Source organism: Ascaphus truei, chromosome 5, assembly GCF_040206685.1.
Source record: "Ascaphus truei isolate aAscTru1 chromosome 5, aAscTru1.hap1, whole genome shotgun sequence".
Classification (NCBI taxonomy): Eukaryota; Metazoa; Chordata; class Amphibia; order Anura; family Ascaphidae; genus Ascaphus; species Ascaphus truei.
The window spans coordinates 285831859-285954878 of NC_134487.1; the positions used below are offsets into that span (position 1 = coordinate 285831859).

General features: G+C 46.0%; 2 protein-coding genes across 3 annotated transcripts; one reads left to right on the forward strand and one right to left on the reverse strand.

Moving 5' to 3' along the window:
• The first annotated feature begins 8454 nt into the window (after positions 1 to 8454).
• On the forward strand, positions 8455 to 96058 carry LRP6 (LDL receptor related protein 6). 2 transcript variants are annotated; one of them, XM_075602470.1, is made up of 23 exons: positions 8455 to 8685; positions 14090 to 14483; positions 28579 to 28776; positions 36665 to 36861; positions 39058 to 39189; positions 43898 to 44294; positions 45192 to 45363; positions 62460 to 62676; positions 63860 to 64149; positions 65060 to 65286; positions 68370 to 68554; positions 73512 to 73838; positions 75692 to 75891; positions 77642 to 77853; positions 78472 to 78662; positions 79365 to 79574; positions 81653 to 81778; positions 84470 to 84706; positions 85750 to 85860; positions 86741 to 86971; positions 88053 to 88189; positions 89027 to 89124; positions 90691 to 96058. In XM_075602470.1, exons 1-23 carry the CDS (start codon positions 8631 to 8633, stop codon positions 90980 to 90982), a joined length of 4836 nt encoding a protein of 1611 aa, XP_075458585.1. In that variant the 5' UTR covers positions 8455 to 8630; the 3' UTR covers positions 90983 to 96058. The 2 variants fall into 2 exon arrangements, with proteins under 2 accessions (XP_075458585.1, XP_075458586.1); XM_075602471.1 differs by having other exon boundaries at positions 90697 to 96058.
• Positions 96059 to 113557: 17499 nt separating this feature from the next.
• On the reverse strand, positions 113558 to 121593 carry BCL2L14 (BCL2 like 14). Its single transcript, XM_075599045.1, has 5 exons — positions 121229 to 121593; positions 117835 to 117960; positions 116823 to 116890; positions 116002 to 116286; positions 113558 to 114104 (listed from the first exon to the last, which is right to left on the reverse strand). The coding sequence occupies exons 1-5, from the start codon at positions 121557 to 121559 to the stop codon at positions 114063 to 114065; spliced, it is 852 nt and encodes a 283-aa protein (XP_075455160.1). The 5' UTR covers positions 121560 to 121593; the 3' UTR covers positions 113558 to 114062.
• Between the last annotated feature and the right edge of the window lie 1427 nt (positions 121594 to 123020).

Sequence of the window (123020 nt, forward strand, 5' to 3'; positions counted from 1 at the left end):
AATTCTTCCATTTTTCTAATTTTTGTGTGTGTGTGGCCCTTCAACTGCAGGGGCCTCTCAAAATCCTGGCACTTCTGACACCATATGTTGCAGGGTACATGCAACCACACACGCGGCTTCTCTTGATAAGGCTTATTTATTGAGCCTTAAAAACATACAGCACACAAAAACAAAATAGCTTCTCTTCAGCATACAAAAACAAAATAGCTTCTCTTCAGCAGACAAAACAAAATAGCTTCTCTTCAGCATAGAAAACAAGGCAGCTTCTCTTCAGCATGCAGGACACAGACAGTTCAACACACATGTACTTTGAAAAACAGACCTTATAGCAGTAATCTCTTCAGTATTTCAGTCCTGTCTGCTGACCAGCTAGCCTGCATGTGTGTACATCCTGGGGGTTTTAAAACACCTTGATTATGCAGCTCGGGTCAGACTAATTAAGCAGCCCTTCTCAACTGAAACTTAACCGCCTCACTGCTGCACTGCAAGCCTAAACATAGGTTTGCCATGTATATGGCTGGTGACGTTCATTCACCCTGTCACAAGTATATATATCATTGTTTGTATGATCCCTGTGTGGAGACCATTGTGGATGTTTCCCCCTACCCCTCCCCACCTAACCCTTTTTATTTTCTGTATCCCTTTCCCGTCACCCCTCCCCCTCTTCTTATGTTTTGAAAAATAATAAAACATATGTTGAAGAAGAAAAAAAACATGGATTTAATAGCTATATGGGAGGATCTTATATCCATCAAATGGGGATGACACCTTTTATTCCATTCCCCGTTCAGCTTTCTCTGCTACTTCTTCATGAACATTTCTCCTACGCCGTCGGTCACATCTGCCACAATGAAGTCAATCATTCGGTCGGATCATGCATCAATTAAATTCACAATGTCTGATTTATCTGCTTCAAAGACCAGACCATTATGGAGGATAAGTGAATCTCTTCTCGGAGACCCACTAATAATTGAAGAATGCCTGACAAATCTTTTTCTAATAAATGAAACCCTTGAAAGTCCATTAGCGACAATTTGGGAGACAGACATAGCTAGTGTAAGAGGTACGATTATGGCCATATATGGCCATATCGTTGCCTAAAACAAAATTGCATTCATCTATAACCCATCTTCTAAACTAACACACCCTTGAATGTCAACACAAAATATACCTCAAACCTCACAAATGTAATATATCAAAAGGTTCTTAAAATAAGAGGGGAACTAAACTATTTACATATATATTATAAAGCAGAAAAAGCCTTGAAGTGGACTAAGCAATTGCACTATCAAAAAAGCAACAAAGCAAAAAAGCTTTTAGCCTATAAGCTAAGAAAACTTCAAATAGCATCTAGAATCCTCTCGATTAGACAAAATAACAGAGAAATTACTTATAAGGCTAAAATTATAGAAAGTGAATTTAACAAATATTATTCTGCTTTATATAACCTTAACAAAAACCATAAACCAAAAAACAGATCCTTTCTACCATAGCCTCCTACTTAAATTCCTTTTGTGGCCCTGGGTACAGGTTTAATTTGGGGGGCCTTATCCTGGCAAGCAAGAGTCAAAGATAAGTGCCCCCGTACTTACCCAGGGAAGTACTTATGATATGCTATAAAAAAATAAATATATTTTTTAAAGTGTAGCCCCCACTTTGGGACTATGGAGTTAAAGGGTTAATGGCCCTAACAGGTTAACTGTGCAGGGTAACGCCTCTCTCCCCTCACATTGTGTAGAGTGACTTGGAAGGAAAGCAGCCAATCCCATTGTATGCCTGGTAGCCAGTGATGTCACTATCGAGGTATATACATCCAGTCCGGATGTTCTAGAATTAGGTTCTTGGGAGTGGCAATTGGAGGAGCCTCACTGTTAATAATGTAAATATGTTTCCGTGTATACAGAAGATATGTGTACTAAGTTTGATCTGTCCCTGTTTGTTGCTTTATAGTTAGTGAAAGTGCCCCACAGTGTCCATAGCAATGGCCATTATGAACCCATTTATTCAGATACAAGGAATCCTATGCCCAAAAGAGGTTCCCCAGATAGGAACTTTAGGGCATAGTCTGATTGACCCAGTCGGAATGTCCATAGCCAACTCAGACCCAGGAAATAGAATGTCGGCCAATGCCCGCAATGAGCTCACTAGTAATGGGACAGTTCGGACGCTATACAGAAGTGGAACGATTCAGCTAACTCAAAGAGAAAGAAGCCAAAGTACCTCACTAGCGTATTGAGACGAGGCTACCTAGGGAAGAAGTAAATAGTACAAACACTGTAAATAAATCAGTAAATGTTAATAGAGTGAAGTGTGTCTAAGAATGAAAAACATTATTAACGGATGTTACTAACGCTCCTATTTGTACTATAAAAGTTTCTGGCGCCTGTGACAGGGTGAATGAACGTCACCAGCCATATACCTGCCAAACATATGTCTAAGTTTGCAGTGCAGCAGTGACGAGGTTAACTTTCAGTAGAGAAGGGCTGCTTAATTAGTCTGACCCCAGCTGCATAATCAAGGTGTTTAAAACCCCCAGGCTACACACACATGTAGGCTAGCTGGTCAGGAGACAGGACTGAAAATACTGAAGAGATTACTGCTATAAAGTCTGTGTTGCAAAGTACATATGTGATGAACTGTCTGTGTCCTGCATGCAAAAGAGAAGCTGCCTTGTTTTCTAAGCTAAAGAGAAGCTATTTTGTTTTGTCTGCTAAAAATAAGCTATTTTGTTTTGTCTGCTGAAGAAGAAGCTATTTTCTTTTTGTCTGCTGATGAGAAGCTATTTTGTTTTTGTGTGCTGTATGTTTTAAGGCTCAATAAATAAGCCTTATCAAGGGAACCCGCGTGTGTGGTTGCATGTACCCTGCAACAGCGCCCTTCATTATTCCATCAGTATATCTCCAGCCTGCGCTGATCCAGCACGGACATGGTACTGTATAAGAGACTGAGAAAAGCCATGTATATAGTCAACTGATGTAAACTCCTGAAGAGCCGGGCGAGGAGGGTTACAAAAGGATAACAGGATAATCCTAGCTGTTACAGAGGCCTCCGCGCTCTTCCCCACAACAATTAAACTGATAGGCGGGAGAGAGCTCGGGCCTCTGTAACTCTTACCTACTCCTGCGCGATCTCTTGCTGTCAGTTTCCCTCCTCATGCGGCGTCTTGTTGTCATGGCAACGAGACACCATTTGATGTCGCGGCGCCATGAGGAGAGATACTGACAGCAAGAGATCGCGCGGGAGAAAGTAAAAGGCCTCACACCACTGCCCTGCACCGAGTCCTGCAATTTTCCTAGCCGGCCCTGAGGACATTGATAAAGAACAACAAGAATAATTATTGTGTAATAGAAAATCATTTGTCAATAACTTTCCTACTGTACAGTCATTGAGCCTTCGGCGACCAGCGGGGTGGTGAGGCGGCTGGGCCTCTGCTCCATGTCTTGATGGTGAGGGGTGAGAGGATGGCTGAGATCCCGCGGCTGGTGGCAAGCAGCACCAAGGATTTCAGGGAGTGGGTCTTTGGAGCCTCCGGTCATTGGCGGCAGGGGCCTCGAGTGTGAGTGGTAATGGTGAGGCTGCGGCTTAGCTGGGACCCCGAGGGCAGACTGCGACTGCCTTTGAGTTGTGGGGGGTGGCTGGGGCTCAGGGGTAAGGGGAGAGGAGAGAGGAGAAGAGTGTGCACATGGGGCAGGTCAGATGAGACTGCCTATGAAAACTGACAGATAGCGAGCATGCACACTGTTCCCACCTAGTGACAGGATCCTCGTCAGGGGGGGGGGGGGGGGAGCCGGGACTCTTGTTCCAGGACCGATGTGGCCTGGGCTCCCTGCTGGACATCTTCAGAGAGCCTGTCAGAGGGGGCCTGCTGGAGGGTGCCCGCAGAGGTACCTGACAGAGGGGCCTTCCAGCCGCTGGAAGGGAGGCCCTCTCTGACTGGCACCTCTGCAGGCCCCTCCGCAGGCGTCTTGAAGGCCCCCTCCATCCCCTTAGGCTGCAGATAGGCACACTCACCTCCCCCCTCCTGTTGTGGTCCTACCTGCTCCCCAGGCCCATACCTCCCTCCCATCCACCAGGTCCATAACAACCCCCTCAAGGACATAACTACAACCCTCCAGGTCTATAACCTCTGCCCCCACTATGAACTTTTTCTAAGCTTAGGTTCACCTTATAAAATGAAAAACTAACCGCTATTTTAAATGATAACATGCAGAGCCACCTGTGCTGAAGCTGGGATATCCTGAATACCTGATCTGTTGGGGGGGGGGGGGGAGGCTTGACGACCAGAGTTGAGCATTCTAGGCTCGCCTAGGCTATAGACCAGCGGTGCGCAAACGGGGGAGAGTGAGATTTTCGAGGGGGAGGGGAAGAAGGGCGACAGCTACAGAGGTCCAATGACGTGACGTCACATGACCCACGTGGCGTCATTTGATGCTGGAGCCGAGCAAGGGGGGGGGGGGGGCGCACAGGGGAAGAGATCAGGCAGGGGTATGCAGGGGGAAATGATTGCGCACGCCTGTAAGCCTTATTATGGGAAATCCGCCTCTGATCATGCATACAGCAAAGAAACAGATTAAAGATGGACGTGATGTATTGTACATATACAGCCTGAGATCTGTGAGCTCTCTGCTCTGTCTCCAGGAACCAGCAACGGCCTTACGTCACCCCCCCCCCCCCCCCCCCCCCATCCCCCCATCCCACATGTGCATACTGCTCTTGTCTATTTCAGGATCTTGGATCTCCAAACCTAATTCTTGCAAAAGGGAAGGATGGAAGCCTGCTGACCAGAAATAGCAGCAAGGGGAGGGGGTGTCATTCATCAATGCCTTCCTGCTGAAAAACACTAGGCAAAGAAATGAAAACCACAGCACCAGATTAATTAAAAGCAAAGAAAAAAAATCCTGTTGCCTTCAATTAGACTTATTTCGTATTGATCTGCTGTTGTTTTTTTGTGGATTTGGCATCATATTTATCATAGGCTGACAGCTGCAATGCTGACTGGTGAAAAAAATAACAACAGTGCCAGATTAATCAAATATTTTGTATTTGTGATGACTCTGGTTCTGTGCTTTTTTTGCCCCAGTTTTGCAGTCTGCTAAGAAAAAAGTCCTTATTGGTAGTGCCACTATAATTACCATTTGAATTTAAGAAAAAGTCTGGAATATATTGTAGGTAAAACTTTCAGCCTTTATACATCAACCACCTTTGTTGGGACACTAGACCAGGCATCTACTACGGTTTCAGTAAAGTATATTTTTTTTTGTTCACGTTTTCCGGGTTTAACCCACTGGGTATGTAAGGTATGTATTTCCCAGTTAATTTCCCAAGTAGGGAAAAGTCAGTGGAAAGGGAAATAAAACCGCTAAATATAATCCCAATATCCTGGAACTCCATGATCACAACATTTTACATAGTTACACAGTTACACAGTTACACAGTCACACAGTCACACAGCCACATAGTCACATAGTTACATAGTCACATAGTTACATAGTTACATAGTAGATGAGGTTGAAAAAATAAATATGTGCATCTAGTTCAACCTATATTAAATTTAAATAACAGATACTTTATCCTATATTTGTACTCAGTGGCGGATTTATCTTTTTTCCTCCTGTAGGCTCGGGGCGGCCCTCCTCCGTAGCGTCGTAATGGCGGCATGTGGCGCCGCGTTGTCATGGCAATGCGGCATCATGTGACGTCGGGTCGCAATTTCAACGAGACGCTACAGGAGGGGGACCGCTCCGGAATAGGTAAGACACACACACAAATTGCCCCACCCCCCAAAAAAATTGCCACTGTAGGCGATAGACTAGTCAGCCTTATGGGGGACCCGCTCCTGTTTGTACTTACAATATATTGATCCAGAGGAAGGCAAACAAAAAACCCCAGGGAAATATCATCTAAGAACCAGCTCAGACAGAACGCGATGCGTCCGTCGCAATTTCGGGTTGTTCGGTTGGAGTTTTCAAACTGAGAACTCTGCCGGCGGCAAAGTGCAGCGTTGTCACTGTGACATTTTGCCGCCACAACCCGAATTGAAATTTGGTGCTATGGTCGCGTGACGTGACCTGGTTCAGCCATTAGAGGCGAACCAGCTCCGTGACGTGTCCGTTACACGCCCTCGCCACGCACCCAAACGCCGCTACCCAATGCCTGCAGTTTGAGCAGAGATCGCTGGGCTGCAGGAGCACGCGGCGGAGGCGCGAACGCAAGCACGGACCCGCAGCAGCCTGTCTGAGTGAGCCCTAAGGCTGCGTCCCCTCTGGCGCTGACCACGCTCATGCTTGAGAGCGGTTACGTCACCAACTCTCTAAGCATGAGCGCCGGGTGTCCTGTGTATTTCGCATTGGGGACATGTTGAGCGTGCTTAAAAGTTACTTTTTTTGTCTCAAGCACCAAGCTTGGGAGAACGTATTGCTTGAGCTGGGACATCTACATTAGGCTGCGGCCAGATAGGGAGCGGGCGCGCTGGCGCTCGTGCGCTGCGCCCTGCTCGGCCGGGCGATTTGTGACCGGCTAGGTTCGCTGGAGCGGGGGCGTGTCGGGGGGTGGGGGGCGTGGGCAAGACGTCACGCAGCTGGTTCGTCCTCATTGAGCGAACCACTCACGTGACGCGCGAGCGGAAAATTCAAATTTGCTTGCTTGGTAAGCAGGTAAGCGCCGCACATGCTCAGGCGCTTGCTCACGTTTGCCACACACATTGCCGCAATGTGTTTCATCGCGGCCAGCGTGAGCGCGCCCGCCCACTCAGCGCCACCCTGGACCGGGCCTAACAAGTACAAGAAGAAAAAGCACCAAGCGCCGAGCGCACAACACGCTCAGCGCCAGCAGCGACGCAGCCTAATGCTGTATCATAATGGGAAAAAATTAATTCCATCCCCCCAGTCATGTTTCTTAACAAATTAATGTTCAGTGCCAGTTTAAAGAAATGATAAGTTTTTAACATTCAGGCACAGATCTTTTGACCTCAATTTTTGTGATAATATGGTCTAAAAAGAGAAAGGTCTTTCGTAACATAAACAGTTACAGACCCTCCAACATCTTGTTGTTTCTCTATTCAACAGGTACCGCTGATCTTACAGGAGACAAAAACATGTGGTGTACAGTACAGAGAGTCCTCGTTATCCAACGTTTCACTTTACAACGAATGGCGTATCCAACCCTTTACAACACAACCCTATGGGCCGTTTTTCGACGCCGGAATGCGTTATCCGACGCTCACCGCCACTGATTAACATTGGACTCGCTTTACAACGGTTTCATTATCCAACGCTACTTCCAGAACGGATTCCGTTGGATAACCGAGGACTGCCTGTACCTGCTAATTAGGAACAGTTGAAGGGGATGCTGTTATCTTTATTTCAAAGGAAAAGCAGGGCTGTGCATAAAACGGTACCTCATAGTACCATATCATCCCATATTGCACTAAAAGTAAAATCAGATAATGAATTGATATTACCACGGTGGTAGTTATAATTTCCTAGCATCTGAAATGTGATATTGTCTAGGGACATCCTATCAAAGTGTCGGCTCTTCTAGGTTTCCTTATATGTCTGCGCTCTTATGATCCTTACATTTTTTCAGTATCCTGGAGTATTGTATATATGTTATTTAAATGTACCGGATTGCGATATATACGGGGGGAAAACAATAATTATATTCCAGTAAATGTGTAATATTTCTATTATTTAGATATGATTAATTAGTGTTATTTATATTATTTAGATATAATTAATGTGTGTTATTGCTATTGTTTAGATATGATTAATTAGTGTTATTTATTTTATTTAGATATAATTAATTTGTGTTATTGCTATTATTTAGATATGATTCATTTGTGCTATTTCTATTATTCAGACATGATTCGTTTGTTATTTATATTATTTAGCTATGATTCATTTGTGTCATTTATATTATTTAGATATAATTCATTTGTATTATTTATAAATCACAGTCACCCATTCTTCATTGTACAATGATGTTGAATAAGTGGCTACTTAAATTATAATAATGTTATTATGTTTTTATTATTATTATAATATGGGATGGGGGGGGCGGATATTTTTCTGTTTTATTACATGATGGGTCTCCTGCTGGTTTTATTTAACCCCTTGTGGTTGCCCCCCCACATTGTAATTCATCTCCTCCCACTCCTGCAGGGGGCCCCAGCCGGCTGCCTCCCTCACTGCAGCCCGAGGCTTCCCCAATCCCTTCAGAGCGGGTAGGCCCTGAGAATAAAGTCCCGGCTGCGGCTGCCCAGTACGCGGTGGGGGAGGGGAATGGGATGATAAAGTAGTCCCTAAGGAATCCCGCTTGGTTTGCCCGCCCTGGGCTGCCTACACCCCTCAGCCCGGTTTATTGCTGGGTATTACGCGGCGGCGGTGTTGGTAGCCGGTAGTTTCCCTCCCTGGTGTGCGGTGTTATTGGAGTGCGTTGGCGGAAGGATACATTGCGTATCTCTCCGCCAACTGAGCAGGAGGGAGGAGAGACGCGGCGGCGGATCACACGGAGCATGGAGGGGCCGGAGCGGGGCAGCCGGGACCGGGAGCCCGGGGAGCAGTGAAAGAGGCCTCTCCCCTCTCCGCCGCGCACAGCGGTATGTCCGGGCCCCAGCGGTAACACACAGAGAGATGGGAGCCGTGCTGAGGAGCCTGCTGGTGTACAGCCTGAGCGGCCTGCTGAGGGGTGAGAGACCGGGGGGTGCGGGGGCACAGGGGGGCTGAGACCCTTTGTGTTGGTGAGATTCAGGAGGGGGGCAGCAGGGTTGGAAGAGGAGGGGGAAATAACCATCCGAGGGGTAGGTACCGGGGTATAGAGAAGACACCTGGGGAGGGCAGCAAGGCCATAGGGGGTGAGAGTAAGTATTGGTAGGGAGATACGTTCGGGGTGGAAGGGTACCCCATTGCGGGGAGAGGGGTGATAGAGGGGTTGGTCCGGAGTTGAAGTCTGTAGGGTGTTGGGAGATACCCCCATCATTGGGGGGGAGTCGTGGTGCTATGGGTATTGATCATGGCTGAGTAGCAGAAGTTATTCATAGAGTGGGGTTATTGGGGGGGGGGGATATTTTTATTTTCATTAGTATTATTGGGGGGGGGGGTATTTTTATTTTAATTGGTATTATTGGTGGGGGAGGGGGGCACAAATGTACAGCAGGACGTGATGGGGTGTGGGTGGGGGGGGGGGGGGGTTAAATAAACAACATTCCTTGGGTGTAGATGACCAGGAGTATGTGTTGTAGTATTTTGGGGGGTGTAGAATTGTTCCCAGTTGTCTGTGCTGGTTGCTTGTGCTTTATCATGGTATGCTTTACTGCTGGGCTCTTCCCCCCTCACCCCCTCTTTACCCTTGCCCCTCACCGCCTCTTTACCCTTGCCCCTCATCCCCTCTTTACCCTTGCCCCTCACCCCCTCTTTACCCTTGCCCCTCACCCCCTCTTTACCCTTGCCCCTCACCCCCTCTTTACCCTTGCCCCTCACCCCCTCTTTACCCTTGCCCCTCACCCCCTCTGTACCCTTGCCCCTCACCCCCTCTTTACCCTTGCCCCTCACCCCCTCTTTACCCTTGCCCCTCACCCCCTCTTTACCCTTGCCCCTCACCCCCTCTTTACCCTTGCCCCTCACCCCCTCTTTACCCTTGCCCCTCACCCCCTCTTTACCCTTGCCCCTCACCCCCTCTTTACCCTTGCCCCTTGCCCCTCACCCCCTCTTTACCCTTGCCCCTTGCCCCTCGCCCCTCACCCCCTCCTATATACAAATAGCTGCAAAATAAAGCTGCACGTTCAATTATTTTTTTCCCCAGTCTATTTTTCTTTGTCTTGGCCTGTTGTATTTTTATTTTTTTTGCGGGGGAGGTTGTTTGAAGATGAATATCTTTCACCTGAACTTTTTTACTTTATTTCCACAATGTAAATGTCAGGACTGTTTTTTTTTCTTTTTGATGATGTGCTGGGTTGTAATGGTGTGCAAAAAGGATTTTTTTTTCTCTACCATAGCTGCTTGGAAATGTCTACGGTTTGCATAACTTTTCTTTGTCTGTTTTTTCTCTCCCATCCTCCTGGTTTTGTGTTTTTTGCACAAGTAGAGTACAGTACACACAGTCTGCCCCAGTGCTGCTGGAATGTAGAGATCCCATCTCTAGGGATATATGTAACCCCCCTGTTTAATTCAGACCCTGCTCTGTTGTACCAATACCAATGTTTATATTTATTTTACGGGAGACTGCATTAGAATACAGAATAGTATACTACTATAAGGGTATTTAAAACAAAAGTATTTATTAAAAGAGCAGAGTACCTGCCCTTGAGTTTACCGTATAATATATTTTCTATCTGTATAGTTTATTGATTCTGTCATCCGATCATAAAAAAGAGCCACGCGCTTGTCACCATTGGTTAGTAATGACTGGTTAAAATAAAAATAGCTATTCGTTCGCACAGACTGCAAATTGCTTATAGCAGGGGTTCTCAACTCCAATCCTCAAGGCCCCCCTCCACCCCCCCCCCCACAGGTCAGGTTTTAAGGATATCCCTGCTTCAGCACAGGTGGCTGTCTTCCACCGAGCCACTGATTGAGCCACTTGTGCTGAAGCAGGGATATCCTGAAACCATGAGGGGGGGGGGGGGTAGGTAGTCTTGAGGACTAGAGTTGAGCACCCAGGAGTTATAGGCTTCGTCTAGTTTCAGTAACTGTTTTCCTCCACTTCTCAGTCAAATGTACCAGCAGTGAAGCAGTTAAACAAGTCAGCAAAAGGCTCCTGCATTCCTGCATGCGGTGGGAATGAAAACACTTCTCAAATGTCTGTTAATTGTAAATGCTTCCACCATACCATTTCAACAAAGCTCTGCCCATTTGTGAACTGATGAAATATACATGTTCTAGAAAGAACCCATTGCCAGTTTTGTAAAGTTGGAAGTTAGCAAGGTTTTTCAGTGCGTGAAAGGGAAATAAAATCCCAATTTGATTAACGAACTTTGGCTAGTAATCAGTGAAGTGGAATCATTTTGATGGGTACCAGGATTAAGAAGTATTTCCGCAAGTTAGTGGCTTTGGATAGCAAAAGAATGCTGTACATTTTTGTTTTGTTTGTTTCTTCCTCCCTTTCCCCTGCTGCTTGCCACATTGCGCCCAGCTGGAAATAAATTCATTTATTACTGGGAATTGCATTGATTTCTCCTACCACCCGGACTTCAGTAATTACTAGAAAGTATATGCAACTCTTTAAATTATATTGGTGTTCTCCTGGTAGATCTGCAAGGAAACTGGCAGGCTATAGAAAGTAATCATTTGGTTATTAGTACGTGGAAATGTGGCAAAAGCCTCCTCTGTATTGAAAACTGTAAAATAACTTTTAAAAAGTCACACGCAAAATGTGGTACTGCAGAACACATGGCCCATTAACCCACTTACAGCCTGATGTGTACGGACATGTGGCAAGTTCTTACTTTAAACAACGTTGGCTAGGAAACTCCTTTTTTTATGTGTAGAAACGCAAGAAATCAGGCCCAATTTTTTTTTTTTTTTTTTAACAAGCATAAATCTCAAACAAATAAGATAAAAAAGTTATCTATACAAAGTACACCTTTGTCACGATCATTACATAAAGGTGCTTAATCGATAAGCTCTGAAGTTTAATATGTCGGTTTTGTGGTCTTACACCCTTAACAGCAGTTAAATTGTTTGTGTGTGTGTGTGACCATTTTGTCACTAAAACATAGAAATGTTATGTACTGGAAACGTTGTTTCAGCAAAACGAAAATATAAACTTTATACTTTTTTTTCACGCGGCTATGTACTTCGAACTACAGCAGTGCTGATTTTCTGTAAAAACCTACGGATAGCGTTGCATAGTTATCTTCAATTGGTAAAATGCGTCAAAGTATGTTCTAATTTGGTTGCGTTAGGGTCACTTTGGGACAGGCTATAAGGAGGGCTGAACGCCAATCATTTCATGAATCTGTAAAGCGATTCTTATGGCGTCTCTTGTATATGGTCCTTGTGGATTTCAGTCATGGCTCACTGGGGCATTCCCTTTACACCTGGAAGTCTTTATTCCCCATTAACCCTCTTGCTGTTGTGGGATCCTCCAGACACTGTGGTTAATGTACTTTGACTTGTGAAATACTGCAGAAACCCTTGCAAAATATAGATGTACTTTTTAGCCCTTAAAGTGGTAAATGTTTGTTTACAGGGTTTGACATTTTGGGGACTAAGTTAGGATAATGTTCTCCACAGAGTTATCCTTAATGGTCTGCAGATGTGATGTCGAGCCATCTGTTAGTTTTGGTCTCTGCATGTTATGTTATCCAACTGATGGCCATTTCTTGGTTGGTAGAAGTAAAGGGGCTTTTCTTGAGTTGAAACAGAAAATCATGGTTTTTACCAGCATTTGTTTTCCCCTTTGTTGCCTTTAATTCAGGTGCTTGTTGCAGAGCACTATTTTGCAGGCCCCTCTGGCAACTAAAGCATTACATCTTTGTTCTGTCATATTTGTAACCTTTTTTTTTTTTTTTGACACATTGAAATGCTGTTGGTGATATGTACTGTAATTCAGGGGGGTGGCCAACTCCAGTCCTCAAGAGCCACCAACAGGTCAGATGTTCAGGATGTCCCTGCTTCAGCACAGGTGGCTCAGTAAAAGACTGACTGAAGCGTGGATATCTGGAAAACCTGACCTGTTGGTAGCCGTTGAGGACTGGAGTTGGCCACTCCTGCTGTAGTCTTTTGAGGACAGAATCAAACCGCTACCATCTCTTCTCCAGGAAATAATACATTTAGCGGTTTAATGTTTCAAAGCATGTGTGATATGAGTTTCAAGGATTAGTCACAAACATTTTCCACATCTTCTTCTTGTATAATTTTTTTGTACTTTGATTCCCCTCTCAAGAACTCTTTGGAAGGGGTTTCATCTTCAAAGATCACATGACATAGTGGTGGCTCTAAGCTGCAAAATGGGGTGATAAATTGTGTTTGGGACCATTATAGATCTCCCTATATTGAAGCGTAGAGCTGCCACTACACTGATATTTAACACACAACATTATCAGTTACTGCCAGGCTGCTTGTCCTATTAAAACTTTCTTGTTTTCATTGTGTTTCATGATGCAAGATCTGTTAACAGATCTCAGTTATGCTCCAGTCAGATTTATAAAGGTCATAGGGCAGAGGAGAAAGCAATCTGTGTTGTTTCTGCTTTTTAGAAGTGTTTGTAAACATAATGTTGAAGTTAGGTGTAAACTCCCCCTTACTGTCCTTATCCAGTTTTCCTTCTTAAAGAAGCAATTCAAGACTATATATATATATATATATATATATATATATATATATATATATATATATATATATATATATATATATATATATATATATATATATATATATATTTTAATGCAGGTTTGAAGCAGGGGGTCTCCGGAGCTGAACCCCATTAATTTCAGCTCCGGATAACCCCTACTTCCGGAGATGCTTGCCTCCGTAGTCGGTGCCGGTAGTCACTCCCGTGTTTCCCTTATGGGTGATTTTTCAAAGCTCCCAGGCCCTGCAGGCCAATAGGAAGCCGGACAGCTTCTTATTGGCCCATGTGACGTGGGAGCTTTAAACTGGAGGAGATACTGGCAACCCTTCAAAGAAAAAGAAAAAAGGCCACGGATTGCTCCTTTTAATGGGTACAGTGGTACAACATTTTATGTATTTATCAAATTTATCATACACTAGGTAATAATAAATTATAATTTTCATATCTTTGGAGTGCGGTAAACAGAATTGATGATCACCATTTCTTGAACGTAAACAAAGATATATTCAAGCTTTCAAAAACTATTTAAATATACTTCTACTTTTTTTAAAGTCCCATTTATGCCACTGAACCCTGAACAGAGGAAGATAAATGGTGGGCCTTGGGGATAAGTGTTATCTGTGTGTGTTAATAAACTTGTACGTCTGCTTTTTTAAAATTTTTATTTATTTTTAAACATGCTATATTTTGTAGTAACAGGAATGCATGAAACATTGAGAGAATAAGGGTCCGTTACACAAAAGCTCACAGCCTCGTTTAATAGATTAACTGACCTGACATTTCATATGTATTCCCATAGCGTCTCCGTTATTGCTGTACGCCAACAGGCGTGATCTACGCCTGGTGGACACTACCGGCATGAAGGGGAACTCCACTGTGGTAGTCAGTGGCCTGGAGGATGCAGCCGCTGTGGACTTTGTGTTTTTCCGGGGGTTGATCTATTGGAGCGACGTGAGCGAGGAAGCCATCAAAAGGATAGATTTTAACAAGACGGGGAGCTTGCAGAGCATCGTGATAGCGGGTTTGGTTTCGCCAGACGGACTGGCTTGTGATTGGCTAGGAGAGAAACTATACTGGACAGACTCTGAAACAAATCGCATCGAGGTTTCTAATCTGGATGGATCATTGCGGAAAGTATTATTTTGGCAGGAGCTGGATCAGCCTCGTGCAATCGCACTGGATCCTACCAGAGGGTGAGTGTGATTCTTATTATCTTTTAAAAACGGGGTGTAGCCTTTTTTATATGCTCAAAATGTTCACAAATGTCCACTTTGTGATATGAATAATTTCATTTTAGACAATTTTATATAATTTATTTTAGAGCTCCAGTGTGAACACAGCTTTACGTATGGGGGGTTCAGACAATAGTTCTGTAGCCCGTACAGCAGGGGTGGGCAACTCCAGTCCTCAAGTGCTACCAACAGGTTAGGATATCCTTGCTTCAGCACAGGTGGCTCAGTCTTTGCCTGACTGAGCCACCTGTGCTGAAGCAGGCACATCCTGAAAACCTGACCTGTTGGTAGCCCTTGAGGACTGGAGTTGCCCACCCCTGCTGTAGAGGTTGCAATTGAATTATTTTGCTCCCTGAGGCAGGAGAGGAAGTTGCAAGCTGACACTTTATACTGGTGTCACCCACCTTTAAAGACACTGAACTTACCACTGCAGGACTCTCTTCCGTGGTCACTTGGTTTTTGTGTCAGGGGCTAGGAAACTACCATATTTGATTTGGGATGCTTAAGTTTGAGATTCATTACTAATCGCAGCAGGTCCGGCTTCTTCTGTAATAGTACAAACCTGTCTGTTCCCCCTTTACTTTCTCACCTGATGCTGTTAGACTGCAGCAGCAAAGAAGTTACAGATCTAAGCAATTGATCTCTGCAGTTCCAACTATCATATCACAAACCAAAGGTGTCATGTCTGCATTTAAACTGCTGAAAAGCAAACACAGATCTCGTTGGCCGTCTTGCAAATTCTTATTATTTGCTCTTTTAGTGTAAATGTTTATATGCATTTTGTAATGGCCTTTTTTTAAATGCCAGTACCACTCATTTGTATTTTTCCTTATGTCATTGAGATGCAGCTTAAGCAACTAGCAAGATTGTCTGAGCCTCAGCTGTGATTAAACTGCGTTTCAATTTAATAGAGATTTAATGGTGAAATTTAATTGCAAGAATTAATGTCCATGAGAAACAATATGGCCTCTGGGGCCAACCCCACACTGGCAACCTATGATATGCAGTGACCTTATTGTGCAATAAGTGCAGCTTACAATTGGTTCACCCTGCAGCTGTTCCCCCACCACTCTTACAAATAAAAAAATATATATCTCGGAATGAGGGGTGTCACTGGAGTGCCACAGTTCAGCTCCAGAGAGAATTGCTGCTTTTAAAATGGTGTCGGACATATTCCAATGCAGAATGGTTAAAAAGTTTCAGCAAATGTGTGCATGGTTGGTAGAGCTGCTGCTGGCAGATGCATGTTGGGACTTTATCCCGTCTGTAGGTGCACAATGGCACTCAGTTTTCCCTTCCATTACACTACACTAGTGGCTTCCCATCCTTTGAAACCGGGCCTCCCCAAAATAAATGATTTTGCTATCTGGACCCCCATTCTATTTCCAGCACACACTGTAAGATGACTAAAATTAGGTGTCCCTCCAACCCCACCTTCTTACAAAAATCAAACTTAACAGAATAAGGGATCAACAGTGTGGACTATTTTAATTGGGTATTTGTTGCTAGAAAGCTGCCTTCTATCCAATTATCACTCTCTGAACACTTCTTGTTGCACTGTTTTTTATTTGCTCCTTTCCGTAACTCCCGGTATGTAAACGCAGCGTTACATAGTCGGACTCGCTAGCTGATGGCTTCGAAGTGTAAAAGTTCTTGCAAACGGTGACACTTCCACAACAGATTGGGAAGCCCTGGCTTCTGTAGCACGCTAACCTAAAAATGTCGCTACTCCTTGGCTTCTGTTTTGCTAAACATCTGAGACACCAACTTTTGGTTGATATGTTTCAAGTGTGAGTTGCAGAATCTGGTGTTCACTGGGCAAATTCTGTTTTGAGATGCACATGTTTTAAAAGGGAAGCTCTGTTTGATCCTGCAAGTGTTTATAGGGAGTCGTGCAGTCCAAACCTGTTTTTTGTCAATAACAAAAGCGCTTGACTTGGAGTAGAGAGGCTTATCAAGTCTCCGTTTAAAAAGCAAAGATGCACAAAACATCAATTATCTTCACGAAAGGCTAGAGCAGTAATTGCTGAACATTAGGCAGTCAGCTTGTTGTTTGATTGTGATTAACTGTTCTTTTGATGCTATTGTAGTAATTCCTGTGACAACCAGGATGGTATTTTTCATCCTGAGAGGTACATTAATAGTGGTGTTAGAGCACAGATACTGCGTTCTAGCTAGCAGTGTTCCGTTCTGGAGTAGACAGCCATCCGTTTGTTTACATTGGCTTTTAAAATGACTCCTCCGTTTGATATAACACATTTTTACTGACACTTTGTTGGGTAGAGGGTTAAATATTCTTCCTTGGCATTAGCTTGAAGCATTTCAGAGATCTGTTATATATTTACACTCTCTCCCCTCTGAAATGTTGTTTTCTTTGAAGCTTAGCCATGTGTGCACAGCCGCGTGCAATCAGAGTCTAACTTTGCCAGAGTTTGAAACCTCATCAGATGTTGACAAATTAATTTGTATTTTTTTTCCTACCTCCAAAGATGATAACGTTGCAGAGGGTGCACATGCTTTAAGATTCCTTCCAATTTTTTTTTTCCCGTTGACGTTTAACGTCTTTACTGCTGAAGATTATGAATTTTTTGTCCATAATGTTTTTTTTTTTTAGTCTCAACCTTTGCTTGTGGATTGCCATGTACTCCTTTACAGATACTTGACTCTACTTTATACATCAGTATCTTGCCAGAATATGAGCTAAAGATAAGACCTGAAGAAGGTATGGTCCAGATGACAAAATTATGATGAACCTTAGTTAAGGGATGTAAACTTGGCGCCTGTGGTTTAGTGCTGAGTGAACTGTCAGTCACTGCGTGTCCGATTCTGCTTAAGGCTAAGGCCATACAGCCTTCACCCACGCGGAGGCGTGCGAAGGCTGTGACGTGAAGCGGGTGCGTTTTCTGTCCATGTTGGACGCGTCGTGGGGGGCACGCCTAGGGGCGTCACGCAACTGGTTCGCCCTCATTGAGCGAACCGCTCACGTCACCTGGCTGTCGCGCCGAGAAATCGGTTTCAACTCATTTCTCGCACAGTGCGTGCCCCCCTCCTGCCGCCCGCGCGGCCTATGGGTGCGAGCAGTGCCTTTAGGCAATGTGATCGCGGACGCCTCCACACAGTCTGCGGCAGTATGGACCTGCCCTTACTATTGCAGGATCGGGCAGCGTTGACTGAATGGTCACTCAGCCCTGTGCCGCTTAGTGTGTGAGGGGGGAGGGGGCAGAGAGCAGGTGGCAGAGGTGCGTGCAGGAGAGCTCCAGCATGAGATCAGCAAGTGTCGGATATGCACTGACACACAGACCCCCCTCTGCCCCCATGCCGCCCAACAAGGCTTTGACTCCAAAAAATTGTCGCAGGCGCCTACATTTTTTAACCTTTTTGTTCACCCCTGGGCTTAGTTCATAAAACCCCTCCAAAGCTTGTGTGTACATTGTCACTTGTACCAAGTGGTTGGTTCACTTGTGTCTAAAGTTGAAATGCTCAAAGTAACACATTTACAGATGGTAGAGAAGGCATTACTTGGAGCTTTGTATTTTGTTGCATCCCCAGGCTTAAATATGCTGCTAAATGGAACTGTGTACTCTGCAAATTAACACCAGAATTGTGGATCTCTTCCCCCAATGCTTGTGTTCTTCCTAATGTGTGGATGTGAATCAGGGCCACATACCATGGGATGATAGTCAGAAGCCACTCCGAAATGTGGTGATTGCGTGTAACAAGTGCTGTTTTAATTACTAAATGGATGATGCTTCATTTGAAGTAGACACCTGGTACGAGTTTGCAAGCTTATTGCTTAAAACACTTCACAATGCTGTGGAAAAGGGTTGTCTCACCAAACAGCTGTTCTATCATGGTTTAAAGGTTCCTAAACTAGAGCACTAGATACTAAATATTATACCGTACAGAATGTACAAAGGCAACATTGGGGACACCCACAGTATGTTTTAAAGCATATTTCACTGTTGCAGTTGTGTGAAGTTACAAAATTCATAGTGGATTATATTTTTAAGAAGCTACCTAAATATTTTACATTAATATTTACATTTAAAATAGAATACCAGTTTATTTTTTTTAAATGTCACCAAAGTAAGGATGTGGGATGAAATGTAATATGCAAACGGTTTAATTCAGACTGTGATGCTGCACCTTGACATGTAAAGCAGGGGTGGTAAACTCCAGTCCTGGAGTCAATAATTACTGAGCCACCTGTGCTGAAGCAGGAGTATCCTGAAAACTTGACCTGTTGGTGGCCCTTGAAGACTGGAGTTATCCACCCCTGATTTTTAAGCAAACCTGAATTGAGGGGTATAGAGCTTTTCATGGATTTATGTTGTCTGGTTTAGTGTGATGAATGGCTGAAAGGGGCCCAGGGGGGTAGGACCAAAGCTATGCATACCTCGGATAAGATAAATGGTATTTAAATCGCAGTAAAACCTGTCAGGCTGCCTTTCTAACACCCGGGTATGCTACAAACTAGCAGGGATATATTTTTAGGGATCTTTGCTGAAACCTAGTGAGCTTTGAAACTTTTTGCCCTGATACCTGTTGAAAGGCTGCTGCTCATGATGTAGGACACCACAAGCAGACATGGTGGTTATTATTATGAATATACTCCGAAGATGCTTTCTCTGTGGAGAAGATTTTAACTTGTTCAGTTGAATAGAACTGATCTCTTCTCCAGAACTGGGAAACGCCGTCAGAGCAAACATCGTTATCGGGAATTAGGAAGTATAATGCAGACTGAATAACACATGTTTGCTTTTGGATTTACTGAAATTTTTATGGTCACAATAACTCCCATTTTGTGTAGGTATACAAGTGTGAAATTGTTAATGCACAACTATGGGTCTAAAGAACAGGGGTTATTGTTACTTAACCTCCCCACAATAAAACCAAGTTTATGCAACTCCTACCAATTGGGAATGCAGTGTTATGAATGTTCAGCAAGACAAACATAAAGTGTGTTTGTGTGTGTGTGTTGCACATAATTCTTGGTGCCTTTTCTCTCGTTGTAGATCATGATGCATTTTAATGGACCAGCAACAGAGCTCTTAATAGATGTAATAGTTTGTACAGAGATTTATAAACCTCAGATGTGTATTTTAAAGCTGCAAAAAGATCCCTGGCAAGATTACTTCTTTTAGCATGGAAACCCATGAGGCTCTGTACACATGTTTTTTCGCCTCTATGGTTCTTTTAACACTTTCAGTGTCAAGGTTTTAACTCTGAAGGGATTGCGTTAAATTAATGGAAGTGATATGTTTTTTTTTTTTTATATATCTATATATCTATATCTATATATATATATATATATATATATATATATATATATATATATATATATATATATATATATATATATATATATATATATATATATATATATATATATATATATATATATATATATATATATACATACACATTCCCATATCAGATCAAGCATTTTTACTGGGTTTTTTAAAACATTTTTAATGTATGTTAGTGGAGATTTTGAAGGTGGGTGCAAGATTGTCATTGAGGCAGGAGACCAGACAAACAGATTGATGCACATTTCCTTCCTGTCAGTGAACCTGCTAAAAGGAGCAGAATAGAAGAGGTTTCAGGTTACTAGGTGGGAAGACCTTTCAAGAATGTTTTAGAAATGCTTATTTGTAGGACTTGTAATTTATAGGAATTTTTTTTTATTGAGATGGGGGTTTTCACAAAAACTTGAAGGTTAGCCCATCAAACCTGTTGCTCCTGCATAGGTAAACATGAGACACAAGGTCTGAGTCAAGAAATGGACAATAGCGTTTACATTTAATCTTTTATCCTGTAGCAGGCTCTCTATCTGCTTGTAGTTAGATTTTTGGGAGCAGCAAAAGATGGCTGCTGTGCCTCCATAACTTTTTGCTGCCATGCGGGTCTAAGTGCATTCTACACACGTACATGTGTATGTATACCTACTCTGTGTGTAGACCCTTAATGTCAACCAGTGTACATTTCTGAAACCAGCAGTTTTTAAACTAGAACGGACGTATTTGATCCTTGGGCAATACCCCAGATAATTGTTGCTTTTCTGGATATTTCTCTTTACAGGCAGGCGTTGGATAGCGAAACGTTGTAAAGTGAAACACGTTTTCCCATAGGAACACTGTTTAAATGAAAGGTTCCATTCCTAAAGGCATTTTTAGTGCTAAAATACACAAAATATTTTACGCAGGCAATAAGATATGCAGCGCACACATAAATTATATAGTGCATATACTGTATTTTTTATCTATCTATATCTCTATATATATATCTATATATATATATATATATATATATATATATATATATCTATATCTCTATCATACATATATATACATACACATATATATACATACATATATATACATACATATATATACATATACATATACATATATATATATACATACAACTTTGCAAAGCGTTGGATAAGCCGTTTTGGCGTTGTAAAAATCTTCAATGTACCTACAATTTAAACATATGTTGCATTATCGGGAAAAAAACAAAACTGGTCTTGATGGTAAATGGCTAAGTGTTTTTTTTACCTTTATTGTATCCCCCATACAAGTTGCAAAGTGGTTCTGCTGCTTATGGCCAACACCCCTGCTATTTCATCTCCTTTTTATATGGTCACAGAGATTTGTAGAGCTTGCTTTCCTTTTAAGCAAACAAGAATTTATTGCGGCTGCATCGGTACTTCATTTAGACGTGGGCAATTAAACCATAATTGACAATGAGCCCAACACTGATCTAATAAGCCCTAATAAGTCTACTTGTGATAATGATGTTAATAGGAAGTTCACCTTGCCTGCAATTACAATACACGTGTGTGTGTGTGTGTCTCCTATACATCTCTGACATTGACCTCTTGCAGATGCACTTAACAGCACCTTCCTACTGTCTCTGTTCCTACTAACCACTTGGATTGTAAGCTCTTCAGGGCAGGGATTCCTTTTCCTAATGTTACGTTTATGTCTGAAGCGCTTATTCCCATTGGTTGTTATATTGTGTATTACTGCTGTGTACATGGATGGCGCTATATAAATAAAGGTATGTATGTATCTCAAAGATGGTACAGTAGGGCCCGCTCATATGGCGAGTTCCATTACAGGCCGCCACTGAAAAGTCCACCAGCGATTTTTCCATGTCTCCTACCCCTTCTGCGCATGCACAAACTCGGCCACTTCCCCTTTTGCGCATCAGCGGACATGGCGGCCCCCTTCTCTGTCCCGCTGTATTGGTGGATCACAGAGAAGCGGGGCCCTACTGTGTTAATTTCATTTCACTATGTAATTTACTTTCTAGGGGATTTCTCAATAATAATAAAACATTCTAGCGTCCTATAATTGGATGTTGCAAAACCGTATCAGTCTGTCTGCGATTGAACTAGAAGAAAAACCCAACCGTGGCTATAATGGTGTCTCAAGCCTCACTGCTGGTAGGAAAATGGTCCAACACAGCGCTCAAGCGAAGGTCTAGAACATTTTGTTGCAGTCGTTTCACCACGACCAAATGGTCACCAGCGCTTTACCGCGAAACTCACCCCGTTGCCAGAAGCCACTACCACCTACCACGTCGCTGCTGGACGCAAAGGTAAGTAAACACCCTAAACTAAAACACCCTAACCACAAAAACCCTTAAATTAATACCCTACCCAACAATAAAACTTACCTCCGACGTGGCCGGCGGCAGAGGCTCCGTCTGCAGCAAAGCCCAGTGGCTTGGTCGCGGCGAAACGGCCGTGACCAAATGTTCCGCTAAGCGGCCCTCCGCGGACTGGTTCTGTGTCTATTGTAATCCTTTATTTGTACATAGCCAACATATTCTGCAGGGCAATAAGGTCAGAAGACCATAACAATAACACATCGAACATTAACATACATTGTTACAGTAGGTTAGGAGGGCTCTACTCTGAGGAGCTTACAATCTGTTTATGTAGTTGGATCTTCTTAAGGGCAAGATAAGACTTTACATGTGTCTTGCGTGGAAAACTATATATCTCATATCCTAACTCAGGGGTGCGCAAACTTTTCAGCCTGCGCCAACTCCTTACCTTGTCTGCGGAATCAAATGACGCCGCGACGTCACATGACCTCACAATCATTTGACGCTGCGTTGCCCTGGCGACGCGCCACCGGAGACAATGTAAGGGAAGTTAGAGGCCTCTCGCGTCCCCCCATTTAATTTAAATGCCTTGGGAAAGAGCACATGGCTTCTGTAAGTGCCGCGCACCCCAGTTTGCGCACCCCTGTTCTTTTACACTTGAGAAATCTGAAGGCTGTAGATGGTATTCCTCGGGTATAATAAAGAATACTTAAATGAGCACTACACAAACTTTTTATATGAAATGTCCACTCGTTAACAAAATACAGAAAGAATACTAGTCATTTTTGTTGATGGTGTTTGACGCTTTTATCTAAAGCTGATCACTTGGGAAGATTTTTTTTTTTTGAAGCAAAAAGTAGGAGGAGGTGCTGAGGGAGAAACAGTCCCGGCTGGAATGCTTTTGAACTTGAGTTGCAACATACAAAGGAGCAAATAGAGCATGGGCTGATGTACAGCTGAGAGCAGAGCGTCTATTAAATCTCAGAGCTGGTGCTGTGTGCATCCTTTGAAACCTGTATTTTCTGTAGTGAAAGGGTCCCTCCTTTCATGCTCTGTCTCCACCCCTTGTCACCCAATCATTTTGTAGCTGTAGAGGCTTTGTGAGTGGGGGGGGAGGTGGTGGTGGTGAGAAGAGAACTCTTCGCATCTGGTGCTGTGATGTCATCAAGTTGCTTACCTGAAAATGCCTTTCTTGTAACTGGACCCTATCCAGCACTCTGATTTTGCAGATAATGGTTTTAGAAATTGAATAGCTGCTCAGTTTGATTATTCTTATATGGCTCTGCTCACTTGTGTACTGCCTCCTCTTTCTCGCAATACCAGGTCTCGAGCACATTTACACTTATATAGGAGCTTAAAGTGGCAAATCCCAGCTTTCCCCTATCTCCCTAATGGACAACATGCAATATTTTGCTTGGGTTAAATGTCCGATTGTCTTTAAACCCATTTATGTTCTCGTAATGTTCATGTGTCACTCTCTATATTTGGTAGGTCTCTATATTTAAAAAAGTGTGTTGTGACTGACCATAGGTAAGTTCTGTCCCCGTCTGTTTCTAGTTTAGGTTGTTTACTTTAGCACAGGCTATTGTTGCATACTACTGAATTCAAGCAGGTTTAAAATAAATAAATAAATAATTTGTTGATAAAACTGTTACATGAAACGGTGTCTCCAGTGTTGCCAGATTCTCAGCAAAGTAACTGGGATGTGTGTTCAGAGGGCAGTACATGACACCAGGTGGCTCCCCTCTTGCCAGGAATAAGGTGTACAGCCTCTGCAGAATGGTGGCAGGAGGAGCAGAGCGTTGGTTGGCCAAAATAGGAGGGCGACCTGCCTGCCGCTCACATGGTGAATGGAGAACACCTTTTATTTGCTGCATTATTGCATTCCGCGAGAATATCAATACATTTTAATTGTTTTAATTATATGAACTGCGCACAGGCCTTTGCTGGCTCTGCCATTTTCCTTGTGTCTGGTGCTCTAAATAATATCCCACACTATTACTTGATTACTTAAAGTAACGTTTTGCACTGTGGCTTTAGCGAAAGCCACTAATGGAAATGTCATGTCGGTGCTTGGGATAGTATGAGACAATACGGCACTCGCGATAATTAACACGAAGAAATGCCAAAGGTGCACAGCTGGGTTAGCGATGTACAGTATAGAACCATTTTTGGAAGAAGGCGGAACTCGCATGGACTTGGTTAAATAGGGATTAATATTTATTTAATCAGATTAATGTTTCGGTCCTCCCTTTTTTGGACCTTTTCTCCCGTCTCCTTCCAAGAATATTTCAACACAATGGTTTTGGGGTAAACCTATCCATCAGTTGTTGCTGGTCCTTTCCACCTCCCTCCCCCCTCCATTTTTTTTTTTTTTTTAAGCACACCACCGTCTCTTCCCCCTCCCCACATTGTGCACAATTTTTTTTTGTGTGCAACTGTGATCAATTTGTTGATCTTTTCATAGAGACCAAAGTGAACAATATTCAGCCTGCACTCATTTGTTGATCAAAGATAAGGCGCTGAGAATAAATAATTGACAGGATGGTAGATTGCAGTGCTGCAATTAACTCATTCTCTACTGGCTCTCTGGTGTTTTAGCCTTCATGGAGGTAAACCGGCATTTATTGCCTTTCCTCTACACTGATAGACACGCTGATCTATTCCTGATGGTTAATGAGGCGTTCCTCCCCCCCCCCACACCCGAAAGCTTTCTGAAGTGTTTAGTATTGTTTGACCTGAAAGAGGGAGAACTCTCGAAGCTTGTACTAAAATATCAATTTAGTCCCAAATAAAAAATAAGATCTCACCTGATACTAAAGTACCCATTTATTTTGCACTTTATATCGTAACTGGGCTACCACGGCTACTTCTATTTAGTTCATGTGTTACAATTAATTTATGACAGAGAGCGAGATCGCCCAGGAGGGGATCTGAAAGCCCTTATTGGAGTGCACTGAGAAATCCTAGTTTGGTACTGACACAGGTAGATGCAGATAACTCACTAACCTCCTTAATTCCCTGTTTAGGAGAAAGGAAGAAAACAACTGTAAGTGTTGTGGGGACACCATAATGGGGGAGTTATTAAAAATGAACTTCTTTAATATAGCTCTACATTAAAAAAAATACAAAATACATTGTGTGCGAACTATAAATTCAACTGCTTTTGATATTTATAATTACGGTGATGGCTGATAGGAGCTGAAAAGCAGGAAAAGTAGTGATTAGTCACTGCAAAAGATAGCCCTAAAAAAATATGTTGGGATGAATCGGGGAAATGTTTACATTTGATACCGTGATAATGGAGCAGTCTAACATTCATTTGCAACAGTTAAAATACTGTATCTACTCCTAATTGCCCCATATGCTGGATGATCGTTCTTTAACGTTTCAAGGGTCCAAGTATATGTATGAAGCCTAGCAAAAAATTTTTTTTTCCAGTGGACACCATGAATAGATTGTAACAAACATAATTGGTTTGGCAGCCCATTCTCACAGATGGATAAAATGATTCAAGTAGGCTATACCAGATTCAGAGTGCCTGAGCTAATCGCGCACATAATGATAGAGGTGGATAGGGCTGATCCTGGTTGCCTAGGTCAAAAGATCTATTGGCTCTGGGATGGATTTCCTGGCCAATCCATAAATAGGTTAACAAACACACAGAACCCCAGCAAGCTCATTTTAGGAACCGCGGAGCCCTCACAAAATGTGTGTATATCAGAAAGGAGAGCTATTGAGCGTGGCAAATGTATACAACAAGCGACAGAAGCCCAATGCTACATCCAATATGACAAAATACACAGTAAAATACTTATATATTCTCTTGAAAAAGGGTCATTTAGTTTAACCCTTTGGCCAAAGCGTTGTAAGCCTGTGAGCCACGACAAGGCAGGCCCAGTTCACAGGTTCTAACACTACCAGATAAAATAATAAAATACTAATATACCTCTATCATATTGGATGTGGCACTGGGCTTCTCGGTCACTTGTCAATCCATAAATAGCTTAGGTGCCCAACCACATGACAACATCTAGCTAATCTATCTTCGATTTTTCACCGGCAACCCGGCTGGCGGCCTCCACATTCTTGCACACACCTCCCTCCAAGGGCCAACGTCACACGTGGGTGATGTGAAACCAATCCTGACACACATTTTGCGCATTGACGCTTAAGGTAGGAGTAATTTATCCAGTGTTACAGCATTACCACATGGCTCCAACTACTGGCGTTTTCTTTCCCCCCTTCACAAAACAATTGTTTTGTAGAAAAGATGATACTTGGTTTGGATGTCTAACCAAGGCTTTACTTAGGCTGCGCGTATAGTGCCCGCGATGGCGACGTGTGACGTCGCCGCTAGTGAAAGTTGTATTTCGCGCAGCGGCTGTGCGGGCGACCAGGCTATTGATTGGTTCAGGGGCTGTCACATGAGGCGACAGCCCCTGAAAAATCAAATATTCCTGGCTTCAATAAATCGCTTACTATAAGCGCACGCGGCAGCGACAATGCATTTGTTTTCGGGCGACGTCGCGTCGCCGTTACTATAAGTGCGGCCTTATAGTGCCGGCGACGGCAGGCTACGATCGCTGGAAAAATAAAATTGAGATGACTTCCAGCGATCGCGACCAAGCTGTCGCTCCGTTGCGCTGCGCTTACTATTGGTGCACGCGACGTCGGCAATGCATGTGTTTTGACGCGACGTCAGTCACCGGCACTATAAGCGCAGCCTAACAAGCCCATGTTCCATCTCCTAGTCACCTAGTGAATTGTATGTTGTGTGCATTTCTCACTGTGTGATGCCTCGGTTATACTTTTTATCATTGCTGTAGTTCAGCCCATCCGATTAGTTGTTGGTGTTGTGAGGCATCACAATTCCATTCTACTTTACACAATGGCTACATATTTCAGGTGACTTCAAAATAAAGACACTCCTTTTGTAACACCTTCTCTAGAAGTTGTATTGCGCTAGACGAGCATAGCAAATGGCAAACCTTTAGAAAGGAAGCCTTGGTTTAGCATTCCCAAAATGTAAAATACATATGTCTGGAGGTGCTATGGTATCAAAAATCGGGGTTTCTGTGTACAGCATAAAATGTGTGTGATATTGTGCCGTCAAGTGAGACTTACTTTTGTATGACTTGGTGTATACCAGTGTGGTTTTTTAAAAAATAATTACTTTCTCCAGCAAGGCACCATATTTATTTTGGCACTGTGAATGGTTTCCCGGGATTCCCCAAAAACTGACACCACCAAGCTGAACAAGTTAACACTGGACCAGTATTTGCCCCATTTGTTAACTTGCGTGAGTGTACCTCCCTTGTTAAGTGGGGGTTGGGGAGGGGGGGGGGACAAAGCTTTTGTTCTAACCACTATCTGAGGTGTACAAATCTTGCGGTTTGCAGTACACGAGATGTATGATTTCATATAATGACTTGCTAATTGAAGGTGGCATGATGTCCTGTTTCAACTTGTCTTCCGAGGACTGAACTTTAACAAGTACAAAGGTTAATTGTGTACTGAGTTTATTTGAGACTTTTACACCCCAAACTGAGACAGACTCCACTGATCAGCCTAGCTCATACACAGCTGGAAGAATGGTGGATGCAAAACAATATAGTTTACTTTCATCCTAGATGGACTGTACCAAGGACAGTAGCATGTTTAATAGGATAAATGGAGCTGACTAAAACCCGAGTAATTATTTACTTTATTTTTAAATACATTTTAGGCTTATTTAACATTTCCATGGTAAACCCTGTTTTTGTATGGTTTTCACATTACAAATAAAAAAATTAGATAATGTTAATCCTAAAAGCCACATTTTAAATGGTTCTTTGTTTTGTTCTTTGAAAAGCAATTATGGTTGCATCATTAGTCAAACAGATGTACAGAATTAGGCTGATTGATATACTTGCAGTCAGCAGACACAGAATAGCAGAAAATGTTTCTCCCCCCAAGATACAAATAAGAAAAATCATTACTTCAAGATGAATCATTCTTATACAATTATATTGTTTAAAAAAAAAAAACTGTCTAATTTCTATTTACTGCTTTTTGTGAGTGCAATTTTGTTCCAGTGTTGTGTTTTTTTTAAAAAAAAATTTTAATACAAATTCTTTGTTTGAAATATTATTCAAAAAGTCCGATTTCAGGAACACATCTCTATTCCCTAGAATTTTGGGTGGCATTCACTTGGCTATGATAAGGAAAATCAGAGCTAGATCCGACATTAACTTTTTTATATACATGTCAATATTGGTCAACTCTGGATCGAGTTCCGGCGTGTATGCCTTCTATAAGCTCCGTGAATCCCAGCATATTCATCTTTCTTGTCTTCTTTATTTGCAAAACAACGTAACTTCTGTTCTGCCTGTTCACTTGCAATATAATGTTTTGGTTTGTTTTAACTGGCCTTTTTTTCTTTTCTCTATTTCAGATACATGTACTGGACAGATTGGGGAGAGGTGCCAAAGATTGAACGTGCTGGTATGGATGGTTCAAGTCGGTCAGTCATTATAGACACTGACATTTATTGGCCAAATGGGCTGACTTTGGATTACGAGGAGCAGAAACTTTACTGGGCTGATGCAAAGCTCAGCTTCATTCACAAGTCCAATCTGGATGGCTCAAATCGGTAAGAGAAGTTGAGCAGATTTTCTCAGCTGGGGGTCTGGTATTGGCATCTTGAATCCTTGTCATTGTGAGATTGTGATGGATTTAACCCAAGTGTAAAATATAGATTTATAGAACTAGGATAGACCGGTTCTGGGTGTTTCTAGATCTAATGTGTATATTGTACATTAAATATCTAATTTATAAAGGATAGATTTAAGTGTATGTATAGATATATTACTTCGATATATATAATTTATTGGTGTGTTTCATTTTGCCAAATCTCTTACAACCTAAAATGGGACGTTTTGATAGCTGGAGACATGAATCTAACTGAGGGAAAAAGCCATAATTCATTCAAAGTAGCAGCAATCGGGACTTACAAAGCAAGTTTTTGAACATTTACAATGGAACAAAATGGCAAAAGTTGGAAATTTTGCATTTCTCCATTCTCTGTGTAACTATTTGCCAAGTGATGACGATGTTACGGCATAAAAACAAATTGAAAACATCAGTGTAAAAAGCATGGAAAGACTTGAGAAAGCAAAAGAATGGTAGTGAGTTTAGTGCTTTTCAAACAGAAGAAGCTGACAGGACGTTTTAGATGCATGTGCTTCATATTGGGGTGTGTAGTTGTACCTGAATATTCTGCTTGACCACTTTTCTGCCAGAGGAGCCATCAATGCATTGGTTAACATTAGCAGGTACTAGTATTCTGTGTTTGGATTCATCTTGGCCAGACATTGGTTGTGTTCTAGGCCTGTAGAAATAGGCTGGTGTTGTGGATGCTGCTGCTTTGCTTTTGATTGTTGCCCATTTTGGTTGGGGGTGCGTTCCTTCTGTGCATGCGTGTCCTGCTCCTCCTTGTATTAGCACTGTGTTTTCTGCTAGCGATGGCCTCAAGTAAGATTCACTACGGGGATCTCTAATTTTAGGAATAAAAGGGTGAGAAATAAACATGGGTAATCCCTTGTAAAATGCCAGAAAATATTTACACAGCTGCTGCTGCCGCAGGATAAATATTAGTGAGACCAACCCTGTCCTGATTTTTTTTATTTTTTATTATTTCCTTAGGCTACCAAATTCGTGTGTGTTTAAAGTACTCACTAACTGGCAGAAATTCAATTTAACCTTTTAGCTGCCAGAAGACCTACAGTGGGTTCTAGGAGCAATTGGACTCCTCACATTAGTTACCCTTTGCTAAGCAAGTGGTGTAATATGCATCGGCAGACAGAGCTCTGATTGAACAGCCATAACTTGCTAAATATTTGTAACATTAAAAAAAGCAAGCAAACAGAGGAGGTTATAGCTTTTGTCCCGCACTGTATTCGTACCACATCGAGGAGATGCAACCATTCTGCAAAGTGCCTGTCTCTGTGTCTCAGATCTTTGCATCAGCCACATGTTTGTACCCCTGTTTCTTGTTTTATTGCGGGGGCAGATCCAACAGTTGTCTGTAAAGTGCTGCCAGCTGTCTCTAACTTTTTTGGTACATGTGGGATGAATTTGTCCATTCAGAAATAAGGACGAAGAGATAACCAGAAGCAAATGTCTGAGGAGTGTTCATTTGCTGTTTTTCATATTTCATTTGTGTACAACGATATGCACACATATACACACCACCACATAGCTGTTTGTGTGTATGTATGTGGTATATATATATATATATATATATATATATATATATATATATATATATATATAGATATATATATATATATATACCACATACGTGTGTAAGCTTTATGGTCATATTAACACACTACACCCCTCTTCTTCCTGTGGCCTACAAGACTTCATTGTTTTAAACATCAGCGCTGTTTCCTCCCTAGAACTCCCAGTCAGCACCAAGAGAAAAGTCATTTGTTTCCGGCAGCCTGAAAAAAAAATGTGTGTGTGTTTGTAACCTTATAGTCCCCATTTCCCCAGTTTTACTACATTTTGGCTCATAAATAAATCTATCAATCCCATGACATCAAATGCTGTTGGACAGTGTAATAGGGGGGGGGCACAGTTGTGGCTTCCATGCCCATATTTACTTTGTCTGTGAGCAGCGTTTTTGAGTCCTATATTCACCTCCCAAAGCTTGGTCTGTCTTGGTTGCAAGGATCTGTTTGGGAATGTATATTCGGGAGGGACCCCATACTGCGTTTGCCCTCAAAAACAGCCTATTGGTTGCTCTAGGGGAATAAATACAAATGATTATAATAATAAAAAAATTTTTTTTTTTAAATTGACACCTTTCCTCCCCCTATATTTTAAAACAGTAGTGCCACTACTCATGTTTTTTGTTTGTTTTTAAAGGATGGGAGACACCTGGAGCCAAACTGTGCTATTCTTTGCCCACCCCCCCTTCCATCCCGGTTCCATAGATTTTAGAGGTGTGAGTTCACCACTTTCAAATCTCGCTTCAAGGGACACAAATTGGCAGCCAAGCCAATGGGAAGCTGCAACAAGATCCTTTGCGGTTTCCTATTGGACATACATTCCTTGGAGAAACCAGGAAATAACTCCACAGGTATGTAGAACATCCAGAGGTCCCAGGAGCTGAAAATGGCACAGACCTCCTGGTGTTCCCTGGGGATTTTTGTGTTTTTGCAGGGAAGATTTGGGGCCTTAAATCAAAGTCCTGGGGATACAGATATTTTGATAATTGGATACTGTTGCATACAAAATGAGGACAAACATGCACAAACAAATACAAAGAGGTAATAAGGACCCTGCTCGTGAGAGCTTACAATCTAGATGGAATGAGGGCCAATGTTGAAACAAGAAGATAGAGTGGTTGCTCATTCCAACATGGAGTATACCTCAGGTTGGAGTATTGTCTAACCCGACAGCTGATCCCATTAATGTGTGGGGATGTTATATAGTGGAGAGTGGTCCAGCCACTCATCTAATACCAATAGTTGTGTGTGGGGGAGAGAGGGGGGGGGGACACACACGTCATGAATGTTGGTGGTATGCTAGATAGGCTTCCTTTCAGTTTTTAGGGAGTTTATATATGTCGGAAATCTGGGGGTGGGGAGGAGAATTCTGATGGTACATGGTAGGGAATTCCAGAGAGGGGGCAGCACAGGAGAAGTCTTGTTGATGGGTGTGAGAAGAGAGAAGGCGGATATTGTAGGCAGAATGTAAGGGGTGTTTATGGATCTATTTAGGGATGAAGGCTGAGAACTTTGTAAGTTAGAGATAAGGTTTTTAATTTGATTCTGGAAGATATTGGAAGCCGGTGTAGGGATTTACGTAGTGGCACAGCAGAAGTGGAGCAGTGAGTGAGGTTGGCGAGTGGCAGCAGCATTTGGATGGATTGGAGTTGGGATAAGCAGTCAAGGGGAATGCCAACTAGAAGGTTGCAGTAGTCCAGTCGGGACATGAGTGAATTTTGAATTTGTTGCATCATGAGTGAGAAAAGGGCATATCTTGGGGATATATTTCAGAGGTTTAACGACCAGACTTCGTGAGGGACTGTATGTGAGGCATGAACGAGAGATCGGAGTCAAAGATGACGTCTAGACAGCAAGCTTGTGGTGCTATTGGCAGTAAAGGAGAGAGTGGGTATCAGTGGAAGAGGGAAAGAGTATTCGTTCTTTTTTGGACATGTTAAGCTTAAGATAATGGTGGGACATGCAGGAGGAGATTGCAGAGACACAGTTGGTGACACGAGAGAGGGGGAGGAGAGGTAAACTTGCATGCCATCAGCATAGAGATGATACTGAAAGCCAAAAGATGGTGTAGAGTGAGAAGGGCAGATAGCCAGCAACAGAGCCTTGTAGGACCCCAACACAGAGAGGGAGTGCAGATGACACACCAGAAAAGGAACACCGAAGGAGCAGTAGGATAGGTAGGACGTGAACCATGAGAAGGCTGCGTCATGGAGGCCAGTGGAGTGGAGAGTGTTCAGGAGAAGGGGTGATCGATGGTCAAAAGCAGCAGAATTGATCCAGAGATTTAGAAAGGAAAAGTGACCCTTAGACTTAAGTTGTGGTCATTGGAGACTTTATGATATGTTGTGTGTTCTGGAGGAGCAATGAAGTCCGCTACTTTTGAGCTGCACCTTTTTAGGCGTACATTAAGAATTACCATTCTCAAAATGTCTTCTGTTTTAGGAAGTGTGGATGAGCACCTGATATCAGGCTCTATATTTTCTTGTGTGATGGAATGGTGTTGCTGACTCTTTCAGAACTGCAAAGATTAAAAGGCAAATCCCTCTTAGCACCAAAATGAACTAATGGCAGTGACCTGTTTTAAAGGGATTGCATCTGGGTGCGCGATTTTTTTTTTGCATCTTTTTAACCTAAATTTGAAACAAGTATGTTTTGAAATAATCTTCTTAAATTGGTCTGTAAAGATAATGAGCTGAGACTTGTGGATGGCTTTGATTTCCTCTGGCTGCTCCCTTGTCTACCAGTGTGTCTTGAGCAAGTGCTTGTACAGCCAGAATCCTCCCCCCCTCTTGTCTTCCTTTATCTTTAGGCTACGGCCCCATTCCTCCCTGCTGCACGCGTGCCTGACAGCGCGAGCAGAGACTACAGCCGCGATTGGTGGATTGCGGGGGTGGGGCCATGACAAGGGGTGCGGCTTGACAGGGCATATCTGCCCTGCCAATGGTTGGGTGCCACCCAAGTGACCGGGTTGCTGCATGGAAGACAACATTCTTGTCTTCCCTGTTAGCGTAAGTGTCACAGCGCTTTGTGCACGCACACAGCCACTGGGGCCTGCCCAATTCAGGGTTGTGCCGTGGTGTGTGGCGCTCTGTAGCACTCCTGCAGTGACCACCAGGGACTCAGCCTTACTGGGTCTCTGCTAAAGACTGGGTGCGATACAAATTTAAAAAAAACAACAAAAAAAACAACAAAAAAAACCACTCGGTTGACAACAATTTCCCATTCGGGGGCCCTGAAGAAATTCAGCCTGCAATTATTTGGCAGAAAGACTTTTTTTAAAGCCGGCCAAACCTTTGCTATTTTAGCATTGTTAGGTTTATTTAGAGTAACCAATTGGACTTTACAAAAGGTTGTTTTCTGGTATGGTATGTGAGTGCACCTTTTTATGGTACAGCGGCAAACTGCTATACGCATTTCACTTGTATTACAGCAGTTAAACCACTTAGTCATACTGTTAAAATGAGGTCTCTCCTTTCTTTGGTCTTCACAGAGGTTGCTGAACCCAAATTTGTATTATTTGTTAGTATGAAGCGGTTCCAGCTGTGAGGACTCTCAAACTCCAGTCCTTCCACCCAAGCTTATTTACTTTAGCTGACTGCTCACCTCTGCGGGTCTGCTTTTCATTCCTCCTTGCATCTGATTACAGTTGTGATAATCTCACCAGCTACAGACAGGAAATAGTAATCGGCAGCAGAAGTAGTTTCCCTGATTTTACCATAAAGTCCTCTTTGTTTCCTTTCATTCACAAGATGGTTACATGAAGGGGGCCTTGTAGCCACTTTCTATCAAATATCCCACTTTTTTCCCTTTTTACTAGGATATATTCAATAGCATGAGGTATACCCTGGGATGCAAAACTTACAAGTAACAATTAGAAGTATTTCAAATGCATTTCCTTGCCTCTTTGCCATGCTGCTAATGCTGTCTTAAGGACCCTGAGAGATTTGAAAGCTTGTACCATATCAACTGCTTGTTAGTCCATACCACCTAGGTATCATACTACCTACTCCCTGTCCTTTCTTTGTTACTACATGGAAGTGTGTGTGTGTGTGTGTGTGTGTCTATTTATATAGCGCCATCCATGTACATAGCGCTTCACAGCCATAATACACGTGACATAATAGTATAACACATGGGAATAAGCGCTTCAGATATAAAAGTAACATTAGGAAAAAGGAGTCCCTGCCCCAAAGAGCTTACAATTAAAGTCTTCTCTTAAATCTTTGCCTTTCTCGCCTGACGGACTCTCCTAATCAGTATCCCAGGAAGCCGGGTAATATCATGCTGTGAATTCCATTCTCTTGAATGGAAGTGGCTGCATTATTTCATTTGCATTATCCCATCAATACTGAATAGAGGCTTTTCCTGTCTCAACTTTTTATATCTAGTTCTACCATACGCGCTTACTTGTAATCCTAGGGTTTCTTTGTCTCCCAGTATGATGGTTGGATTTCACACTCGGTGGGGGACTAACGTCTTTGTTTATCATTTACCCTTGTATTGATCTTGTATTTGGCTGTAACTCCATTTCGGAGCCAGAAAGTTAACTAGTTATTTTAGTTTGAACAACGTGATATAAACTATAGAACGGGGGCGGCCAACTCCAGTCCTCAAGAGCTACCAACAGGTCAGGTTTTCAGGATATCCCTGCTTCAGCACAGGTGGCTCTATCAGTAGCTCAGTCGAAGACTGAGCTACTGATAGAGCCACCTGTGCTGAAGCAGGGATATTCTGAAAACCTGACCTGTTGGTGGCTCTTGAGGACTGGAGTTGGCCATTCCTGCTATAGAAGACTAAAGATGAGTACATCTAAATTCGGCATTCTGGCGGGTTTTCTTGCTAAATGAGCACATGCAGCCCGTATAGCGGAGTAAAGCACAGCATCTTCCCTCTTGGTATTTGAAGTTGATAACCAATAATTGCAATGGTATTGCGAAAGGACTGTTGTGCTTAGCATTGTAGTTGGGGTACTAGTTATAAAATGAATCCTGGCACTTTAAAGTTCTAGCGCTGAAATGCTTTACTGCATTGAATACCGTGCTAAAATAAGCAAGCAAATTCCTGTTCAGTATGCTATGAAACGACCTCCCTTTCCTGGGACTAAAAGCTTCTCTAGCATGGAGATGAAGGCTTCATAGTATCGGTAAACTGATTAGGTGGACTTCATATTGGTTTTGTATTTCTTTCATTTTTATTCTAATTTATGTTACATTGTAAAACCCGAAGATTCATTTTGATACAAGCTAGAATTACTGGACCTTCTGCTGATCACGCACTCGATTGGCAAAACACTCCGGTTGCTTTTAATTTTTTTTTGCAGCAACTCTTGTCATTTTCAAATCTGCATTATAACATTAGAATTGCGGCTTCTTTTTCTCCTCAGTTAGGGAGATTCCCAAAAAGAAAAGCTGTCCTGGGACGAGGTGCAGTGTATCTTAGCTTGAAAGTGTCTGTTTTTATGGACCAAATTCATACCAAACAATGCTGTTGTAAAGCAATTTGTGGAAAATGTACAGTGGTCTCCATATTTGACCTATATAGTGTACTATATACCTACTCAACTTATCTAGACATGGCTGTTTACATGGTTCTGTTGTGTTAACCCCCGAGCAGATATTGCATTTACAATAAGGAACACCATTTAAAATAAACGATGAAATCCTTTCAAACGTTTGTACAAGGCACCAAGAGCTTAACTCCAACAGAAAACTCGACGGACAACTCCTTGGAATACACAGTACACACTAGTTTCATTACAGGCTACTTAGTGGATAGATTACACACAAATGAATTTAGGAGTGGGGCAGTGATTCCAAAGTTGCAGTGACTTTGGGTGAGCTTTAAATGCATATCTGAGAGCATTCACAAAAAGGGAGCATCTTGGTCTCATTTAAAACTATTTGACATCGCTTTCTGCAATGCTAAACTGTTGGGATTATTTATAACATTTATCTAGCGCCCTTATACAGAGCGCTGTACATTTAGTGAGTAAAACAATGGTGGGGTTACATATGGAACATTTCACGTGATGGGCGTAGAGTAATTAAGATGTCTTTGTGGTAGGCAGGGATAAAATGGGACATTTCTTGAAGTTATAGACAAACTCTAAAAAAAAAACTGGGGAAGCCAGCAATATATCAGAGCAATAGTCTTCTAGCACCCCTTCTGTTATTGCATAGCTCTGTGATACCTGTGCATTATTGCTCTGAGGGCTCTTCTCACCATGTAGTCTTTGCTCCTCAGGCAAACGGTTGTAAAAGGTGCTCTCCCTCATCCGTTCGCCTTGACTCTGTTTGGGGACACCCTATACTGGACTGACTGGAACACGCACGCTATCCTTGCCTGTAACAAATACACTGGGGAGGATCGGCGAGAGGTGGACTCCAACATCTTCTCTCCCATGGATATCCACGTGTTCAGCCAGCAGAGGCAGCCAAGTGGTAAGTGCGCTTCGCAGTGAGTAGCCCGCGCACTCGGTGTGCCGTAATTGGGTTTTATTTCTCTACCTCTCAGCTGCTAAAGGAGCTTGGTGACATCATATAATTGTTTAATTTGGTTCTTTTGTCCTGTGCCAGTGAGGTAATAGAATTTCATATACTCCTAGAACTATAATTTTACTTTACGTGGGTTTTTTTTTTAAAGAGTTTAATTACAAAAAAGTATAGCATGTGAATATTATTGTATTAGTTTTTTTTAGCCTTGCGTTTTGTGCTTTTCCATCCCACAGCCTCATGATACAAGGCAGAGGGCAATGGGTACCCCTTTTTGCAAGGTCTTGAATGATTACCAAATGCCTGAGGTGGTTGTTACTATCCCTGCCACACGTGACTGTAATATGTTGATGGGATCCTTGCAGTTTTATTAGCCACCATATGTCGCACAGCCTTGGCTGTCTCAGCTGGTTCTCAGAGAGAGAATGAGCATGGGTGACAGTCTCCTCTTCCACAGTCTTAAAACTAGATAAGATAATACAAAAACCTCCCAAATATATAGATCCGGGGGAGCAGTACCATCAGTGCTGGAAGAGTCGGCAATGGCAGATGCTGGCCTTTTTCTTTTATAAAAGGCTGTCGGATTTCAGCCAATCAACCTCATTCCTGCAATTAATTCATGTTGGTCCAAGGTAGTAAAAAGTTAATGCATTAAACATGCACTTCAAGTCCAGCTGTTAACATGTCCCCAGGAACCTATGAACAGCAGCTTAAGAAGTCCTCCAGGATGTGCTATATATGCACGCACGCACATCCTTTTTAAAGCCGCAGTCAAAGCTGCCGTTTTTATTTATTTATTTTCCCTTTAATTTGTGCATCAATACAATCCACACAATAAGTAATTGGCTAAGTTGTCGACCGATCTGGTTTCCTGTGATCGATCGGTGAAGATTCAGCTTGACGGTTCACTAAATAGCTGTCAGTGCAGCAGAAGAGGACCAAAGATGCAAAGTTCATTGGAGAAGATCATGTGACCAGGCAGTCACTAGATACAATGGGTACACTGCAGGAGAGAGGGCAGGGCTAAAAATGGGGTGTGCCAGAGCCTGTTTCAGAAGAGGAAGGAGATGTGACTTTGTAAATGGTTGCTATAAAAACAAAAAAATGCTTATTACATAAAAATGTAATTCAGTGGTTTAAAGAAAATAAAATGCTACAAGTATTTTCTCATAGTACAGAGCTGATTTAAAAAATAAATAAATAAAAAAAACCTGTAGGATATTGCTTGGTCTGCGGCTTTAAAGGCAATAACATGTGACTTGCTCAACCTGTGGAGGAAAATGTTACTGAAAATATTTACATAAATGCTGCCAGTATAGGAAAGGCTTGAATTGTGTCACAATGTATTATTACTGTGTGTATGTATGAGATACTCGCACACACTCGCACACACTCACACACTGTTTGCAAGTCCTATAGAAGAATATAGTACAAAATAGGAAGTGGACCAAATAAAATCAGACTTTGACCCAGAGAAGTTGTGCTGAAACCAAGTGTAAATCTGTAAGAAATGGAAAGGTTGAACAATTAATTTGCAATGTCTTATTTTCATATATTTGGCAGACATGTTGCAGCACAGGACATTTGAGTAAAATAAAGAAACATGATACACTAGCGCTACAGGAGTGGCCAGGACTGGAGTACTCCTCGAGTCACCAACAGGTCAGGTTTTAAGGATATCCCGGCTTCAGCACAGGTGGTAATAATAATTGTTCTTGTTTAGAGCTGCTATTATGCAGCGCTTTACAGAGACATTTTGCAGGCACAGTCCCTCCCCCGTAGAGCTTACAATCTGTTTTTTGAGGCACAAGGAGATAAAGTGACTTGCCCAAGGTCACAAGGAGCTGACACCAGGAATTGAACCAGGTTCCCCTGCTTCAAACTCGGTGCCAGTCAGTGTCTTTACTCACTGAGCCGCTCCTTCTCCCATAGTCATTCTGACTGAGTCACCGATTCAGCCACTGGTGCTAATGCAGGGATAACCTTAACCTGTCCTGTTGGTGGCCCTTGAGGACTGGAGTTGGCGACCGCTGTGCTAGCAATTACTATCCATCTTTTATGTTGTCCTGGTCTTCTGCATCATGGTCAGTCCTGTGCCTGCTCTTTGTTTCAGAAGCAATGTTGCATATTTATTTTCTCTTACAGCCGCCAACCCCTGTGCGATCCACAACGGGGGCTGTTCTCACTTGTGCCTGATGTCGCCCGTGAAGCCATTTCATCAGTGTGCGTGCCCAACCGGGGTGCGCCTTGTGGAGGGTGGGAAGATATGTAAGGACGGTGAGTACGTAATGGCGAAGCTGGGGTTAACTTGGCTGCAAACCTCTGCCCATATTTGTGGGATGGGTTATTTAAAAAAATAAATATAGTCTGTGTGGCAAGGCGGGGATTTGTTTACACCCCACTGCCTGTTGTCCCTCCCCTGCTTGCGCTACCCACACCCCCCGCCTTTTCTCTGGCATTGGCGGCTTAATTTGTCATGGCGATGCGTCGCCAGAAGCCGCCGGAGAGAAGGTAAGCGGCAGACCTCACGCGCTCCCCCGGCATTTTGTTTAAATGTTGTGGGGGAAAGCGTGGGGCCTCTGTAAGCGCACCCTGTGGTAAGGCACTAGTTATATTCTGTCTGTGTGTGTCTGTGTGTGTCTGTGTGTCTGTGTGTGTCTGTGTGTGTCTGTGTGTGTCTGTGTGTGTCTGTGTGTGTCTGTGTGTGTCTGTCTGTGTGTGTGTGTGTGTGTGTGTGTGTCAATACAGAAGGAAGACCTAGCACACTTGGGGTTAACAAAGTATTTTTATTGCAGTGATTGACGTCTTGGACTTGACAATGATCCCAACTGGACCGAAACGGCGGTCACTGCAATAAAAAAATACTTTAACGTGTGTGTACTCTTGAAATTGATTTCTGTTTGGGACCCACTTACACCAGTGCCGTCTCCATGAATGCTTTGCTGGTCAGGTGTTTCTTCGTGCAAACGGGATACAAGGCTGTGGTGTGCGCACAGATTTCCCTACCCCCATCTCCACCCCCTTTCTGTTGTCATTTAAAGTCTTCAGATAAGCATTTAAATAGCCTGTATTCCTGTGCTGCATCAAAGGGGCAGTCCCTCCTAAGGCCAAACTGTACTAATAGCAGAGGTCTGTTTTGAAGGGTTAAATCTGGGTGACTTGATGCCTTTTTAAATCCTTTTGTTAAAGTTGGTTTGTAATTGGGGAGCTGAAATGTAGGAGGGGGTCTGCTTTCCTCTGGCTGCTCCCTTTTGTGTGTTCAACTGGAGCTTGCACAGACAAAGCCCCCTCCCCCCTCTCTCCTCCCTTAATTGTGTTGGTTCTGAGGAGGGCAGGGTGGGATAAGGATAAAGACCAGATTGACCGACACTTCCCAATTTAGAGTCTTTACAATTTTTTTAACGTTTGTAATTAATTTTCCTAAGGAACTGAATTGGTCAAAATATATGCTTTTAGCATGGTTACATTAGTTTAAGAAATACAATTAGATTGATACATTTTTGGGCTAGTTACATGGGTTTGTATGTTGGGGGTGTGTTCCATAATGGACAGCAGGCAGGACCTCCTCTTTTATTTTGTTATTTTTTTTGCTCTCCATACGTGAACTGGGGTTCTCTGAGCTTATCTGTTGTCTCAAGACCCCTGTTTCCTGAGGAAATTGTATGCGGCTTTTGACACACAAACTATAAATATGCCTGCAGGGTCTTGAATAGAAAGTCTCGACTTTTTTAAGTTTCCTATTAACCGCCAGTGACCCCTGCGGCCGTGTGGCAAGCGACTATTTTTGCCTGGTGCCGGTACCACGGGAAACGGTGGCCACAGAACCTCTCTGGCTCAGCCCTGTGTTTGTATGGTTGCGCAGAGCTAATAATTGGATGGGGGAATTTCTGCATATGTAGCATTTCGCCATGCGTGGGCTTTTTCTGGGGCACAGAGCTTGTAGTGCTGACAGAAGGGCATTGGCCATACCAGAGAGTGTGGTGAAGGACCTGCATACTGCAAGCCTCCAGTGTATTGATCCAGGCCGTGCTGCGTCTGTAGCTGAAGGTCGGCCTGTTTGTCCGGGTCAATTGTTTCCATGGCAGCCAGATCTGTGAATGGTCAAAATGTTGCAGGCCTTTTGGGGGATGGGCAACCAGGAAAACAAACTGCCCATGTGACCCCTCAGAACAATATCCCATTGTGTTTGTCCCTTGGGAATTGAGTAAGGGGTGGAGCAATCCTGATAAAATAAAAAAATTCCCTCCAAAAGAGAAGGCGACACCGTTAACCCCTTCAGGACCGGGGGGGTTTGTCATTTACTGGTACTAGACCGGTTAATAAATGTATATAGTGGGTTCTGTAACCTAAGTATTCTTTTAATACTTGCAGTCCTACAAACTACAAAGTTTAATAAAATAAAGTATTTTAATTGAGCACTATATAAGTTCTCCGTCTGCTCACTTTAACCCAGAGGTACCTCTTAATTCCTTAACACTTCTAGGGAATCCAGTACTATAGGGAACTACTGTGTGGTTATTCGCGTTAGAGAGCAGTTGGGCTGGGTGAGCTTGCAAGATGCCACCATTTCTGGCGTGGAAATGCCGTGCACGTTTGATTTTTCTTTAACCTCTTCAGTGTCAGAAGAGCCTATAACGGGGGTGGTCCAACTCCAGTCGCCCAGGGCCACCAACAGGTCAGGTTTTCAGGATACCCCTGCTTGTACACAGGTGGCTCGGTCAACAACTGAGCCACTGTTTGAGCCACTTGTGCTTAAGCAGGGATATCCTGAAAACCTGACCTGTTGGTGGTCCTGTATGCCACTCCTGGCCTATAACATACTGCTTTACAGTGCGTTTAACGCCCTGCTGGGATTGAGGGATTGTTTAATTGGCAAGTGCTCTGATGGTTGAAAACCCCATGGAAGGATTCTGCATCCCAATTGCACATCCTGTTAATGCAGCTTAATTAAAGCGGTGCGCTTAACTGCTCGTTTTTGTTTTCTCTACTCCCCCCCACTCCCCCCCATATCTATAATCTATATTTAGTGCCAAGGGGATCCCCAAGGCTGAAGTGTGCTATTTTGACCTCTTGGGGACCCCTCCGTCTCCCCAGATGCTTGGTTCAGTGCTGGAGTCTCCCCTCCATTCTAGGGGGAGACACTGGCCTCCTAAGTACGCGGTCTGATACGAAGCCGCAGCAGATGGCTATGCATGTTCCTATTGCATGACTGCGGGTGTCATGTGTAAATACGCAGAAAGTGAACTGGCACAGAAAACCGTCGCCCAAGCTTTTTCTCTCTGTGTGGTTTGTTCCTGGGGCCTTATTTTCTCTCACTGTTATGTGACTGGGAGAAAAAAAACAAGCAAATCGCTTCAATAATAGTGCTGTAGGTATGCTCAACACTTCAAATATCTCAAATACATTATCAGTATTAGTGCTATCATTCTTACACCAGAAATAACTGCAAATGGAAATATCTGCCACAATGTCTGTCACTATTTGGACTCCTAATCTGTGGAGCAGTAGAGGAGTGAATAAGTTATGGGTTAGGTTGGGCTTATCTGTGGGACAGATGGGGGGGGGGAGGAGGGGAGGGGAATTGGGCTGATTGCAACATGTCCTGGGTTTGGTGCAGTGTTTAGCACAGGGATAAGAATCGCTCCACAGGTGTGCGCATGGCTGCCTGACGTCTGGTTTTTCTCACGCAACTGCAGCTGCTTCAGCTATTAGTCAGCGAGACTTAAAACGGCCAGGTTTTTACAGGGCAGTGTCACCGTTTGTTGAAGCACTCCTTCAGCTTCCTGCTGATTGCAAATCCCGAGCACAGCCATGTGATCACGGGTCTACAGCCCGGCTCGGACTTAAAGAAAAGCGACATGGGCCCAGCGCCGATTTTATAGGCCCAGAGCCGGCCGGAGCGAACAGCTGCAAAGAGTTTTCCTTGTCTGCCAATGGAATGTAGGTTCTGCCCTTAAATCGACACGATAATCTTCACCTCCATTGGCCTCATGTTGGTGTAGGGGACGGGAGGCAGGGAGGGGTTGATGTTATCCAACACCAGTCTATTTGTCACTAGACTAAACATTTTTTTTTTTTTTTTTAAACTAGGCGGCAGGGGGTTAAATTCGCTTCTGGAAAGCGTACACCGTCCAACACGTTGCATACATGTGACACATTTATTTTTTGAATAGGGCAATATTAGAAGATAGTAAAGCAAGTGCCCAGTCCCAAGCGATAGTTTATGCAGCATTTTGTGTTTAGCACTGCCCCCTTGGCTAGACAAATCAGTACAGAGTATGCCTAGACTATATTCAGAGTCTAAAGCTGCCTCTTAGACCTCCTTTTTCTCTCTTGTTTTTACTTAAACAAATTCGGCTGCCTTCATCAGCCGAAGAACCATAGTTACTAATCAGAATTAAACGGAGCTGACCCAAAGAAGTGAATGTTATATTGACTGATTTTTGTTGTTGTTGTTTTTCTAAGAGAACCAAAGCGGTTTAAAGTAAAGTATTCTCTCTGGTTGGTATGTTGAACGCTCCTCTGAAATGAGCCCTTTTCACTATTTTACAAGTGAGCTGCGTTTCATACGGATTGCCAGCCTTATTTAAAAAATAATGTCCATACGACAACTCCTGCTTTCTTTTCTCCACTACATCAGGCAGCAAAGTTTTCTGTGCAGGCTACAAAGAATGCTATCGGGAATCCTTGTATTGTCTTCATCACAGATCAAGTTCTTTATCTACTAATGTCATTTAAGTGAGGGAGGGGGTGCTTGGCAGCCATAAATATTTTCATTTTTGGACTTTTTTAAGAATAAAATATGATTTAAAAAAAATAATAAACAAAAAAAATCAGTGAGCAGAGAAACTGGAGGTGAAAAGGGGTGCTCTACTGTATGGTGAAAATGGGAGCCCGACTGTACCGTATGGTGAAAATGGGTGCTGTACTGTGTGAAAAATTAATTATGGTGGGTAACTGCTCTTTAACTGTTTCATCTGTCCAGGTGCTACAGAGTTGCTGCTTCTCGCCCGTCGAACGGACCTCCGGCGGATTTCCCTGGACACCCCGGACTTTACAGACATTGTCCTGCCATTGGATGACATCCGCCACGCCATCGCCATAGACTACGACCCCGTGGACGGCTACATTTACTGGACAGACGACGAGGTGCGGGCCATCCGGCGTGCTCTGATCGATGGCTCGTCCAGCCAGTTCATAGTCACCTCTCAAGTGGCTCACCCGGACGGCATCGCTGTGGACTGGGTGGCCCGGAACCTGTACTGGACTGACACCGGCACTGATCGCATTGAGGTGACGAGGCTAAATGGGACCATGCGCAAGATTCTCATATCTGAAGACCTCGATGAACCAAGAGCCATTGTTCTGGATCCTGTCAACGGGTGGGCAACACCGTAATTTTGTTTTAACCCCTTGGGTGTCATTCTGCCATTTCAGTTCAAGAACCAGGAGCCCTTGGGTCCCTTGTATTGTATTGAGGAGAGCACACAAGCTTCTCTTTCCGTTCATGTCCGTGATGGGGCTTGAGACTCTTTCTGATTGCGGTAGCAGTGATCACATGGCACTGCAGACAGCGTGTCTGCAGTACTCTGGGTTACTAGACATGTTGGCATCCAAGGATTAAGCTTTTTATTTGTAATAAATAACATGCAGAGAGAGCGCACAATGGAATAATTGTAGCAAGTATTTTAATGCAGATTAAGGCTGGAGCGTATTGGAATACTTTTTCGAGAAGATTAGACTCCTTCATATACCGATATGAAAATGATGCTGGAGCAAGTGGTGAGCGAGGCAAAGTGGCTGCTTCTCCATGAACTTGGAACATACCGTTTTAGCCTCTGCTTTTAAAGGTGTCACCTCCCTTTGGGCAACAGGAACTTGTGGCGGCTACGTAGAATAAATATTGTCATGTAAAGCGTTCGATCTGTAATCATATTGGGTGGTGTGAAAGCTTTAATTTGCTGCGGGAATCCAATCCACAAACCCAGGCGTGCACGAGTTTAAAAAGACACACGACCTATTATGCCCTCCTAGTACATACTAGCATTGTGCCTAATTCCTTTTCCTTATTGGATCTGAGTGAAAAGTCTGATGAAATATCTTCAAAATGGCATGTTCGCTATAGATAGGAGTACTGCAGGGGTACGGTTCCTGCCTTTGAGGTGGATGAGCCTGATTTGAATCCCAGTGTAGGAACTTGTACCTGCAAATTGTCTGTGCAATGAAGCAGCTCTATGAAGCAAAATCTGATTTGTTAGTAACGGTTCCTTTTTTGTTAGGTACATGTACTGGACGGACTGGGGAGAGATTCCGAAGATTGAGCGGGCTGCGTTGGATGGATCTGACAGAGTCGTCCTGGTGAACACGTCTCTTGGTTGGCCCAACGGGCTGGCCTTGGATTACGCAGAAGGAAAGATCTACTGGGGAGACGCCAAGACGGATAAGATAGAGGTTGGTTTCTCCAACCTTTTTTCATTGGTGTCGAAATGCTGCAGTTACCTGTCCTCATCTTTTAGACAAGAAGATGGGGGTTTTAATTGTGTTTGTCCTAACAAAAGATCAGCACAATTATTCCCTCTGTCTTGTGGGCTTGTTCCTTCGTCCCCTGAAAAAATTATAGTGCATTATATGACCGTTAACATCCAGGCTTCCACAGTTCAGAGATAAGTAGTCATGTTGGTTTCATGCTGTGGCTGGATGCTTTGCCAATATAATACATAACAGAAGTGTTATCTGACCATGCAGCAGCAGCAGCAGGGATCTGTTGTAAGTTTATTTTTATTTTTCTTTCTGTATATAGACGGAAGGTTCGTTGCAGTTTGTGGTACCCTTTAATTTATCTAATGAAAAGAAACAAGTGAAAAATAATTTGCCTGAACTTCTGTGTACTTGATTTCCCTTTCTGTGAACAAAGGTGCCCCCCTCTCTCCTGAGGACCGTGGTCGCTCTGCAATATGAGTGGCTGTGTGTGGGGGGGGGGGGGGTATGCAGTTATTCATCTGGCTTTTAACTTTGATGTTTTTATTCTTAATGCGCTTAATTAAATGGTAGTAAGTAGGTTGCACTGCTGCTTTAAGGGACCAACATAAGCGTCCTTTATAGATGAAATGTGTGCAGGTCTTAACAAACCTCTCAGATCTCGTGTGTGTTCTTGACATGTTATTTCTAGGTGCGTCTTGCTGCCAGGTAGCCAAGTGTATAGTGGTGATGAAGTCTTGCCCCATGATTTGATTTTGTGAAACAAATGGTGGTTACAAAAATACACTCAAGGTTGAACATTTTTTGTGCTATAACAACTCAATATTGTGACCAAGTAGGACTACACTTTTAACTTTAACACATCCACTACATTTTAAATGCCTTTTTTTCTTTTTTTTCCCCCCATTTTGTCTTTTCACTGGGAGAGGGGGCTGGATAGCAAAGCAAATGTAGCATCCGTTCCCCGGCACGTTATATTGTAGTAGTAGTAGTCTGCCACATTTTCTCCGATGCATGCTGTTTAAAGTGATATAAAAGGGCAGGCCCGGGAATCTCTTAATTGTATGTGCCTGGCAGTCACAAAAATATAAATAGATATATCTATATTTTTGACTTCTAAGCACAAGCAGTGCTTTAAAAAAAAAAAAAAAAATCTGGCTTTTCTGCCAGCCCTGGAACGGTGATAAGCTGAGCAGGATAGTTAATGGCGCCCAGCAGGGAGTTCAGAAGGAGTCTTTTGTTCCCTGTTTTATCTGGCAGCCTGCAGCAGACAGAAGCAGACTGTGTCTCTACAGCAGCGACATTAATCTCACTCCGGTTTCTGTGAAAAATGGCTGCATCTCATTGTACTGTAGCAGCAGGGGAGACATTTCACATAAACTGCTCATCATGGGGTACTCTGAACCTGTTTTCTGCTAGAATGCATTGTCGACTTGTCTGGCAGCAAAGGAGTTAAGGCAGAGTCGCTGAACTCCAGTCCTCAAGACCCTCCCCCACAGATCAGGTTTTCAGGACATCCCTGCTTCAGCACTAGTGTCTGTCTTTTAGCGCGACGGGCGCGTCACGTGCGCGGTTCAGCAAATGAGGGCGAACCACTCACGTGACACCACGCCTCTCCGTTGCGCAAACCCTATGATCACAAATAACGCTATGCTCTGTCGCGCGGCCACTATAAATGCGGTCTATGGCTTCGTAGTGCAGGCGCGCGACAGCACATGGAGTCCCGCTCGCCTGTCGCCCGAGCGATCCCCACACTGATGGGGCTGCATGGCAGTGATGTCACCAGGCTGGTTTGCCCTTATAGGCTGAACCACTCACGTGATTCTGCCGCACGGTCACTCTTCCTCGCGACCGGTAGCGTGCACTATGGCCGGCTCGATAGACCTGCTGTATTTTGTTTGCGTTGCGCACTATAATCACAACCTAATACAGGGCTGGGCAACTCCAGTCCTCAAGGGCCACCAACAGTCCAGGTTTTCAGGATATTCCTGCTTCAGCACACGTGGCTCAGTCACCTGTGCTGAAGCATGGATATCCTGAAAACCTGCTCTGTTGTTGGCCCTTGCGGACTGGAGTTGCCCACCCCTGCTCTAACGAGGGAAATAATAGCAGATGTGTACTGAATTGAAATAGAGGTGTATACATCATGCAAAATACGAAAAGAAAAGCACGCGAGTTGGTTTATTTTTTTTGTATAATAAGGGGCAATTATTTGGGAGATCCTCAAAACTGCTTCTCTATTTTTTTTTTTTTTTTAATTTTTTTATATATTTTTTTTATCTATATCTATCTATCTACTATATATTTGTGAAATCACTGTATGTCTGCGTCCCAAGGGTCAATCGCATTGGACCTTGGCCCTGTCACTCCGGCTCAGGCCATGCCCGCCCCCGCACACCTCTCATTGGCCTACGTCCAACACCAATGCCACACTGTCCCACCCCTCACTGACTCTCATTGGCCTGCGTCCAATGCCCGCCCCCGCACACCTCTCATTGGCCTGCGTCCCACCCCTCACTGACTCTCATTGGCCTGCGTCCAATGCCCGCCCCCGCACACCTCTCATTGGCCTGCGTCCCACCCCTCACTGACTCTCATTGGCCTGCGTCCAATGCCCGCCCCCGCACACCTCTCATTGGCCTGCGTCCAACACCAATGCCCTAATACAGTGTTTCCCAAACTGTGCGCCGCGGCGCCCTGGTGCGCCGCGGCTTGGCTAGAGGGGCGCCGCGATCAGGGCCGCCAGCAGCGGGAAACAAGGGCTGCTAGCTCATTTAAAAAAAAAAAAAAAAAAAACCTCTGAGGGGAAGCAGAGGAGCGGTCACGTGACCGCTCCCATCCAATGGGACTGCAGCCTGCCCGGCATTGCAACGTCAGTGCCCGGCATTGCAACTACAAAGCCACCAGACAGCAGTGTGTGTGTGTGTGTGTGTGTGTGTGTGTGTGTGTGTGTGTGTGTGTGTGTGTGTGTGTGTGTGTGTGTGTGTGAAAAACGGGCTGCAGGGTGTGTGTGTATATATGTATATATGTGTGGTGTGTGTGTGTGTATATATGTATATATGTGTGGTGTGTGTGTGTGTGTGTGTGTGTGGTGTATATATATGTGTGTGTGTGTGTGTGTGTGTGTGTGTGTGTGTGTGTGTGTGTGTGTGTGTGTATGTGTGTGTGTATATATATATATGTGTGATGTGTGTGTGTGTGTGTGTGTGTGTGTGTGTGTGTGTGTGTGAATATATTTATCAAAGTTGCACAATGTTAATAATTTATTCTCACATGTCTTTTTTTTTTTAAATGTTTAAAATATTATATAATATACACACACACACACACACAGCTACCAAGTGACAAACACACACAGTGATACCCGCCTCCCAAGCGCGCTTGCTGTCTCCTCTGCCAGGACAGCAAAAAGCTCCTGGTAGAGCGAGCGGCAGCAAGCAAGAGCGAGCAGCAGCACCTAAGCGCTTACTATGTCCCAGGCCGGAGGAACTATAGCCGCGTTGATTACAGATGCAGGGGCTTTGTGCATCTGTTCAGCCCGGCTCAGCGACGCTGAGCTGCCTACGCTGAGAGAGGGAGGCCCGGCGCTCACGCTGGAGGAGCAGCACCGGGAGACAGATGTCTCCCAGCAGCACTGCAGCGTCACCCCCCCCCCCTCCCTCCCCGCAGCACACCGGCCCTCCCCCCACGTGGCACAGGCCCCCGCAGCACTGACCTCCCCCGTGCAGGGACCGGGCCGTTCAGCCATACCCTCCCCCACCCCCCCGTATCTGTGTGTATTTATTTGTGTGTGTGTGTGTATCTGCATCAGTGTGTGTGTATCTGTGTGTATTTATTTGTGTGTGTGTGTGTGTGTGTGTGTATTTATTTGTGTGTGTGTGTGTGTGTGTGTATTTATTTGTGTGTGTCTGAGAGAGAGAGTGAGGTCAGAGAGAGAGAGAGAGAGAGAGAGTGAGGTCAGAGAGAGAGAGAGAGTGAGGTCATAGAGAGTGAGGTCAGAGAGAGAGAGAGAGAGGGGGGGGTCAGAGAGAGAGTGAGGTCAGAGAGAGAGAGAGAGTGAGGTCAGAGAGAGAGAGTGAGGTCAGAGAGAGAGAGAGAGAGTGAGGTCAGAGAGAGAGAGAGAGAGAGTGAGGTCAGAGAGAGAGAGAGAGAGAGTGAGGTCAGAGAGAGAGAGAGAGAGAGTGAGGTCAGAGAGAGAGAGAGAGAGAGTGAGGTCAGAGAGAGAGAGAGAGTGAGGTCAGAGAGAGAGAGAGAGTGGTCAGAGAGAGAGAGAGTGAAGTCAGAGAGAGAGAGAGTGAAGTCAGAGAGAGAGAGAGTGAAGTCAGAGAGAGAGAGAGTGAGGTCAGGGAGAGAGAGAGTGAGGTCAGGGAGAGAGAGAGTGAGGTCAGGGAGAGAGAGTGAGGTCAGGGAGAGAGAGTGAGGTCAGGGAGAGAGAGTGAGGTCAGGGAGAGAGAGTGAGGTCAGAGAGAGAGTGAGGTCAGAGAGAGAGTGAGGTCAGAGAGAGAGTGAGGTCAGAGAGAGAGTGAGGTCAGAGAGAGAGTGAGGTCAGAGAGAGAGTGAGGTCAGAGAGAGAGTGAGGTCAGAGAGAGAGTGAGGTCAGAGAGAGAGTGAGGTCAGAGAGAGAGTGAGGTCAGAGAGAGAGTGAGGTCAGAGAGAGAGTGAGGTCAGAGAGAGAGTGAGGTCAGAGAGAGAGTGAGGTCAGAGAGAGAGTGAGGTCAGAGAGAGAGTGAGGTCAGAGAGAGAGAGAGAGAGAGAGAGAGAGAGAGAGAGAGAGAGTGAGGTCAGAGAGAGAGAGAGAGAGAGAGAGAGAGGTCAGAGAGAGAGAGAGAGAGAGTGAGGTCAGAGAGAGAGAGTGAGGTCAGAGAGAGAGAGAGTGAGGTCAGAGAGAGAGAGAGAGAGAGAGAGTGAGGTCAGAGAGAGAGAGTGAGGTCAGAGAGAGAGAGAGAGAGAGTGAGGTCAGAGAGAGAGAGTGAGGTCAGAGAGAGAGAGTGAGGTCAGAGAGAGAGAGTGAGGTCAGAGAGAGAGAGAGAGAGAGTGAGGTCAGAGAGAGAGAGTGAGGTCAGAGAGAGAGAGTGAGGTCAGAGAGAGAGAGAGAGAGAGTGAGGTCAGAGAGAGAGAGTGAGGTCAGAGAGAGAGAGTGAGGTCAGAGAGAGAGTGAGGTCAGAGAGAGAGAGTGAGGTCAGAGAGAGAGAGTGAGGTCAGAGAGAGAGAGTGAGGTCAGAGAGAGAGAGTGAGGTCAGAGAGAGAGAGAGTGAGGTCAGAGAGAGAGAGTGAGGTCAGAGAGAGAGAGTGAGGTCAGAGAGAGAGAGAGTGAGGTCAGAGAGAGAGAGAGAGTGAGGTCAGAGAGAGAGAGAGTGAGGTCAGAGAGAGAGAGAGTGAGGTCAGAGAGAGAGAGAGTGAGGTCAGAGAGAGAGAGAGTGAGGTCAGAGAGAGAGAGAGTGAGGTCAGAGAGAGTGAGGTCAGAGAGAGTGAGGTCAGAGAGAGTGAGGTCAGAGAGAGAGAGGGTCAGAGAGAGAGAGGTCAGAGAGAGTGAGGTCAGAGAGAGTGAGGTCAGAGAGAGTGAGGTCAGAGAGAGTGAGGTCAGAGAGAGTGAGGTCAGAGAGAGTGAGGTCAGAGAGAGTGAGGTCAGAGAGAGTGAGGTCAGAGAGAGTGAGGTCAGAGAGAGTGAGGTCAGAGAGAGTGAGGTCAGAGAGAGTGAGGTCAGAGAGAGTGAGGTCAGAGAGAGAGAGAGTGAGGTCAGAGAGAGAGAGAGTGAGGTCAGAGAGAGAGAGAGTGAGGTCAGAGAGAGAGAGAGTGAGGTCAGAGAGAGAGAGAGTGAGGTCAGAGAGAGAGAGAGTGAGGTCAGAGAGAGAGAGAGTGAGGTCAGAGAGAGAGAGAGTGAGGTCAGAGAGAGAGAGAGAGTGAGGTCAGAGAGAGAGAGAGAGTGAGGTCAGAGAGAGAGAGAGAGTGAGGTCAGAGAGAGAGAGAGAGTGAGGTCAGAGAGAGAGAGAGAGTGAGGTCAGAGAGAGAGAGAGAGTGAGGTCAGAGAGAGAGAGAGAGTGAGGTCAGAGAGAGAGAGAGAGTGAGGTCAGAGAGAGAGAGAGAGTGAGGTCAGAGAGAGAGAGAGAGTGAGGTCAGAGAGAGAGAGAGAGTGAGGTCAGAGAGAGAGAGAGAGAGTGAGGTCAGAGAGAGAGAGAGAGAGTGAGGTCAGAGAGAGAGAGAGAGTGAGGTCAGAGAGAGAGAGAGAGTGAGGTCAGAGAGAGAGAGAGAGTGAGGTCAGAGAGAGAGAGAGTGAGGTCAGAGAGAGAGAGAGAGTGAGGTCAGAGAGAGAGAGAGAGTGAGGTCAGAGAGAGAGAGAGAGTGAGGTCAGAGAGAGAGAGAGAGTGAGGTCAGAGAGAGAGAGAGAGTGAGGTCAGAGAGAGAGAGAGTGAGGTCAGAGAGAGAGAGAGTGAGGTCAGAGAGAGAGAGAGAGTGAGGTCAGAGAGAGAGAGAGAGTGAGGTCAGAGAGAGAGAGAGAGTGAGGTCAGAGAGAGAGAGAGAGTGAGGTCAGAGAGAGAGAGAGAGTGAGGTCAGAGAGAGAGAGAGTGAGGTCAGAGAGAGAGAGAGTGAGGTCAGAGAGAGAGAGAGTGAGGTCAGAGAGAGAGAGAGTGAGGTCAGAGAGAGAGAGAGTGAGGTCAGAGAGAGAGAGAGTGAGGTCAGAGAGAGAGTGAGGTCAGAGAGAGAGTGAGGTCAGAGAGAGAGAGAGTGAGGGTCAGAGAGAGAGAGAGTGAGGTCAGAGAGAGAGTGAGGTCAGAGAGAGAGTGAGGTCAGAGAGAGAGTGAGGTCAGAGAGAGAGTGAGGTCAGAGAGAGAGGGAGGTCAGAGAGAGAGGGAGGTCAGAGAGAGAGGGAGGTCAGAGAGAGAGGGAGGTCAGAGAGAGAGGGAGGTCAGAGAGAGAGGGAGGTCAGAGAGAGAGAGAGAGAGGGAGGTCAGAGAGAGAGAGAGAGAGTGAGGGTCAGAGAGAGAGAGAGAGTGAGGTCAGAGAGAGAGAGAGAGTGAGGTCAGAGAGAGAGAGAGAGTGAGGTCAAGAGAGAGAGAGAGAGTGAGGTCAGAGAGAGAGAGAGAGTGAGGTCAGAGAGAGAGAGAGAGAGTGAGGTCAGAGAGAGAGAGAGAGAGTGAGGTCAGAGAGAGAGAGAGAGTGAGGTCAGAGAGAGAGAGAGAGTGAGGTCAGAGAGAGAGAGAGAGTGAGGTCAGAGAGAGAGAGAGAGTGAGGTCAGAGAGAGAGAGAGTGAGGTCAGAGAGAGAGAGAGAGTGAGGTCAGAGAGAGAGAGAGAGTGAGGTCAGAGAGAGAGAGAGAGTGAGGTCAGAGAGAGAGAGAGAGTGAGGGTCAGAGAGAGAGAGAGAGTGAGGTCAGAGAGAGAGAGAGAGGTGAGGTCAGAGAGAGAGAGAGAGTGAGGTCAGAGAGAGAGAGAGAGTGAGGTCAGAGAGAGAGAGAGAGTGAGGTCAGAGAGAGAGAGAGAGTGAGGTCAGAGAGAGAGAGAGAGTGAGGTCAGAGAGAGAGAGAGAGTGAGGTCAGAGAGAGAGTGAGGTCAGAGAGAGAGTGAGGTCAGAGAGAGAGTGAGGTCAGAGAGAGAGTGAGGTCAGAGAGAGAGAGAGGTCAGAGAGAGAGAGTGAGGTCAGAGAGAGTTAGTGTGTGAGAGAGAGTGAGAGTGTCTGAGAGAGACACCAACTGCGCACTGCAAACTGTTAGGTATGTTTGTACACCTATGTATGTATTGTACACCTTTGTTTTTACTTTGGGCGCCGCGTAAAAATCCTGATCGCCTTGGAAGCCTTGAAAAAATTCTGATTGCCTTGGGGAGCCTTGAACCGAAAAAGTTTGGGAACCACTGCCCTAGATACTTCCACACTGTCCCACCCCTCACTGAGTTTTGGGAACAGCTTTGCTTTTGCAACACCTAATCCTCTAATCCTCAAACCTGCTCTGGGGCCACGCTTCACAGCTATCAAAACCTTCACGTCTGCTACCACAGACTGCCGAATCAGGTACAGAATCTACACACAACGCACAAACACAGCACACACACACATTCACACAACACCAAACACTGCAGACTGCCTCTTCAAACCCCCCTCCCCCTCCACGCCACACATCTCCCTCCCGCAACCGGACCGCGAGGCCGCGGCCTCCACTCACACACCATGGCAACGATGTCCCTCCCCCTATCCCGCCACCTCACACAGTGTAGCTCCCGCGAACCGCACAGCACGCCTCATCTCCTGCACCTCACACAGCTCCCTACCGCAACCAGACCGCGAGCCCCCTACCCCGCTACACCATGCCACCAATGTCCCTCCCCCTATCCCGCTACCTCACACAGTGTAGCTCCCGCGAACCGCACAGCACGCCTCACATCTCCTGCACCTCACACAGCTCCCTACCGCAACCAGACCGCGAGGCCCCCTACCCCGCTACACCATGCCACCAATGTCCCTCCCCCTATCCCGCTAGCTCACACAGTGTAGCTCCCGCGAACCGCACAGCACGCCTCACATCTCCTGCACCTCACACATCTCCCTACCGCAACCAGACCGGAAGGCCCCCTACCCGCTACACCATGCCACCAATGTCCCTCCCCCTATCCCGCTACCTCACACAGTGTAGCTCCCGCTACACACCACTCCCTCCCGCTACACACCACTCCCTCCCGCTCCATTCCCTCCCCGGCGGGGAACAGGCTGCCACGCGGCGCGTAAGATGGCGGACCCCCTTCCTCCCTCGCGGCGCCGAGTGAGAAGATGGCGGCGGCCGGAAGTACAGGTAGGTGTCGCGTGTGTGTGTGTGTGTGTGTGTGTGTGTGTGTGTGTGTGTGTGTGTGTGTGTGTGTGTGTGTGTGTGTGTGTGTGTGTGTGTTGTGTGTGTGTGTGTGTGTGTGACATGCCCCCCCTCCTGTCCACTGCCCCCCCCTCCTGTCCACTGCCCCCCCTCCTGTCCACTGCCCCCCCTCCTGTCCACTGCCCCCCCTCCTGTCCACTGCCCCCCCTCCTCCTGTCCACTGCCCCCCCTCCTCCTGTCCACTGCCCCCCCCCTCCTGTCCACAGCCCCCCCCCTCCTGTCCACAGCCCCCCCCCCTCTGTCCACAGCCCCCCCCCTCCTGTCCACAGCCCCCCCCCCTCCTGTCCACAGCCCCACCCCTCCTGTCCACAGCCCCCCCCTCCTGTCCACTGCCCCCCTCTCCTGTCCACTGCCCCCCCCTCTCCTGTCCACTGCCCCCCCTCTCCTGTCCACTGCCCCCCCTCTCCTGTCCACTGCCCCCCCTCTCCTGTCCACTGCCCCCCCTCTCCTGTCCACTGCCCCCCTCTCCTGTCCACTGCCCCCCCCTCTCCTGTCCACTGCCCCCCCTCTCCTGTCCACTGCCCCCCCTCTCCTGTCCACTGCCCCCCCTCTCCTGTCCACTGCCCCCCCTCTCCTGTCCACTGCCCCCCCTCTCCTGTCCACTGCCCCCCCCTCTCCTGTCCACTGCCCCCCCTCTCCTGTCCACTGCCCCCCTCTCCTGTCCACTGCCCCCCCCTCTCCTGTCCACTGCCCCCCCCTCTCCTGTCCACTGCCCCCCCTCTCCTGTCCACATGCCCCCCCTCTCCTGTCCACTGCCCCCCCCTCTCCTGGTCCACTGCCCCCCCTCTCCTGTCCACTGCCCCCCCCCTCCTGTCCACTGCCCCCCCCCCCTCCTGTCCACTGCCCCCCCCCTCCTGTCCACTGCCCCCCCCTCCTGTCCACTGCCCCCCCCTCCTGTCCACTGTCCACACCCCTCCTGTCCACTGTCCACTGTCACCCCCTCCTGTCCACTGTCCACTGCCCCCCCCCTCCTGTCCACTGCCCCCCCTCCTGTCCACTGCCCCCCCTACTGTCCACTTGCCCCCCCCTCCTGTCCACCTGCCCCCCCTCCTGTCCACTGCCCCCCCCCTCCTGTCCACTGCCCCCCCTCCTGTCCACTGCCCCCCCCTCCTGTCCACTGCCCCCCCCCTCCTGTCCACTGCCCCCGCCCTCCTGTCCACTGCCCCCCCTCCTGTCCACTGCCCCCCCCTCCTGTCCACTGCCCCCCCCCTCCTGTCCACTGCCCCCCCCTCCCTGTCCACTGCATCCCCTCCTGTCCACTGCTCCCCCCTCCTGTCCACTGCCCCCCCCCTCCTGTCCACTGCCCCCCCCCTCCTGTCCACTGCATCCCCCTCCTGTCCACTGCCCCCCCTTCCTGTCCACTGCCCCCCCTTCTGTCCACTGCCCCCCCCTTCCTGTCCACTGCCCCCCCCCTCCTGTCCACTGCCCCCCCCCTCCTGTCCACTGCATCCCCCTCCTGTCCACTGCCCCCCTTCCTGTCCACTGCCCCCCCCTTCCTGTCCACTGCCCCCCCTTCCTGTCCACTGCCCCCCCTTCCTGTCCACTGCCCCCCCTCCCCCCTTCCCACCGCCTCCCCTCCCCCTTCCCACCGCCCCCCCCCCCCCTTCCCACTGCCCCCCCCCTTCCCACCGCCCCCCCCCTTCCCACCGCCCCCCCCCTTCCCACCGCCCCCCCCTTCCCACCGCCCCTTCCCACCGCCTCCCCACCCCCTTCCCACCGCCTCCCCACCCCCTTCCCACCGCCTCCCCCCCCCTTCCCACCGCCTCCCCCCTCCTTCCCACCGCCTCCCCCCCCTTCCCACCGCCTCCCCCCCCCTTCCCACCGCCTCCCCCCCCCTTCCCACCGCCTCCCCCCCCCCTCCCCCTCCGCTCCCCTTTCCCCCCCCTCCGCTCCCCTTTCCCCCCCCTCCGCTCCCCTTTCCCCCCCCCGCTCCCCTTTCCCCCCCCTCCGCTCCCCTTTCCCCCCCCTCCGCTCCCCTTTCCCCCCCCTCCGCTCCCCTTTCCCCCCCCTCCGCTCCCCTTCCCCCCCCCTCCGCTCCCTTTTCCCCCCCCCTCCGCTCCCCTTTCCCCCCCCTCCGCTCCCCTCCACCCCCCCCCTCCGCTCCCCTCCACCCCCCCCCTCCGCTCCCCTCCACCCCCCCTCCCCTCCCCTCCACCCCTGCACCCCCCTCCCCTCCCACCCCCTCCCACCCCTTCCCCCCCCCTCCCCTCCCACCCCTTCCCCCCCCTCCTCTAACCCTTCCCCCCGCCCCCGCTCCTCTAACCCTTCCCCCCCCGCTCCTCTAACCCTTCCCCCCTCCTCTAACCCTTCCCCCCTCCTCTAACCCTTCCCCCCTCCTCTAACCCTTCCCCCCTCCTCCACCCCTTGCCCCCCTCCTCCACCCCTTGCCCCCCTCCTCCACCCCTTGCCCCCCTCCACCACCCCCTCCCGCCGCCCTTCGCCTTCCTGCCCGCCTTACCGCCTCCCCACCCCCGCCTCTGCCTTTCACCCGCCCTTACTCCGGCCGCCTCTGCCATTCACCCACCGCCTCACAGCCGCTGCACGCACTCAACAGACACCCGCCACACTCGACACATACCTGCCGCCACACACACCTGCTGCCTCCCGCCCCTACGCACCGACATCACTGTCCCACCGCCTCACACCCTAGCAGGACCCCCACGCACAGACAGCACTCACAACCCACGCGCCACCCGCCGCCTCACACCCTAGCAGGATCCCCACTCACAGACAGCACTCACAACCCACGCGCCACCCGCCACCTCACACCCTAGCAGGACCCCCACTCACAGACAGCACTCACAACCCACGCGCCACCCGCCGCCTCACACCCTAGCAGGACCCACACTCACAGACAGCACTCACAACCCACGCACCACCCGCCGCCTCACACCCTAGCAGGACCCCCACTCGCAGACAGCACTCACAACCCACGCGCCACCCGCCGCCTCACACCCTAGCAGGACACACGCCTCACATTTTTACATCACTTATGGCACCAAAATATACATTGTACTGTGGTGTGGTTACAATAAACCATTTTTATACAACATCGTATTACATTTTCTTCCATCTTTCTTTTCAATATTATTATCCAACCTTTACAACAAATACTCACCTATTGTTCCACAATTTATAAATAATACTACCTATTACGCATTTACATCCCGGGCAACGCCGGGTCTCTCAGCTAGTATATCTATATATCTCTATATCTCTATATCTCTATATCTCAGGACCCCGGTATCATTTTTGGATATGGCTGCACCTGTCTTCCCTTCTGCTCTCAGTACAGGGAAGTGCAGAATTAATGTTACTCTGGTGGGCAGATTTTGTTAGTAAGGATTAGTTGTATATTGTCTGCAGGCGCGAGTAGCCAAAATAGCTCATTGACTTGAATGGGCATTATCGCCTGTCTCATAAGATTCGGACAGTATAGAATTACCCCTTCATTTTCTGGGCTCCCCCTCTCCCCCCTCCACCCCCCTTCCCATACAATCTAAATAACCGACTGATGAAGGATAAGTTGTGGTGTACCGAGTACCCGGACCCGGCAACTGAGAAGTGGGCTCGACGCCGGGTATTGGGTAATGTCAGGGCAGCTGGAAATAATCTTATTACTTACCTTTCCGAAGACATCTAGGACCAGCAGCAGCAGTGCTGTGGCGGTGGCAGCATCTGAGGTGTCTTCAGCCGGCGGGGGAGCTGCAGGAATCACTTCCACAGCACCGGAGCAGCCGTCTGTCCAATAGGAACGCTCCGTCTCCTGCTCCGGTCACGTGGTTCCCTGCCGGCTCACGCACACACTGTTTACCTGCTCCGGTGCTGTGGAAGTGATTCCTGCAGATCCGCCACCGGCTGAAGACACCTTTGATGCTGCTGCTGGTCCTAGATGTCGCAGCTACCCTGCAGGTAAGTGCCAAACCGGGTAACAGAGTACCCGACCGGGTAGAACCTTTAATTTGGCCGGGTACCCGCTACCCGTTTTTTTTTTATAAATGAGGACCCGGTCCAACACTAATAATAAGATATGCAAAGATCACATTTCTGTTTTTTTCGTAGCCCGGGAGCAGCGTTTGCTACTCAATGTTTTTAACGTACATTTTTTGGTCTATGTAACCTAATAATGAATACTTTTAAACCGTGATACATGTTTAAAATGGCTTCAGTTTGACATAAGTGGCGAGGCCCGTTTTTTTAAATTTTTTAATTTTAAATTAAATGTTCCCCCTAATGACTTCTAATGAGGGAGGAAACAGCACAGTTATTTTTAATTTCCCGGTATTGTAATCATGTAAAGTGCTGCGTACAAACAGGTGGGCATGAGCGCAACTAAATGATTATATATCTGAGCGAGGAGACCCTGCCCTGAGTTAAACCAGACAATATTCAGGGCACTTCTGATATATATGTAGTAATTATGGCTCATAATTAATAGAGGATAATTCTGGGGAGTCTCTCAAGTAGTGTATATATATTATACACACTGTCCTGATCACAATTAGAGTCTCATATTGCTCGGATAATAATACCAGCACTTATTCCCCACCCCCCTCTTTGTGTTTTCCTGGAGCCACATAGTGGTGTTTTAAACAATAAGGTTTTTGTATATATGTTCAATAAATATGATTTTAAAATTGTTTATGTATGGCTATGGAGGTAACTCCAAGGATTAAATTTTTCCTAGCCTAGCATTTCTGGTTTAGCGAGTGCAAATAGGATTCTTTTAGGCCACTGCTGTGACCTTTCACCGTATTCTAGAATATTCTTCCCGTATGCACCCTATCACCCATATACCAGCACATGTATATAGTAGGACACTAAAGGTGAGCGGTAGCCATTTTTCTTACCTTGTAACACTTCTGATATATATATATTTTTTCTGGTTTCTCCTCCTTAATTTATTAGGATTGCTTCAGTGCTCCTTCTTTTTTAAACGGCCTTTTCGTGCCGTTTATACTGGTGTGCTCTCTGCTCTTGCCTCCTCTGGCTGACTTAGGTGGTGGATGTGGTTAAAGCCACATGTTTCCCGGTGTAGGCTCTCTCCTTCTCTGCGGTTTCCGAGTGTTTACATGGTGACCCAGAACGTGAAACTCCACACCACTCTGCGGCTTCAAGGGCAGAAACCACTGGAGATTTCGTGTACTCGCGTTCCTGAGCCGGGGCTGCAAGCGAAAAGTGGGGGTCCCTTAATGTGACTTTTTTAACCCATTCCCTGAAATGCAATGTCTCCTCTTGCAAAGTGCTCCTGTTTGGAAATACACCTTTTTGTTAAAGCAGCTGTAGAATCATCCTTTGTGTGTTTTATAATATTTTTATAACTTGTTTGCTAGAACACGTTTAATGATGACTGATTGTAAAGTTGTTACACATGCGACCACGAAGATGCAATGTATATTTAATAGGACGTAGGTCACGATATTAAATGTTCCTTTTTAGAAATGATAAAATTTGGATAGAACAGTAGCATTATTTTGCGTTTTGAGGCAGTTTTTTTGTTATTTTTGTTCTTTCCTAGAGGCCCTTTTAGGGTTGAATCCCTTTATTTTTCTGTGCATCATTTCTAATTTTGTTGAGTTTAATTGCCCCTTTAATAAAAGTACAGTCACTTTTTGTGGGTTAGAAATAGAATTGTTGCACACTTTTGTGAAACCTTAATATTCCTCACATTGGCTCATCAAAAGGTAACGCAATCACAAAAAAGTACACAAGGTGACCGTGTAAATATATATTCACACACCCTCCTACATGCACGTGTACAATAGCATGCTCTTATTCCAATATCACTTTGGTGTGGAATTTTTTAAATGACCAATTCTGTCACAGAATTGCAGAGTTCTGATTTTTATTTGGAAGCCACTATTGCAGGTGTGGGCAACTCCAGTCCTCAAGGGCCACCAACAGGTCAGGATTTAAAGATATCCCTTAAGCGCAGGTGGCTCAGTTGTTGACTGAGCCACCTGTGCTGAAGCAGTGATATCCTGGAAGCCTTACCTGTTGGTGGCCCTTGAGGACTGGAGTTGGCCACCCCTGCATTATTGGTAGAACCTCAACCTCCATTTGTTTGGAGCAGCTAATAAAAATGAGTTTCTCATAGCCTGTGTGTATCACTCTCTCTTAGACCCCATTATCCATCTGTTCTTTGCTTAATGAGTTGCAATCCTCTGGCACTGAACAAGTTAACTTTGCAGTCTGACTTGGAGACATATTATTGTTTTTAAAAAGCAGCGGATAATGTATATTTCTGAGCCCTGCTTTATAATGTCTAAATGTTGCTAGGTGGGACTGCTCCCTGAAGGAGCCGGCTAAGGGAATTGACAGGAACATGGCTTTTGTTTGTGCAGTGATTCAGTGACCGTTTTCCTTCGAGCTGTCCAGGAAATGGACAGTTATGCCTGGCTCTGTGCCCAGTTAAATGGGCTGTAATGGAGAGAGCAGAGCTCTGGCTGCAGTCAGCAGCGAGGAGAGCCTGCGGTGTAGAAATCCCTCTGATAAAATGCATCATGGAAATGGCTTCTCACCAGGAAAACCGGGAGAGAAGTCTTCTTCTGCAAAAGGGAAACATTCCCTGGGGATGCGTCTTGGCCGGTCATAATTACACACAGATGACTTCGATATAGAAGTCCGTTAAATTTTTTAGTTCTTTTAAAACCCCTTAAGCGCCAGGCATACTTGCCATGCATATGGGGGGGAGGGGGGAGGGGCGGGCGTTGTCAAGTTGGGAGTGGGTAAAGCTGCAATCCTCTATTTCAGGGGTGCGCAAACTTTCTGTGCTGCCCCCCCCCCGGCATTCTCAGCCCCAGTGCTCACGTGCCCCCCCCCCCCCCTTACCTAGGAACTGGTGTCAAATGAGGCCACATGGTCATGTGAGGTCACATGACACCACGGCGGCATTTGACATGCGTTGCCATAGCAAAGCGTTGCCGAAGCAAATGTAAGTGAGTTAGAAGCTTTGCGCGCTCCCCGGCATTCAATTTAACCGTTCTGGGGAAGAGTGCGGAGCCTCCAACTGCCGCGCACCCCTGCTGTAGTCTAAAAAATCTTTTATTCTTCCTAAATTGTATCTTTCTTTTGTTTTCTGTTACACTTCAGTGGTTTCTGCTTGTTATTTACGTTGTGCCAATTTGCTTCAGTTTTCTATCTAATGATTTTAAATTCACGATATTTGACCAATAAGGAAAAATAAATATATGTAAAAATATAAAGTGGGAGTTTACCCAACTCTCGGGTAGGTTTCAGCGTTGCCACGTGAGACGCAATTTGGTACGTGTGATTACTTGTATCTGCATACAGAGAAGAGCATGTGACCATACGTGCCTTAGTTCTGCTCTCCTCATGCGTTTCGCACTGGACCTGTTACACTCAAAGGCCGAGACTTCTTCACTAATACATTTTAAGCAAATGGCACGCATCACTGTGTTTGTATTACATCAACACTGCATGGCTTCTGCAGGGCTTTGCTCTGATTTTACTGTTGTTGGAAGTTTTTGTTGTGTAATCGGCCCCTTCCATAATTGTGATGCTGTATTATTTATTTTAGTCAATTGCTTTAAATATGAAATGGGGTTCTAACATTGTCCGACACGCACAAGAAGAAACAAAGGGAATATAATGAGGCCGTTAACGGAAAACAATACACTTTAGTGGAAGCGAAGAAATTGTAGACTTTTGCCTTTTCATAGGGTCTTGTTCTTGAAGTAAATCATTCAATATTCTACCCATTGTTTTTCAATCTAAGAATTGGTGTATGTATCCTATTTCATCCTGCTTTATGTATATAAAATATGTATAGCTGCTGAACATCCTAATATCTAATTGGGCAGAAGGAGTCGGCGCAATGATAATGTCCGTGCCTTGAAACTCGTGATCCTGGTTCAATTCCGTGTCGGCGCCTTGCGACGTTGGGCACGTTCTTTTATCTCCCTATGTCTCAGGCACCAAAATAAGATTGTAAGCTCTATGGGGCAGAGAAGTGCCTCCAATTGTAAGCTTAGCACTGCCGACAGTGCAATATAACAAGACAAATATTTTGAATGTAGATGACTACATACAGCATTTTTGGGATCATTTCAGTGGTTAAAATGTTTATACAGCAAAAGGCAATGGCGGCAAGGTAAAATATGCACAGTCAATGGAATTCTCTTGGAACCTATAGGTTAAGAACTGAATAGGAAAGTGTGTGTAAACACATTAAATGACATCTGTCTGCCCTACAGGTCATGACAACGGAAGGCACAGGGCGGAGGGTGCTGGTCGAAGACAAGCTCCCCCATATCTTTGGGTTCACATTGCTGGGGGATTACGTGTACTGGACAGACTGGCAGAGACGCAGCATTGAGAGAGTCCACAAGCGCACAGCAGAGCGAGAGGTCATTATAGACCAGCTGCCCGACCTGATGGGACTCAAAGCCACCAACATACAACAGATGTCTGGTGAGTAACCTCCAGTGTGAATCTGAAACTGCAGATATCATGTGTCCTGTTTACTCCGTTCTTAATATTGTCTGGTATGTGAAGTCCCTGCCTTCAAGTAGTTGCTATCTACATTTTGGCTGATGGGCAACAGGGGAGGTAGTGACTTGCCTAAGGTCTTGTGGAGTAGACCCTACTTTTACAATGTTGTCCTTGTATTTGTGTGAAGGGAAATACTGCATGTGGTGTTTCTCACCACAAAACACACAACGTGAGTTTATAAAGCCAGCAGCACACAGCCCTCTGCCCTCTGCCCTCTCTCTGCCCTCTCTCTGCCCTCTGCCCTCTGCCCTCTGCCCTCTGCCCTCTGCCCTCTGCCCTCTCTCTGCCCTCTGCCCTCAGCCCTCTGCCCTGGTTAGCTTCTTGGCTGTCCGATGAGTAAGGAATGTATTGTACATCCTTCTGGCCGCGAAGGGCAAGTAGCTTCAGCATGAGCTGGTATTTAGAATTTATTAGTGCTCCTTTTCCCCGTGTGCGCATTGTGGATAATTACAATAACATACACGCAGATGTCACATAAACCGGAAAAGCAGAACATTTGGGTTGCCAACAAACCTTTTTTTTTTTTTTTTGCACATTTCTATATGGAAAAAAAAATGTCTCTGGGATCCAGCGTTAATGTAAAACAATATTACCCTGTGTGATTCACATGTGCGTTAGTTCTGGTGATTTTGGTTACTTTAAAGTGCATGTTTGTTGTATCTTTGGACCTGGAGGAATGTAATCCCTAAAACCACAAGTCTCGTTCCCTAGTGCTTTGCTGAAGGGACCAGAGAAGCCCCCACATCAGGTCTGGGAACCTAACCTGGCATTGTTTCCCCATTAATGTCTCACATGCACGGTGTGGGCCAGAATTTAAAAAAATGTTAAACAAAAGGCAAAATGAAAAAATTGCATTTATTATTTCAGTCTTTTAGCCAATAAACATCTAATTTCTATGAACAATGCTTTTTTTTTTTTTTTGTTTTTTGTTTTTTTTTTAAACCTGGTGTTAATTTTGTTTCCCTGTTTCCCTGTTTCCATTTCCAGCTGATTTTAACCCCAACATGACTAGTTACCTGCAACACATTGCGCAGCAGAAGAGTTAATGTGGGTGTATCTGCAACGTGTACTCAATACAGTACGTCTTTATTTTTCGTTCTAGGGACCAACGCATGTGCCGATGACAACGCCGGCTGCAGCCACCTTTGCCTGTACCGACCCCAAGGGCCGCGCTGTGCTTGCCCTATCGGCCTGGAGCTTATTAACGATATGAAGACCTGCATCGTCCCCGAGGCGTTCCTTCTCTTCTCCCGCAGGGCAGACATCCGTCGCATCTCTCTCGAGACCAACAACAACAACGTGGCCATCCCGCTGACCGGAGTGAAGGAGGCGTCCGCCCTAGACTTTGACGTGACAGACAACCGAATCTACTGGACAGATATCACCCTGAAGGTGAGTTGCAGCAGTATTGGCTTGTTTGTGTGTAGTTTGGTGTCTCTCTCTGCAGTGTGACTGGTGGGTTGGGACGCTTGCTGGGTCGGTATGACTTTAAGGCAGCAATTCCCCCTCTAACACTGAGGTAAAGGAGAATCGCAGTGTTTAGCAATCCCACCACCACACATGGTTTAAATTTCTAAAATCTGGGGGGTGGGAGGGTTGCTTAAAATTTGCCTCCCAGAGAAATTAAAATGGCTACTACCACCCATTACTACCATCCACATGCCTCAAAACAAGGTTGCCGTGGTAACAGCCAAGTCCAATAAAATAATAATGGTAAAAACAAAAAGGGGTTTGAAAAGAATGAAGCAGAACATTGGATTGGCACACTATAAACTAACTGGTTTGTGTTATGACTTCATCTTATATATATTTTTTTTTTTTGGGGGGGGGGGGGGGGCGCTGCGGCCTTAAGTGTAAAACCCTAAAACTTAATGGCAGGGGAAGGACAGATTGCCCTGTCTATTCTGACTTTCCCCTTTTTGCTTACATTGCTCAGCCCGTACTTGATGTTTTACTGATGCTCCCTTATCTTACATTAAGCATTTCTTACAATCCCTTCCATCTCTGCTGGTGCCGTGCATTCACTATCTTGAATGACATCCTTTTTTTTTTCTGTAAACCTACCTCACTTTGTCACTTTCTCCTGCGTTTCTGCCATGAATATTTAGGTGATGAGCTCTTCAAATTTTTAACAGTGTCTTAAAAATGGTCCTAACCAACCACTATGTATCCATCTCTACAGGGCAGCAGATTGTGGGAGTTTCAATGAGGGAGATTAGTGTGTGACAAGCTTGGTACTGGAAAGTTCTAGTGCTTGAAACCCAGTCTCTTCCAATACCGATTTTAGTTTTGATCTTTGCAGACCATCAGCAGAGCATTCATGAATGGCAGTGCACTGGAGCACGTGGTGCAGTTTGGCCTGGATTACCCAGAGGGAATGGCAGTGGACTGGCTGGGGAAGAACCTGTACTGGGCAGATACTGGCACCAATCGCATCGAGGTGTCAAAACTGGATGGGCTGCACCGACAGATCTTGGTGTGGAAAGAACTAGACAGCCCCCGTGCCCTTGCGCTGGACCCAGTAGAGGGGTGAGTCACTTTACAGAGACTAGATCCGAGGCCGATGCTGTCAGCGCGGCCACTTCTAGATAAGTGAGCAAGTGTGTTGCATTATGGGCGTGTTTAGACTTGTATTCCTACCTGTGGTACGTCCCTAAAGGGGTCATCAAATGTGTCCGGACTGCCGTGGCCCCTCTTGTTCAAATGGGTTTCTCAAACATTTTCTCAATGGGGATCACTTGATTAGGGATACTGTGTGGTTAGAGGATCACCATATTTCTTAAGCTCTGTTTAAGTGTATTCGCATACTGAACCAAATTTGCAATATAAATCACTAAACTTAATTTGGTCCCTGGCCCACAGTTTAAAAGCCTTGAACTGGAGTCACCCTGCGCCTTCTCTGTCGGTATTCCAGCTTGGGATATGATGCAGAAGATCCCTTATATACAGATATAGCAGATGTTATTACTCTTGTTAGAGGCAATCCATGCTGGTTTTTTACTTATGTTGTTTTTTAATACAGGATTGACCCCGGGGGAGGGGGGGGGGTCTCCGGAGCAGAACCCAACCCACGTAATTTCAGCTCCAGGGACCCCCTGCTTCCGAAGGCACTTCCGTAGTGAGTGCCGGTAGTCACTCCAGGGTTCACATCCGCGCCGATTTTTCATAGCTCCCGGGCCCTGCAGGTCAATAGGAAGCCGTGACATCATCAGGGCGGCTTCCTAACGACCCATGTGACCGGGGGCTTTAAACTGCACCCCCATCCGAGTTAAGAATTTCAGGTCTGGGACTCCCTGCTTCCAGAAGTAAACGAAGTTCAGCTCCGGAGACCCCCTGCTTCAATCCTGTATTCAAATTGAAAAAAATTAGGAAAATGGCGCATGGATTGCACCTTTTAAAGTTACCCATTTACAGCGAGCGCCACTGAAAACAGTGATGCATACGTTCTCTCCTTAGCGAATGCAATACTTGCGTTAATTAGGGTAATGCTGTGTGCTACATCTGTAGCGATCTTTTATTGAAACACTGTGTACGTATGGCAATCCATGCTTTCAACTGCAGAATAATCACGCGGCTATTGTAAAATGCTTACAGTGATGTTTGTGATGGTATCAGTGTGGTGGTGTGAGTTGTAGGCTGCAAGTGACCACTAATTACAACCTTGTGCTCTCTTCTCAAACGGAGCCACATCAGCAGGTTTTAAAGAAAGTGATTGTGCAATCCATTGATAAGTATGTTTTGCGTGAGTTTATATGTACCAGGTAACATACAATCCAGTTGTGCCTTATGAGTAGGACTACAGCAGTAGCGTTGAACTTGAAATAGTTTTTATAGGGCAGGTGGGGGCGACACCAGTCCTCAAGGGCCACCTGTGCTGAGCTAGGGATATCCTTAAAACCTGAACTGCTGGTGGCCCTTGAGGACTGGAGTTGGCCACCCCAGTTCTAGGGCCAGTTTCTGGCCTCAACACAATGTTTCTCCTCCATGGTGGTGGTAAGGGAAGTTGCTTGACATGACCTGTACAATTGTGCACATTCCATGACCAATTGTCAAACACCCACCTCTGCTCCTCTGTATTCCCCTAGCTCTTTAGCTGTAGTTCCCCTCCAGATTTTTTACATTTATTTTTTTAGACCTCATGGGAGAAGGTTCACGCTTCTGCACAAACTTCCACCCTAATTATCTGCAGCTGGCCTGATCATCCCAAAAGCATTTTTACTTCAGCAGTACGATGTAGCCTCTTCAGTTCTGGGTGAAAGATTTGCGGACCTGGTGATGGCCGGCTGGACTTGTTTAAACTTCTGCTATATAACATGAGATGGCAATAAGGCACTTACAGGAGACTGGAACAACATATTTTATTACTGGCAGAAAAATCTTGAAAATGAGGCGACTAATGTGTTAGCAGCCAATATACATATTGGCCATTAGTATGTCTAATTTCAGTGACACACCGTAGTTTTCTCGACACACAATGAATACATGCGTTTCTACCCTCTACAGCACTGAAGTTGGTAAATGAAACTTCTGGCTAAGAACATCTGAGTTTCTTTTGCTGATTGTTTTTTAAAATCAAAAGGCTGTTGTATCCCAGTCTAGAGATGTATATATTTTTTTCTCTCTAGTGTACCCTGGTGTTGACTGGTTCAATGGACCCATCACGTTATACTCTCTGAGAAGGAAGCGGAAAATTCCTTGAAAATAACTAAGTTCTCCCTTGTGCAGATCCCCTGTGTCGTTGCCAGGGCTCAGTAGCTCTTTTGTATGTGGCTCTGTTCACCATAACAAAGGCACATTATCTGCACAGCCTACCGGTCTGGTATCAATAATTTTACACAGTGGGAACGCAAACGTGAAATATTATCTGGTAATTTACCCAGACAGACCTGGATCAGTCTGCAGCTTGATTCCGCTTTCTCTTTTTTGCTATGTTCGGGGGAGAGTTTAAATGGGAAAGTTGGGGTGTGGGGGGGAGGAGGGGGAGGGGGCAAACTCTTTGCAGAGGGTAAAATATGCAGTATATAAAGAAATGTAACGTACATTTTCATATCAGTCCTTTTCACCCTGCCTCTTGAAAGTAGTGTTGTGTCCTGTGTCCAATGAATACAGAGTGCTGTTCTATCAGTCACACATTGTCTTACGGGTCTGGCTAATGATGGCATGATTACTTCCGATAAGAATAGACCATTGGGGGAGGGGAGACTTTGCTTGTGACCGGCACCTCTAGCCCACAATAAAAGTAGCTCGTGTCTTGGACCTACATTTGAAATGGCATTAAAGTTGCAATAACACAAAATTGTACTTGATGTATTGCCTTTTAAGAGCAGAATACCAACCTTGGTGTTTCTGTGATTCAGAGCTGTATCACACTGAACTATTTGAACATTTCTTCCAGTATATAGTACTGATTTGGTGTATGTAGACACAATCACAAGCCCGATGAGGTTACAATCTAATTTTTGTTCCCGAGGCGCCAGGAGATAGTGACTTGCCCAAGATCACAAGGAGTGGACGCTGCCTTTTGAAGCAGATGAAGTTGGGTCAGATCTCGGTGACCTTTTATCTCTGAGCTACTCATTCAGCTTCATAACCAGCATGTGCTTTTTCTTCAGGTTTATGTACTGGACTGAATGGGGTGGGAAGCCAAAGATAGACAGAGCCGCCATGGACGGAAGCGGGCGCATAACCCTGGTGCCCAATGTAGGACGGGCCAATGGGCTGACCATTGACTATGCGGAAAGGAGGCTGTATTGGACTGATCTGGACACCAACCTTATAGAGTCATCAAACATGCTGGGTAAGAGAATCGGAGTGAATTCCACTTCCTAAAATGTAGTGTCTTAGAGGTTTCATACAACATCAAGGTGTTCTTCTGCAAGGCGGAGGACTACATATTGCTTCATTCAGTAACTGTTAAAAGGTACCATTTAGTTTGTGTTTGCATAGTTGCATGTACACGTAAAACACTAAAATGCAATATATTTAGTATCCCGTAACTGATGCTTTTTTGGAATGAATGAATAAAAGTATGCAGTCTTTCCCGAAGAGGACTCCTTCCTTTTGCCTCATCACCGACGTTGCGATCACGGTCCCGAGGAGCGGTCACATGATAGATATGCCGAAGGAACTGTGACACTAAAAGGGTTCAAACATTTTTTTTACAAAAATCCTAAATGTTGCGTAAAATAAAAAAAGAAGTGACTATCCCATATTGCACTTAAACTGGGACTGAACCTTGATTCTTCTGTACTGGTGGGGTGGGGGTGTGTGCAGCTGTTGGAGGAGGGTAGCATAGTAGCCCAGTTGGTGCACGTTAAGCCGCAGCCTCCCAGCTGCGCACCTCACCCTGCTGCCCAGGCCCGGGAATGCTTGCGTTGGAGGCGTCTGCCTGGACATGGACAGGTGCCAGAGCTCGGCTTGCTGCGCGGAGTTGATTTGCATTAAAAAGGATTTATCTGCAGGGGGAAATGTTTAACATCGTGTTTTAAGTAACTGATCCGCTTTGTACAAAAGCTTCCCCTTCTATCAGTCTCTTCCTGAACCTACCTCGCCCCCCCTATCCCCCGCCTTGTGGTTTTGCACATTTAGTGATTTAAAGAAGCAGTTACATTTATTTGTTTAAAAAAAAATTTTTTTAAATTTGTTTCCCCCAATGACATACTTTGATAAGACACCATCCAGTATGACATTTGCAGAAATGCTACATTTTGAAGTTGCGGTAGAGCTATTAAAGAGGCAGGCTCAGATTGGGGCAGAAGTGTGCGAGTTATTTATTTATTTTTATTTTTTAATAAAACAATTTATGTAACTTTTATTTATTTTTTTTTGTATGTACTAGTCTCGCCACAAGAGAGAGACGGTGAAAATAAGAACTCTTTTCAAAGCGGATCCCCAACCTTTTTGTGGCCAACACTTGAGTTCAGGAGAGTGGCAGGCATCACAAAACACACACCCCTTACCTTGGGGCAGGCCTCGTACCGCACTGTTCCCGCTCGCGGAAGAGACTGTAATGGCGCAATCTAAGAGTCTCGGCTTATCTTGTAAATGCCATAGCTAGAACATAGCTCCTTCCAAAATCAGTCTCTGGCAGCCACAAAAGGCTAGGTGGGCTCTGCGGTGGGGACCCCGGCTTTCCAGGCTTGGTGGGCTCTGCGTTGGGGACCCCGGCTTTCCAGGCTAGGTGGGCTCTGCGTTGGGGACCCCTGCTTTCCAGGCTTGGTGGGCTCTGCGTTGGGGACCCCTGCTTTCCAGGCTAGGTGGGCTCTGCGTTGGGGACCCCGGCTTTCCAGGCTATGTGGGCTCTGCGTTGGGGACCCCTGCTTTCCAGGCTAGGTGGGCTCTGCGTTGGGACCCCTGCTTTCCAGGCTTGGTGGGCTCTGCGTTGGGACCCCTGCTTTCCAGGCTAGGTGGGCTCTGCGGTGGGGACCCCTGCTTTCCAGGCTAGGTGGGCTCTGCGTTGGGACCCCGGCTTTCCAGGCTAGGTGGGCTCTGCGTTGAGGACCCCGGCTTTCCAGGCTAGGTGGGCTCTGCGTTGGGGACCCCTGCTTTCCAGGCTAGGTGGGCTCTGTGGTGGGGACCCCTGCTTTCCAGGCTAGGTGGGCTCTGCGTTGGGGACCCCTGCTTTCCAGGCTAGGTGGGCTCTGCGTTGGGACCCCGGCTTTCCAGGCTAGGTGGGCTCTGCGTTGAGGACCCCGGCTTTCCAGGCTAGGTGGGCTCTGCGTTGGGGACCCCTGCTTTCCAGGCTAGGTGGGCTCTGCGTTGGGGACCCCGGCTTTCCAGGCTAGGTGGGCTCTGCGTTGGGACCCCGGCTTTCCAGGCTAGGTGGGCTCTGCGTTGGGGACCCCTGCTTTCCAGGCTAGGTGGGCTCTGCGTTGGGGACCCCTGCTTTCCAGGCTAGGTGGGCTCTGCGTTGGGGACCCCGGCTTTCCAGGCTAGGTGGGCTCTGCGTTGGGGACCCCTGCTTTCCAGGCTTGGTGGGCTCTGCGTTGGGGACCCCTGCTTTCCAGGCTAGGTGGGCTCTGCGTTGGGGACCCCGGCTTTCCAGGCTATGTGGGCTCTGCGTTGGGGACCCCTGCTTTCCAGGCTAGGTGGGCTCTGCGTTGGGACCCCTGCTTTCCAGGCTTGGTGGGCTCTGCGTTGGGACCCCTGCTTTCCAGGCTAGGTGGGCTCTGCGGTGGGGACCCCTGCTTTCCAGGCTAGGTGGGCTCTGCGTTGGGACCCCGGCTTTCCAGGCTAGGTGGGCTCTGCGTTGAGGACCCCGGCTTTCCAGGCTAGGTGGGCTCTGCGTTGGGGACCCCTGCTTTCCAGGCTAGGTGGGCTCTGTGGTGGGGGACCCCTGCTTTCCAGGCTAGGTGGGCTCTGCGTTGGGACCCCGGCTTTCCAGGCTAGGTGGGCTCTGCGTTGAGGACCCCGGCTTTCCAGGCTAGGTGGGCTCTGCGTTGGGGACCCCTGCTTTCCAGGCTAGGTGGGCTCTGCGTTGGGACCCCGGCTTTCCAGGCTAGGTGGGCTCTGCGTTGGGGACCCCGGCTTTCCAGGCTAGGTGGGCTCTGCGTTGGGGACCCCTGCTTTCCAGGCTAGGTGGACTCTGCTTTGGGGACCCCTGCTTTCCAGGCTAGGTGGGCTCTGCGTTGGGGACCCCTGCTTTCCAGGCTAGGTGGGCTCTGCGTTGGGGACCCCTGCTTTCCAGGCTAGGTGGGCTCTGCGTTGGGGACCCCGGCTTTCCAGGCTAGGTGGGCTCTGCGTTGGGGACCCCTGCTTTCCAGGCTTGGTGGGCTCTGCGTTGGGGACCCCTGCTTTCCAGGCTAGGTGGGCTCTGCGTTGGGGACCCCGGCTTTCCAGGCTATGTGGGCTCTGCGTTGGGGACCCCTGCTTTCCAGGCTAGGTGGGCTCTGCGTTGGGACCCCGGCTTTCCAGGCTTGGTGGGCTCTGCGTTGGGACCCCTGCTTTCCAGGCTAGGTGGGCTCTGCGGTGGGGACCCCTGCTTTCCAGGCTAGGTGGGCTCTGCGTTGGGACCCCGGCTTTCCAGGCTAGGTGGGCTCTGCGTTGAGGACCCCGGCTTTCCAGGCTAGGTGGGCTCTGCGTTGGGGACCCCTACTTTCCAGGCTAGGTTGGCTCTGTGGTGGGGATCCCTGCTTTCCAGGCTAGGTGGGCTCTGCGTTGGGACCCCGGCTTTCCAGGCTAGGTGGGCTCTGCGTTGAGGACCCCGGCTTTCCAGGCTAGGTGGGCTCTGCGTTGGGGACCCCGGCTTTCCAGGCTAGGTGGGCTCTGCGTTGGGACCCCGGCTTTCCAGGCTAGGTGGGCTCTGCGTTGGGACCCCGGCTTTCCAGGCTAGGTGGGCTCTGCGTTGGGGACCCCGGCTTTCCAGGCTAGGTGGGCTCTGCGTTGGGGACCCCTGCTTTCCAGGCTAGGTGAACTCTGCGTTGGGGACCCCTGCTTTCCAGGCTAGGTGGGCTCTGCGTTGGGGACCCCTGCTTTCCAGGCTAGGTGGGCTCTGCGTTGGGGACCCCTGCTTTCCAGGCTAGGTGGGCTCTGCGTTGGGGACCCCTGCTTTCCAGGCTAGGTGGGCTCTGCGTTGGGGACCCCTGCTTTCCAGGCTAGGTGGGCTCTGCGTGGGGGACCCGGCTTTCCAGGCTAGGTGGGCTCTGCGTGGGGGACCCTGCTTTCCAGGCTAGGTGGGCTCTGCGTTGGGGACCCCGGCTTTCCAGGCTAGGTTTCTATTGCAACCTTTTACAAAGTCACATCTCCTCCCTCTTCTGAAACAGGCTCTGGCACACCCCTTTTTGACCCCTTTAGCAATTGTAACCGACTGCCTGGTCACATGATTTTCCCCACAGAACTTTGCATCTTTGGTCCTCTTCTGCTGCACTGACAGCCATTTAGTGAACACCCGAGCCGAATCTTCGCCGATCGAACACAGGAGAACTGATTGATCGGCAACTTAGCGAATTACTTAGGATTGTGTGGATTGTATTGATGCACATATTAAAGAGGGGAAAAAAACTAATAATTTGGACTGCTTTAAAAAAATTTTTTTTAAGTGTGCGCTTATGTATGTATAGATAGCGCAAAAAGGAGACACTACACATTACAGAAAACAAGTTTTATTGAATTTCGACGTTGACAGACAAAACATCAAACTTCAATACAATTTGATTTTGTCTTCCTTTTGTGCTCTGATACTCAACTGTATCTATGCCGTCTGCACCCTAAGTTGACCAACGTGACGATTTTCTTGCGCCTGTGTACGCGTGTGACTTATTTACATCCTGTTATCTTTAGGGCTTACAAGATGAGAGAAAAGGTTATAAAGTTGTAGTGAAAAACAATTATGTATTTATTTTAAATATACCTTTTAAAGCAGAAATTCCCCCGCCCTCTTCCCTCCCCCCGCCCTCTTCCCTCCCCCCGTGACTGCTGCTTTGAGTTACGGCCTCTGTACAAACCGTCGCCAAATAAATTTCAATACTGCCACTATTCATTCAGTTGTCAAAGTATCAACGCAACCTATAAATAGATCTTTATTACCAATACAGTATTTCATTTCTTCCTCTGTCCTCCTCGCACAGCAAAAACCACAGCGGCCTGAGGTTTATGATCCCCAGGAGTAGTATAGTGTATCATTTAGTATTGCATGAGCACCACTGGTGATAATCATAAGTGACACGTCCCGTGTTGATGGATCTTGCTACATTATGTTTGACTGTTCTGCTTACTTCAATGGCAGAAGTTAGTGTTCCTCTTGTGCTACCCAACAGGCTTGGACCGGGAAGTCCTAGCAGATGACCTGCCCCACCCCTTTGGTTTGACTCAGTACCAGGACTATATATACTGGACGGACTGGAGCCGTCGAAGCATTGAGCGAGCCAACAAGACCAACGGGCAAAATCGCACCATCATCCAGGGCCACCTGGACTATGTGATGGACATCCTGGTTTTCCACTCTTCCAGGCAGGCTGGGTGGAATGAATGTGCCTCCAGCAACGGTCACTGCACTCACCTCTGCTTGGCAGTACCGGTCAGCAACTACATCTGTGGGTGTCCTGCGCACTATTCCCTGAATGCTGATAACAAGACATGCAGTGGTAAGTTAAAGAACGTATGTGTCTTAAATAGCAATAGTAAAAGGGAATTATAGCATGGCTAATGTGTGTATTAATGAAACTTTTACAGAGGATTGACGACCATGTTTCTCCGAGTCCTTACTTTCCTGCTCCTAGTGGTCCATTCTCAGAACCGTAACTGGGAGATTTGATCATATGCGCTCTTGGTCTTTAGACAATAAGACGTGTAAATTTAAATTTACTCAGTATCTAGAATAAATCGGAAGGAAAAAGTTTGCGTGCAGTAAATGTCGTCCTATGCTTCAACCAATATGAGCGAGAGAAGGCAGCTGGGAGTCTGTTTAATACAAACTAAAGGAACATCCTGTTGCATAAATGTAATAAATGTGTGTTTATTAGCATAGCTACAAGTTGCTATTGCGTATAATCCCCCCGCCCCTTTTTTCTTTAAATGTGTTGTCCTGCACTTCGTTTGTACGTGGTCACTGGTGTGGTCACTGGTGAGTTTTATGAAGATGGGTTGTTTATCCCAGGACCTAGCATTGTGTAATAGATCTGCCTATTATTCCCATCACTAATTTGAAAAGTGAGGACCGAATGATTTGTCGTGTAGTCTGGAACATGCATGGTTTGTCTTAGCTGTTGGGAAGGAGGATGCAGGCACACAGTCTTGGTCTTGTTCTTCATCAAAATGTTGATGATGGTTAAGACCGTGTGCCTGCATCCTCCTTCCTGACTACTCACCTTGGGACCCTTGGATCTCCCTGAAGCAAGTGCTAAGTACCCCACCTCTATACCAGTTGAATGAGTGCGTGTACTACCCTTCTTTTGTCTTTGCTTTTGTCTTAGCTTAGCTGTTGCTCAGACCTGTTACATTCCCTGAATTGGCAATCCTATAATAATGTCCAGAGATGCACAGCTCCCAAAAACTAGCAGTCTTCTGTGCCGGCTCTGTTAAATGCAGGCTTTGTTCAGACCGGAAGCCCATCTTCGCCGGAAGCCTTACAAGGCTGCAGAAATATTCTAGTGTTATGAATTGCAAGGGAGGAATTACTTTATGGGCAGTTTATAATTCAATAATAACCAGAGTCCTGTTGCACTCTGACAATTGATAAAAAAAAATGTTCTTTTCTAAATAAATATATATATGTTCTTTTAAGAGTGAGAACATGACGCACAGCGTTTTCATCCGCTGCAAAAACATACAAGTGCAGTTTATACTTTTCACCTCTGTTCCACTTCGCAGTTAAAGCAGCCGTCTGCACAACTCGAGCATTTTTTTTTGTTTGTTTCAAAATTTTTATTAGGGTCAAGGATAGACAATTGTCACATAAAACACTGAAACCTACAGGAGCCCCTCTATACATACAGTTAACTTAAACATTCCAAATGTACATAAGACATTGAGTATCCAACCAAAGCTCCCCCTCCCCCTTTTGATAGGGGGAACAGATCATGGTCTTGTACTCCCCCTCCCCCTTTTGATAGGGGGAACAGATCAAGGTCTTGTACTTTGAAGGTGCATATTTGATCTACCTATAATCTCCCCCCCTACATTTAACCAGTAAGAAAGTGGGGAGATGAAGGGGAACAACTCAAGCATTTTTTGTTGGTTCTCCCCCCCCCCCCCCCGTCCCCCCATTTTAAATTGCTGGATTCTCCATTGAATCTACTAAAATAGAATCTTAGTATTGTCATTAAAACTGCAGAAATTGGCCAAAAAACAGTAACATTCAAGAAAACAAAATGAAAAACCTGGTTAACACGTGTGATGCAACAAAACTGCATTGTTACGTACTTTTTTGCTTTAATTAATGGATTATTAATATTCATTCTCGTACCCTGACCCTTTTTTTCGTGTGCGCGCTTCTCAGCTCCCAGCAGCTTCCTGCTGTTCAGCCAGAAGAACGCCATAAGCCGTATGGTGATAGATGAGCAGCAGAGCCCGGACATCATCCTGCCCATCCACAGCCTGCGCAACGTCCGCGCTATAGACTACGACCCGCTCGAAAAGCAGCTGTACTGGATCGACTCGCGGCAGAACATACGCCGGGCCCAGGAGGATGGCAGTCAGGTGAGGCCATAACGGGGCTGTGATGTGAGGGAGATGAGACTGCAGAGAGCCGTACGTATCCGGGAGCCTGCTTGGTGACTGCTCCTTTAACCTCTTTAGTGTTGAACGTTTCTGCAATGAATTAAAAAAACACATTAAGTAATTTTGAGGGGGAAATTGCCTTTCTGTTTTCATGCCAATTAATTTTTATCCTCCCCGGCCAAGTGTTAAACTTAATGTCAACAGTATTTTTTGGGCTTATGAGGAAGTGTGTAGATGTACAGTGTGCCACTGACCAGTGCATAATGCTGGTGGCCCCCACTTATGAAAAGGTTTTGGAGGCAACTCGTATGTGGAAGAGCCTGCAAATGCCGTGTGGTCAACAGCAGAGGTGCTCTACTCCAGTCCTCAAGCCTCCCCAACAGGTCAGGTTTTCAGGATATCCCTGCTTCCGCACAGGTGGCTCAATCAGACCCTGCTTCAGCACAGGTGGCTTAGTCTTGGGGGTGGGGGGGTCCTTTTTGATGTCCACCAAACATGAAGTGTTCTAACCATTTCATTGTAAAGCATTGTTGTGAGCCCTACTAGCCGTTTAAAAAAGGGTCCTGGAAATTCTGATTGTGTTATGATAGTGGTCATGTGCCCCGAATTATGTGCTGGTCCTCTTCACTGGGCTCTTGCAGCACGGGATTGTGGGAGCTGTAGTTGTCTTCTGATAGAAGACTATGCTACTAAAGATAGCTGGCCCACAGACACTGTTGGAGGGGACTCTGTGTGTTGGAGGTTTGTGTACTTTTGGAGAGGTTGTGTTTATCCCCTTCACTGTTAGAGGGGGCTTACAGTTCATTGCTGTCTCTTGGGCAGATAAAAGGTTTAAGGAGCAATCCTGCATAGCGGGCAACAAAAAGTGTATTTTTAAACGAAGCCATGTAATCTGCTTCCATAGAGTGCATGACCCCGGAAGTAAATGTTTCACTTAGTTGCTTTAGGTGTAAAAATGATGATGAAGTTTCTATTTACTATTGAACCACTTTGTTCAAATATTTACCTGCTAATTGGTTTTCCCTTTTAATCTCTAAACAAATTATGCTCCAATCATTAGCCAAACAAAGCACGAAGTTACATACTTTGGCAAATTCTTAGTATGAAGTGTTATTGTTCATTAAAACACTCGCATGATTGGGTTAAAAAAAAAAAAACGTTTGATCACTATAAAAACATTAAAAGATTAAAGAGAACTTGTTTAATTTGTATAAATGGTGCTAATGATCTACATTTAATAGATGACCAAGATTTTAGACCAGGGGTGGGCAACTCCAGTCCTAATGGCCACCAGGTCAGGTTATCAGGATATCCCTGCTTCAGCACAGGTGGTGCAGTGATTGTTACTGAGCCACTGATTGAGCCAAAAACATAGGTTGTAAGCTCTACGGGGCAGGAACTGTGTCTGCAAAATGTCTCTGTAAAGCGCTACATAAAACTAGCAGCGCTATACACGAACAAATCTATTATTATTATTTTTGCTGAGACCGGGATATCCTGAAAACCTGACCGGTTGTTGGGCCTTGAGGACTGGAGTTGGCCAGCCCTGTTTTAGACTGACCTTTTTATGCTTCTGGTCATTGTCACCATAAATATAGTGTGCGGTCGGCCATGTAGAAGGTTGGGAAACAATGGAAGTAATGGTGGTTGCGCAGGGCTTGCATTATGCCGTCTCCCAATCCCAACGCATCTCCCCCGCCCCTCTCTCTGATTTCCCCCCCCCCCCCAGAGCATGACCGTGGTGGCAAGCGCCATTCCTAACCAGAACATGGACATGCAGCCGTATGACATGAGCATCGACATCTACAGCCGCTACATCTACTGGACGTGCGAGGCCACCAATGTCATCAACGTTACACGGCTGGACGGGAGGGCCGTTGGGGTGGTACTGAAGAGTCCGCAGGACCGACCCAGAGCAATCCTGGTGAATCCGGAGAGAGGGTACGTTGCGATGGGGGCCTGTTGGTTTGAGTTTCTGAAACAGTTTAAAAAGCAGCTGGTGAAGGTTTGGGGTGTTTGTACCATGCGTATCGCAAGCCGGCCATCTTTACTATATTGTATAATAACTGACACACTAGCTGCAGTGCTACTAGGTGTGATCAGTACATATAGATGTATGGCAAGAGGTCTTTCAACCCCTTCCAAAGTATGTTGCATGTTAAGAAACAAATACATTATTACCAATTTACATTCTTAAAAATGATGCAGCAAATATGCATATTCTTCTTTTGCTTTAAGCTGGGCGTCCGACTGAGAAGCTATTTTCCCCAAACTTCATCAATGCCAGCAGACTTGGCCCATGTTCATGCCAGCAGGAAACGTGTCCGCTAGCCAATAAGTAAAGGTGGTTAATGTTACTAGCAGGAAGCTGTTTGGCTCCCATCTTGGCTGAGCAAATGCCTTTCCTCCCTCCTGTAAGCCGAGGTCTTTCTGCGTAGGAAAAAGCACCAAATGTGACAAAAAAAAAATGCTTTCCCTTCACCCTCCTTCCTTGACCTCCCGTTCCACTCGGCACAAATGGCACAACCATGTATTAAAGGGAACACCTTGCCTTTTCAGGTACATGTACTTCACTAATGTGCAGGAACGTTCGGCCAAAATAGAGCGCGCTGCTCTGGACGGGACAGAGCGAGAGGTGCTCTTCTCCACTGGCCTGAGCAAACCCATCGCCCTCGCTCTGGACAACAAGATGGGAAAGCTGTTCTGGGCCGACTCAGACCTGCGGCGAATCGAGAGCAGTGACCTGTCTGGTAAGGTGTAAACACCTCATTGGTGTCATCTTGCCATTTTTTACACCCAATGCCGGCAGTGTCACATGTCGATGGAAGACGTGACTTGCACCAAGTGCTCCTCCCCAGTGCACATGCTCACATTTCTTACTGGGGCTCTGGTCTTGAGCTACTTACTTGGTATAAGGGAGGTAGACACTCAACGTACTGGGAACCGGGAGTCTTGCTTTGTTACTTGGATCAAGTCATTCATCCCAATGAGGTCAATATTGTACCTGGGCAAACTGGGTTCACACTGTAAATAAATACAATAACAAAGTGGCCACAACACACTGGCCCTTCTAAGTCTTATGCACGTCAGAAACGCTAACTCCTTCCCTTTCTGTATTGGTGCGTGGAAGGAGGTTAAATAAGGGAAACTGGAACCTCTAAAGTATTTTTGGTCACGGCTCTTGTAAGAGCGCATTGTTACAGAATTTCTGAAACGGACATGGCAAAAGTGAAGCCAAAAGGGCACTACTCTACTCCAAGTCAAATGTTTAGGCATGTTTGTTCTGTGGCAGTGGGTGGAGTGGGTGGGTGGGTGTGTTAGGGAGTGTGCTGCTGCCTTGTTAAAAAAAAATGACCCAATGCCAGGGTACGTGAAATACAGAGTTCGTCTACTTTATTTAATCTCTGCCGAGTTGCTTTTCAGCTCGCAAGTAATTCACCTTTCGCCCTCAGGTGCCAACCGCGTCGTGCTGGAAGATTCCAACGTCCTGCAGCCAGTCGGACTCACGGTCTTCGGGAATCACCTGTACTGGATCGACAGGCAGCAGCAGATGATTGAACGCATCGAGAAGACTGGCCGGGACGGACGCACAAAGATCCAGGCCCGTATCCCTCTTTTGACCGACATCCACGCAGTGACCGAGTTGAATTTGCAGGAGTACAGTGAGTAGCATCACTGCCAGCCCTTTCTCTAACTCCAGATTTATTTACTTTGTCCTAATTTACTACTGGCAACAGCAGCTCTCGAGTTGCAGCTGGATGAGCCTGTAACCTGTTTAGGGAAGTCGGTTACACAGTAATATTGCTTTTTTGTGAAGATTCTAAATTGGTTTAAAATGAGGTTCAAATGGATTTGCCCATCTAAACAGGTTTGTGTTGTATGGCAGGATGAATTTAACTTTGTTTTACACTTGTATCAATAATAAGTATGTGTGTGTATCTATCTAAATATCATCACGTTTTAAGTTATGGTGGGTGAAAAAGGCAACAAGAAACCTCCACCGTATTGCATATAGCAAATAAAAAGATCACTTGTGAGCACATTCACATGTCTTAGGCAGGTCTGCAACCCTGCCTTTCACCATTATACCCAGCATACAGTGCATCCACTACAGCAAGGGATTCTGGGAAATGGCATGCAAATAAGCACACAATGTGTCACCTTTTGCCAGAAAAACCATTGTTGCATGGAGCCCATATAGCTAATGCTCGCTTTAACACAGCTTTAAAGCACAGCATGGGAATCAGATGCAATGCCAGAGAAACCATTCACAGACATGTTTCAACCTTAATGGGTAGCATTTGCAAGCCAGCAGTACAGCCAACTTCACACTGATGATACCCATTAAGGTTGAAACATGTCTGCGAATGGTTTCTCTGGCTTTTTTTTAACTGTATTAACAAAATAAATCATTTGAAGGGACTTAGGGATGAGGGTTACATAAATAAAAATGCAAAAGAAAATGTATACATTAAGATTTCAGTCTCCAGTGAAGATAAAACAGGACATTACATCCAGTTAGTATGGTTATAAACGGGTATTACTCAAAAAATGATCTAGCACAAACGTATGAACATTAAGAATATTCAAATATTTATACCAAGGGTGGTCAACTCCAGTCGTCAAGAGCTATCAACAGGTCAGGTTTTGCTTGACTGAACAGCTATCCCAAATGGAGACTGACCTGAGCGATAACTGGATGAATACTGTAATTAAATTTCTGAGTCTTTCACTTTGTGAGACATTATAAATTGTCAATATGTTGAACTGGAAACTCCAATGATTTAGTGTATTGCTGTGGGTGTTACCATGCAATAATGTGGCTTAATTGGAATGCAACATTTCACAAAAATAGGGACTGCCCGGCCCAGTAATCGCTGTAAGTATAGATTTTTTCGTCTTATTGCCAATTGAAAGCAAATTACCTCTACCGTTTATCTATTTATTGTACAACAATGTTACGATTCCACGTCTGACTTTGACGGCCATTCATTTGTTTACACGTGTCCGAGTTCTTTTAATCAACCTCAATTTAATGTATTGCAGTTTAATGTGCGTTATTGACCTGATCTGTCATCCTGTACGTATTGGCAATGTTTAGTTGTCTAATAGGTTTTAGCTATATTTCTTCTCTAAGAACGGAAAGAGTGGACCTTTTTAAACCAATATTTTCTTTTGATTTGTGACTGTATACAAGTAGTGGTCATCCATAACTGCGCTCGTGTGTGCGTGTGTGTGTGTGTCTATCTTTATTATACAGCAGTAACCTTTTACATTGGGTTCATATTAGTGGGCAAGTAGTTGAGACTATTAAGAGGTAAAAAGTATCACTTAATTATGCACAACCCCAGGTGACCAGTTATTTTTAAAAGACAGCTCTGGTGCAAAAAACATTGTATAAAACGTTCTAAAATGAGGTCTGTAGGGTTTTGCTATAATTTCTTTTAACCCTTTCAACATATGTTAACCCTCCTGGGTCAAAATACTGTGAATACAAATATAGGATATGTATCTGTGATTGATCTACATTCAGCATAGGTTGAACTTGATGGGCATATCATTTTTTTGTTTTCTTCCCCCTCAACTTCATCTACTATGTAACCTGGCATGGAAAGGGTTATTAGGTTTTTAATTTTTTGCATTTGGGCACTGCGCAAACAGAAATGCTGAGAACTCTAGTGGGACAGACAAACACATTTATGCCGTTTATAAACATCTCGCTACCTTTCTCCCGTTTCAGAGGGGCACCCATGTGCTCAGGACAATGGAGGCTGCACCCACATCTGTATAGTGAAGGGAGATGGTACCACTCGCTGCTCCTGTCCCATGCACCTGGTCCTTCTGCAAGATGAACTGTCCTGTGGGGGTGAGTGGCTGCCTTCCAACAGACTCTTATTTATATAAAGAAGGATGTACATACAGGGCTCGGTGAGTAATGGCGCTGACTCGGGAAATGAACTAGGCTCCCCTGCTTCAAGCTCTGTGCCGGCTCCTTGTGACCTTGGGCAAGTCCCTTTTATCTCCCTGTGCCTCAGGAACCAGCAACACAGATTGTGAACACACCTGGGCAGGGACTGTGTATGTAACAATCCTATGTGCTGCGTCCCGCGCTATACTGTAATTGTGACGCGCTTTGCGTCGTATTGGGTTCAACGTGCTATATGAAATAAAGTTGTTATATCTTGCAATGTCAAACAAGGGGATTAAATGTTGTTGAATCCTTCATTTAAAGTTAATTTATTTGACCCTACTGTATTTTATATTCTGTGTGGGAAAACAAAATATCTGGGATAGCCTTGAGATGCAGCGTCTGCCTACATGTGGCTTCTTAATGACATGTACTATTTTAGGCATTCAAGCAGCCAACTGGTGGGGGATGCCCTGGGCGCACGCCCCTGTGGGGGATGCCCTGGGCGCACGCCCCTGTGGGGGATGCCCTGGGCGCACGCCCCTGTGGGGGATGCCCTGGGCGCACGCCCCTGTGGGGGATGCCCTGGGCGCACGCCCCTGTGGGGGATGCACTGGGCGCACGCCCCTGTGGGGGATGCCCTGGGCGCACGCCCCTGTGGGGGATGCCCTGGGCGCACGCCCCTGTGGGGGATGCCCTGGGCGCACGCCCCTGTGGGGGATGCCCTGGGCGCACGCCCCTGTGGGGGATGCCCTGGGCGCACGCCCCTGTGGGGGATGCCCTGGGCGCACGCCCCTGTGGGGGATGCCCTGGGCGCACGCCCCTGTGGGGGATGCCCTGGGCGCACGCCCCTGTGGGGGATGCCCTGGGCGCACGCCCCTGTGGGGGATGCCCTGGGCGCACGCCCCTGTGGGGGATGCCCTGGGCGCACGCCCCTGTGGCGGATGCCCTGGGCGCACGCCCCTGTGGCGGATGCCCTGGGCGCACGCCCCTGTGGGGGATGCCCTGGCCGCAGACCCTCTATTCTGCATGAGAGGAGTAAAATAAACTACGGCCGTATCAGACATTATCCATTTATGTGAGATAACGGTTAAATAATGCATGCGTTATCTTTACTATTGTTTTCAAATACGAGCCAGCACAAACGCAACGCATTTAGTTAACGTCAGCGCCAACATCAGCTACATCTGTATTTTTCCTGATTTGTAGGCGGTAGCGAAGGCAGTAAGGTTTGAGCACGTGAAGAGGTCCTAATAAGAGAAGTAGCCATTTTATATCCTGTGATTGGGGTTCTGCTTTGTGAAGCTTTGAAACACGTTGAGACAACCGATAAAATGGTATATAGAAGGTGTTCTATGGTGAAGTGCTTTCACTTTATTGCAACTTCAATATATGCTGCTACGTGAAGCTTTAATGTTTAGTTTTCCTGCTATAAGAAGGCTGCAGAGTCGCCCATTGGACACGGATACATTGCTATTATTTTGGCTCAAGGAGATCTCTTTGATTAAATGAAACACCCAGGAGGTCGCACTGTCAGTCTCGCGTCGATTTTTGTTACGTGTGGCACGGGGGATGGGGGGGAGTGCGAGGGAGCCGGCAAGGCCATCTCTCACCCCCGTAGTCTCATTGTGTCCGTGTGCTGAACACACACATCTTGTTTTGATTTTGATCTGCTCTCCGTTGTTCTATTATACAGCCCTGTTCTGGAATCCGTATAAAACCTCTCCTGTCTCGTGCTCGCCTAACATCACTCACCCCATGAAACCCTGATCCCTCCTCATCCTCCTCATTACTTCCACCCGTGAATGATCCTCTGCCTGGGGCTTTTATTCTAGGAGACCAGCTGTTTGCTGTGCTCCTCCCGCTCTCGTGGGGTCTTGTAGGTTACTAGAGGTCAGAACACAGATTGAAAACAGTTGGAGGCTGTGGTAGAAGCAGAAAATACACTCCATGTGCGCACGTTTTCTATTCCGCATGCAGCAGAGTTGAATATTCTGAGAGGAGCTGTCCCTCTGTACCCGAGCTTCCATGTTGGTGTTTATCTGGGTTGTTGCCTGGCAGTGAAAGGTTTATGGTCACATGTGACTCTTGCCCTCCCCTCTTTACAGCTCTGCGCATTAACTGCTAATTAAGCACATTGATTGAACCCCAAAGGTTGGCTGCATGTGTGCCTCAGAAATCTGATCTGGCATTGAAGAAAAGAAAAAAAGTCCATATGCTGGGCAGACTGTATTTATTTTTTGCTGCTTCTTCCAAACCAGTCCTTGCTGACAATAAACCTCACCTAGTCTTTAGGGCTCTTTATGTAGCTCCAACCTTGTGGACGCAGCTTTAGGAGACAATCATTTGAATGTGGAATTATAAGGGAACATCTTTCCTATTCTTTGTTGGTCTTCACTTTTAGATGTACTCGTTGTTATCCAATGTTGTTGTCCTCCCTCCCACATTCTTCTGCGCCGCCAAATTTTGGCGCAATACAAATGAATATACTTGTTATTGTACTGAACCTAGAAGTAAGCGTTGGGCGTGCGGGGTACCTACTTAGAGTGGCAAGTGCCGTGGCTCCTTATTAAATATTTGTTACTTCACTGATCCAGTGGTTGTGGGACAGCCCCAGATTAATCCGAATTCTTTCTTGGTTCTCCGCAGAGCCCCCCACCTGCTCCCCCCAGCACTTCACGTGTTTCACAGGCGAGGTAGACTGCATCCCGCTGGACTGGCGATGCGATGGCTTTCCGGAGTGCGACGACCAGAGCGACGAACAGAACTGCCCGGTGTGCTCTGATACGCAATACCGGTGCGCCAGCGGGCAGTGCATCAACGCATCCCTGCGCTGCAACGGGGAGACCAGCTGCCAGGACAAATCGGATGAGAAGAACTGCGATGGTACGAGTCTTCACCATACTACACCAGTGGGTTTCTACCTTGACTTGTGGAACCCACTAAAAGATGTAACCATGTATTATCACTTTGTGACACACCAATCCATTTATCCTAATTTGTTAACGGGTTTTTGCTGAGATAGAACATACGTTCTAAATAAACCAGCAACGCTATTATATGCAACTTTAAAAAAAAAATCCTCATTTAATGATGAATATTGTACAAATGGGGCAAAATAATAATATTGGGTGTGTTTGAAGAAAGGCTGGTGTCGTATCTCCTCTCCGAACCCCTGGTGTCCGACTGCAAAGGTTAAAATTACTGATCTACGTCACTGTAACCATTGCTAAAGCAGAGCGAGGTCTGCAGCACTCCCAGCCTCCGCAAAGTCCGATGAGGGGGAGAGAAACGGGCTCTGAATCTCCTCTAAGCGTGTTAAACATGGCCCCAGTGCAAGCTAAAGGAGGTACATTCCTGAGGGCGGGAGATGGTTTGTTTTGAATACACAAATGTAAGGTAGGGTGTTTGACCTTTAGTCAGGAGTCACTCATTGAATGTAGGAACCAGTTGCTGTAACTCGAACAAGTCTTTGAAAAAGGGAACCTTACTGCAGCCCCTATGATAAACCTGTAGTGAGAGCTTTAGTCTCTGCTGTTTGCTCGTCCAGTGCAAAGAATACAAATGCTCTGCAGATATTTGTTGCCTATGTTTCATTTTCTGTAAGGAGGAGAGGTTGGCGTAGGCGGAGTTTACGATTATTTATGCATAAGGCTGAAATTAATTCCACACGGCAGTACAATGGGGAAGAGAAAATACAAATATTAAATTAACACATGGGTGCAGGGAGCTCCTTGCTCTAAAGTGCTCCCAACCTAAGAGCTGTTCAGCGTTCTATTAATCATTAATGTGCAGAGCCCTGCGTATGGCTTATTGCACCCTGTAGAGTCAATGCGTAACTCTTACCGGAGATGTTACACCTATGAAAAATAAACGAGGTGTGTGTGTGTGTGTGTGTGTTTATATGTATATATAATTTTTCTCCCCAGTTCTCTGCTCTGCGGACCAGTTCCCCTGCGGCAGCGGTCAGTGCATTGGGAAACACAGGCGCTGTGACCACAACCCGGACTGCAGTGACAGTTCGGATGAGCAGGGATGCTGTAAGTGGTACATAAAACATGCAGCTTAATGCTATCATGGCCAGAGACTCGGTCATAAAGCAAATATGTGACCAGGTCCCCCAAATATGACTATTTTATTCCATATGCTGAGAAGCATTCAGCTCCATTTAACATGGGACACCATAGCTGGGAAGCGAAGAAAAATGATTGACTCAGGAAACCAACGTACTCTTACTAATAATCCTGTTTGATTTTAATAAAGGAACCATTTCTTTACAAAAGACATCTGCACAATAGTTGGATTTGCAGAAAATAGAGGTAGTGGGGAAGGAGGGGCTTCAACCCTTTTTCCATTTATTTTATTAATAATAATGTTTTGGAGCTCTTATTTCACTCGTTGACTCACTTGGGCTGCAGAACCATTTTTTCCTATTGGGTAAATGACCGCAACTTTATTTCATATAGCGCCTTTCTCCCAATGCGACTCAGTGCTGCGCAAATTACAGTATAGTGCGCCGTACCCGGCACATAGGCTTGTTAGACGAGCTTACAATCTATGATTTTGGTGCCTGAGGCACAGGGAGATGAAGTGACTTGCTCAAGGTCACAAAGATCTGACACTGGGCATTGAACCAGGTTCCCCTGCTTAAAACTCTGTGTCATTGTTTTAGAGAGTCCGTGTCTTGACTCGCTGAGCCGCTCCTCCCTGGCGGGTGTAAATAAACAATTTTAAATGCATCTTTTAGTAAAGCCGACTTGGTGGCTATAGCATCTCCCAATTGGGACACTCGGTAATCATTATTGTAAATGACTTTTTAGGTGTGAGGGCCCAGTATTTATACACAGCGAGGATCATGGGTTGCACCCCGAATACATGATGCGAATACTAAATGTGCTGTTTTGTTTTTCTATGCCCCAGATCCCACAGAGGAGCCCCCGCCACCGTCAACCAACACGATCGGTTCCATCATTGGTGTCATCCTCACGGTGTTTGTGGTGGGGGGGATGTACTTTATCTGCCAGCGGGTGCTGTGCCCCCGCATGAAGGGGGATGGGGAGACCATGGCCAATGACTACGTGGTTCACGGACCTGCCTCCGTCCCCCTGGGATATGTCCCTCATCCGAGCTCGCTGTCTGGGTCCCTGCCAGGTGAGTCCGTAGGAAGGTGGTGGTTTGGTTTAGGAGCAGACTGTAAGTCTCCCCTGTCAGTGTCCCACCCTGTGCTGTGAGTGCAACAATCATTGCATGTTTTGTACAGTACCAATGCAGCGCTTTTCTAGCAAAACGGTATGGACTGTTTAAAAAAACAGAAATACAGAACAGTGATATTAACACCAAACCCAACATGGCCAAAATGTATTGCTGCCCGAAGAACTTGCCATCCAAGCAGTTTTTCTGCCTCACCACAAAGTTCTGCTGAGCGTGTGTTCATCCCATTCGTGTAAGCTGAAAATGAAGCAGACAGGACCAATATCCCAGATCTTCTTCCTGCAGAGGGTGACCTGTACATCAGATGCTGGGTCCCTCTTGTAGATTTCCACTTTAATGCCATGTGAAAGAGGACAGTAGTCAAGGTGGTTGCAATTTTCCCTGGCATTGGAGAAGATGAACCGCAATGAACCATAGGGAAGAGAGAAGCTGGAGTGCACACAGCAGTTCCGCTTCCTAGCTAAGTGGCCAGTATGTTCTCCGTTGGGGCCCTGTGGGATCAGCAGGGTTTGTCCCTTTGTTGTGGGTCTCCTTCCCCCGCAGCCTTTATTCAGATGATGTAGGTAGTATCTAATTCCTCAGTTCAATGGCCAGAGCTTCTCTTCCCTCCTAGTTCTCCATTGTGCTTAACCCAGTGTCACGTTACATCATGGGGGCACAGGGCATTGTGCAAAACATCACAGAAAATCACTCACCTCTCCTCGGGCCTTTCATTTACAGTCTTGTACAGGTACCCAGCGGGTCATTACTTTTAACCATTTCACTGCTTGCGAGCCCTATTCATTCCTTTTGTGGAAAGGTAGATTTGCTGCCAGTACAAGCATGCAAGCAAAGTAGACGCTAAACTGCACCACGTAGTTACAAGCTCACATCATGGAGTCAGCAGTACAAAAAGTGAAACACAAAAGCTTGTCAATATCACTTGCAGGATCTGCATCTTTTAACCCGGTTGTTATTCGTTTTGATCCACCAAGAAAGGAATCGTCCTTATCTGACCTGAGCACCACTTTGTCTTCCCCAGGGATGTCCCGTGGGAAATCGGTCATTAGCTCGCTGAGCATCATGGCTGGAAGCAGCGGGCCACCATACGACCGTGCCCATGTGACCGGAGCTTCATCCAGCAGCTCCTCCAGTACCAAAGGAACGTATTTCCCCCCGGTGAGTACCCGTGTTGAGTCTGCACACTGCTTCCGCATATCACTTATTGGCTCATTATCCAGGAGCACAACTGTCCAAAGTGTTTTCCGGTTCTACGGATATCCCTTTTTTTTTTTTTTTTTTGTATTCTTTCTACAATTGTTTATATTTATTTATTTTTAAATGGCAGTGGGCACTTGCAGATTTCCACCCAGTCCGTACAATTGTTCCCTTCTATGTCCACGTCCTAAAGCTGAAGTAGAGGAATTCAGAACTTGCCCGTTCTTCTCGTTCAATTGTGTTTATTAATAGATCGTCGCTGGGATCCGAAGTTGAGGCCTACAACTTTGGACTGAAACGTCAATCTATTAATAAACCCCATTGGAAGTAAAAGGCAGTGTGAGTGCTGAATTCCTCTACTTGAGCTGTACCTGAAGCTGTTTCCGTTTTTGTTGGCACCCATGGCAGTACACCGTTCTTTTCGCGTTGGCTTCTTTTCATTCTCCACATAAGGGGCGACCAATTCCAGAGCTACCAACAGGTCAGGTTTTCAGGATATCCCTACTTCAGCACAGGTGGCTCAAGTCGAAAGACTGAGCCACCTGTGCTGAAACAGAAATACCCTGAAAACCTGACCTGTTGGTAGCTCGCGAGGACAGGAGTTGGCTACCCCTGCTCCACATCATAAAAATGGCGCACGTGTTTGCTGGGTGGCCGGATGGGAAGTGGGTGCTGCTAACGCGCCAAATAGAATTGCGTACACTTTGTCATACTATGTTGGCTTTCGGTGTTGCATGCATCACTAGACATGACCAGGTGTTTCTGGGTTACAATTTATCCTTTTCTTTTACCTTGTAGATTTTGAACCCACCCCCATCCCCAGCCACAGAACGCTCCCATTACACCATGGAGTTTGGGTACTCGTCAAACAGTCCTTCAACGCACAGATCCTACAGGTAACCAACGCAACATGGGTTTTAAGCTTTTAAACTCCCGTCTCAAGCCGTGCGTTTGGTGTCCCTGTAAAGTATGTTTGTTTGCTATTATTAAACTGCTTGCCTTTCCCTTTCTATCTTTGTCCCATGCACCATTGCCAAATCCATCAGAAGTTTCCCCGTACTGAGTAGAGCATGGTTCTAGTAGGCATCTCATCCCTGGAGAACTATAGATTCATAGTCGGTTGATGCCTGTTACGAGATTAACAAGAGTTCTTCATAAAAGCAATATTGTACAGAGCTTTCAAAGGATCGTAGTACATTTTGAAGTGACTTTCAACATCGGTAAAAGAAAACTGACCCACCCTTAGAAGGATCCAGTTACTGTTCAAGTAACTTTCTTACAGATATACACACACAAACCCCTGCAAGCTCAGAATCCAAACCCACCACACACACAGATTTGTGTAAAAATATGTATAATGGGTTGGGGTCCTGAGTTTGCAGGGGTTGCGCGTGTTTGTACATTTCAGTTGGTAAACCATTGTTTGGAGGTTTGTGACCCTTCCTCCCTGGTGTTAAGCTCGCTCATCTCATTTTTTAAATAGCAGCAGGTCTTGTTATGCAGCTGTGAATGACCAGTCTAAGACATTATTCCCTCCATTTGAGCGGTTAAGAGAGCGTTTGTAGGTAGTGTTAGGACCTGTAAAAAGGGTAGGCCATGACCAAATAATTTGACTGAATGACCTTTGCTTAAGAGAAGAGACAGTTAAGTATTTAACTGTATAATGTGTCATATTGGATATAGCATTGGGGCTTTGTGTCTCTTACAAATGTAGCACGACTTACTGTCCCCACCACCACGAACCAATACTCCGAAATCCGTGGTCCTGAAAACTGTAACTTTTGCCGTCAGGGAGGATTAAATATAGATTGTAAGCTCTACAGGGCAGGGACTGTTGTCTGCAAAATGTCTCTGTAAAGCGCTATGTAAAACTAGCAGCGCTATACAAGAACATGCTATTATTTGCATCCGAGGCCGGCTGCAGGGAATCCTTCTGCAGAATACATATTTGTTTAAAAGAACAATGTTTACACTCTTACGCCCCTGTTCCACAGAGCTAGCATGGCACACCGTAGCACCGCGGCGGCACGCGTAGCATGGCACACCGTAGCACCGCGGCGGCACGCGTAGCATGGCGCACCGTAGCGGCACGCGTAGCATGGCGCACCGTAGCACCGCGGCGGCACGCGTAGCATGGCGCACCGTAGCGGCACGCGTAGCATGGCGCACCGTAGCACCGCGGCGGCACGCGTAGCATGGCACACCGTAGCACCGCGGCGGCACGCGTAGCATGGCACACCGTAGCACCGCGGCGGCACGCGTAGCATGGCGCACCGTAGCGGCACGCGTAGCATGGCGCACCGTAGCACCGCGGCGGCACGCGTAGCATGGCACACCGTAGCACCGCGGCGGCACGCGTAGCATGTACCACCGCGGCGGCACACGTAGCATGGCACACCGTAGCACCGCGGCAGCACGCATTCTGTATATAGCGCTCCTGTTGACTTTCTTCTCTCCCTCAGCTACAGGCTGTACAGTTACCGACACTTCGCTCCTCCCACTACCCCCTGCAGCACAGACGTATGTGACAGCGACTACACCCCCAGCCACCGCTTCACCGCAGCAGCAGCCAAGGGCTACACCAGCGATCTCAACTACGATTCGGAGCCCGTCCCACCACCTCCCACCCCACGCAGCCAGTACCTGTCCGCAGAGGAGAACTATGAGAGCTGTCCCCCCTCCCCTTACACAGAACGAAGCTATTCTCACCACCTCTACCCTCCGCCACCCTCTCCCTGCACAGACTCCTCCTGAGACCTACGCCTGTAAATACCAGACCACCTCATGCGGAGGGGAAGGGTCTCTAGGATTCGCCGACTTCCACCCCAACCCTCGTGTACAGTTTTCAGAAGGCCCCACCCCGAAGGAAGTTCGGAGTATATCAGCCCATGGACATATTTGTACAGCGACAAAAAAAAAAAAAAAAAAAGATATTTATATATTTTCTTATCACTCCCATTCTGACCCCAACTACGTGTGCCATAAAAATACCGTATCCCCCCCAGCTCACACAGACAGGAAATCCGAGCTTCTGTATAAAAGGATTCCAGGAACACACAAACGGTCATTTGTACAAATATATATATATCTATTTTTGCAAACGGAACACACACAATGCCTTAAATCTGATTCAGATAGAGCGAAGAGGTCTTAATACCAAAAATCCAAATGAGCACAGACTGAGGCACAGCGAGCGGGCGGTTTTTAGGACACGCTCGGACATTTAACCCCATTCGGTGCTGGAGCCTCTTGGAACTCGGGTCACTACACAGGTGGCGTATAATTGGGTAATCCCAGCTGTTTGACAGCGGTTTTCTATTCGCAGCTTCCTTTCCCCCTTCTCCCATGTGCCACCGGTTTCCTGTTTTTGCTAGCGAATGAACCGTCATCTGTGGGCTATCCTGTGCAGGTCTGCTGTTGGAGGGGGATGGGGTGCTGGGGAAACCCCCAATTTGGGTGCAGGGATTTTCTCTCGTGGCTGCCCATGTGTGCGCGTTTGTGCCTCTTCGGTCTCCTCCACACGATCCTTCTGTGTTGTAGGTGCCCGTGGTAGTGAAGGGGTTAAATCCGCATGCGGACGCACCTTAGAGTTTGATTTTATTTTCCGGATCTGTGTGGGGGTTTTTTTTTTTTTTAAATTCCCTCTTCTAACAGGGTCTCTGCATTGCAGTCTTCTCCCAGTGAATGGGTTATGTGATCGGTTCATTATTAATCTACATAGGTAAATAATTGTTGAACCCAGGGGTGGCCAACTCCAGTGCTCAAAGGCCACCTACAGGTCAGATTTTCACGGTATCCCTGCTTCAGCACAGATGGCTCAGTCTTTGGATAGCCTGAGAACCTGGCCTATTTGTTGCTCTTGGGGGGACTTGGCCACGCCTAGTTTAACCCCTCTGCGAGATGGGATACTCGACAATATGTCCCAGGCCCGCCCTGTCAGAAAAAGGGGTAACATTTCGAGTCTCCTACCAAGATGAATGCTGAAAAACCACTTTGTTTTAAATTGTAACTTCTATTTGCGTTTGTCTTAATTCATTTTTCTTTTTTCCAACTTAATGGCAGCCCGAATATCACGAAAACCCAGCTTTTATCTACATTACATTAACTAACAGACAATCATGTGCTTTCCAACGGCTACAGCCAGCTCCAGTTTAAATGCCTCTTCGAACCACTACAGATCACATTGTAAAACGCCACTAACTTGTTTCTGAGGGGGTCTGAGGACTGGTGGTACATGAGGTGCTCCTGCCGTCACTTTGCATCAGATCGCCAAAGTAGCGTGCGTCAATATATATATATACATGTATATTTTTTAACTCTTCTGTTGCCTGAGATCCCAGCTGTTGCTGACACCTCTGGCAGCCAGCAGGTTAATCATGTTCTTTCATTTTAAGAAGCTGCAAATGTTTTCACTTTATATATTTTTTTATATATATATATATATATATATATATATATATATATATATATACTGCATATGATGTAGATACCGTTTTTGTATTTATAAACACTAAATGTAACATTTTTACTATACTTTTTGTTGATGAAACCATATATCCTTGCAGTATGTTGAGCGAAAAATGGGGTTTTAATGACCATCGCGTTTTGCGGGTTTCCAGCGGCCTGGGAGAGTTTAAAGATTTGTTTTTTTCCGGTATGTGCCACGTGCAGCGCCAGAACAAGATAATTTTGTGGGCCCTTCAGCCAGGTTAGAGCAACATGGAATCTGGTGATGTTTTAATTCCAGTCTGATGATGTCACTTGGGATTCAGAAGCCAAGAATTGGCAAGGCTTCAGAGCAGGGGATTCTGGGAGTGGAAATGGCAGGCACAGGCCCAGATTTACAAAGTGTTCTAAGATTTAGCACTTGCCCATTCATTTGAATCAAAATGAAGGCGTGCTGAAGCTTTCCACACCTTAATACAGAAGTGGCCAACGCCAGTCCTCAAGGGCCACCACCAGGTCAGGAATTAAGGATATCCCTGCTTTAGCACACGGGGCTCAATCAGTTGCTCAGTTGAAAACTACGCCACCTGTGCTGAAGCACGGATATCCTTAAAATCCTGACCTGGTGGTGGCCCTTGAGGACTGGAGTTTCACAACTCTGCCTTAGTACATCTAGGCCCCCGAGCCCTCACTGGCATATTGGCAAATTCTCAAGACTAAAACGGTGTAGATATCAGCCGAGTTTGAGGTATTTGGAAGTCAAATGTGTTAATTGGACTCTTGTTTTAAATGGAGGTTGATTTTGGATCGGATTGCACGGTTATGCACTTGATGGCTAGAGCTGCATTAAGTGCAAGGCGGCATGTTGCCGGCACCTGTGGTAGTGAAAGGATTAAGAAATTAATTGAAAAATCTACTTTTAGGTGTAATATGGGTCGCCGATCAATCGACCATGTTGGTTTTTGGAGAAGTCATGTCGTAGGTTGCATTACCCTTTAATGACGGGCTCTTCAACTTGCGGCCAAATCTGGCCCTTGAATGGTTTGGGTCTGGCCCCCGGACCATCTGTTCCTACAAATTTCAAGACGGTTGCTCAAGCAGTTAAATGTAAATATATGAACCAAATGTTGAACATTTTAGTAACATTTTCACAGTATTATTCTTTTTGAAACGAGGTTATTAATTTAGAAGGTTGTCTCCTTTCTCCACCCCCTCTCTCCTCCTCCCCCCAGAATAAAATGGTGGCACAGAAGAATATTGTTTTATATATATAAAATATATATATATATATATTCTAATATTGTTCTGTGCCCTTATATTTTTTGTCGTCTGTGGCCTCTTTGGGTATACAGTTGAAGAGTCCCGCTTTAATAGATCGGAGAGCGTTCTGCGTGTGATACCAACTCCAGCGCTTTCCAACCCGCACAGGTCTCTGCATTTTCTCGCTGTGACACATTGCTCCGACGTTACTAGTGTCTGCCTCCCGAAATCACAAATGACTTTACAAGCCTGATCTTCACCACTAAACTCCATCGGTACGGATGGAGGCGCACTGCTAAAAAAGACTATTGAGGTCATGTGTGATGCAGGGAGCGGGGCTTTCCCCAGACCTGGGAAGCAGCGGTGACTGCATTGCAGTCTAGTGGAGAAGGGGATGCCCTTCACATGGTTGCAGGCCTGAAAAAAATGTAATTAAAAAATGCCAGTTTTTACTATTTGCTAATTATGACCTGCCAGCTCCCCACCCTTTCACTGCCAGACGGGTCTGCAACACATTTGAATGCATTGCTTTGGCTTTTCAAGCACCTCTGGCGGTGATGGAGTGTTTTAAAGGTGCGCAGGACCAGTGAGCTGATGGCAGCTGTAGGAGTAATGGTGTTTAGTAAAAGTATTTAACTTCTGGGAGTGTGAGGCATGGAGGTATCCAACCCATATATAATGTAATCAGACGACTCCTCGTTAAAGAACCCATTAAGATAAGTTATGCTGAGATACTTGTCTCCTATATTTTTCAATGTGTGAGTATATATTTGTTATATTTAACCCATTAAACCCATCAATGCCATTAACACATCTTGGTGGGACTGGACCTTTAGCGTCTGAAGGATGATCAGAACACTGCCCGTTTGTGATTTAATCAGTTGGTGCAATTGGACGGTAAAGATCACATCTATTAGTACACTGGAGGCTGCTCCAGTGGGGAAGATATTCACTATATGAGCTCAGTCTGGTGTATTTGAAGTGTTCTCGCTCTTTAAATTAAAGGTGCAGTCCCACTTTGAAGGCTTTCACTTCTCTGGCAGAAAAGTAGCTTCTTCCCCCAACACTTTTGACAGCAGTCTCCCCGAAGATACATAATCATGGCTGTGTTCAAAAGACATAGGAATCCTGGCTTCAATATTTGTTCAAGATGGGAAAGTAGTGGAGGATTTGGGAATGTGAGGATGAGAGAGGGGGCCGTGACAGTAATTGATTTAAATATATTTGGAAACGCACACCGCCGCCTCCTACTTTCTCCCAGACTGAATCAACATTCCTGCTTGGTATAACTGGCCTTGTTCCTCTGCTCAATGCTTGGGAGTTGCCATATTTCCATCCATGAGAAGAGATGTTTGAAAGAACCAGTTCATGTACCTCCCCCCCTCCCCCCTCACATATATGTATATGTCATGTTAAAATGGTCATGAAGCGAAAGATGACTGCTCATTTGCATGCCATTTCCCAGAATCCCAGGCTGCAGTGGAAGCATTGTATGCTAAGAGATACAGTAATGGGGAAAAGCAGATCTGTGTGAGATGTGTGTGCGCCAAGTGATATTTTTTATTTGGTACTTCCAAAAAATATATATATATCTATATATCAATATATATGTCCATATATTTATATCTATCTATAGATATATCCAAGATTTATAAATAATACCGCTTTAATTGATTAACCTCTGAATTCCCAATCTCTGCATACAAAGTGGAAAGGTTTACTGGAGATCACATTAAAAAGGTGTGTTTTTAATGTTGAGCAGGGGGAAAGGCACTGACTGTAGAGCCTGAAAGTGAAGGAACTCCTTTTTGTTTAGCTTAGAGCTGTAACTGCTCCCGTGTCATGCTGTCCCTCCTGCCGCTGGTACGACACATCTGCACAAGGATGTATTATTATTATTATGCGAATGGCCAACATTTGGTCAGCTCAGAGCCACTCCACCACTTTTCTGTTCTTTGTTTTTTTTTTTTTTTGTAAAATAAGTGCTTTCATTTGTAAGCTGTGTATAATAAATAAAAAAAAAAAATCAAGAATGACCTTGTACAAAAAATGTTTCATTATTACTATAAGCTGCGTTGTAACAAAGTAAATTGATTTTTATAATAAAACAAAAGTGGAAAACTTTATCGGCATGTTGCTATGGTTTTGTGTTTGTGTGTGTTTGTGTGTGTGTGTGTGTGTCTCTACCTGTCTGTGTTATTCTCTCATTGTTCTTTTTATTGATTTTCCAACATTGCTGGTAAACATGACAGATTTCAACACATCTTTACAATTTCCCATGCTTAAATTATACTTTTAAAAAAAAATTGAAAGTAAAAAGGTATAAATCAGATGGTCAAGCTTAGCTCAAAAATATACACTTTTGAAATGAAATCATTAACTAGCAGAATGTAGAAAACATAACGTTAGTCTGACCCGTATTAGACGTTGAGTTCGGATATACTGCTCGATTTTGATAACCCTTTCACCTGTTTCTTTTCTCCCTCTGTTTACCTTATCTATGACCTTGAGGAATTTGCCTCGAGACTGAAGGATGTGTGCGGGAAAGACTGATGCATTTGGTCTTTTTCACTCTGGTAGGGAGTCAATAAAGGGTTCCCATTTAGTACAAAAATTCTCAGTTTTTTAAATTTTTTTATTATTGGTCTATGTTTCCATTTTATCCAAGGTCATTAGCTGAGTGAGATGTTTTAACCGTTTCCAAGTTTGGAGGGTCATACTTCACCCATTGTACCATTATACTTTATTGCTGAAATTATACTCCTGGCAGCTAGACTTGGTTAATACCATTAACTTATTTCCACCACTCCATGTTCCCAAATAAAACTGATAGAAGTAACTTCACAGTTACCACTTTTGTCATGTCACGTATATACAGTTGGGTCCTGAAATAATTGGGCACTGACACAATTTTCATCATTTTGACTCTACACCACAATGGATTTTAAATGAAACACAGAGATACAATAGAAGTGCAGACTTTCGGTTTTAATTCAAGGGGTTGAACAAAAATATCGTATGAAACATTTAGGAATTGCAGCCATTTTCATACACCGTCCCCTTATTTCAGGGGCTCAAATGTAATTGGACAAATTAACACCATCATAAATAAAATGTTCATTTTTAATACTTTGTCGAGAATCCTTTGCAGGCAATGACTGCTTGACGTCTGGAACGCATGGACATCACCAAACGCTGGGTTTCCTCTTTTGTGATGCTTTGCCAGGCCTTTACTGTAGCGGTCTTCAGTTGTTCGACACTAGCCAGTGCCATTGTAAGCCATGCATGCCCATGCCATCACACTGCATCCACCGTGTTTTACAGATGATGTAAATGTGGTATGCTTCGGATAATGAGCCGTTCCAAGCCTTCTCCATACTTTTTTCTTCCCATCATTCTGGTACAGGTTGATCTTGGTTTCATCTGTCCAAAGAATGCTGTTCCAGAACTGGGCTGGCTTTTTTAGGCAAAGTCTAATCTGGCCTTTCTATTCTTGAGGCTTATGGATGGTTGGCACCTTGTGGTGAACCCTCTGTATTTGCTCTCGTAAAGTCTTCTCTTTATGGTAGATTTGGATAATGATATGCCTACCTCCTGGAGAGTGTTCTTCACTTAGCTGGATGTTGTGAAGGGGTTTTTCTTTACCATGGAAAGGATCCTACGATCATCCACCACTGTTGTCTTCCGTGGACGTCCAGGCCTTTTTGTGTTGCAGAGCTCACCAGTGCGCTCTTTTTTTTTTCTCAGAATGTACCAAACTGTTGTTTTGACCACTCCTAATGTTCCTGCTATCTCTCTGATGGATTTTTTTTTTTTTGCAGCCTATGGATGCCCTGTTTTACTTGCATTGAGAGCTCCTTTGACCGCATGTTGTGGGTTCACAGCAACAGCTTCCAAATGCGAATGCCACACCTGGAATCAACTTCAGTCCTTTTACCTGCTTAATTGAAGATGAAATAACAAAGGAATAGCCCACACCTGTCCATGAAACAGCTTTTCAGTCAATTGTCCAATTACTTTTGGTCCCTTGAAAAAGAGGGGGCTACATTTTAAAGAGATGTAATTCCTAAACCCTTCCTCCAATTTGGATGTGAATACCCTCAAATTAAAGCTGATGGACTGCACTTTAACCCCATATTCATTATTTAACTGTTACTTGAATTTATTTTGGTACACAGCCGAAATAACAAAACTTGTATCAGTGTCCAATTATTTCCGGACCTAACTGTATATTAGAACCTGCTCCCAAAATTCAGATGTACACGGGCATTCCCATAGCAAGTGTTTTAGATCCGCTTTAATAAGCAGACATTTCGGGCATTTATTGTGGTCTTTTCTATCTTTATATAGGATATCAAACGTATAATATGTAGTAACTTAAATTGTAAGTCCCTCCATGTTCTCCTTGTTCTACCCAATCCTACCAGCAGAGAGTCAATCTCTGTTATTTCTGGGAAGTCCTTGTTCCACTTGGCTGAAACTGTTTGCAGTGGCTTGCCATATCTCAGATCTAATCATATAATTCAGAGATCGAATATGTGATAGCTACTTTAAGCCTGCAAATAATTAAAAAAAAAAATGTTTTCTAATATATTTCTTATAGTTCTCTAGGCTTTTGCAGTAATGTATGATCTGCATGTAGGGGAAGTAATGAGATCGTGGGAATTCCTTCTGAACTCTGAGCTCGTCAGATTACACAAAGCGATACAGTTCTGTATCTACCAGCTGCCCTAAAAAAAAAAATGTATTCCCTTGGTTTCCCTCGTCTTAAACATATTGAGATCGACCTTGATCAAATTTCATGTTACCTTGTATAGGCAGAAATTTGCATATTTTGGAAGACTTTCCACATTTTTTTTCCTCAGTGTCTTCCACGTGGCCCATGTTTCTTATCAATGGATTCCCTCTAATTACTAAAGGTATATTTCCTCGAGTCGTCTGTAGGATCTCTTTCAGCGTCCATTGGAAGCGCCATTTGTTCCTCACGTTTCGTACAGGAATATATTTCTCCCATATGCCTGGCTATGCATACCAAATTGTACTTTCTAATGTCGGGTAAACGCACTCCACCAAGTTCCTTTGGGAGAAATAGTTTTGAAATTTCTATTTCTGCCTTTGTTCCATATAAACTTATTTATTGCACTATTAATCAATTTTTATGTCTGCATGGTGAACCCGGATAGGCAGCATCTGCAATGGGTATATAATCCTAGTGAAGCTGATCATCTTAACAAGTTGGCATCTACCCGCTAAGTTCAATGGGAGGCCTTGCCAACGTTCCAGCTCTTTAATCATGTTGGTTAAGATTGATTAAAAATTGCATGTTTTTTCTAGGTAGGGGTCTATATTAATTCCGAAGTATTTGATTGACAGTCCTTAAAGGGGAGGTCTTCCTCCCACCTAACATTGTTGTTGCGAGTCAGCACCAGAATCTCAGATGTATTAACTATAAACCCCCATACATTTTCCATATTCTTTAAGTGTCTCATATATATTTTTTTTAACCGCTCTTTCCAGATTAGACAAACATCAGGTCATCTGCAAAAAGAACCAATTTCAATCCTTACTATTTCAATGCTTTTATAGTCTGCCATGGCCCTAAGGTACATAGCAATGAAACCATTGGCTGTTGAAGAGCAATGGCGACAAGGGACACCCTTGCCTTGTTCCTCCTGCATAAATTGAATTCCTCTGAGTCTTCCTGCTGCCATGATCCGTGCCTTTGGACCCTCATACATAGTTTTAATCATGTTAAACATGCCCGATATTCACATTCTTTGAAGTATATCAAATACAAATTCCGATCTAACATTAAAGGCTTTTTCTGCGTCTACCGAAATAATTACATTGTTCCTATTATCTTGTGGATTTGATTTGGTCCAATAAAGAGCCACTAATACTTTTCTTATGTTCTTTACTGAAGATCTTACCCTTTATAAACCCTGTCTGATCTTTATGGATCAGACTTGGTAGTAGAAAGGGTGGTGATAGACAGCACTCTGACTGGGAAACTAAGCAGGTTTGCAGGGTGCATGGAACAGGAGGGGACCCTTATTCCCCTCACAAGTACTAACAAACAAAAATAGTACCAGCACTCTCTGTCTCTTAGCTAATGATACTGAAAAACACCAATGGAGTGAATATGAATAATTTTAATAAACTGGAATACTAACAGTAGCCTATATTAATGGGAAAAAAAAATCAATATCACCATGGGAAAAGTCAATATGTAGGGGGTAAAGGGGAAAGAAGGAGAAGGGGAAAAAACACATGAAACAAAAGGAAAAAAAACACAAAATGGAAAAAGAAAAGCAAACTAGGGGGGGGTGATGTTTTGAGGAGTAACCTCTTCATCTGGCCCATTCCCCCTGTCCCAAAGGGTCCCAGAGATACTGCCCTAAGCCTTCCCTCCCCACTGTCAAAAATCTCACACTCACTAAGCACACAATATATGTCATGAATCGTGAAGCGGACCAAGTGAAAATGTAAACAACAGATATCAATCACTAAACTAAAGATCATGAATTATGCAAAAGCAAAGTGTATATGCAGACATCCGTTGTCAAACAGTAAATGAATTAGAGCAAACCCTCTGTCCTCTGCTCCTCGTGCCCTGTGGAGTGGTTGGGGACATGGTAGTACTGCTGCCAGCCTCTCTGCCAGAATTTGAGACAATTTTTACATCCTGATTTAATAAGGATATGGGTCGGTATGACGAGCAAGAGGAGCCTGATTCTTCAGATGAAAACTCCATGTAACATGCCAGACATCTTCTGGGCCTTTGTGGCTGAAGACACAATGGATAGATCAAGGACTGGACCGATCTTCGGAGAGGATTGTCACAAGTAGGGAGCACCGGGTACCCTCTGTGGACCATGAGGTGCGTTTTTTTGGAGTGATCATTATCACCGCCCGGGCTTACAAAATAAATAAATAACTGCTGTCTGTGGGTGGGTTTACTGGCTATGCATCTTAACCCAGGCTGCACTCACAAGGTGTGCAATGCAGCATAAGCTTATAGGGGACCATATCATATGGATTTGAAGCAAAAGGTGGCACTGTGCTCATTTGCATGTCGTTTCCCAGAATCCCTTGCGGCAGTGGAAGCAGTGCATGCTGGGCGATAATGGTGAAAGGCGGGGTTGCAGACCTGTCTAAGACATGCAAATGAACACACAGTAATATTTCCATTTGCTATATGCTTTGCTGTGGAGGGTTTTTGTCACTTTTTTTTACCCACTGTGTGTGTTTTTATTTTATTATTTTAGGACCGTAAAACCCTTTTGCCGTGTGGTTCTGTCCCGTCTGGCAGTGAAAGGGTTAGGCCTCTTACCTTCCCCATCCACCTCCAGGCTCAGAGATCGGCGGAAGCTCCGGAAGCCCGATTGAGCGGTGGCGTTCTGCGCAATTTCCTGCAGCCTCTTCGCGATCGTTGCGGCCCGTTTTGCGTCCTTGTCCCCTGGATATTACGAGTTGGGTGTATTTTAAAACGGTCTCCAGCAAACTCGCCGCGCTCTCTCGTTAATAGCATAAAATCGCTCCTGTGCTAAGCCCTGCTGCAGTGGGGACCCCTGGTGGTGACTGTGCAGAACTGCACCATTTCTTTCATCTATATATATGACTGAAAAAATGTTTGGATGTGTATTTGTACCCCCTGTTATTGGCCCACGAACGGCCACAGCTCATTGGCCTGAACATCACAGCAGAGTGTACCCCCTCACACCGTGTGCACCTCATGGCCTCACTTGGAGTTGGAAGCCCCCCGCCCCAGTCACAGCAAGTACAAGCCTCACCGGCACCGCCAACGGGCATCGGCGCTCGCTCCTCGGCGCCGCCGCCTCACCTCTCTCCTCCCCCCCCACCCCCGGTCACAGAAAAACAAACCCTCACCGCTCCTCGCCGCCTCAACTCTCTCCTCTTTCCAAAGTTACACCATAAGCAGGCACCGCTACACTCGCGCCGCCGCCTCACCTCTCTCCTCCCCGCCTCCCGCCGACCACCGCACTCATGCCGACGCCGCCTCTCACACTCATGTCGCCGACCTCCTCACACCGTGGGCCTCGTATTACTGCCGGGAGCGCTGGGGAGGGGGAAGAAGAAGCCAGCGGTGAGGCTGGGCCGAGGTCCTGCGAGCGGGTAGCTCTCCCCCCCCCCCCCCCCGCGCGGAGCTGCTGATTGGGGGGAAGAGTCAGGACAAACACAGCGCACTTCACCGTCTCCCCCCTTCACCGTCTCCCCCTTCCTCCACACCTCTGCCGGGTGTGGGGGGAACAGTCAAGAGAGAGGTGGGGCAACACCAGACACACACACACACACACACACACACACACACACACACACACACACACACACACACACACACACACACACACACACACACACACACACACACACACACACACACACACACACACACACACACACACACACACACACACACACACACACACACACACACACACACACACACACACACACACACGATGCGGGGACTTTTATACCACCCTATCATGAACCCAGCCAGGGCTCCTACCGGCAGCACCAATGGAGGTAATTATCTCCGGAAGCAGGGGGTCCCCGGAAGAGAAATAAACCTATTAAAACATTTGTTTTTCATCCTAAACGGCTTGTATTGTTGCTTTAATCGAGTAAAGCTAAAAATCACGTGAAAGTAGTTTGTAAATAGAAGAGTATTAATACTGTGTTTTTTCATAAATAGCAGTGATACTCTGACCATGTAGTACAGGAGTGACCAACTCCGGTCCTCAAGGATCACTAACAGGTCAGGTTTTCAGGATATCCCTGCTTCAGCACAGGTGGCTCAATCAATGAATGAACCAATCCAAACCATGCTAAACTAAACTATGTCAAACCTCCCAGGCTCCCATGACAACAGTGGGCTGAAATACCTCCCTCCCTGCCACTGCACAGGGAGATAAAGGAATTGGGAGTAGCTCTACAAGCCGCTTTCCTGGCGAGTCCTAGATGCCTCCGTTCGACACGCGCTGGTGCGGCCAACATCACCGGTTCTATATACAAACGTTCCCTGTATTACCACTTGTACTTTACTAAATTCCCAAATGTAAACATACACAATCCCTGCAAGCTCAAAACTAACAAACCAACCATGCCATGCCAAACCAAATCAGGCCAAACCATGCCATGCCATGCCAAACCATGCCATGCCAAACCAAATCAGGCCAAACCATGCCGAACCAAATCAGGCCAAACCACACCATGCCATGCCAAACCAAATCAGGCCAAACCACGCCATGCCAAACCAAATTAGGCCAAACCATGCCGTGCCAAACCAAATCAGGCCAAACCGAGCCATGCCATGCTAAACCAAATCAGGCCAAACCAAATCAGGCCAAACCACGCCATGCCAAACCAAATCAGGCCAAACCACGCCATGCCAAACCAAATCAGGCCAAACCACGCCATGCCAAACCAAATCAGGCCAAACCATGCCATGCCAAACCAAATCAGGCCAAACCATGCCGTGCCAAACCAAATCAGGCCAAACCGAGCCATGCCATGCTAAACCAAATCAGGCCAAACCAAATCAGGCCAAACCATGCCAGGCCAAACCGAGCCATGCCATGCTAAACCAAATCAGGCCAAACCACGCCATGCCAAACCAAATCAGGCCAAACCATGCCGTGCCAAACCAAATCAGGCCAAACCGAGCCATGCCATGCTAAACCAAATCAGGCCAAACCAAATCAGGCCAAACCATGCCGTGCCAAACCAAATCAGGCCAAACCGAGCCATGCCATGCTAAACCAAATCAGGCCAAACCACACCATGCCAAACCAAATCAGGCCAAACCACACCATGCCAAACCAAATCAGGCCAAACCATGCCATGCCAAACCAAATCAGGCCAAACCATGCCGTGCCAAACCAAATCAGGCCAAACCACACCATGCCAAACCAAATCAGGCCAAACCATGCCATGCCATGACCTCACTAGTCTCTTTAGCAGTGCTCCTCCATCCAGACCGACGGAGTTTAGTGGTGAAGATCAGGCTTGTAAAGTCATTTGTGATTTGGGGGGGGCAGACACTAGTAACGTCGGAGCAATGCGTCACAGCGAGAAAATGCAGAGACCTGTGTGGTTTGGAAAGCCCTGGAGTTGGTATCACACGCAGAACGCTCTCCGACCTATTACCACTTGTACTTTACTAAATTCCCAATGAGGGCGATCGAGCTCCGTGACATCACGGCCACGCCTCCGACACGCCTCCCCAATCGCGTCTACCCGTAGGCCACAAATCTCTCCAGCTACAGGCATGCGTGATGCCACGCGAACTAACCAAGGACGCGGCCTACGCTGTGTATATAATAAATAAAAATCAAAAATGACCTTGTACAAAAATGTTTCATTATTACTATAAGCTGTGTTGTAACAAAGGAAATTGATTTTTATAATAAAACAAAAGTGGAAAACGTTACCGCCATGTTGCTGTGGTTTTCTTTGTGCGTGCGTGTGAGAATAAGGGCGCTCTACCCGTCTGTTAAATGTCCTTTACGTCTCTTTCATAATTACTGCAGCATAACAGACCGTTTATTTTGAAGATAAATACATAAATATAAAATAGTACAAAATGGCAGTGATGTTCCAAATAATTTATGGTATTCTTAAAAATGGTTGCATAGTTTTCTGTTGCTGAATCGGATCCTTGTATTTGATGTTAATATCATGATAAAACTTATTTCCTTCATCTTGATGTTATCCCTCTGTTCTCCTGTTCTTATTTCTTGGTGGAATCCTTCTTTCTGTGCCTCTCCTCTCTCTCACTTCAGCTGCGCTGCTACATATGTATCCAGATAATATCCCTTGGGTCAGCTCTTGTTATACAATTCTATTCCCAGATTAGGTCCTTCAGTCATCTGAACTGCCCACGCCTCCATAGATAGAATAACCTAATATGGCATATGTACTGGAAAGTTCTCAGAGCTTCCGTCATGGGCTCTTCCGATTTGCATCAGTTAAAACCACGGTTGTCAATAATCACTCAAGTGTCAACCTCAACAGGGTTTCTCTATAGAGACCTCAGGACAGCTGCACCCTCTAATGTAACTGAATATACCAATTAAGAATATGCGACATATGTAATCTATAGAAAAAACCATTAGACAATATACTACATACTTTGACATTTTCTCTTGATACTTGATTCACACACATTTCCAATATAATTTGATCCCCCAACTGAATTTCTTTCACCGTCTGTGTTACTCTTAAAAGACCAACTGCAATGGGAAAAGTGGCTTAAAAAAAGAAGTGCTGGAGGCTTCCGGTGACGTCATCCGACATGGAGGTGTAATCTGGAAGCTCGGCGGACTCTCCTGAATAAAAGCAATAATAAGCATCCTTCCACATGAAAACTCAGGCTAAACTATAGCTCCCCAGCCGGGGTAATAGCCCAAGAATGTCCAGGCCGCAGAGAAGACCCGTTCCTCCAGCGGTATCAAAGTATTTCTCCCCGCAACAAAAAAGCCCCGAGTCCCTGCCTGAGAAACAAGATGGCGGCGGCGCACGTGGAGATCAGGCGGAGGAGAGCAAAACGGCCGGCCCCAAGGGAACCCCCGTCCCTGAAGAACCGCTGACAAGAGCGTACATGGAGGAGCTAATGGCAACAATGCACACAAAGCTATATACCTCCCTGCAAACAGAAATAAAATCGGCGGTCCACAACCTCACGCAGGAAATCAATGGCCTGGCAGAAAAAACTACCACCCTGGAAAATAAAATGGAGGAGTCCCTCCTACGCCACACCGGAGCGGAGGAAGAGATCTTCAGGCTAAAAGAAGAGCTGCACCAGATCAAAGACGGATTAGAGGACCAGGAGAACCGGGATAGGAGACAAAACCTACGCATCCGAAATATCCCTGAAACGGTTCTGCCTGGCCTCCTCTGCCTGTATGTGACTGAGCTAGTCAAGACAATATGCGACTGAATAGACGACAGGGACCTAGAAATAGATCGGCACGTCTCGTTTAGTGCTCACAAGTTGTTTTAACGGCCGATGGTTACATGGCTGCAGTTTTTGTTGTTATTAAAGAGGCCCTCACGGTTCGAGAAGCCTGGGTGCCGCTTGGCGGGGGGAGCGGGAGGGGGGAGTAGCTGATGCAAGGCAGAAAACCTCAGAACTGTGAGTACATTTCCCCCTCCCCTGTCCTCCCCCCCTGATTGTGTCCCGAGCCGTTTCGGGGCAAGTGCGAACTGAAGCCCAGACTCGGAAAAGAGGCGCCCCTGCCGGCTCCCGGAGCGAGCAGGACCGCCAGAGAGGGTCCGACCCTAACGGCCCCTCCATGGGATCAGCTGCATAGAGACTTGTTCATATATTAAGCTGTTGGACACCTACACTTCACACCCCCTACCCCCCCATACCCCCTTCCCCCCCCCATACCCCCTTCTCCCCCTTCTCCCCCCCACCACCCACCTACCTACCCACCTAACCACCCTCCCCCCCCCACTTGCCCCCGACCTACCCCCTACCCCCCCCCCCCGCGCTCCAAGCCAAGAAGCTCCGCGCCCCACAAGCACACATGCAGGACATAAGTACTATACCTACTGTATATGGTAACAAGCAAAGTATGTGGCACATGTGAAGCATCGCTGCAATGTTATCCAGACGCGCGGTTTACAGAAGCATAGCAAGTAGCTCACAATATGAATATGAAGAAGTTAACCCCCCATCCCAATAACCTCCCCCCCTACCCCCATCCACCCCCACCACCTCACCTCCCCCCCCATCCCCCCCCCCACTGCTACATCCACCCTCCCCCCACCCCTACCCAAAGCCCCTCGACTGTGTTTCAAACCTACACACCAGAGATCTATACAATAGCTTCGTCGATCACAACACAATGCAATGTATGTGGACTCTTTGTTATAGCGTCGCAATATTAACCAGCTGTAATGCCCACTGAGATATATCAATATAGCCACGCTAGGCCTATCACTCCCCCTGGGAGAGAGGCAGAAGCCTCCACAATCTTATAATGCCTATTAACAGGTGACGAACCAAAGACTCCAGAAGTGTTAATATGTCAGAGTAAATTCGCAAAGTGTCAGCATTCAGTATGAAAATAAGCATGGGATTGAAATCAACCCCCCTTTCCCCTTCCCTCTTTCCCCTTCCCCCCTCTCCTTACCCCCCCTCTCCCCCCCCTCTTTCCCCTCCCCCCCCTCCCCCCCATTTCCCCTCCCCCCATTTCCCCTCCCCCCTTCCCCCATTCCCCCTTCCCCCCTCTCCTTACCCCCCCTCTCCCCCCCCTCTTTCCCCTTCCCTCTTTCCCCTTCCCCCCCTCCTCCCCCCATTTCCCCCCCCCTTCCCCCCTCCCCTCCCCTCTTCCCCCCTCCCCCCCCCAAATCTGCACCTTCCCCATCTCCCCCCTCCTTCCCTTTCCCCCTTCCCTTTCCCCCTTCCCTTTCCCCCTTCCCCCTTCCCTTTCCCCCTTCCCCCTTCCCTTTCCCCCTTCCCTTTCCCCCCTGCCCCCCACCGTATATGGATCTTGAGAAATCCTGTTGCATTATAACTTTGAACTTTTGATAGTATAATTATAATGTTAAACTGTTACTACTAATAGAGAGCATGGAAGATCAAGGAATGCATAACATGTGACACATTGGAATAGATTACAAAATGTTTTATTGTTCTAGATGTTGAGATAAATTAATGGTTGTTGAACCCACAAATATCTTGGAGCATCACCCAAGACAGCTATGTATCAGAAAATAATGTGGATAAACCTACACTTTCCCCATCTTTCCCCTCCTCCCCCTCCTTTTCCCCCTACCCCCCTCCCCCTTCTCCCTCTCCCCCCCCCCTTTTCCCCCTACCCCCCTCCCCCTTCTCCCTCTACCCCCCCATCTCACCCCTCCCACACACAACGTATATGGCCTTCAAATACAGAGCATTGCACCTCTGCCTCTCCACCTCCCGCCCCCCCCTTTTTTTGCCTAACCATCCCCTCACCAGCATCGCCGCCCCCCCCCCACCCAACAGACACCCATTCACCAGGTCCCCCCCCCCCGAAAAACAAGACTATACTCCCCGCCACTCAACCAAAGAAGAACATAAATATATAAAGTTCTTTAGAGTCTGCGACCCCCTTCCCCTGGTTGCACCTCCGTTCAGGAACCAACGGATTCCTCCCTTTGGGCCTTAAGCCCAAATGCCGGCCAGTACAGCCTGAAAAAAACATGCGAGACCACTACTAGGTATTCTTTCACACTACCCCCACCAGTCGGTTCTGTCCCAACAGGTTCCCCTGCACCCCCCCTCTGCCCCCTCTGCCCCTCGGAGCACCAACTCACATCCTTTAAATAAGGCCCAATACACTCTCCCTAGTGGGAAGGGAGTCAGATCTAGAGAAATCACATACTCCCATACCAAAGGCTAGCCAAACCCCAATAAGTTTAATATCACTAAATGTGAAAGGCCTAAATACCAACTAGAAAAGGAGATTAGCTCTCCAAGAGATGAAAAGGTCTAAAGGTGACATTGTATTCCTCCAAGAGACACACTTTACATCGCAGGAGCTGCCTAAATTATTCAGTAAGACCTTCCCCACGGGTTATTTTTCATCGTTTAACAGTCAAAAGAGAGGCGTTGCAATCTTAATCCGTCAGGGAACACCATTTAATCATATCAAAACAACCACAGACCCAGAAGGTAGATTTCTGATGGTATACGGCTCGCTAGCTGGTTCAAAAATAGCATTGATCAACATATATGCACCCAATGACAATCAGACAGAATTCCTAGGAGCATTAATGGACAAGATTGACCCAAGCTACCTGTCCTCATTGGTAGTGGTCGGAGACTTTAATATGGCCCTAAACCCCCTAGAAGATAAATCAACCCTACTAAACCGACCACACGCAAATGCCTCCCAAAGACTAGGGAAAAAATTTAAAGAAATCATGGAGGAATATTCTTTGCTAGACATCTGGAGAATACAGCATCAGGGCCAGAGAGACTATACTTTCTTCTCTTCGCCTCACCAGACCTACTCACGCATAGATTACTTTTTCGCAACCAAAACAATCTTGGAAGCCTCAGCATCCTCGAACATAGGCCCAATTACGTGGTCGGATCATGCCCCAATAACAGTGACCCTCTCAACGCCTTTTGTTAAATCTGAGCTTTTAATTGGAAACTTAATGACTCGTTATTGAACTACCCCGAGATTGAACAAAAAATAAAGAAAGCACTCAAAGAATACTTCATTCATAATACTGAGTCGGTTTCCTCCCCGGCAGTACTGTGGGAAGCCCATAAGGCAACAATCAGAGGCACCATCATATCTATTGCATCCCATAGGAAAAAAAACAAAATAAAATCTCTTAGAGACTTGACAGACAAAATTTTAGAATTGGAACATCAACATAAAACCAATCCATCAAAAAAAATATACAAAACACTAACCTTAGCCAGGGAGGACCTTAAGAAACTACAACTAGAGGACGTAGAAAAATCACTACGCTGGACAAACCAAAAATACTACGACAAGGGGAATAAGGCTGACAGACTTCTGGCCAGTGAATTAAGAGGCGTACAGAAGAGATCACAAATCACAGCCATCAAGAGTAGGTCTGGTGAGACTATATATAATGAGAAAAAAAAATCAGAGGAGTTTACGGCATATTATAATGAACTCTACAATCTAAAAACTCGGGGAGATAAATCACCTGACACAAATTCTAGAATAATTAATGATTATCTCTCTAAGTGTCAACTCCCTAAGCTTACAGAAGAAGAAAACAAAATACTGAACGCAAAAATAACTAAAAAAGAATTGACAGATACAGTAAAAGCGTCAAAGATCTCTAAAGCTCCTGGCCCAGATGGCTTCTCCAATGCCTATTATAAGCGGTTCCTCCCGATTCTATCAACCCACCTCCTGACATTATTTAACTCCTTTATGGACGGCTCCCCAATCCCGGCCTCCATGACCAACGCCAGTTTGGCTATAATACATAAAGACGGCAGGGACCCACTACAGTGTGGTAGCTACCGCCCTATCTCATTATTGAATAACGATCTGAAACTGTACAGCAAGACCCTCGCCAATCGACTGAACCCAATTCTACCCCGACTGATAAATATCGACCAGGTAGGATTCATTCAAAACCGTCAAGCTGCCGATAACACCCGTAAAATTATAGATATAATCGACCATGCCCGCATCACAGACTCCAAAGCAGTCGTATTAAGCCTCGATGCAGAGAAGGCGTTTGACAGAATTGATTGGCAATTTCAGGACCATACAATGCTGAGAGTTGGCTTTAATAGCACTTTCCTAGAGGGAGTCAGAGCACTTTATACCAGCCCCTCAGTGATGGTCAAACTGCCAGGAGGCCCGGCAAAGGCCTTCGAGATAAAGAATGGCACAAGACAGGGGTGCCCCTTGTTCCCTCTCCTTTTCGCCCTGACAATAGAACCATTGGCGGCAAGAATACGGGACAACGCCGATATCCAAGGCATATTAATTGGCAATACCAACTATAAAATTTCCCTGTTCGCTGACGATGTTATACTCATACTGTCTCGCCCCCATCTCTCCCTCCCCAACCTACAAAAAGAGCTATCCGACTTCGGCAAGATCTCAGGATATAAAATCCAAGGAAAAAGACCCAGGGTGGCAAGATCGGTTCTAACAACGTCAAGGAGTAAGGGAGGCATGGGGGTGCCAGATATCTCAAGATATTATCGGGCAGCACAATTGAAACAGGTAGTTGAATGGAATTCGGACCCAGACCAGCTATGCTGGTTAAAAATTGAATCCCACTACGCTAAAACGCCTTCTCTGCAAGCGAGTCTGTGGGCAACGGACAGGAACGATAAGGGGGCCGGCAAATTCAAACTAGGAGCTATGGACCATACATGGAACATATGGAAAAAGTCCAAAATTAAATTTGCACTTTCGACTCCTGGCTCACAACTCACCCCACTGTATAATAACCCTGAGTTCCCTCCCGGGTGCGACACCAGGCAATTTGAACGATACCTAAACAGAGGGATTAGGTCGATTCATGACCTACTTAACTGAACACATGATACATAAAGCTTGGCCCCCTGCAGACGCACTTACCAGATCTCCCTCCTACTGTCTCTGTACGTTCTCCCTACCTACCAATTAGACTGTAAGCTCCTCGGGGCAGGGACTCCTCTTCCAAAATGTTACTTTTATGTCTAAAGCACTTATTCCCATGATCTGTTATTTATATTATCTGTTATTTGTATGATTACCACATGTATTACTACTGCGAAGCGCTATGTACATTAATGGCTCTATATAAATAAAGACATACAATACAATACTAAGCGATAGGAAGCTCCTGAGCTTCCAAGAGCTACGAAATAAATTTAAAGCCCCTGATCTAGACACGTTCAAATTTCTCCAAATTCGACACTTCATACAAAAATTGTCCCCCACTTTAGAACTTCCACCGCTCACACAATTCGAAAAACTATGTCAGGACAACACGCACCAAAAAGGTCTCATATCACAAATTTATGCAGTCTTAGAAAAGCATGCGAGTCCCACGAAACATGATTATATGCTCAAATGGGCAGCGGAGCTAAATATCGAAATAGATAATGAGGACTGGGAAGACATATGGGAGGGGGCATCAGGAACCTCTGCACTAGTATTAAAGAAAACATTTACAAGATAATGTTCCACTGGTACCTCACGCCAGTAAGACTGAAGCAAATCTATCCTCTGGCCTCTGATCTATGCTGGAGAGGCTGTGGACACAGAGGGGATATGGCCCATATATGGTGGCTATGTCCAGAAATTCAGGAATATTGGCTCACAATTCAAAAATTAATAAAAGAGGTCACAGACCTCACAATCCCTCTAGATCCACTGACCTACATCCTGGGCAGGCCAATAGATGAGATTGACCGCCCAGTATGGAAATTAATCTCCTTCACCCTAACCGCAGCCAGATGCTCAGTGGCGCTCTCTTGGAAGAAAATCTCCCCTCCCACGACACGAATGGTCAAGAAGAGGCTAAGCGATGTTATGCTAATGGAAAAGCGGACAGCATTCCTCAATCACTCAACGGAGCGGTTCTATACCATATGGGAGCCATGGCTGATCCATTAAACATAGCTGGTAAACACACCCCCCCCCCCTCTCTCCAATACCAGTAATTAAGTAGGGCAACGAGAAAGGTGCTCCCGGGGGGTGGGGAAGACCACTATAGAGAAGCTCTCTCTCACTACACCATCATCTACAAGTGCCTTTGTGTGTCTATGCTTTCCCCAATAAAGTGAAGAAAAGACACAGAACTTGTTATGCTTGTAAAAGGAACGAGTTAAGCTATCTGGCCATACTTTACCCAGCAGCTCCAAAATAGACGCACTATTAGAGAGGGTTGGGGTTCCTTACAATGCATCTGACCTCATACGCGCTATTAGAGAGGGTTGGGGTTCCTTACAATGCATCAGATCTCAGGCACGCTATTAGAGAGGGTTGGGGTTTCTTACAATGCATCTGATCTCATACGCGCTATTAGAGAGGGTTGGGGTTCCTTACAATGCATCTGACCTCATACGCGCTATTAGAGGGTTGGGGTTCCTTACAATGCATCTGATCACAGCCGCGCTGTTAGAGAGGGTTGGGGTTCCGCAGAATTTCACTTAACTTTTTTTGGTTAAGGAACCCAAAAATTAAAAAAAACACGTATAGTGGTGATTGGGTACTAATGAACTGTAGAGTAACCCCCTCCCCCATAACGTAAGCAGAGTGAATTATCTCAGCTTTCCTGACCATTTTGGGAGATTGACAGTTGCAAGACCCATCGCTTTACTACCCATTGCAGGGTCTTCCAGGAATCTTACTGTACCACATTATTAGAGCAATAAGGCAGCTACACTTCCCTCCCCCCTTTACTGCCGAGACTCCAACTCAGCCATAATCACTGCAGATACGGAGCCTATCAAAAGCTGCACGTGCCATCTTTTGGCAAGGAAAATGCACCAAGCGGTCTTAAATTGCTCATCCGTTTACCAATGTGTGTCTGGCCTCCCTGGCAGGTACAGGACAGCTGCTTGTAACTTTGTTGCCATAAAGACAAGCAGGTGATGTGATCTGGACTCCTGGGATGTCAACGTGTGACAAATGTCAAACTGTGGAGGGTTCCTACTGGTGTAACTCATTTTTGTGGCCCCCGGCAACAAATTTTTTTTTTAAAGCCCCCCTGTAGCCTGACAGAAGTTGGGCCTAACCTCTGACTGGGTCCAACTTTCAGTGCCGGCCACCAACAGGTCAGGTTGTCAGGATATCCCTGCTTCAGCACAGGTGGTACAGTCTGACAGAGCCACCTGTGCTGAAGCAGGGATATCCTAACAACCTGACCTGTTGGCCCTTGAGAACTTGATTTGACAGTCGCTGGAGCAAAGCTATAAGCTCAACATGTGTCTGAGTTGCCACTGATTTTAACATTAAAAAAAAAAAAAGTCTTTGTAATGCATTGCTGGCTCTCCTCAAAGAGGATACCAGTGAAGAAAAGAACACTTTCCCCCCAGACTTAAATTTATTGTTTTTATTAATATTTTGCAGGAAATTATTAAAGATAAACCCCCCCCCCCCCCCAGCAGTTTCACATTACAAAACTAATCCACTTCTGCGAACCCATTGTTACAATTTGAACAAGAAAAATAAATAGTTATGGCCACCAGGTCTCAAATAGAAACCAAAGACAATCGCCCGATAACATGGCGTCTTTCGATTGGCCACCCAGCCAAGGCTGAGCCTGGCGGCCATGTTTTTCTTCAAGACAAGTATTCTTGCCAGCGATTTAAAATCCTAATATCTCGGGAACCAGGTGGTTTCTAGAGGTCAGATAATTGCAGATCCATTCTACTAGACCCCCTGGCTCTGAAAAGATATGTAAACATTTTTTTATTGCATCCTACAGTAGGTACTCTCTCCCACAATATTCTTCCTCTTCCAGTAGACGACCCAGGAGTTTGGAAATCACTAACAAACACCGGTCAGCCAGTGTCAGACCCACAACGGAGGATACGATTAATCTTCTGGGGTCTAATTTTTTCGCCCCACTTCGGGCTGGAACACCTATTCTCTCATTCCTTTCATCATTCGACCTCTTCGTCCTCTTGTATTCCCATGGCCTTTTCCTAGAGGAGAGAGAAACCGAAATGTTGTAAATACAGTATGTCCAATATCAGACATTGAAGTCCCACGAAAACATCATGAAAGTGTCAACGTTCTCAAAATAAAAATGGTCGGAGAGACGCCTCACTGCTCCCAGGTGGAACATTAAGTGACGGGAGATAGTTTGAATTAGGACTGGGTTGCATTGCTCTACAAGAAGCAGAAGCCAGGAGATTACTAATGAATCTTTATAAAACCACAGCCCCTGTGTCATGAATGACATCACAAATGAACGATGCGCATCTGACTCTGAAAATGATACTAAAAAGGATCAGTACCTCCTAAAGTGAACTAAAGGCAGTGACACAAGCAAAATGTAGGTGATTGACACCACTTTAAAAAAAAAAAAAAACACATATTGTTAAAAGTTTGTCCATAGTAGCCAAAAGTCATCTGATCTTTACATAATCTCGTGATCAGACTGTTTGTAAGCTGTTGTATGTACAAGCAGATTGTTGATCCAGACAATAAACCACAAATTATACGGACCTGAGAAAATATAAACAAACAGTCCTGTTTACACAAGAAGCAAATCAATTAAAAAATGCTACATTAAGGATGATTGGCCCTCACCTCGGCCCTACCATGACCGTTAAATGGATGGGGATTTAAGACGGCCAGGGTGCCTTTCCCATTACTGGACAAGGGAGAAGTTTTGCCCGAAGTCCCCTGATGCCATGTTATATTGTTGCTTTGGCCCCATGGGAAGCCGGCAGGCCTGCCCCTGCCCGCTGCATGTGGGATAGTGATCGGCGGCAGGCACTCAGGAGAAAACCTGGATATCCCATATAAAGCTGTGCCTGGTAGCATGGCGAGCCACACAAACACGCCAAACACGCCAAACAAATGTATATAGGAAAAAATAGTAATCCAGCCCCCCACAGTATCCACATTATACAGCAAAACAAAAACGTTATAAAAATAAAAATCAAAAAAAGGTTTTAAAGCGACACATCAAAAACCAAGACACAATCAGAAAGGTCAGTAAGGAAACCCCAAATATGAAGAAGCCCCCGTGTCAGGCCACGTTATACCTGCACTGTGGTTTATAGTGTGTGCGTGGTTCTGTGTTGGAATACCATATGCCGGCATTTGTTGTATTTGGCAGGCAAACTATACCAACCGGTCAGGTTAAGGATATCCCTGCTTCAGCACAGGTGGTTCAATTATTTTGATTATCCCTTCAGAACAGGTGACATTCTTAAAACGTCGCCAGAACCCGCCAGAGAGCAGGTTAGAGGCCTCGTGCGATGCTCCGGCATTTTATTTAAATGTTGTGGGGGAGGAGAGCTGGGCCTCTATAAGCTTCGGGTCCACCGAATTAAGCATATCAGCTACTTCCGTTTGTCGAATCGTGGCTTCGTAATTACTTTGTAAACAAAGGCGCAAAAAGAGAGCACTTTACTTGGGGCTTTTTGAGGACTGAATTTTATAAAACTAATAAAAACATTAAAGTTTATTAAGAGCATCCAGCAAATTAAAACATCACTTGTGAGAATATTCACACCTCCCAGACAGGTCTGCACCCCTGCTTATCCCCATGATATCCTAGAATACAGTGCCGCTGCCGCAAGGGATTCTGGGAAATGACATGCAAATGAGCAGTTGCTGTATGCTATAACGGTGGAGGTTGTCACTTTTTTGACCCAGCATAACTTATTTAAGGTGTGGGTAAAGACCGTCCAAAACGTAAAAATAAATAAATACTGGTCCGATTTTTGCTGTTGGTGTAAGCATGCCCAATTTTAATCATATTAAAGACCAATGTCCTTCGTTCACTTTTGTCCTAGGAAGGACTGGCCCTTTAAGACACGCTGAACCTTGTGACCGCGCTCGTTAGCATTGTAGTCCATTTCTTACCCATCCTCCTTGGCTCTGGATCCAGGGGCTGAAATGTTCCTTGAGGTATTTCACGCCGAACCCCAGCACCTGGTTCATGGGATGGTTATCGATGGCGGTGAGTTGCGTGGTCGCTTGCACGGACAGCGCTACCCTGCAGGCCAGCTCGTCGGGTCCCGGCTCAGTGCTGGATTCTGGCTCCGTGCCGGGCACCGTCTCCGACAGGAAGAGCCCCATCACCTTACTAAAGAAGCTGTAAGACAATTTGCTGCGAAGTGCCTGCAATAGGGACGGATTCTGCTGCATCTAGAGAGAAGAGGGGACACGTCTCTGTGAGGGGACACGTCTCTGTGAGGGGACACGTCTCTGTGAGGGGACACGTCTCTGTGAGGGGACACGTCTCTGTGAGGGGACACGTCTCTGTGAGGGGACACGTCTCTGTGAGGGGACACGTCTGTCTCAAATGTTATTGGTTTTGTTCCATTTGTTTGATGTTTGATTTCTGCAACTACCCTTAGTTGTTACAACCAGAAATTAAAGAAGGGCGGCCAACTGCAGTCCTCAAGGGCCACCAACAGGTCAGGTTTTCAGGATATCCCTGCTTCAACACAGGTGGCTTTATCAGTGGCTCAGTCATAGACTGAGCCACCTGTGCTGAAGCAGGGACTGATTTAGCCTCCTGTGCTGAATCAGGAATATCCTGACCTGTTGGTGGCCCTTCAGGACTGGAGTTGCCCACCCCTGGATTAGAGGGTTTTGGTAAAGTTAGGGGCTTTGTTTAAGCAAGAGTGACATTACTGCTTTAGTCCCCCACAAAGCTGGCACTATCCTGGACACTTTACCTCTTCATCCAGCTTGTCCCCCGCCTGTCTCAGAAAGCCAGCAATGTCCTGAATCAGTTTGTCCTCATCTGAGAGAGATAAGAGTCACAGGCAGAGATGGAGACACTGTATCACACAGTAACAACCGAGGTAGTGAAGCGGACAGAGGGTGACCATGAAGTGCATCACCGGGCACGATTTAATTGACCTATTATATTGTTACATAGTGATTTAGCGGCATTTTGTACATACAAAGTTATAACCGCAGGTGAAAATATTCAGATTAAACGTGTTCCTATTTGGGGTGCAAACTTCAAAGCAGCAAAACAAGCTTATTTTTTTTTTGTTAGTTTTTTTAATGATGATTATTTTATTTTCTTCCACCATGATAAAAAAAAAAAAAAAACTGTATGGGTCATCCAATGATCGCTATAACAACCATTCAGAAAGTCTCAACCACTTCCGCTTTTAAAACACTTACACCTTTTTCAGCTCGGCCCTTTGCAACAGATGTGTTTGTGATACTTTGTTGCCAGTGTTCCAAGAAGAGACTGTCTATTTCCGAGCTGAACGCTGTAACAATATATTTCCAAGTGTAACACTAAAGTTACACTGCAGCATTCCACAGATTGCAGAACAGTCCAAAGTTGTCCATTTAGATAGCCCCGCAAGCAGGATATTGGCCACACGATAACAGGAGAAGGGGGTCAGCAGCGTCGGATATTATTTCTCATTAAAGCGACTCGCACGAGACATAGTAAAAAAATTAATACATTTTTTAAAAAAGTGGATACAGGACTGCGGATTTAAGCAAGGAATCATTTTAGCGTCTAAGCAGCAGCCCCCCTCTAACTCAAGAAAATACTTTAATTTAATTTCCTTTTCCAGAAATGTCCTAAAAAAGGTGAACGAGCTACGGACGGGTTATTTTCTTGTGGTGGCTTCTAATCCCTAAATTAAAATATTTAAGGACTTTGCTATATGTTTTAATGAGGTTCTGCGTTTTTGGCAGTGAAAGGGTTAGGCCTCTTACCTTCCCCATCCACCTCCAGGCTCAGAGATCGGCGGAAGCTTCGGAAGCCCGATTGAGCGGTGGCGTTCTGCGCGATTTCCTGCAGCCTCCTCGCGATCGTTGCAGCCCGTTTTGCGTCCTTGTCCCCTGGATAAGGATATATATATTATGAGTCGGGTGTCTTTTAAAAAACGGTCTCCAGCAAATCCACCGCGCTCTCTCAATAGCAAAAAAAAATAAAATAAAAAAATCGCTCCCATGCTAAGCCCCGCAGTACTGGGGACACCTGGTGGTGACTGTGCAGAACTGCACAGTTTTCATTGCAACAGTTAGAAAAAGACAGCCATCCAGTTGAAACTATGTTTCTTAAATGAAGCCTGCAATAGACTATCCCAGTGTTTCCCAACTCCAGTTCTCAGGGAACCCCAACAGGTCAGGTCATAAGGATATCCCTGCTCCAGCACAGCTGGTCAATCAGCGGCTCAGTCATTTTGACTGAACCACCTGTGCTGGAGCAGGGATATCCTTAAGACCTGAGCTGTTGGGGTTCCCCGAGGACAGACATTGACTCTCTATTTTAATGAGTGCCGCCTACAGCACTTATTCCCTCATGTTCTGTCTCCAAGTTCCCCATCATACAACTTAGATTGTAAGCTCACCCAACAGGTCATTGTTAAATGCATGGAACGCGTTTTGTTTTCATCAGTATGTACTTCTGTTGTAGCTGCACATTGAAAGCATTTCTGCATCCCAGCAGAATCCAATCCTCTGGCATCCTTCCTGACATTGTCAGTGTCCTTGCAATAGTGTACTGTGTAAGGAAAACTAAACCACCCCAAATCAAGACCTAAAGTCCTCCTCACTAGAACATTTAGAAACTTTAACCCACAACTGTTTCTGGCTGATCTAACCAACTGCCCATGGCACAGAATCTACTTAATTCCCGACCCCACGTTTGACTATTGCCAATACGTATAATATCACTAAGGGGATATTACTCTGACAAACCCCACTGACATTGCAAATGCATTCAATGATTACTTTGTGGGTGTGCTACTAACGTATTAGCGAAACAACCCAATCCACAAACATGAACCTCATTCTGAGTACCCCTATAGCCCCACCCTCTCCCAACACTGCCCACAATTTTCAATTTGTCTCAGTATCGGAAGGAGAGATTACACAAGCGCTCCTCAAATTAAAACTAAGCAGCCAATGTGGACCTGACTTACTGCAATCTAAGTTCCTAAGACTTGGTGCCTCAGCCATTGCCAAACCAGTTGCTTCCACAGTCAACTCTATCCTGTCTGCAGGTCATATCCCTAAGACCTGGAAAACTGCCAGAGTTGTCCCAATCTTCAAAAGTGGGGCCAAAAACAGTGTCTCAAACTACAGACCAATCTCTCTTCTCTCAATACTATCCAAAGTCATGGAAAAATGTGTCCACTCCCAATTAAGCGATTACTATACCAAGACAAAATTTCCCTAGCCAATTCCAATCTGCCTTACGCTCCAAACACTCCACGGTAACTACCCTCCTAAAGGTTTGCAATGAAATCCAGTGTGGAATAGAACAACTCACAGGTGCAATATTCCTAGATTTTGCAAAGGCTTTGGATACTGTTGATCATGTTATCCTGCTTAACAAACTCCAGAGCTCTGGAATAGGGAAGCATGCTTTAAACTGGTTATATTCCTCCCTATCAGGCTCTAACTCTGATTACCAACCTTTGTTTGGAGGAACCCTTGAAAATCTCAGGGAAGCCTCATCTGGTTGACACATATTGGGTAATTTCACACCCATCCTCTACCCATGTATTTCTCTCTCCCATGTATTTCTCCCCTACGTCTCACTCCCTCACCCCATCTCTCCTCTCATTCGCCCCTACCTTCCGTCAATAACCCCACTCACTACCCCCTACAAAATACATACCAAAAAGTCCCACCCCCAATACATATTAAAAATGCCCCCGCCACCCCAATACATTTTAAAAAGACCCCCACCCCAATACATAAAACTTAAATAAATAGGGCCGCACGGGTAAAAATCACCCTCATATACCCACCCCCTTGCATCTCACCCCTTCTCTCTCTCGGACCCTCCATATGCCTACCTCAGGCAGCAGGAAGCGGCTGCGGCTGCAAAGCCTGCACTCGCACGCGCTAAGTGCCGCACTGCTAGAGCGTAGATGTGAGCGTTATGGGGGAGGGGAGAGCCAGGAAAACTGACGTGGCTGCGGGCGGCTAGGCGGAAAACATGGGACTGCTCCACGGAGCCCCAATGTTCCGCAGAACCCAGGTTGGGAATCACTGCTCTAACTCCAACCCCCTGGATATCACCTGTGGCGTCCCGCAAGGCTCTGTTCTGGGCCCCTACTGTCAGTGTTCATCAATGATCTTCTCACAGCTTGTAAGGGAGCTTCAATACACATGTATGCAGATGACACAATCCTATATGCACACAGCCCTCGCCTCTCCGACTTTGAACACATACTTCAGTCTGACTGAGACTTGAAAACTGGATTTCCCAAAACAAACGGTTTTTAAACACTGACAAGACTGTGATAATGGTATTTGGGACCAAGGCTAAATTGTTTAAAGCTTCCAATGACTGAGCTCCAGATGATCAAAACCAACGCCATTACCATCCTAGCCCTTGTTACTAGTTTTAAATACTTGACATATGGTTTGACGCCCATTTAACATTTGGGTTGCACATTGATACCGACATCCAAAACCTATGCCAAACTATGTTTACTTTACAGGAACACATCTTCCCTAAGTCTGCTGGTCAGAAAGCGTATCGCACAGCAGATGCTAATGTCAATTATCGACTATGGGGACATAGGATATGTCTCGGCACCCCAAACCCACCTTAGCAAACTTGACACCATTACAATTTAATATGCCGTTTTGTTCTCCAATGCAACTACTGCACACATCACTGCGAAATGCTCAAAGAACTGGATTGGTCATCACTTGAGTCAGGTTTTCAGGATATCCCTACTTCAGCACAAGTGGCTCAGTCATTGCTGAAGCAAGGATATCCGGAAAACCGGACCTGTTGGTGGGCCTTGAGGATGGGAGTTGGCTACACCTGGCCTAGTACCATCAAATATACACCTCCGCTCAACTGGACCGTTCTGGCAGTACAATGCTAGTCTCAATATATTTGCATCCAGGGTTTCCTATTGAGTTCTAATGTTATTAGTGTTAACCCTTCTATGCCAGTAAAGGTTGTTAGAGGGAGAGTGTATTAGGGAAGGAGTAAGCGGACAGTCATGATTTTGGAAGCATTGAGACGCAGGGCAATAAATACAAACGGTCAGGTTCACACAGTGAGTGGAAGTGACTGTAATTGAACTGCCAAGTTTGTGTATGTGTCCAGCACCTTAACCATTACACCCCGTCTCACCTTTGCCCATGCCAGAAGGCTCTTTTCTCACTTCCTTCTCCGGACGCAGACACCGGGGGGTAAGACGCCTGCGCCAGTGTCCCTTCTTCTTGCCTTCCTTGGCTGGGGGAGACTGGAACTCTGCCTCCTTCTCGTCACTCGTGGCTGTGTGGCCCGATTCTGAGCTTCCCATTTGTCCCTGTAAACCGTCCTCCTGCTTCTGCAGATGTTCGAACCTACTGGCGGGGAGAGTGAGCTGGGCAAAGTCCATCAGCAACTTGTACTCCACACTGCTTCTGTCCTCATCCCAGAGGGGGACCTCAACCATGTTGCCGACGCTTGTGGAGGCCATTGTGCCAAGGTCTGTTGGGAACACACATGGGTTAGAGACCGAAATGTCTAGTGACAAGGGAGGAGATGTCAGTGCGAAATCAGCATCCAATGTAACGCGCTCGTGACTCACAACCCCTTTATTAGCACAGGGCATTTATAGGAATAGCGATCCCTATTTACTCAGCAGCACCACGCCACGAGGCGTAAATAAGTGATCCCACAGCAGAAACTGATGTTAGAGTAGACACAAGTCCAAGTGAGGTGTCAGCTTACAGCAATGATAATCTGATGTAGTGTTAGTGCGAAGTTATTTAGCTTTATACATTGCAACCACTCACCCACCGACACTACAAACAGCATTACTGTACATCAGACTATCATTGCTGTAAGCCGACACCTGACTTGGACCTGTGCCTACTCCAACATCTGTTTCTGCCCTGGGTTTGCCATTTGATTTAGGTCCTCATGCAGAGAGCAGCGCTATTAGCAATCTCGCCATTTTCCGGCGAAAATCGCGCTAAAACAGCCGAAAATGGCGAGGTAGGAAAAAAGCGCCATTTTTTTTTCTATTTGAAAATCTCGCCGCGCGGCTGGCGAGAAACTACATTTCGCCAGTCTGAAAAATATTCAAATTCAGAAAGGCGCGCTCGCCATCTAGCGGCTGTTTTTGGCGCGATTTTCTTCAATTTTCTCCGCCAACTAAAGTTGGCAAGAAGCAGGAGCTCGCCGGCTATAGGGGAAAAAAAATGCGCGATTTTTTTTCTCCCTTTCAGCTGCGCGCATCTCCTCATTTACAATTCTCCACATGCAGTAATGCTAAAAATAGCAGATTTCGCCCATTTCTGCATATGGAGAATAAAACTCTCCATTAAAGCTACTTTTTCTTAAACTCTCCAATTTATTCTAGCGCTGCTCTCTGCATAGGCCCCTTAGTCTCTTAGCCATAGGGATTACATGTCTCTATCCTTGCCCATCAGATCTGTTATATGGGTGTGAGCTTGTTAATTGTTCCATCATATACCCAGTTAGGTAGCTTTGTTCTGTGACCGGCCAGTCAATTAACATCCTAGGGGAACAATTCTTAGCCCCCAGTTTGTATCGGCTTTCACTGTTACGTTCCACTTTCTGCACCAGTGTATCAAATGTATTCTGTCACGTTTGGTATATTAACAAGATTATTTTTCATCATATCATGCAGAGTCATTAGTATTTGAGTATAGTGGTTTTCAGTTTTTACTTCTATTTTAACTGTTTTTTTTATTTTTATTTTTTTTAACTTTCCTGCGTTACTAATAAAATCCATCTTATTTGCTTAAACCGGAGTGCTTGGTATAGGACCTCCTTTTTCTATTGCGTTTACAGATACATATTTAAATACTTTGTCATTTGCATTGATGCTTTTTCTTATATACTAAATTACCAAAGGGAATTAAATACAATGGCTCTACTTTCCCCATGTCTAGGTGTATGTTGTGAGAAA

Excerpts from the sequence above, each read along its gene's own strand:
- LRP6 (XM_075602470.1), top strand. The coding sequence starts at position 8,631 with ATGGGAGCCGTGCTGAGGAGCCTGCTGGTGTACAGCCTGAGCGGCCTG. Across the intron at positions 8,686-14,089 it reads CCTGAGCGGCCTGCTGAGGG|CGTCTCCGTTATTGCTGTAC; the intron begins GTGAGAGACCGG and ends GTATTCCCATAG. Across the intron at positions 44,295-45,191 it reads GTTCTGGATCCTGTCAACGG|GTACATGTACTGGACGGACT; the intron begins GTGGGCAACACC and ends CTTTTTTGTTAG.
- BCL2L14 (XM_075599045.1), bottom strand. The coding sequence starts at position 121,559 with ATGGCCTCCACAAGCGTCGGCAACATGGTTGAGGTCCCCCTCTGGGAT. Across the intron at positions 116,891-117,834 it reads CCTGGAGGTGGATGGGGAAG|ATGAGGACAAACTGATTCAG; the intron begins GTAAGAGGCCTA and ends TATCTCTCTCAG. Across the intron at positions 116,287-116,822 it reads GGGACAAGCTGGATGAAGAG|ATGCAGCAGAATCCGTCCCT; the intron begins GTAAAGTGTCCA and ends TCTTCTCTCTAG.